Source organism: Podarcis bocagei (genome assembly GCF_964188305.1).
Source record: "Podarcis bocagei genome assembly, chromosome: 12".
Lineage (NCBI taxonomy): Eukaryota > Metazoa > Chordata > Lepidosauria > Squamata > Lacertidae > Podarcis > Podarcis bocagei.
This window is the reverse complement of record NC_138137.1, coordinates 18,924,696-19,068,874: the sequence shown is the minus strand read 5'-3', so window position 1 is coordinate 19,068,874 and position 144,179 is coordinate 18,924,696. Positions and strand designations below refer to the sequence as shown.

Here is a 144,179-nt window from a genome sequence, read left to right as displayed (position 1 = left end):
GCAGTAAAAAGAAGTTTGTTTGGACGGCGGAGGCGGAGCGAGCGTTTGAGGAACTGAAAAGGGCCTTCGCCTCTGAAGGACAACTTCTGCATGTGGATTTACAAAAAAAGCTGAGGGTCGAAACAGACGCATCTGACAGAGCCATAGGGGCGGTGCTTCTTCTTCTGCAGCCGGGGAAGGAGGAGTCAGAGTGGCGACCGTGTGCCTTCTTTTCGCGAAAGCTGAACAAATCCGAGAGGAACTACACGGTGTACGACCGGGAACTTCTTGCTATTCATGAGGCTTTCCGGAGATGGAGGCACCTGCTAATTGGTGCACAACATAAGGTGCAAGTGTGCACGGACCATAAGAATCTAGAGTATTGGAGAACTGCGCGAGTGCTCAACCAACGGCAGTTGAGATGGGCCCAGGAGTTCTCCAAATTTAACTTTGAGATTTGTTACGTGCCAGGCCCAGAGAACGTTAGGGCGGACGCTCTCTCACGCAAACCTGAATATTTGGAGGGGGAGGGAGCACCCGAAGAGACCCATGTCATCCCAGAGGACCGCTGGGTGTGTGGGGCGGCATTGGTGGGGCAAAGGGAATTGGTAGAGGGAACGGTGCATGATGAGTACGCCCAGGACAAACTCAGGGGTCTCAGGAGGGAGGGAGACAAACCCGGGGGTTTTGAGGAGAGAAACGGGGCGTTGTACTACAAGGGAGCGTTATATATACCTGAAGGGGAATTGAGGGAGAAGGTACTCAAGCAACTGCACGATAGCCCCACAGCAGGGCATTTTGGGCAACACAAAACCATGTGGCTGGTTACCAGGGAATTTTGGTGGCCCAAGGTCAGGGAAGATGTGCGGGAGTATGTGAGAGGGTGTGACCAATGCCAACGAGCCAAGGGGGAGAGGCGGGCACCGGCAGGTTTATTAGAACCACTACCCACACCTGAAAGACCATGGGAAACAGTGGCAATAGATTTCATGACTGATCTGCCAAGGTCTAGAGGGAAAACAGCCATCATGGTTGTGGTAGACCTGTTAACTAAAATGGCCCACTTTATAGCCTGCTCACATGCGGTCACAGCAGAAGAAACCGCTAAATTGTTTGTAGAAAATGTGTTTAGGTTGCATGGCGCCCCCTTGAGGGTGGTTTCAGACCGAGGGAAACAATTTACTTCCAGGTTCTGGAGGAAGCTCATGAGCTTACTGCATGTAGAGGTTAATTTCTCAACTGCCCGTCATCCAGAAACCAACGGGCAGGCGGAAAGAGCTAATGGTGTCCTCCAGCAATATTTGAGGTGTTATGTGAATGACAGAGAAGATGATTGGGTGGAGAAGCTGGCGTTGGCAGAATTTGCCTACAACAATGCAGAGAACGTGTCCACGGGGATGAGCCCCTTTTTGGCTAATCACGGGTGCCATCCCCGAGCCTTCCCAGGGGGGGAAGGGGAGAACTGGAACGTTCCAGCTGCAGAACAGTTCGTTGAAGAAATGGAAGCGATCCATCGCCAGCTCCAACTGAACTTAAACAGGGCTAAGGAGGAATATAAGAGGCAGGCAGACAAGAACAGAAGGGAAGGTGAAAGCATTAGGGTGGGGGACCAGGTGTGGCTGTCAACCCAAGGGTTACCATTCAAAGGGGGTTGTAAGAAGTTAAGACCCAAAAGGCTGGGCCCATTTGAAGTCACACAGCAGGTCAACCCAGTGGCTTTCAGACTCCGGTTACCGAACCACATGAAGCTGCACCCAGTTTTCCACAGGTCGTTGCTGTCACCGTATAAAGGGGACAGAGAAGGGAGGGGCAATAGGGGACCAGCAATGGAGGAGAAGGAACACAGCTACCATGTAGCGGAGATCATCGATTCCAGGTGGAAGGGAGATCAAGTAGAGTATTTGGTAATGTGGGAAGGGGAACCGGAGTCGGAAAACACCTGGGTTAGGGCAGAGGATGTCAATGACGAAGTTTTAATAGAAACTTTTCATCAGAGGTTCCCACGTAAACCTCAGCCTGTAGCGAGGTTCCGGAGGGAATACTTTGCCACCACCGACGAAGAAGAGGAGTTGGAGGGGTTCACAGATTCCGAGGAGGAGGAGGATTCAGCGAGCCAGGACGGCGATCAATGGAGGGAATTGTTCGAGACGTCTGAAGATGAAGAAGATTCTTTTCGGGGTTTTACCTCTTCACCTCCCAGAGGAGAGGAAATGGGAGGGGGTGAGGGGGGCCCTGGAGGGGAGGTGGATGTCAGGGAACTGCCATCGGAGGAACAGGTGGTGAAGGGGCTCAGGGAGGAAGAAAGAGACTCAACAGCTGAGGCAGGAACCAGCAGGGGGAGGAGTGGATCTCTGAGGGAATGCGAGCAGGAGGGAGGGCTCAGAGACGCTTCCAGCGAGAACAGTGGGGAGGTATCTGAGGCTCCCATAGGGAGACCCACGCCTCGCCGGAAACTGTCACGCCGTGAGTCCAGGAGACGCGTTTCCGTTAAGGAGCTTCTTTGCTGGAAGCGCTTCCGCAGACAGCCACTGTCAGACTCTACGAGTGACTAGAGCAGACATGTTTGAGGAGCTCTGTCACACACAGAGGTTTGTGGAGACGCACAAACTCTGAGGGAGCACGATTTTACGCACAAGCAGCTAATCATCCCATTACACGGGCTAACAATACTCTTGCTGCAGTTGTTGCATATAATAACAATTTAACATCTTGCCTATTAACGTCCTGACCTATAATACCAAGTAAAAATGCTTCTGTGTTTTTTTTAAACTTCCGGTTGATCACGGAGCTGAAAGCAAGCGGGATTTAACCCTCAGGGGAGAATCCAGCTTTTTGGGAGGGAAGGGGGCATTTGCATAGGCCCCCTCAAATATTTAATGGAGGGGCTGAAGGGACCTTGGCCCCTAGGAGTTGGCTCCTATGCGACTGAGCATGCTTGGAGGCTATATCACACACACATACATACATACATACATACATACATACAAAACCTTCCACCCTGGTGTGAGCAGCAGGGCTTGGAATTTGACTTTTTGAGACAAGGTCTGTGTATACTCTCTACTGTACATTTAAAGCACATGATTCACCCCTCCCCCCAAAAAAAAGAATCCCAGGAGCTGTAGCTTGCCCCTTGGAGAGTTGCAATTCAGTTCCCAGAACCCTCTGCAAACTACAGGTCCCATGATACTTTGGGGGAAGCCACAGGCTTCAAATGTGTACGCAGCCAAGGACAATAAGCAATGGGGGCCAAACAGAAGCAAGGCGAATTTAGGTGGAGGACAAAAAAAATGCCAGTCTCAAGTGTAAAAATGCTTAGCCAATTTAATAAGTTGCCTTGGGAACTTAGGAACTCTTTCTCAGGAGGCTTTGAAGAGCAAAGCGGATGAAAAGTTGCTCAGGGATTGCATTGCCTGGGGATTCCTGCTTATGTGACTTGTATAGCAGTTTCAGAAGCTGGAGAACACTCTGTTCTCTGGCTGCCTATAAGCATCCTGGCTCTGCTTTTAAGTCAAGGCTTAGGCAGTGCAGTCAGCCAAAGGCATGTCGAAGAGACATGTGGTTATCTATGAATCCAGTTAATTAGACTAACATTTGCTGTAAGTGTTCAGTTTTCTGTAAAGCTATCTAAAGGTTATGTTGTGCTTACAGATAACCCAACCACGGAGGAATTCTGCAACCTCCTCAAATGGGAGCTGGCTATTTATAGGAGTGATAAAGATCGGGAACAGTTGTAGCCTCTCACATTAAACCCATTTACTGTATAATCAAAAGCGAGACCTTTGCCTCGCTTTGAGTGTTGTTTTGTTTTGGGAAAATGGGATCTGCCTCCAAAAATTTAAGAACAACAACAACAAAGCTATCAGAGAAGCAATCCCTTTGCCTGGCCTATCCTGTGGAGCCTTGTTAGGTCATAAAATTGCCTCTGATTTGATATCATTGCTGTCTATGCTGTCAGAAGCGTTTTCATTCGGTTTCTGGTAACGCTTACCTGCTTTGTGCAGATGCTGACTTTTGCTTCGCTGGATCATAAATACGGTTTGAAAGAAAAACCAGAAAATAATGCTCTGTGGGTTTTTTAATAATAATAAATGGCTCACACCAGCAAGGCTTCTGTCTTAATGATAGAGCCAGAGCACGAAGCTATCCCACCAGGCTTGAAAAACTTAACAGAAATGAGAATGGATCTGACGGAAGGTTTTTAAGGGCACAATGAGACAACAAGCTTCCTAAAGTCATTACAGGGAGAAAGAGGATTGCAGATTTGACCCAGACCTCCCCAGGGATGGATTAATCTGGCACCACCCAGGCAAAGCAGCATGCAGAGGATATTCTGACTCAGGAGCTAATGACTGCAATTTGTTGAGTCTCTACATGGTGAAAAGCTCAAGTGACATTGGCTAGGGATTCCCAAGTCACCAGGCAGGTGATGACGCTAGAGTTTTTCCTCTCTGCAAGCTCTGGGAACAGCTGTTATTAAGGCTGTGCTTATAATATTACCCAAGTTCTTTTAAAAAAGAAAAAGGAACTTTATTGAGTGTTCAAAACATTGAGTGTTATCTGATTATATCATGCTCTGGGTAGACCCATTGTGATCACTTGACCTAACAAACTTTATTTTAAAAGCCGTGAATGACTTCTCTGGGAATGATCTCGGTCGCTATATGAAATGCAGTTTAGGCACCTGTACATTCAGGAATATTGCTGGAAGAGGAGTGTGCCCAAGCACAGCAATTGCTTCAATAGAGCATGGGTCATTAATACCTCTCAGGCTTGAGCCTTAAGATAAAATAAAATTTTAGGGGTTACTGTAATTTTAAATGTATAATATGGATTCTCAGTGTTGTATTGGCCAAGTGATAAAATGCAACTGCTCTTGACAGCATTTAGGAGACTGTAAATGTTATGTTGCCTCTCTTGCTGTTGTAAATTCAGTACTTAGGTAGTTTAGTGGGCTTTTTAAAAATACACGTTAGAGTCTCAGTACACCCTAATGTCAACTTTTGGTAAGTGATAATAGTGATTTGTTCACTGTATAGTATTTATGTGATACATGAGTTACATTTGTGTGTGCATTACATTGATGAACATTATGACTGTGTATTTCTGAACAGAAATCTTCCAGGGAAAAGGTGGCTGACATTTTCCACCCTTACTGGTTTGGTTAGTGGACAGTCTGAGGGATGTCTGCAGATTTGATGCCTCATGACGAATGTAGCCCAGGAGCCATATATTGCCTCCTTTCTGGTGTTTGACAACCCTGTTTTTATAGCCCTAGCCAGGGAGCAAAAACAGGCGCACTCACCCTGTCAATCCACTGCTTGAGGATTTGCAGAACTCCATAACAGAGTTCCTCTGGCAACTTTAGTATTGAGAGAGCCAGTGGTGGCGTAGCGTGGGGGGTGCCAGGGGTGCCAGCCGCACCGGGCGCAACATCGGGGGGGGCGTGCTCGCTGCCTCCGGAGTCGCTGAAGAGCCTCGGGCGCAGGCTGTAGCGGAGCCGCATGTCTTGCGGAACCGACGAGCTGTGCGCGCGTCCGGGCTGAAGGCGCCCGGCAGGCAGCGGCTCTCAGCCCTCGCCGCGGAGGACGCGCCAAGCAGCCCCTCTTCACAGCCCCGCCTTCGCCGCTGCTGCTGCAGCTGCTGGGCCGTTGAATTTTCCTCGCCTCTCTGCCCCCCTCCTCCTCCGGGCAAGCGGCGTCGTTTGGGCGGCAGCGGGGGGGCGCAAATTACTTGCCTTGCCCCGGGTTAGGGGGCGCAAATTACTTGCGTTGCCCCGGGTGCTTACAACTCACGCTACGCCGCTGCCAGTGTGTAATGCAGTGCTTAGAGCTGAATCCCCCAATATACAGTGGTGCCTCAGGTTACAGATGCTTCAGGTAACAGACGCTTCAGGTTACAGACTCCACTAACCCAGAAATAGTACCTCAGGTTAAGAACTTTGCTTCAGGATGAGAACAGAAATCGTGCTCCGATGGCGCGGCAGCAGCGGGAGGCCCCATTAGCTAAAGTGGTGCTTCAGGTTAAGAACAGTTTCAGGTTAAGAACGGACCTCCAGAACAAATTAAGTTCTTAACCCGAGGTACCACTGTAATCCCCATGTCACACCCAACTTGGTTCCCAACTTCTCTCTTTTGAATTGAGGGTGGTTGTTTTTTTATTTAACTTCCTAGTTTTCAAAAGACTGAAGATTTTGATGCATTGTTTTTCTGAGCACTTGGGGTCGAAAGAAAGTAATTCAAAACAACTGTTGTTGATACATTTCATTCCAAATCTGCTAGGCAGAGCCAGACAGAGGATGGTGACAGGTGGGTCTCCTGCTTCCCTCCCCCCAACATAAATCCTGGCTACACTTATGTATTGGCTTCTCGCATGCCAATGGACATCACTATGATAAGCAAACGGCTTTGCAGCCCCCAAGCCAACAGTGCTGACTTGGGCCCCAGACTGTGGCCGCACCCTGGGAGCATGTCCATGGCCATAGTGAGCCCCAACAGAGGCCCCATGGTGGAGGCGCAGGCAGCGGTGGGTTGCGGCAGTGTGTGGCGCATGGTGACAGGCAGAGTCACCCACAACAACAACAAAATTGTGGTTGCCCGGGGGCTCCTGGAGTTGGCACCCGGGTCACAAGTTGTATAGGCTAGGATCTATAGAATCATGTGTCTAATTCAGACCACTCAAATTTGTATTTCTCATACAGCTGTTCCCAGTATCCTAGGGTTGCCAGTGAAAATCCAGACACAAAAGGTTTTGGTTTTGGCCAAAGTCTTGCAAAGTTTTGCAAAATCTCAAAAATACGTCTGGATTTTCCCAGACATTTTTTTAGCAATTTCCATTCGGGCATTGTTTACGAGGGCCGAATCCCAGTTATGTCTGGGAAATTCCAGATATATGGCAGCCATTCGATATCCTAGAGCAAACTCTTTTGTAGCTAACAGAATTTCCAGAATTGTGATGATGTGCTTGTGGTGGAAGATCTATTCCTCAAAGAAAGAAATAATAATAATAATAATAATAATAATAATAATAAAGGCTTGAAGTAGCTCTTTGATCCCACCCCGAATTAGCACCTATTTACATGAACAATCATTTGTAATCAAAGACCATCAGTTATTTGAATAGTGGTATAACCCTGTTAGAAAACCAATTAAAAAGGGGTTAGCAATAAGGTCAGGAAAACATGTTAGAAATAAATACAGTGCTGTGCTTAAATTGAAGCTTTGTGCAAAGGTGTTCATACCTGCAGGCGGAACTAAGGGTTGCTTTTAACATGATGAAAGAAATGTCTTGGAGGGGAAAAGAAGTAGAGTGGTGGTGCTGGATAAAAAAAAGAGGGAGGGAAGGAGAGGCAGGCAATGTTATTTTCTTGTAAACAGTACTGCTTTTTGTTGTTGTGGCTGAAGGGAATTCGAGGATGCTGGTACCTTTTCAGTGTGGAGTATTTTGAAATGCTAAGGTGCATAATATCCCCTGCTTAAAATGGATAAGGTAAACCGTAACAACCCTTTCACTGTTCTGCTCACCTCTGGTAGCAGCAAACACAGAATTTAAAATAACAATATTCTGTTTGTAGCATGTGGATGACAACATCCATTTCTATCCATCTTATGCACTGTGGCGCCTGAGTCGAAACGTGAAAATGTTGTCTGTTGCCCCATGGTAGCTCCTACAACTTCCTGACCCAGGTGCCCTTGCCTTCCTTGGCTCCTTTCTTCAAGTTGGGTACCAGTGCTGTTTTCTCCATATTCCATCCCTGCCGTCCTTCTTCCTTTGGAAACAGTCAGTCTACCTCTTTCCTTATTTCCAGGAACTTGGTGGGGCACTGCTGCAGCAGTAGCTTCCCAGCAACAGAGTTGCAGCCCCGAGGAAGAGGATGGTCAAGGTGGTGTCAAGTTCAGGGGTGTATAGGTGGCACCAGATTGTCTCCACCACTAAACCTGCACAGCTCCAGCCTTACCTGGTAACCGCAACGTTAGATTACAGTGGTACCTCGGGTTAAGAACTTAATTTGTTCTGGAGGTCTGTTCTTAACCTGAAACTGTTCTTAACCTGAAGCACCAGTTTAGCTAATGGGGCCTCCTGCTGCCACCGCACCGCTGCTGCACAATTTTTGTTCTCATCCTGAAGCAAAGTTCTTAACCCGAGGTAATATTTCTGGGTTAGTGGAGTCTGTAACCTGAAGCGTATGTAACTTGAAGCGTATGTAACCCAAGGTACCACTGTACTGCAATGTGTTATACATAGGGCTGCTTCTGAAGCTGGTTTGGAAACTTCAGCTGGTGCAGAATTCAGCAGCCAGGTTGCTCACTGGAGCAAGACGGTTCGAGCATATTACACAGATCCTGATCCGACTGCACTGGCTACCAATTAGTTTCTGAGCCCAATTCAAAGTGCTGGTTTTGACCCATAAAGCCTTAAATAGCTCAGGACCACAAAACCTCAAGGACCGCCTCTTCCCATATGAACCTACCCAGACCCTGAGATCATCTTTTGAGGCCCTCCTTCGTGTGCTGCCTCCTCGAGAGGTCTGGAGGGTGGCAACACGAGAATGGACCTTCTCTGCAGTGGCTGCCTGTCTGTGGAATGCTCTTCCCAGGGCAGTTCGCCTGGCGCCTTCATCACACACCTTTAGGCACCAGGCAAAAATGTTCCTTTTTAACCAGGCCTTTGGTTGATTCGATTTACATCCTATGCCCTTTTAAAATGTGTTTTTTTTGGGGGGGGGTTCTGTTTTTATTTTTATTAGGTATTTTGTGGTTTTATATCTTGATTTTATTCTGTGAAGCGCCCTGAGACCCCCAGGTATAGGGCAGTATAATAATAATAATAATAATAATAATAATAATAATAATAATAATAATAATAATAATAACCACATCCAACCTGCCTTTTCTTCCCCAATAAATAGCAGGGATTCTGCTGCCAGAAGGCTAATGTTGCAGTACAGGTGGGACTTTTTAAAAAAAGCATCACCGTGGATCCAACAGAGTACATTTCAGTACTGTCAAAAGAAGGAATGGATTTGCCCCCTGCTTCTTTTATACCTTCGTTCAGCCCTACTGCTCTCTTCATCCCAATATGAAATAACCATGGAATTTTGTTTAGTAATAACAGCCCCATCCTACATGTTTACTCAGAGGAAAGCCATGCTGAGTTCATTGTGTCTCACTCCCATGTAAGGGCATCGTCTAAGAGTGAACCAAAAATTGTTAGTTTTCTGAGAGATTCTCCAAGGCTTCTATTTTTGCCTCCACCCAAACTATTGGTGAATTTCAACTTTACCCAGAGAACATCCGATTAAATGTCTCCCCCTCCCCCCGTCAATTTTGATGTCCATGAATAGGATGGATTTTTCCCCAAGGCTATTTTTGTTCAGCCTTGGTTTCAGTATCGTTAGTAATATTCCTTAAGATGCCATCATATTTTGAACTAGGCTTGGGGTTCCTGCCTGGACAAAACATCCACAAGATTTGAAAGGAAGCACACCAAGAGTTTCATTAAGGCTATGAAATATATTAAACTAGCCAAGCATGCTTCATCAAATGACATCATTCATGCCTCTTGAGGGGCATCAAAGCATAATTCCAAGGAACTTCCCAGATGTATGTAGAAAACTTGTTTGTGGTCCATATGCAAACAAGGAGGTTGGAAGGGTGGCTGCCATTTTGCTTAAAAAATATTACTTTAATCTATCTAAACCTGAATACGGTTCTGCCACAAGGAAGAATGCAGTGGGTGGTGTTGTTTTTTTGTCACCAAAGGATATGGAATCTGTCCTACCTGGGACAAACTTTACTTATATTTTTTATCTATCACATCTATTTTGCCTTCTTTTTCAAGTTAAAAGCCCCCGAGCAGCTGTGTTGCCAGAAGGTGAAAGATAACAACTGATTGCGCTCATTATTCATCACAGTCTTTGTTTTATGTGCCATTTGTGAGACATTTCCTTAAAGAACCGCTCTCGCCAATGGTAGGCAACAAAGCGTGTTGTGCCACCTTCCTTTAGCTTTTATCCAGCGATACGCTTCTTCTGAAATTTACAGTTCAAATGGGGATTAGAGAGAAGAGCGCAGTATGAAAAGGGATTTTCTCCTAACTAATGCAATGCCGTCAGAAAGTCTTTCCGCGGGATTCATTACTGCTGATATTTTTCAGCCTCCTTGCATTGTACCACAACACAACCGTATACGCTCCCTTCGTGCACCTGACCTTTCAAACACTCATTAAATTTAATGAGTTTAAATCAAGAGTGATATAAGGGAACTTGCCAAGCCAAACTCATTCGGATTTTTATTTGTCCAAAACACATATTGCAACCAAGGGAGACAGGGGATTTAAAGATTTATCTTGCACTTTCCCACATGAACCTGATAATGTCTAGATCTCCTGTGATATAACTGTTGCTGTTTGTTTGGTGTGTGTTTTTTGCTTTGCTTTGGCCTTTCCCCAAAATGAAAGGGCAGTCAAATCTTCAACCCTTTTTCAAAGCTTTAAGCAGCCTTTCAGTGTCGTCCCTTGATCACCTGGCTGACGGGTGGTGAAGTTTTCAATCCCTGCAGCACTCCAGAAAGCTCCATCCCTCTCTATCCATGTGCACCAGCCAGATCCAGATGGACAATGCGAACAATGCTAACTCTCTTTATTTCTTGTATTTAATTTCTTTATTTAACATGCCACCCATTAACTGACGTTTTCTCTGGGCAATTTGCATGTTCTCTGGGCAGTTTGCTACATTAGAGCAATTTAGAAGCCTTGATCATGCCTCAACCAAATCCAGGGCCAGTCCTGCTGTTATACAGAGTGAGGCAACCACCTCAGGCGGCTAAGGCTGAGAGACATCAGCAGAGGTCGCCATCTGCTTTTTCCTGAGGCATTTGCCTCTGTTGGATGGTAGAGCTATGCATGGCCATTACTTGTCCTTGGCCCCCTAAACTGGTCTGGTGCCTTAGGGTGTGATGGAGGATGGCATCTGCATGTTGTGTGGGAAGGAGCCGCCATTTTGCCCTTTGCCTCAGACACCAAAATGTCTTGGGCCTGTTAGCATCTATCAGATGTTTGAAACAGTATTGGAGATAGGGTGATTGTATTAGAAATCATAGAATTGTAGAGTTGGAAGGTCCAACCCCCTGCAATTATTATTATTATTATTATTATTATTATTATTATTATTATTATTATTATTTACTTGTTGAATTTATATACCGCCCTATACCCAGAAGTCTATATCAACTCATATTCCCCCATCCAATTTGAATCTTTACTGGACCCTGCTTAGCTTTGAAGACATGCTAGCAATTTAATTGCATTTCCCATGGTTTGTTGTGGGAACCAGTTGCCGTTAAATAAATATGGAAACACAATATGTTCCTGTAAATAGGTCCTCTGAAGGAAATAATAATAATGCCTTCTTTCTTTAGGTGTATCACATTCCATCGACAGCTTCACTTTGAGAGGGATGGGGTAGAGACAGAATAGACTGGCCTTCTTGATGTCTGCAACTTAAAGAAGAAATCGTGTTAGATTCATTCTTCTAAGAATCTTGCGCAAATCCAGACAAAATTAAAATAACTGTGGGCCAATACAGAATGCGTAAAACATGGGGCTGAAGGCAGAAATGCTGATTTGCTGTTTATTCATCAAATACACTTATTTTACCCCCCCCCTTTTTAGAAGAAAACAAATACTTCTCCATGAAACTGAAAATAAATGATGCCTATGCAAAACTGCCCTAGAGTGGAATCCACAGCCGCTGCTTTTTTAAGAGATTAATATTGTATGGGAAATGCAAATCACCAAGCTACAGAGATTTACAGCATTAGTTACTGGGGTAACAGATTTTTTTGTTTATATGGGAAGCAGAACGGAGTAAAGCCCAAACCATCAATTAATCAATTATTCTTCCAGTGCCAGCTGTAGCTCCTCACACTATTATTGGATTCTGTTTTAGCAATTGCCATGTAACCAGTGAGCTAAATCTGCTTCAGGCAGGTGAAACACCATTTTGGAGACTTCCCTCCCTAAACCCACCTGCTTCCTTTCAGTCAAGCCCGTGGAAGAGATTAGAGACAAGAGGCAAAAGATAAGAGGAATCCACCACAGCTTCATATTCAGAACTTGAAGGTGTTTTGTTTTTTTAAAAGGAGATTTTTCTTTCTGATATGCATCTGATCTGAGTTCTTAGCTGCCTGGTAAGAGAGCATAAAAAGCCAGTTTTTGTAAATGGAATGCTGATGGGTTGTAAAATGTACGTGAGGGGTGGTCATATGGGAAGCAGTCTGGGGGGCTCTGACATAAAATAGTGAAGTGTAGGTGGGTTCCCACGAGGCAAGATGCAGTGATAACAGCATAAACTTTTATTGAACTAACAGAACTGGACAACAGGGGCAAAGCAACTGCTTATATACATTTCTGATGGCCTGGACCACTCCCACTCCCAACTTCCAAGCTGCGAATCATAACTCAGAGTTTAAGGGCCAATGGCAGAGGCCCAAATCCTGAAATGTTCTGTGATTGGATATCATGTATCGAATCAGAGCACAGGGGCTCAGAATCCTTAGTCCAGACTCAAGCTCAGGCAAACAAAGACCACTTGAATATATAACAAATACAGTGGTACCTCGGGTTACAGACGCTTCAGGTTACAGACTCTGCTAACCCAGAAATATTACCTCGGGTTAAGAACTTTGCTTCAGGATGAGAACAGAAATCGTGCTTCGGAGGCGTGGCAGCAGCAGGAGGGGGACTACAGTGGTACCTCAGGTTAAGTACTTAATTTGTTCTAGAAGTCTGTCCTTAACCTGAAACTGTTCTTAACCTGAAGCACCACTTTAGCTAATGGGGCCTCCTGCTGCCGTCGTGTGATTTCTGTTCTCATCCTGAAGCAAAGTTCTTAACCCGAGGTACCAGTGGCGTAGCGTGGGTTGTCAGCACCCGGGGCAAGGCAAATAATTTGCGTCCCCTAACCCGTGGATTTTAGCACTTGAGTTAGAGAGCTGTGAGTGCGAGCGCCCCCCCCCAGATGTTGCGCCCGGTGCGGCTGGGCCCCCATGCACCCCCCACGCTACGCCACTGCGAGTCTGTAACCTGAAGTGTCTGTAACCTGAAGTGTCTGTAACCCGAGGTACCACAATAGTATCTATTCTGTGGTGTTGTCTTGGGCACAATCTATATGCAAATGACTCAAAATGAATCCTTTCTATTAATTAACAGTGGGGCTTGTGATCTGTCATAATTTGGGCTGGAAGGATCTATCAGTTTTGGTTTTTTACGGTTTCTCTTTTTTCTGGTCTTTAAGTCATTTCTCCACATTTCTGCAACAAATTTTTTTTTATAAATTTTTTAATTGGTTTTTCACAATTTATATAAACACAAACAATACACGAAACAAACAAACAAACAAACACATAAACAAACATGTATAATTTCAAATCCTTTTTTTCTTAAACCTTACTTCACCGACTTCCCCATACCTCCCCTTTCTGCATCCCAATTTCCAAATTTGTTTCAGCAAATCCTCCCCCTTGAGTTTATATAATTTTCCCTTGTTCTTTTCTTTTAATCTTTTACAGCTGTAATCCCCTTTTTCTATAACCTCAGCATTTTAGCACTCATTAATTTTACAATATTTCTTAAGATAAGTTTTAAATTTCTTCCAATCTTCTTCCGCTGTCTCTTTCCCTTGGTCTCGGATTCTGCCAGTCATTTCAGCCAGCATTTCTGCAACAATTTGTGTGGGTCCCCCCCCCCTTTTTAAAATAGTCATGTTAGCATGAATTTCTCCTAATTAACTTACATAGTGACCTGTAATGAAAACCTATACAGTAGTACCTCGGTTTGCGAACTTAATCTGTTCCGGAAGTCCATTGTTAAACCAAAACTGTTCTTAAACCGAGGCGCACTTTCCCTAATGAGGCCTCCCACCGCCAGTGCCCTTCCACCGTTTGGATTCCATTCTTAGACTGAGATAAAGTTCGCAAACTGGGACACTACTTCCAGTTTTGTGGAGTTCGTAAACCAAATCATTCGTAAACAGGACTGTTCTTAAACCGAGGTACCGCTGTATTCTCTAATGTCTCCGATGACCAGTCTTTCAAGAATATGGGCTTCGGTGCCAGAGTTATTGCATGCTAGCCCTATATTTCACAAATAGAGATGATGAAATCTTTAGCACAAAATGTTTTATTACCATTTTGGCTATGAGTTACAGATAAATCATGTATCGCAGGTGCAGGATGAACAGCAGGTAGAATTTATTAGTGGATACTTCGGAAGAAATACACAACCTCAGCGAGCTGAGCTATTCTGCTGCCCAGAGAATCCAGTCCCGCAAATATTGCAGACTAAGCTAGTTAGTCCTCTTCTCTTTCCATTTATATGGATACCATTGAAACAGATGGGGGATGACCATCCTTTGTTAAGCAGATGGCTTGTAGTAAAAAAATAAAATAAAAAAGTAACAAAAGAGAGGCAAGGTTTCAGACTAGTGGCCAAAGCATGAACTTTTATTAAAATGCAGAATATGGCCAATGTATTTTGACATTGGTCTTCCTCAGAGCAAAACAACAAACAAGTAGAGGTGAAAAATAGTCTCCGTTGGGCATAATTTTGGATCTGTTTTATGGGTTGTTGTATGGTTTTTATTGTAATGTGTTTTTTATTTTGTAACTCTGTCGGAGACTCCTTATGTGGAAAACTACTCATAGACAAACACAACATTTTCCCATTTTGAGCACTGTTTTCAGGCCGGGGGGTGGGGTGGGGCTGGGGCTGGAATTGCCACCTGTTGCAGGTATATCAGTTTATGCCTATTTTGTTCTTTCATTTTTGTGAATAAAGCAAATATTACAAATACACATACATTTCCAGTGTTTCCTTATCCAAAGGAAACTTAAATTATATCTTCAGTCCCAGGAAGCAGCTTTGACTGGCTGGCTAAACCAGATGAGGGAAGCTGATGGGTCTGAAACCCTCAGTGAGTTAGGACTTCCCCTTCATGCGAAGACAGGCTCCAGGGGACTGAGCGGACGAGACCAATAGTGGGTCCAACAGTCAAGAAGGCGGTTTCTGCACATGTTGTAGAGAGGGAAATGAGGGGCAGATGGGGCTCGTCAACCAAGGAAGATAGCCCATCTAGGAGAAGGAAGACTCTGATCCTAAAAAATGAGATATAAATGTAAGAAAACAAATTACAAAATAAAAATAAAAATATAGTTTTGGGGCTTCTTGGCAAAAACAAAACAAAACACTGGCTTATCTTAACCACCACTGTTGTGGTGCTTGTTTGAAAAGGGGTTCCTTCATTTAAAGAGTTTTGTAGTTAGGAAGACAGTTGACATTTCTTCTATTTGAGCAATAAGTCATAAATTTAATGGGAACTCAAGCCCAAAAAATGCCAAGAAAACACCACCCCCTGAAACCATCATAACCCCACTGGCATCTAAAACAGGAGCTAAGAAAGCTGTCTTAAAAGCTAACTACCCAGGCCATATGACCCCCTTGCAATTTAAGCAGTGGTAGAAGCTTTTAATCATCCATGTGAAATATGCTTGTATTTCCATGGATGATTTAGGAACACTGATTAGCATTTTCATGCAGGGATTATTATTATTATTATTTATTTGTACACCACCCATCTCACTGGGTTGCCCCAGCTACTCTGGCTGGCTTCCAATATACCGTATTTTGCGCCCCATAGGACGCTCCGGCCCATAGGACGCACCTAGTTTTTTGGGGGGGAAATAAAGAAAAAAATTTTTATTTCCCCCTCAGGTGCGGGGCTGGATGAACCAGGTCGGGGAACAGCGGGAAGGCGCGCTCTGCCTCCCCGCTGTCCCCCGAGCTTGTGGGGCTAGCTATGGGGAGAAGTGCGCTGAGCCGGGGACTGCAGGCAGCTCTGCGTGGCCATCCGGAGCTGGGCGGGACTTCGCGCCCCGCTCCCAATGGCCGCGCATAGCTGCGCTGAGCCAGGGACTGCAGGCAGCTCTGCGCGGCCATCCGGAGCGGGCCGGGACTTTGTGCCCGGCTCCCGGTGGCCGTGCAGAGCTGCGCTGAGCCAGGGACTGCAGGCAGCTCTGCACGGCCATCGGGAGCGGGGTGGGACTTTGTGCCCGGCTCCCGGTGGTCGCGCAGAGCTGCGCTGATCCCGGGACTGCAGGCAGCTCTGCGCGGCCATCCGGAGCGGGGCGGGACTTCGCGCCCGGCTCCCGGTGGCCGCGCAGAGCTGCGCTGAGCCGGGGACTGCAGGCAGCTTTGCGCAACCCTCGGAGCCGGTCTCCCGAGGGTTGCGCAGAGCTTCCTGAAGCCTGGAGAGCGAGAGGGGTCGGTGCGCACCGACCCCTCTCGCTCTCCAGGCTTCAGCGAAAGCCTGCATTCGCTCCATAGGACGCACACACATTTCCCCTTCATTTTTGGAGGGGAAAAAGTGCATCCTATAGGGCGAAAAATACGGTATATGAAAACATAATAAAACATTACACAATGAAGAGAGTTAACAGCAAAAATAAAAAAGAAAGAAAGAAAAAGAGCAGTCCTTGCTCTTAACTTTTATTGCTTGTTTCCTGACTTCCATCTTGCTGAGTGGTGCTTGGGCCATCTCAGAGCAGAAACCGCTGGAACACAGCTCTCCTGTAGTTCTCCATTTTGAAAAGTAAAATTGAGTCACAAATGATCAGGGCCTGTTTTATTATAAGAACACAGATTTACAGTAAAAGACATACTTCCAATATAGACTCTCTGCCTGTAGCGAGAAGCGGGGGAACAAATCAAATTCTAACAAGGCAGTCAGTAGATGAAATCTCAATTGACATTGTAGGTGATTTTCCTTGGGTTCCGCTTTGGTAAATAAAGTCATAAAATGTCACATCCTTTGCTGAGTTTCAGAAAATTGTGACAGAGACAAGTACAATGCATGACTCACGTACCGGTGTACATTTCAATTCCGAATGTTAACGTTAATTAAGCAGAGTAGCTTTGTTTAAGCATTTGGCACAAGCCCCTCCCCCCTGCTTCTGAAACTAAATGGCAGTGCATTGTGTGCATGTTCTTCCGGCATTACAGTGGTACCTCAGGTTACATACGCTTCAGGTTACATACGCTTCAGGTTACAGACTCCGCTAACCCCGAAATAGTACCTCGGGTTAAGAACTTTGCTTCAGGATGAGAACAGAAATCGTGCCCTGGTGGCGTGGCGGCAGCAGGAGGCCCCGTTAGCTCCAGCCAACCTGCCCAGTGGTGAGCATCAGATGCTGATGGTGGTTGCTCGTGAGTAACCAGGCAGACCTCCGATCTGTCTTTTACAGGTTTTATTGTGCAAACTATTTACAGTGCAGATCTACAAAGTTCATGTGGTAGATCTTTTCATGCACAGATGCATGAAAATGCTAATCAGTTGCAGAGGAGGGAGAAAGGTTGTTTTCTGCTGCTCCAGAGAAGCGGACACGGAGCAATGGATCCAAACTACAAGAAAGAAGATTCCCCCTAAACATTAGGAAGAACTTCCTGACAGTAAGAGCTGTTCGACAGTGGAATTTGCTGCCAAGGAGTGTGGTGGAGTCTCCTACTTTGGAGGTCTTTAAGCAGAGGCTTGACAACCATATGTCAGGAGTGCTCTGATGGTGTTTCCTGCTTGGCAGGGGGTTGGACTCGATGGCCCTTGTGGTCTATTCCAACTCTATGATTCTATGTCCGTCTTAGTCACTTGCAGAATCCGGGAGTGGCCCCTTCCGGCTTCTCCCCCAACATAAGAACTTCGGCACCCCAAGCCTCCTCCTCCCCTCCTTGCGTTTCACCCCTCTGCGCAAGCTGGGCGACGGAAGTGGCGTGCGTCCCTCCTGGCCAGCCTGGCGAGGTGAGGCTCCTTGAGCCCTTTCCTTGCTTGGCTGGCACCTTCCCTCTCTTCTCCACTGGAGGTGTGGCTTTTCCCACCGCTGGAAGATGAACTGCTCCTCAGGAGTTTCAGAGGCTCTCTGTATCCCAACGGCCCCCCTGCCTCCCTCCCCTGTTCCAATGGCAGTCCCCTGACAGTGAGGTATGATGGGAGTCGTAGTCCTTCAATATCCAGAGGGCCACAGGTTCCTCCTCCCCGTTCTAGGGATACCTGAGTTCCATCAACTCTCTTTTTAGAAGCTTATTGCAGCCCACATGAATTTTTTAAAAAGGGAACTTTGGACTTGTGCCAAAAAAAAAAAAAATGTGTCAAGAAGAGGCAGGTATTTAGGAAGTATTTATATTTTGTGTTTAAACTGATCCAGCAGCCAGTTCATTTCCCCAGGGAGCCCTGGGAACTGTAATTTAGCATCCTCATGAGACTCCAATTCCCATGACAGATAAAAATGACATAAAAACCTATATAGTGCCGATATTTCCTTTGTTTACTTCTGGAAGGCTACTAAAATTTTGCCTTTAGGCAGCTGCTAGAGATAGTGCTGTAAAGATGGGTGAATATATGGGGGCATTGTAATCTGCAGTCAGGGCTGCTGTCCCTAGATAAATGATGCAAAACATAATATATGTAAACGCTTTGTCTCTTAAGCCGCATGCTAACAAGATTTACACTTAAGCAGTCACAAGGCACCAATCTAAAACATGCTCATGATCTGCATGGAGCCCACCCACACTGGTTTTCTTGTAAATATTGCCCCCTATCTGGCTGCAGTTTGACCAAGGAGGTGTTTTGTGGTGTGTGTGTTTTTTGCAGTAAACAGTATCTTTAAGCAGCCAGTATCTTTAAGCAGCCAGGAAAGTGTGATTTTTCAGAGTTAGGTGATTAGGAGAAGATTCTAGATTAGACTCCTGTGGCTGCATTTTCTCCAAAATGAAAGCAGGTTAAGCACATTTGTTTTAAACACATGACTAACTTGATGTGTAGCTTGGCTCTAAAACATGTCTGCCCCCACCCCATTTCTGACAAGTGGTTTGTGTTGGAAGTGTAACAGCAGAGATCATTCCATGTGCAATTTAAGGGTTAATTCTCTTAGTATAAAGTCAGCTAGCCAAGACAGGGAGAGGAGGAGGTGTTGCTTAGCACTCAGAGTAGCATGATGTTTGCTGAGGTAACTCTTGCCCTGTAGTTGGCTCTATAGTTCTGAGGGAGTTTTCCCTCTGCACATTTCATTGGATGTCACTCTGCTTTGATGAAGGCCTCCAAGAGAGAAAGGCAAAATCTCTTTGTTCCTTTCTCCTCATGTTATTGTTGAGTTTTCTCAGTACAGTGGTACCTCGGGTTACATACGCTTCAGGTTAAATACGCTTCAGGTTACACACTTTGCTAACTCAGAAATAGTGCTTAAGGTTAAGAACTTTCCTTCAGGATGAGAACAGAAATTGTGCTCCGGCGGCGCGGTGGCAGCAGGAGGCCCCATTAGCTAAAGTGATGTGTGATGCTTCAGGTTAAGAACAGTTTCAGGTTAAGTACGGACCTCCGGAACGAATTAAGTACTTAACCTGAGGTACCACTGTAAAGGGTAATCAGGATTCATTCTCTCTCTCTCTCTCTCTCTCTCTCTCTCTCTCTGTGTGTGTGTGTGTGTGTGTGTGTGTATGGACTCTGTGTTATTTAAGTGACTTTGCTAATAGTTTGTACCATTCAAGCAGGATTCTAACTGTTCTTAAAATAGCAGCCTGGCTTTTGCATTTCAGACAACATGAGGATTCACTGCCTGTAAGAAAATAAATGGTTGCTGAACTGTAGAAGTGCTGGCTCTGGATGTAATCTATTCTTGTAACTTCTTATAAACAACAATGACAAACTACCGTAGATTAAAAAATACTAACACTATTCTGCATACAAAGTTTTATATTACTTAAATAAACTAAGCTCACAAGCTCTTTAATCATATATACTGTCACTGTTTTCAGAAAGCACATTCTCCTGAAGGGGAAATTTTCGGATTCCACCCCCCCCCCCCACACACACATTATAAATGCAGATTGTAGGTTAATTTTTCTCATAACTGGACTCTAGTTCTCTGTTGATTTTGACATGTGAAAAGGATGGTGGTTTTAAAGTGGTCAGAAGCTGAGCACTTCAAAAACAAACAAACCACTACCTGATATTCTTGTGCTTTACTTAACCACCTGTCATTTTGACAAAGCCATTCATAGTTACAAGCCATTGCAAAAAACGAAAAAAACAGTTCTCCAAACCACATAATGCTCTTTAGAACACAGTACCCAACCACATCCTTCCACGTATAAGTTTCACTGGTATAATTATGGTTTCCTTATAATTATTATTTCTGTAATATTCACAGAAGATACACACACACAACAGTGACTGGGAGACAAGTGTGATGTTCAAATGAATGGAGGCAAAATATTTGCATGCATCTCCTGAATTAATTTGGATAAGCAGGGATTTAGGGTAACTAAGCTTCAGGTATGTTGGCTGCAAATTACTGGCATGACATTATATGCTAATATTCTTGTTTTTGCAGGCTTCAGGGATGTTGTGCTGGTGTAAACAGTTGTTCTTTTAGAAAATGGGAATGCGCCTATACTTGAAACGTTAAAAAAAGTAGATTGTAAATCAAAGAGAGTAATTGGGGAATGGAAGAGAAGCAATGGAACAAAAGGAATGTTCTTAGGTACTCTTCTTGTGTGATCAGTTTATACCTGAAGGTGGAGTGGGATTGTGCAAACTGGCCACACACCCAATGGCTGTACATTTGCTGGCTGTGAGGAATCCAGCTCCAGTTCATAAGAAATGGTGCAGAACAACCAAGAGCAAAAAAACTCAACTCCAAGAAATCTATTTCCCATACTGCACAGCCATGACTTGACAATTTGGCAAAAAAAAAAAACTTTTGTAAGTAGGTACTGCCATGAAGAAGGCATGGTCCCAAATTCCTTTATGTCCCTTAATAATGGGTCACAGAGCAACACCTATCCCATTGATCAAAGGATGAGAGGAGATACATAAAAGAAGTTATCCCTAATGTACTTGGATCATGTAGAGCATCAATGGGCTCCTCTATGGTCCTCTAGATCAGGGTTTCCCAAACTTGGGTCTCCAGCTGTTTTTGGACTACAACTCCCATCATCCCTGGCTGGCAGGACCAGTGGTCAGGGATGATGGGAACTGTAGTCCAAAAAAATCTGGAGACCCAAGTTTGGGAAACTCTGCTCTAGATGTTAGAGTCCATTTCCCATTAGCACCAGCCAGCGTGGGCAATGATGAAGGATGATAGGAGTTTTGGTCCCAAAACAGCTGGAAAGCCAAAGGTTTCTCATCCCTAGTGTATGGCAGCACTTTGAACTGGGCCTGGCAGCTAATAGGAAGCCTGAGCAATTGTGCCAGAATTGGAATGAACTACTTCCTGCATCCTATCCTTATTAAAAGACGTACAATCGCTTCACACCTGGTATGGCTGGCAAGAGTATAATGCCAAAGGAGAAATCTTTGTAATTTCTTCCAAAGGAAGATATTTTGTGAATCTTAGTGAAGGGTTGTTCGCGTTATCAGCCATCTTAAAATAACCCTCGAATAAAAGCCCTTTCGCTCTTTTCAGTCTCTGATACAATCTGGTAGATGCTCTCCAAATTGAATGGCTCACAGTAGTTATTAATATAATCACTGGTGTGAGTGACCTGCAGGTTCCTGTAGGGTAGCTCGCCCATTCATTTTCCTGTCTTCCATATTTTGGTTTCTTTCCTGGCTTCACAAATCTCACATTGTAGTTAATTCCTTGGATGCCACATACAAACTCAGTTATTAGATGTCTGGTGAGGGCTGTTGAGTATTCGTTTATTGTGGCTCCTCCAGATGACATACAGTGGTACCTCGGGTTACATACGCTTCAGGTTACAGACTCCGCTAACCCAGAAATAGTGCTTCAGGTTAAGAACTTTGCTTCAGGATGAGGACAGAAATCGTGCTCTGGCGGCGTGGCGGCAGCAGGAGGCCCCATTAGCTAAAGTGGTGCTTCAGGTTAAGAACAGTTTCAGGTTAAGAACAGACCTCCAGAACGAATTAAGTATTTAACCCGAGGTACCACTGTATTTATTTGAGCATTCATTTTAATTTGTTTGCACAAAGCTTACAAGGAGGTTAGATTGTATTTGGCCTTTATATTGTGCATTTGTTCCAATTTGTTTGTGGAGATGTTATACAACAATGAGCAACCGCAGGGTGTTTCTGTTAACCATTCATTCACCCCACACTTTTCAGTCCTTTCCCCCATGAATTTCCTAACCACTACAAGTTTGGGCTTCTTCTTTTTTTAAAGTGGATTTGTTGGGCACTTTAGCCCCCTTTAATTCTGCAAACCTACATTTCCAGTGCCTCTTGTATAATTTGAGTTAGCAATATATTTATTGTAATATTCAAATCAGATTAAGGGACATTGAAAAACGAAACATTGAGTCAGCTGTAAATAAAATTTGCTCCCCTAAGTTTTATGGTTTAAATACAACAGATAATGGGGTCACATATTTCAAAATTAATAATTCCAGTCCAGTGCAGGGCCTTTATTCTATCCCGACTGAACGTTTCCTCCTCAGCTTTTGTCAAGGGCAGATATTTAAACATCCTCAGAAATTATAGACATTGTGGATGCTTTTTGAATGTGCTGGACACAGGAGAACATATTCTTTTGTGTTGTCCATTGTACAACCAGCTATTCAAATGTGTGCTATCCCCATTTCTTGGTAGTCCAACATCACAGCACAATGAAAATATCAGATTCCATCTATCTGACATTAACCCGGAAGTAACTGCAAGGATGGCTGAGTTTTAATCAACAGTATCTCTTAGAGTGGTGAATGGCACTATTTAGCAGGAAGAAACTCCCATGAAAATCCTCGATATTACATATTTTTACATGGCTGTTTATTTGTATATATTTTAAAATGTTATATGGATTTTTTGTTTTTGTTTTATTATTATTTTTATTGCATTTTTTTAAATTACAAAGAAAGTATATATTAAACATTACATCCAAATCTTAGAACCGGAAAAGAAAAGAAAAAATACCAAACAAAAAACAAGCAAGAAATAAAAATAAAATAAAATAAAATTATAAAAAGAAAGTAAGAAGGAAAGAATTGGAAAAAGAGGAAAAGGAGAATTTTCAAAAATAAAAAATAAAAAAAATTGATCAAGTATACTAAATTATTCAAAGGATACAAACAGTGATTTGATTATTCTATACACCAAGTTACCAGAAAGAGATTACATTTGTACTCCTGATTTTCTTTCTTTCTTTCCAGTCACTTCTGTTCCGGAAAACTAGCTTGAATCCCTTCTGTGTTGGTTGATTTCCCTCTATCTCTTTGCGGTTTCAATACTTTCCTTAAGTAGCGAGTGTTCTGTATTCATTTGTTAACATCAATTTATCCCATATAACTGTGAAAATAATCTGAGCACAACCAAGTATTATTTTTGGAACCATATTTTATCAGGTAGTTTTTGAAGCAATCCCATTCCTTTTTTACCTTATCGCCTGAGCGGTTTCTCATTAGGTCTGTCATTTTGGCTAGTCTGAGGTACTCGCACAACTTTAATTGCCACTCATCTTTTGCTGGTGTTAACTCACTTTTCCAATATTTCGCTATTAGCGCGCTGGCCGCTGTTGTCACGTAGAGAAACACTCTCTTATTTTCGTTTGGAATGCTTATTGTTAGAATGCCTAAGAGGAAAGCTTCAGGTTTCTTTAAAAATGTGTATTTAGTATTCTTTTTAGTTCCTCATAGATCATGTCCCATTTTTTTTAAATATATGGATGTTTTATGATGGCCTATATTTGTAACGCCTAATAAAGGTTTGGCAAAGCAAGTACATTTCCAGTGCTTAAATCCCTCCCACAAAGACTGAAAGTCTGGAGGCAGCCTTGGAAGGCTTAAAACACGTCTGAGGCAGCCGCCTTGGGTGGCAGAATCCCCAAAGGCAGTGGCCCCATGGGTGCACTGGCCACCCCACCATTGGCAGACAAGCAATGGCAACTTCCAGTGATATCTCACCGGAACCTTCCACCACCATTTTGTTGGCATCGCCACACAATCTAGGCAAGGGAAGGTAGGTGGTGGGGCACCATCTTCACATTTTACCTCAGGTGGAGAAACAGGATGGGCCGCCCCGCTAAAGATATCCCCACTCACTTGAAATCCACCCTTCAATTAGCCAAGCCTTGCTGACCCAGTATTTATGAGAGATTTGAATTTTCTTTTTCTTTTTCCCAGAACACTAAGCTCTTTTCGATTTTAGTGGTAGTTTAATTAAAAATTAAAATAGCTCAAGGTGTATGGACAAGCTGCTTGTAAAGCAATTCTGACAGATCGAAGGGCTGCAAGAGGAAAATTATTGGCCAGTTCACTTTCAGAAAGAAATAAAAAGTGGAATGCTGAAGTCAGGTTCTTAAATTTCAGTTTTAATATACCTCAACAAAATGATCTTATTCCAGAGTTTGCCATGTATATGAAGTTCCCAGTCAAATACCGTAATTACTCTTACCTGGAACATTACATTTTTTAAAGACTAGTGGCTGACGCTGCAGCTTGCATTGCTCACCAACCCCACCTATCCCCCCCCCAACCCCACTTGCCAACCCCCCACCCTTTGCACACCACCCAACCCTCCCAGCCCTTTGGCTCCTTCGGCCACCAGACGTCCCCCAACAGGTCCTTCATCCTCATGGCTTCTTCAACCCCCAACCACCACCCACTCTGTTGCCAATCCCCATCCCCCCACAGTTGACCCCAAACTCCCCCTCCCTCATCCCCTCCCCAATCACTCCAGACCCATGATCCTGCTCCCAGTGCTACTTGCAGAGCCTGAGGTAATGGTGAGGTGAAAGTTTTTGCCCCTTCTCTCCACGCCGATGGCAGAAGGAACAGGGCACCAACACTGGGTGATAGACTTTCTCTTCTTGACTCTCCAGTACATTTCCAAGCACATTTCAAAGTGTTGGTGCTGACCTTTAAAGCCCTAAATGGCCTTGAATGGCCCTAAATACCTGAAGGAGCGTCTCCACCCCATCGTTCAGCCCGGACACTGAGGTCCAGCGCCGAGGGCCTTCTGGGGGTTCCCTCACTGTGAGAAGTGAAGTTACAGGGAACCAGGCAGAGGGTCTTCTTGGTAGTGGCGCCTGCCCTGTGGAACGTCCTCCCATCAGATGTCAAGGAAATAAACAACTATCTAACTTTTAGAAGACATCTGAAGGCAGCCCTGTTTAGGGAAGTTTTAATGTTTGACCTTTTATTCTGTTTTTAATATCCTGTTGGAAGCCGCCCAGAGTGGCTGGGGAAAGCCAATCAGATGGGCGGGGTATAAGTAATAAATTCTTATTCTTATTCTCTATAAGCGGCAGCATCAGCATCTTGGAACTAGGATGAGTTATGAGGCGATTGGGGCAAACTGTGGGTGGGGGTGGTGACAACAATGAGAAGCCCTCTCTTAGCTGAGCTGCCCACTCATAGACAAAGAGTTCCCCTAAAAATGTGGTCCATGGACCACCAATGGTCCGCAAGCTTCATTCAGATGGTCCATGGTATGTTTGGGAAGAGCACTTTCAATCTGAATTCTATGAATTCTATGCCTTCAGAGTTTGTAGGGCAGCAGTTGAAGAAGGAGCAAAAAGGGTTTTCTTGTGTGTGTGTTTCTTGTGGCTGATTAGCTGTTTTCCCTGTGTAAAGGTCAGAGGGGGCAGGGTTTCTGTTGAGGCAGGGGATTAGCTGTGGGAGGAGCTTATCAGAGTTTGTAGGGCAGCAGTTGAAGAAGGAGCAAAAAGGGTTTTCTTGTGTGTGTGTTTCTTGTGGCTGATTAGCTGTTTTCCCTGTGTAAAGGTCAGAGGGGGCAGGGTTTCTGTTGAGGCAGGGGATTAGCTGTGGGAGGAGCTTATCAGAGTTTGTAGGGCAGCGGCGCGCGCCTAGAGGCGCGCGCAGTTATATCCATCTTTTAGATTTAGGGGAGCTAGTCTCAAACGTTTGTTGGGGGAGACCTAGGTTTTTTTTTTGTGGGCGAAGTTATTTGTCCTGTCTTCAAGCTTTTTATGATGGAGGACCTCTGTAGCCACCCCCAACAACACGATCTCAAGATGGAAGGGGAGGGAACAGCTGCAGTCGCCTGCGATTCCTGCGCAATGTTTGCCATCTTGCCAAAGGTTGCAGGCAGCTTCACCTGCAGCAATTGCATGTTGATTGCCCTTTTAAAAGACAAAGTCCAGCAACTGGAGGAACGTGTAGCTACGCTCCAAAGAATTAGAGAGCTGGAGCTCTTCTTGGAAGCAACAGAGCACACCGTCCCCACCAAGGAGGAGACAGGGGACTCCCCTGAGAAGGAGGCTAGTTCATCAACACAGGAGCCAGATATATGGAGAAACGTGACTCAAAGAAGTAGGAGGCCCAGGGTTCACTCTGATTGTTTAGAAATACACAATCGCTTTGAGGTCCTCTCCCCTAGCATGGAAGACGAAGAGCAGACTCCATTTGAGGATCTCTCCCTCATTACAGTCGATCAGGTATATGAAGACGAGCAGCAAAGTCAGTCCTCAGGGAATGTGCAGGCGACCTTGGAACGGACAGCTCACGGAAGAACCCCGACCAAACCCAAGAGGAGGCGTGTAGTGGTGATAGGGGATTCCCTACTGAGGGGAACAGAAGCAGTGATCTGTGGGCCTGACAAGATGTCTCGGGAAGTGTGCTGTCTCCCCGGGGCTAAGATCCAAGATGTAACTGAACGACTGCAAGGAATCATAAAACCCACTGACAAATACCCCTTCCTCTTGGTTCATGTGGGAACCAATGACACTGCAAGCAATAGCCTCCAGAAGATCAAAAGAGACTACGAGGCTCTCGGCAGGAAATTGAAGCAACTAAATGCACAAATTGTCATCTCGTCTGTCCTCCCAGTTGAACGACGTGGCCCAGGGAGAGAGGGGAAAATAGTGGAAGTGAACAGCTGGCTTCGCAAATGGTGTAAACAGGAACGGTTTGGATTCTTAGATCACGGACTGCAGTTTCTTGAAGATGGACTTCTGGCAAGTGATGGGCTGCACCTCACAACGGTTGGGAGGAATGTTTTTGCCAAAAATCTCAGAAATCTCATCAGGAGGGCTTTAAACTGACTAATGTGGGGGAGGGAGACAGTGCTCCTGAAGGTAGGAGTCTATCAATTAATGAAGATGATCATCCAAATGTCATAGACCAAATGGAGCAAACAGCACGCAGACCTAGTGGTGGGAGGAAAAAATCCTTAAATAAGAGACACGGGGGAATGATTAATGGACTTCAATGTCTGTACACTAATGCGCAAAGCATGGGAAATAAACAAGATGAGCTTGAGCTCTTGGTACAGCAAACTAAATATGACATAATAGGCATCACTGAAACCTGGTGGGATAAGTCCCACGATTGGAATGTAATAATGGGGGGATACAATCTATTTCAGAGAAACAGACCAGACAAGAAAGGAGGAGGAGTGGCGTTATATGTCAGGGATGTGTATACCTGTGAAGAGATCCAAGATTTAGAACCTCAAAGCCAATGTGAGAGCATTTGGGTCAAAATTAAGGGAGAGAAGAATAACAGAGACCTCATTGTGGGAGTTTACTATAGATCCCCAAGCCAAACGGAGGACATAGATGATGCCTTCCTGGAACAGATGGCCAAGCATGCAAAAGGAAGGGAGATAGTAGTAATGGGGGACTTCAATTACCCGGATATTTGTTGGACGTCAAACTCAGCCAAGAGCATAAGGTCAAACAGATTCCTCACTGGCCTTGCAGACAACTTCATTGTCCAGAAAGTGGGAGAAGCAACAAGAGGAACAGCCATTTTAGATCTGGTCCTAACCAATGTTGATGACCTGGTTAGTGGGGTAGAAGTGGAAGGATCATTAGGCGCGAGTGATCATGCTCTTCTGAAGTTTACTATACAGCGGAAAGGAGCAGCCAAGCATACTAGGACTCAATTTCTTGACTTTAAGAAAGCCGACTTCATAAAACTTAGGGAAGTGCTGGGTGAGATCCCATGGACAGCAATACTAAAAGGAAAGGGAGTTCATGATGGCTGGGAGTTTGTTAAGAGGGAGATAGTAAAAGCACAACGTCAGGCAATACCAATGAAACGGAAACATGGAAGGTGCCTAAAGAAGCCAGGGTGGCTATCTAAAGAACTTTTAACTGAATTAAGATTAAAAAAGGATGTGTACAAAAAATGGAAAAGGGGGGAAACCACCAAAGAGGAATTCAAACAAATAGCCAGCACGTGTAGACACAAAGTCAGAAAAGCTAAAGCACAGAATGAACTCAGGCTTGCTAGAGAAGTTAAAAGCAACAAAAAAGGCTTTTATGGGTATGTTCGTAGCAAAAGGAAGAACAAAGAAACAGTGGGGTCACTCAGAGGAGAAGATGGTGAAATGCAAACAGGGGACACAGAAAGGGCTGAACTCCTCAATGCCTTCTTTGCCTCAGTCTTCTCCGATAAAGAAAACAATGCCCGACCTGAAGAATTTGGAGCAAATGATTCAGCAAAGGAAACACAGCCCAGAATAACTAAGGAGACAGTACAAGAATATTTGGCTAGTTTAGATGTATTCAAGTCTCCAGGGCCAGATGAACTGCATCCAAGAGTATTAAAAGAACTGGCAGATGTGATCTCAGAACCACTGGCAGTCATCTTCGAGAAATCCTGGAGAACAGGCGAAGTACCGGCTGACTGGAGGAGGGCAAATGTTGTCCCTATTTTCAAAAAGGGGAAAAGAGAGGACCCAAATAATTACCGCCCAGTCAGTCTGACATCAATAGCAGGGAAGATTCTGGAGCAGATCATTAAGCAAACAGTCTGTGAGCACCTAGAAAGGAATGCTGTGATCACCAATAGTCAGCATGGATTTCTGAAAAATAAGTCATGTCAGACTAACCTGATCTCATTTTTTGACAGAATTACAAGCCTGGTAGATGAAGGGAACTCAGTGGATATAGCCTACCTTGATTTCAGTAAGGCATTTGACAAGGTGCCCCATGATATTCTTGTAAAGAAGCTGGTAAAATGCGGTCTTGACTCTGCTACCACTCAGTGGATTTGTAACTGGCTGACTGACCGAACCCAAAGGGTGCTCATCAATGGTTCCTCTTCATCCTGGAGAAGAGTGACTAGTGGGGTGCCACAGGGTTCTGTCTTGGGCCCGGTCTTATTTAACATCTTTATCAACGACTTGGATGATGGACTCAAGGGCATCCTGATCAAATTTGCAGATGACACCAAACTGGGAGGGGTGGCTAACACCCCAGAGGACAGGATCACACTTCAAAACGACCTTGACAGATTAGAGAACTGGGCAAAAACAAACAAAATGAATTTTAACAGGGAGAAATGTAAAGTATTGCACTTGGGCAAAAAAAATGAGAGGCACAAATACAAGATGGGTGACACCTGGCTTGAGAGCAGTACATGTGAAAAGGATCTAGGAGTCTTGGTTGACCACAAACTTGACATGAGCCAACAGTGTGACGCGGCAGCTAAAAAAGCCAATGCAATTCTGGGCTGCATCAATAGGAGTATAGCATCTAGATCAAGGGAAGTAATAGTGCCACTGTATTCTGCTCTGGTCAGACCACACCTGGAGTACTGTGTCCAGTTCTGGGCACCACAATTCAAGAAGGACACTGACAAACTGGAACGTGTCCAGAGGAGGGCAACCAAAATGGTCAAAGGCCTGGAAACGATGCCTTATGAGGAACGGCTAAGGGAGCTGGGCATGTTTAGCCTGGAGAAGAGGAGGTTAAGGGGTGATATGATAGCCATGTTCAAATATATAAAAGGATGTCACATAGAGGAGGGAGAAAGGTTGTTTTCTGCTGCTCCAGAGAAGCGGACACGGAGCAATGGATCCAAACTACAAGAAAGAAGATTCCACCTAAACATTAGGAAGAACTTCCTGACAGTAAGAGCTGTTCGACAGTGGAATTTGCTGCCAAGGAGTGTGGTGGAGTCTCCTACTTTGGAGGTCTTTAAGCAGAGGCTTGACAACCATATGTCAGGAGTGCTCTGATGGTGTTTCCTGCTTGGCAGGGGGTTGGACTCGATGGCCCTTGTGGTCTCTTCCAACTCTATGATTCTATGATTCTATGATTCTATGATTCTATGAATTGAAATTTTCACATGATAAAACAAAACATACAAAATTTAAGCAATAAACATACAATTAAAAGTCATTCAGGATATATAACAGCACATTAAATTGCTACAACGGGGAGAAAAATCATGAAGTGGTCCACCGAATCCCTCATAAAGTTTGTGGCAATGGGGGCAGGGTGGGGGTTTTGAGAACCACTGATCTATAACTAATGAAAATACCCAAGGATTATCTTGACTTGAGATCCTGCAGTACAACCAACTACATAATGTTTTCAATTACTTCCCACAGCAGCTTTAAGACAGGTAATTTTATATGCACTTTGCTTTTCTGTGTTACGTGTTCATGTAGCCAGCAATCTCATTTTTGAGCAATTGAGTAGTAAACGCCAGAACTGGAAATGGTACCTCAGAATCGACCATCCAAGGTGGACCAGCTATCCCTAAGAGGAAGCCCGGTTTACAGCATCCTTTCTTTATGCCTGCAAGCCTTCTGAGAATGCATTCTTAAGACGGATGAACACAACTGACTTCAATGCATATAATGCCTTTCCATTTGCAAACAACCTCTAGGATTTAGAAACGCCATCAGTCACCAGCTTATACGGCATATTCTTTTTGATTTGTGTGTGTGACAATCTGCCAAAGAGATTTCTCCGTGGAGAAAGAGTGAGGTGTTCCGTGAAGGCTGGCTTTCTGCTTTATCCAGTTACTGCGTGTATAAGTGCAGTTTTTATTTTTAAATGCCTGTCAAGGAAAGCTTCAGCCTGCCTTGTGCTACTCCACGCGTCCTTTGATTTGCAGCTTGTTCTGCTGATATCTTTGCTCACTCCGCACTGAAGAAACAAACAGGCTGCTTTGTTAAACAGCATTAGAGAAAGGTCATTGTTTAATTGAAATAAAATATGGGCCCAGGGCGGTGGCCATCGGAACAGTCGCACCGGGGGAGCAGGCAATTTCTTTCATGCTCACTGTGACTATTTTAGTATTCTCCTCCTGAGCAGTTATCAATGAGTTCTTGCTGCTTGTTTCCAACTTGGCAAGTTTTTGGATGAACAAAATCCACTGTTAGGTCAGATAACCTCACGGTTCTATGACTCTGGTTGCAAAACATGCACTTTCCTTGTTGTTGTTGTTTAGTCATTTAGTCGTGTCCGACTCTTCGTGACCCCATGGACCAGAGCACGCCAGGCACTTCGGTCTTCCACTGCCTCCCGCAGTTTGGTCAAACTCATGGTGGTAGCTTCAAGAACACTATCCAACCACCTCATCCTCTGTCGTCCCCTTCTCCTTGTGCCCTCCATATTTCCCAACATCAGGGTCTTTTCCAGGGAGTCCTCTCTTCTCATGAGGTGGACAAAGTATTGGAGCCTCAGCTTCACGATCTGTTCTTGCCTTTGTTGGCAAGGTGATGTCTCTGCTTTTTAAGATGCTGTCTAGGTTTGTCATTGCTTTTCTCCCAAGAAGCAGGCATCTTTTAATTTCGTGACTGCTGTCACCATCTGCAGTGATCATGGAGCCCAAGAAAGTAAAATCTCTCACTGCCTCCATTTCTTCCCCTTCTGTTTGCCAGGAGGTGATGGGACCAGTGGCCATGATCTTCGTTTTTTTGATGTTGAGCTTCAGACCATATTTTGCGCTCTCCTCTTTCACCCTCAATAAAAGGTTCTTTAATTCCTCCTCACTTTCTGCCATCAAGGTTGTGTCATCTGCATATCTGAGGTTGTTGATATTTCTTTAGTTCGCTAGAAACAAACGGCATACAAGTAAATATGTTGCTTGATGTCCTGCTGCATTAAGCCTCGTCTGAGCCTGAAAAAAATGGACTCTCTTGTGCTTTTCCCCTGCTGTTCACTCTGGCAGCCATGAAGGAGCCTGGCCTGGGTTCAGGTTTCTGTTTATTAAATCATAATCATGATAATGATTCCCTTTTGAAAAACCTGTTACAAATTAAAATCAGAATAGATTTCCTTTGCTGCGCTGCTAAGCCTCAGCTATTGCAGTATTGACAGAGTGCAGTGAAAACAGCGCAGCAGTAAATTAGTCCCATTTGCTTTCAAGCTGCCTAACGTAGCTCGCTTCTGGGGTAAACAAAGCTTGGAAAGATACCTTCAGTGGAGTTTAGAATCCAGTGACTGCCAACATCACCAACCATGCAATGCAGAATAAAGTGCATTCTTGAGTATGCATAAAGAGACTACAGGCAAAAAGTTGTGTTCTCCTCTTCTGCTGACCCCCTGCTACATATGTGGGGAGGGAATTGTGCAGACCTGCTTTCTCTTCCCAGAAAGGCCTTCCAGTGTACAGTGGTACCTCAGGTTAAGTACTTAATTCGTTCCGGAGGTCCCTACTTAACTTGAAACTGTTCTTAACCTGAAGCACCACTTTAGCTAATGGGGCCTCCTGCTGCTGCTGTGCCACCGGAGCACAATTTCTGTTCTCATCCTGAAGCAAAGTTCTTAACCTGAAGTATTATTTCTGGGTTAGCGGAGTCTGTAACCTGAAGCGTATGTAACCTGAAGCGTATGTAACCCGAGGTACCACTGTATATCTGGAGAAAGCAGACTGATCTATACACAGTCTGTAAGCCATCAAACTGGAGAACCAGAGTAATCACATTTTTAATGCTTCCTGCGGAAGAAGCATATGCAAATAGCAGGAAGGACAACAGAGAATAAACTGGGCTGGACCATCGCTCCCTAACACATATTTTTTTATTTGCAGTGAACTCGTTTTCAGGTGGGTGTTGATTCAAAACTGCCTCCATCCCACCCTTGACACCTCCTGTAGGGTCAAATGGCACAATCCACTCTATGGTCTTAGGATTCTTGCAACCTCATTCTTTTCTTTTTCTTTTAAACTCCCCCCCCCCCCATTTTATAATGAAATGAGTCTATCCTGTTTTCTCAGTTAAAATCACCCCAAGGTGTTATTTGTACAGCTAAGCAAAATCCCACGTACCTGTATGGATTCCTCCATGGGCAAACAACAGCTTCTGGGGAAATTTTAATCAGGAAAATGGAATGTGCAGGAACAAATTAGCCCCCACAATTCAATTTTGGAAGCCACTGCTGCTTTGGAAGCTATTTATTTTAATAACCATGGGAAATCTGGCACCACACCTAGTTTGGCTTTTGGTAACATCCAAAATATCACCAAAAAGTCTCATCTAGACTGCCCGACTCATGTCTCCTCACTTCTTTCTGTTCAAACAAACTATACTTTTAAAGTAAATTCTCCACCTTCCAGTTCCATGATTTTTGATAGAACATCATGTCTTCTATGCAATGTCTTTTTGAGACCTGGTATGCAAAATAGCTCCTTAGTCGTTCCAGAGATAAAGATCATAATTGTCTGCTCACCTTAGAGAAACAAAATTATATAGTATGACCAGTTGAGTGGAATGAGTAAGGTGAAGAATTTTGCTTGACTAAAATTAGAAAAATCTATGGCCTCTGTTATCAACAGGATGAATATAAATAAAAGTATTCAAATTGTTCTAATTGGAGGTGTTTTTGAATTGGATTTCATACCTTTTCTCTTCTAACAGCAAATTTATGGACAGCAACATCTTCCATTATTGGCATTAGTTTTTACAAAGATGACAGCATAATAAAATGTTTCCCACCCATTTTTTATTTCCCTTTTCTCTGCTGACTTCATTCTTTAGTTCCTATTGCTATTGGATCAGTTTGTCTAGACCACAGGAAGCAACAAAAACAAAATTACAATAAGAACAGAAGATAAAGACTCGCTTATCACAAAAAACCACTTTTCTCATTATTCTTTTCTCTCTGTTGGCTAAAAGAAATTCTGTCCCCAATTTGAGAAATAGTCAGGGTTCAGTGCAGAGACAGTACTGGATATATACAGCACTGAAGCAAGTAATACAGTAAATCTGCAACTATCTCTTACCACAAATACAGAATCGTCAACAATAAGTTTCTTTTTTCCTGCTAGGGTATCCAGAACAAATACATTCTCCAGTGATGTGGAGCCTGTGACCATTGAGATATTGTTGGATTCTAGCTTTCACCAGCCCCAGCCAGCATGGCCAATGGTCAGGGATGATGAGAGTTAACATAGGAAATTGCTTTATACCAAAGGCGCCTACAAACAGGTGTATTATTGCTGTTGCGTGCAACAACAAGTGTTTTACACTTCCCGTGTAGATTTGTACTGAACCGTGAGCTCCTCTTCCTGCTACATAAATGTTCACCAATACTCCTGTGTTATTGACGCTGCCTCCTTTGGCTATCCCAAACCATAGTTTCCATCCCTGCCATCTTCCCACTTTCCTTTCAAACAGCAGAAGTTAGTTTCGTGATGATGCTATGCTGCCACGATGGAGGCAGATTTAGAGTGGTGTGCCCTATATGGGGAGAGGCAGTCCTTGGGATATTGTGGTTTCCTGAGCTTTTTGTTTTGGTCACAAAATTAAGCAGAACACTAGGGGGAGAAAAGCCGTTAGTGAGGCAGGGTCTCGTTTGTGGATTAAATTTCTCGTTACTGCCAATTTCTCATTGCTGTTAGATATCTTCACTGAGCTAAGATTAACATTTGTCCAGAGAAAGACATATAGCCTTAGACATGTAGCATTAGGGAGATTAGCTTACGCATTTATATTTGATATATGCATATTTTTGTCGAAGGAGCTAAATACTGTAGTCATTCAATTAAAAATATAGGAGAGAATTTATAGAAGGACATAGTTTGAGCACTGTTCCCATGGCAACGACATCGCTGGAAACTAACTTACGCATGGTAAGAAAAACAGTTTTCAAGTCAGATAGTCAAACACTCCTAAACTGGGTTAGATCAGGGAAGCCAGTGTGGTGAGCTATCCCTGTATTAGATGATAGGTAAAGGTAAAGGGACCCCTGACCATTAGGTCCAGTCGTGACCGACTCTGGGGTTGTGGCGCTCATCTTGCTTTATTGGCCGAGGGAGCCGGCATACAGCTTCCGGGTCATGTGGCCAGCATGACAAAGCCGCTTCTGGCGAACCAGAGCAGCACACAGAAATGCCATTTACCTTCCCGCTGGAGCGGTACCTATTTATCTACTTGCACTTTGATGTGCTTTCGAACTGTTAGGTTGGCAGGAGCAGGGACCGAGCAACGGGAACTCACGCCGTCGCGGGGATTCAAACTGCCGACCTTCTGATCGGCAAGTCCTAGGCTCCGTGGTTTAACCCACAACGCCACCCGCATCCCTCTTAGATTATAGGACAGGACAAATAATTTGTTAAAGGTATATCTCATCTTTCTTCCACCATGGAATCAAGGTAACATATGTTTCCTAATCAGGCACTAACTAGACCCAGACCTGTGCTGCTTCAGCGAGGGTGCTAACATCACATGTGCCCATCAGACTCTGTCGTGTTAGCAGAATCATAGAGCGATTACAATGACTTAACCCACCCCTCTCCTGCTAAGGCCTGGGGTCTTCGCTTCTAAGTTCTCCGGTGCTGTGCTGGACTCATTGCTCTGGAAAAGGTCACAGTACTCTCTTAGCTGTAAAGCCAGCGAGTGGAATGGCTCGGAACACAGCTGTAATTATTAGGAGACAGATGATATATGGGAGACAGATGAAAAGTGGGAGTACGTGTGCTGCCTCATTCCTCTCGTAATTTTGGCAGCTTTGTAGTCGCTACAGATCCGTTCGGCTTTCTTGGGATCACTTCTGCTGGTTGTTCATCTGCTTTGAAATGTCTTGAAAATGGCGGTACTGATGGTGGGCCCCTCATGTCAGTTTCTATTGCATTAAAAAAACAAAAACAAAACCCTTATGATTTCAAAATTATAGACCTTTCTTAGTTTGTATATGTTATTCAGAAGTCCCTTTCTGGGTATCTCTCTCTCTCTCTTGACAAGGTAATAATCATAAATAAATAAGAATAAAAATATGCACGCCACCGCCAAGACCATTCCATTGTAACTATCCAACCTCCCAAAATTTCAACACCTCTTGCGATAGTTTGTCCCCTTTCCATTTCAACAGTACAAATTCTAAAAACACCCTCCATATCTCCTCAGAATCATTTCTCTTGCATATCCCCCGTCTTACCTTAATGACACATGTTAATTTATCATTAATAGCTATATCCCACACCTCTTTATGCCATTCTTCCAATTTATATTCCTCTTGCCCCTTCTATTTCCTAGCTATAATAATTTGTGCAGCTGTCAATAAATTTGTGAGCAAGTCATTCATAGCCTGTGAACCTTCCACCCCATCGTAAATTGATAATAATGCTACCTCTGGACTTTTGGACAGCTTTATTCCATTGGTATCTCTTTGGTCAGGTGGATGGCAACAGAGAACAGAATCTTTTCAGTGATGGTACTCTGCCATTGGAATGTACTTTCCAGGAAGACTTATCAGTCCATCCTGAGAGCACCAATGCTGAAGGGCAGGATTAAAAAATAAGCAAACTAAAACCAATGGATTAAGAAATAGTCAATGTAGACCCACTGAAACCAATGGACTTAAATGGCTTAGCACTGCAATATCTGAAGGATCGCCTCTCCCCATATAAACTGTCCCGGACATTCATCCTCTAAGGCCCTTCTTCATGTTCCTTCTCCGCGTGAAGTCTGGAGGGTGGCAACACGAGAACGGGCCTTCTCTGTGGTGGCTCCCTGTTTGTAGAATGCTCTCCCCAGGGAGGTTCGCCTGGGGATAATAATACTGACCTACCATAACGGAGGGGGGGTGCGGGTGGTGCTGTGGGTTAAACCACAGAGCCTAGGACTTGCCAATCAGAAGGTTGGTGGTTCGAATCCCCGCGACGGGGTGAGCTCCCATTGCTCAGTCCCTGACCTGCCAACCTAGCAGTTCAAAAGCACATCAAAGTGCAAGTAGATAAAAAGGTACCGCTCCAGTGGGAAGGTAAACGGCGTTTCCGTGTGCTGCTCTGGTTCGCCAGAAGTGGCTTAGTCATGCTGGCCACATGACCTGGAAGCTGTACACTGGCTCCCTCGGCCAATAAAGCAAGATGAGTGCTGCAACCCCAGAGTCGGCCACGACTGGACCTAATGGTCAGGGGTCCCTTTACCTTTACTATACCATACAGGGTTGTTGTAAAAACCACCCTGATGATGTATATTAAATGACCAGCTAATTCCTAGTAGTGAGAGACCTCAGTGGGACAAATTTGAGTGTGTATCTCCTTGCAGTCAGCCTTTGACAAGACCTCTAATAAAATAAGAATATTAAATACGTCAAGTATAATACAGTCATTATGGTGTAACAGATGCTGGTGGACTGCTTTTAGAGTTTCACATAATGCAGGGATTTATCCTGGGACACATACATTCAAAGAATGATCCTCAAGTATTTTATTTGCTTCTCTTGCAGAATAGAATAGCTGAGGAATACAACTTAATGATTCGACACATAGATTCTATTGACAGGGAGCTGCAGTAAATTCTCAGCCTTTGGGGAGACATGCATCATTGAGATAAACAATGATTCGTAATCTGTGTGGGTGAATGGAGGAGTGGAAAAAAAAGAAAAGGGCCACGCATCAGAGGGATGCACGATTAGTCTATAAAAACATACACATATAAATGTAACGTCTCTTTTATATTTCACTGTGTACATCATTTAGAATCACTTACACGAATAGCAAACCCAGGTGCCAAGTTATACCAGTTACATTGCCAACACTGAATCAGTAAAAAAAAAAACCACACACACACAAATGGGAAGGGCTAGCATGCTCAGGGAAACCTCAAAATTTGCAGGGGAAGAAGAAAAAAATTATTCAGGAAAAAAACCCTTAATGGGGCAAAAAAAAAACCCCTGTAAAACTACCCAAGTGAGGACTAAACACAGAACACTGAGTATATTGGGGTGTGGCAAACAGAAAACAGGGGAGAAGGGGGAATGAACAGAATATCCTGCAAGAAAGCATGTCTGGCTGGAGCACTGAGAAACCCATACTGCAATGTTTTGCTGCAGGCTCCAGAAATAATCTGAATGCAAAGGCCTTTCCCAGTGTGTCCATACCGTTTTAGTTTAGCTTTTGTTTTTATATGTGTGTGTATGTATTATTTCCTTCCATCATTTGTTTTTAACATTCCAGCTTAGAAGTTCACCAGTTGGATATCAAACATGGCAAGGGGCTATAAACTACGGCTATATGATTAGGCCATCTGAAAAGGCTTCTCTCTCCACCGTGACTGTCATGGAAGGCTGAGAGGATGCAGCAGTCAGGAACCTAGACAAGAACTTTATTGACTCCCTAAAATGAGAACAGAACAGTCACAGGAAACTCCTGACTCTTCTCAGATACAACGAAGTCCGGTGCCAGTTAATGAGAGGAAGAGCTTCAGCTAACTTTCCCACATATAGAGGTTATTTGACTCCAACTGTCCATTACTCCTGACCATTGGCTGAGGATAATGGGAGTTGTAGTCCAACATCTGGAGAACCACCCTGGGATTGAGAACCAGCACCTCTGCATTGGTCTTGCTTATTGTGTCATGTTCTTTTAAAGCTGTGGCTTATTGCTACCCATCTGTTTCCTTCTTTCCCCCATCCTGCGATGACCAGCCCATGAACGTTAACACCAGAATTGCTATATAAAGCTTAGGAAGAAATGTAGTTACTTTTACACAAGAGTTCTTTCAAATTGGGCATGTTTTTATTAAGTCTTTTGTGGCTTGGTATGTTAATATGAAGGTCAAGCACAAGAGCAATGAAGCCTCGAATTAAAAATATTCAGTACTGGTTAAGTTTTTTGAGGCCTCTTGGGCAAGATGCTCTCATTGGCTGCTTTCTATGTGCCCATCACCTCTTCTTCCCTGCTGCTCATTCACTTGCTTGTCCCTTTGTGCCTAATCCATGCCATCTTAAAGAGGAGAAGACAAGGCATGTGAAGGTTGCTGCTCCTTCTCCTTGCTCCTCCCAGTACTTCCTTGGCTAGAGAAAGAGCAGTAAAAGCAGGGGCCAGGAGACTCTTGGAATCAGCAATGTGGGCCATGGACTTAGCAAGCAAGCGCCCAGTGATTCCCTTGCATCTATGAATCCCTTGATTTTTCTATTGCAGTGCCTTTAGTTTTCCAACTAACAGAACATCAGTGTTTTGTTTTTGGTGGCAACGGGTTACTATAAGTTGGGTGTCAGTTATTCCTTCTTCTGAGGGTTGTTCTTTTAAAAACCAAACTCAAACAACTTGGGTGCAATTCTGAGTGCAGGAAGAGAAACCGCCTAAGCATTTTGCCTCCAGGTATTTTTCTGTTCAAGATTACCCTTCCCAATCTGTTTTGTTGTTGTTTTTTCATCTTGCAGGGGGAAACCCACAGAGAAGCTGCAGGGATCCTGTGTCTTTCCATCTGTGGATTAAAAGGTTCCTTGGAGCGGGTGGTTTTGAGCTGAAAAATTCCAATAGGCAAAGAATCAGAGCTCCTTCTCTCCATAGCCTTCCTACTTTCAAATTAGCAGCCTGCCTAGGCTTACTTTGAATCTTAAAAAAAATGCATAGAAAAGGCTATCATAAATTGAGCCTATCAAACTAGTTCCTAAAGTGAACCACTTTATGGGTTTGATGATGGAAACAGAGAACTATGTTTAATCTATGGCCTACCTGAAAGGTAGCTTCTAATTAGATGGCGTGTATTGGTAGAAGCTTTTAAAAATTATTCTTAAAGCTGATTTTACTGCTTGCTTGCTTTTTTTCACATAGAGGTTGTTTGTGTTATGGGTTATTCTGCAGTGCCTACTGGGAGACTTCCTCACATTCAGTTTTTGCTGAATTCCAAATAGACTCCCAGGGGAGATGCTGAAGAGGCCCTGTTGCTTGAAACAATCAAATCATTTGACAAGACGCATTGCCAAGTACCCTGTAGGCAACAGCCCTGTGCTAGTCAGGGAGCAAGAGCTGATCTGTTGAGTTTTTTCCTCCCATTGCTTGTTTCTGAAATTTCGGAAGACAGATTTGCATGAATAACGCATAAGGGGAGAAATAGCAAGTAAGTGCCTTGCTGTTGTGATACATTTTCTTTCCAACAGAATTCAATGCCATGGGCTCACGTTCAAGAAAAACTGTCAGCACTATAAGACACAGGAGAAGGCAAGCGGGATTAGCAACAAAATGTGTTCGGCAGCGATGTGCAGTCAGTGAAATAGGGGGACTAAGCTAGTCCCCTAAATGTTCCCCTGGTGCCTCTTTCTCGCAGCCCAGGAAGCTTCTGCCCAACCTAGGAAGGGGGGAGCAATACTAGCATGGGTCCAAGAGCCCTCACGACATCACACGTGCTTCTCCATCCCCCAAAGGTTTGGACTTGGATTTGATATCCTGCCTTTCACTCCCCTTAAGGAGTCTCAAAGCGGCTAACAGTCTCCTTTCCCTTCCTTCCCCACAACAAACACTCTGTGAGGTGAGTGGGGCTGAGAGACTTCAGAGAAGTGTGACCAGCCCAAGGTCACCCAGCAGCTGAATGTGGAGAAGTGGGGATGCGAACCCGGTTCACCAGATTACAAGTCTATCACTCTTAACTACTACATCATGCTGGTGCCTCTGGCCCCAACTGTTCCCCTACGAAAAATTTTACTGCGCACCACTAGTGTGGAGTGCTCCACTTCGGGACACCATCCATCCAGGTAGGCAGACCCTCTTTGAGGACACTCCATTCCATTCCATTCCCCTCTCTCCGCTTTTCCATTTCCCTCTTCCAGCTGTGGCTCACCAGGTGGGGCTGAGGAGCTACTCTGCTAACTTCCCAGCAAGTGGGTCACTTTTTCTTACTGGGAGGAGCAGGGGACGAGGCAGTCCAATATGGTTCAAATGCACTTGCAGGAGCATCCAGTTGGCTCTGCTGTTGCTTTTGCGCTGCGCCTCACCCTTCTCTCTCCTGGTAAGAAACAGTCACCCACCTGCTGGGAAGCTATTGTAGTGGTTTTGCCTCAGACAGCAAACTGCTTATGTCCAGCATTCAGTGGCTACTGAGCATGCTCAGTATGGACTGATTTTGGGGGCCCTGCAACTCTTTTACTGTAATTTTGCAAAGCCTTGCAGTTTCCCCGAGTCTGTTGATGCCTCCCTCTTGTGTGTGGGAGCTATTTTGGCTACATAATGATCTGCACTCTGAGAGCTGAGTTCACTCTTAGCATATATGATGTTCACAGAGAACGAGCCATTTTACACACTACAGAGAATGAGGTGCTAAATGGAGGTGATGGTATGCTCTGAATTTTACCACTCCAGACTGCAAGTAGGTGGTCATATTTTTAAATGCCCCTCTACTTTAAAATCTCCCAGATGTCTGAAGTGGTAAGAATTTTTCCTGTGTGAGTGGTAAAAAAATTTCCTGTGTGAGTCCGCATTATAGAGAAAGACCAGTCACTGATCTCCCAACACCTTTTTGTGAACTAAGAATGGATATGCGTGTGGCCTAATTTAAAGGAAAGCCAACACATGTTCTGAAGGAATTTAACCCCGTTTCCAGGTATAAATCAGCCCCCACTCAAGCTGCTACTTGCTCAAAGGTGGAAAACACCTTGAATTATCACTGCCCCGACTTTCAGGGAGCATTGTTGAGTATGCACCTGGTTTAGATTGGAAGTGGGAAAGGATTAAACCATGTTGCTTTTCTGATCAAATTAGCACCCCAGGACTGTATTTAGTATAAATAAAAACAATGAGAGATCACTCATTGATCTCCTCTCATAGCAAGTAGTTTAGCCCTTGCACTAGTGGTACAGGAGTCTGTTTGCCAGTGGTACATTAATTTGTACCCACTCCACCAGACCTCTGTGAGATGCTTCTGACGACATGGGAGGAGCCTATGTTTCAATTTCTCCTCAAGGCTAGTGTTGCCTATTCATTCAAATCAGTGGTGTGTAGTCAGTGGACCAGGGGGACTAGGTTCGTCCCATAAATGGTCCCCTCGCACCCCCTTCCCAAAGCTCAGGAAGCTTCTGCCCTGCTTATGGAGGGAGGTGTGATGTTCACTTGTGCGATGGTCCTCCATAATCACCATCACACGCTGGTGCCTCTGACTCTAACTGTTCGCCTATGAAAATCATTGCACACCACTGATTCAACTTGCCCTCTCTAGCTTTCTCCTTCTCTCTCTCTGCCAAACTTGACCATAAAGAGGGCAAGATGAGGCCATTTCCCCCCTCAATGACATACCAGTGGCATAGTGTGTACCAAGAACCGCTGAGCTTGTCCAAAGCTACTGAAATCATGGGATTTGGTGTAACAGAAATATTTCCCAAGCCGAGCTCATAGAAGTTGAAAGTGGTACATTCCAACCTGCGAGACTCCAACAGGTACACAATTCACACACTTTTAACTTCAGGATTTGAGAAAATTATTTTAGTACACCATTCCTAGAACGGAACTTGGGTTATGTTCACATTACGACTTACTGTGACTCCAGCATGCTTCCTACCACTGGGTTTTTTTAAGTCAGGTTCAGACAACATTAGCCACAATCCTTTAGCTTTTAGAAAAATACTCTACTTTGATGTGCTTTTTCTCAAACCAGTTTCCATGTGATTTGAAAATGGAAGCCGTGGTTTTGTTGTGGTGTGGGCAGTTCATGCAGAGCCAGTGTGGTGCAGTGGTTAAGAGCAGTAGACTCGTAATGTGGTGAACCGGGTTCGCTTCCCCGCTCCTCCACATGCAGCTGCTGGGTGACCTTGGGCTAGTCACACTTCTCTGAAGTCTCTCAGCCCCACTCACCTCACAGAGTGTTTGTTGTGGGGGAGGAAGGGAAAGGAGATTGTTAGCTGCTTCGAGACTCCTTTGGGTAGTGATAAAGCGGGATATCACATCCAAACTCTTCTTCTTTTGTGCATGCACAGATGATGGTGCATGCACAGATGAATGTTTCACTGAATTGGAGGCATCGGGTGAAGCCTCTGGTGTGAACAGCAGTGGAAGAAAGCAACTTGGAAAGGCAGCAAAGGAAATTGACCTCACAGCTTTTCAAGCTGCCAATGTGAACATACACTTGGTTAGTTTTTTTTCTCAGCTGAATAGCAGCAGCGCAAGATTTGGCTGCTAGAACGATACACTTGGGGCTAGTTCAATGATACAGAAATTGTTCGCTAACATTTTAGGGGGAAACAGTGCATTCTGAATAGCAGATTTTTGCTATACCGCTTCCATCCACTTTATTCTGCCGTTATTTATATAAAATCTAATTTATGTACTAATACATAAGTACAAGTGCTCACGACCCCTTGTCAGACAATAAATTAAGGGGAAAGTAATTCCAAATTGAAAATTAATTCATTCAAAAATAGGCATGCATGTGCATGTTTGTAGGCTGTTACGGTTTCTTCAGAAAGCTTGCAGTGCAGAAGGCGAAAGCATTTTTTCATTCAAGTGACTCTTGCTACTTCTCCTAAACATTGCTTAAGGCTCCTCTTTTATTTCACTAGATTCCACTAGGATAAAAATATAATAGTTCACACCCTGGTATGCACTCTGTAATGAAAAAGGAGTTCATATTCTATAAATATAATTCATGTGCCAGGACAAATCAGTTGTATTCTTACAAACAGCCCTCTAAAGGCATGCAATATATCCCCAGTTTATTGTGCTTTTCACAACAGTGGGATCATAACTCAGAAAATGCGCTCTGGCATTAATGTTAAATATGAATATTTTGACCCCGCACAGCAGCCACCTGCTGCCTGTATATAGGAATGGATTAATAATGATCAATCCTGCTGCCCGTCTCTTAAGATCAAATCATTAAGTCCTCACCCAGAGAATATTCCTGTTGAACACTATTGTGCTTCCAGAGTGAATAATAAACCGGACAGTACATTCTTGTGATTTATTTATTTAATTGTTTGGGACAAGTTATATGTGGGAGGCCAGGATCAAGAATGAATACTCCCCCATCGCAGCTAAAAAAACGTCCCTGCACGTGGATGCCGCAGAGAAGGGCTTCAGAGTAGCCTCTCGCCCGATATATTAGTTTTCTATTTGCAAGGGAGTCATTTGGTATGAAGGAGCATTAACTCATGCAACCTATTACCTGTCGCTTGAAGTGATACAGTCCAGGAACAGGTTTAACCACCTCATCTACTGTGTGTGTGTGAGAGAGAGAGGGGGGGGGGCTTTGTTGCTTTCATGTGTTAGAACATGAACAAGAAGAAAACTTCACGTGTGTGGAGGAGAAAACCAAATCAAGTCTGCGATGGCACACCTAGCCAGCACTAACCTTCATTAGAAGGAAATTCCATGATAATGACCAGCAAATAACACACAGGGTATATATATACATAGTAGCAAGTCCACAACACAGTGGTGTAGCATGGGTTGCCTGTGCCCGGGGCCACGCGGGGGCAAGGGAAACGGACAGAGTACATATGCACATTCAGCTGCCTAATGGCATCTATGTCACCCAGGAGATCACAGCCACAGAAATAAGAAGAGTCGTTCCATTGTCTGAAAAGGCCACTCCCTGGTTCGCATGGAGAAGCCATTTTCAACGCAGCCCAGTGACCGAAGCACACAGCTGTATTGAGGCAGCACCGGGTGTTGGAATTTGGTGCCCCTAACAATTTTGTGGCAAGGGCAACCAACCCTGTGCTTCCACCACCACCACCACCACCATGCTAGGCCACTGCCACAGCAAACACAATCCAGCTTAAATCAATGTGTTTCTGCAGGGCTGGCACAAGACGTGTACGTACCCCACCCATTCCAGATGCAAAAACTGACTGCATTGGCAGTTAAATCTTACGCCGACAATAAGAATTGGGCAACAGCATCTAGCTGAAGGGAATTGCTAGTTTAGGAGGTACTGTGTAGTCAAAGAGAATGGCCAGTTTTTTGTGTGTGTGCGTGTGTGTATAAGAATGCACACATAGCAAAGAGGCAGCTGCCTTACTCTGTTGAATAGTATGGTCAACACTGTGTTAATCCATGCCTAACGCAGGCCACATTTACACTATACTGTACAGTGGTACCTTGGGTTAAGTAATTAATTCATTCCGGAGGTCTTTTCTTAACCTGAAACTGTTCTTAACCTGAAGCACCACTTTAGCTAATGGGGCCTCCTGCTGCCACCGCACCGCCGGAACACAATTTCTGTTCTTATCCTGAAGCAAAGTTCTTAACCTGAAGCACTGTTTCTGGGTTAGCGGAGTCTGTAATCTGAAGCGTATGTAACCTGAAGCGTATGTAACCCTAGGTACCACTGTACATTTAAAGCAATAACATGCTACTTTAAACAGTCATGGCTTCTCCCAAAGAATTCTGGGAGCTGTTGTTTGCTAAGTTTGTGCTGGGAGCTGTTAGGAGACCCCCTATTCCTTTCCCAGAGCTACAATTCCAAGTGTTTCCTGGGTTAGAGGGATTGACTGTTCAACCACTCTGGGAATTGTGGGTCTGGGAGGGGAATAGATGTCTCCTTAATTATTCTCAGCAACCTTAACAAACTACAGTTCCCACGATAGTTTGGGGGAATCATGACTGTTTAAATTGGTATTGTGACACTTTAAATATTTGATGCGAATGTGACCTCAGTGTTGGGAAAGTTCCTAATGGATCTCAACAATGAAATAATTATTTAAACATTACGTTAAAGTTTCAGGAAAGCTTTCAGAACGTTACTTCACTTTCTTTGTTACTGTTTACTTTATTTGCATGTTGTTGTATTTGTTCTCAGTTGGAAAAAAAATCAGTAATATTATTGATAAAATGACCTAAATCAAAACAAGTGTTTCTTGTTTTGCTTTGATTCCATCATTTTTGAGGAACCATAATGTTGCTTCATATTTAGCCCCAAGTAAAAATAATTTGAAATAGTTGGGAAATTAATGGTATTCCTAATTAGTACTGCAACTAATGGTGTGATAAGCATTCATTTGAAACTACATTAATGAAAGACATCTCCTTCCCTCTAGCCCTCCCCTCTAGATTTCTGTCTGAGCTGACTTATAAAATGAAAGAATTAAAACCTCCTAGCAAGCAATCTTAATTAATCTCTTGTCTTTTTTCCCTCCTAAAGGAGATGATCTGATTGGAGTTGCCACAATGAAAAACAATCTTTCTTTTCTCTTGTGAAACTGGGAAGGTTTATTCTCTTCATTTTCAGAGCTAGTAAAGATTTTTTTTTTTTTTTGGAGCTTTATTTAAGAAGCCTGTTACCAGAATTACTCTGGAGAGTTTAGACTGTGGATTAGATTAATGAGGTTTTAACTAAAGAGAGAGAAATATGTGTAGCTTTTCTCTCTATCACTGAAGTGACTTTCTCAGAGGTTTCTTCCCCACAGAACACCAGAGGCTATTTAACTTAGAGAGGAATTATACATCTATTTTTTCTCTCACACATGCACACACACATGAACACGCATGAACACCCCTGACCAGAGCATGTAAACCAACCTGCACTGAAGTTCTTTTGTGATGTTTACAAATAACCGTTGGTTCAGTGCAATGCAATGCAATGCCATAAAACATAACGTTGTGCCAGCATTGCAAGGGCTGTTAATGCTGCAGAGACGCTGCTGTTTGGTTGTTTAAGGCTTTTGTTGTTAGTAGGGATGGTGCACGGTATCGATTCAATTAGCATTTAAAGACAAACCTACCCTAATTTGTGCTTTCTGAAACAATACATAAACTGAAACTCAACCTTCCTTTCAAATGGTCACTGCTCCATCTTTTGCAATGCAATTCCCCAGCTAAGTAATATGTCTAAAAATGCATATATTGGCATAAATGTGCATCAAAAGCATATATCAGTGAAAATAGTATACAAAATGCATTGTATTAGAGGGAACTGCCTTGCAAAAATAGGTCTGTTAGGCAAAATTGCATACAAAAATGTGTTTATAAGGAGAAATTTGCAATAAAATGGTGACAAGGGTCAGGTCTTGACATTCTGCTTCATTGGGGTTCTTATTGTTCTGCCTAGGAATATATCTGAATTCCATTGTGTGCATTGTCATCCAATGTACAGTCGTACCTCAGGTTAAGTACTTAATTTGTTCCAGAGGTCCGTTCTTAACCTGAAACTGTTCTTAACTTGAAGCACCACTTTAGCTAATGGGGCCTCCTGCTGCTGCTGCTGCGCCGCCGGAGCACGATTTCTGTTCTCATCCTGAAGCAAAGTTCTTAACCTGAAGCACTGTTTCTGGGTTAGCGGAGTCTGTAACCTGAAGCGTATGTAACCCGAGGTACCACTGTACTGCAATTCAATGTAAGGGCGCTTCCAACATTTCCATTATCTATGTTTTTATTTAATTAATTTATCAGAATATTTATAGATATAGACAGACAGACAGACAGACAGACAGACAGATAGATCTAGATAGATGTAGGTGTCAGCATCCGTCTGTTTTAGGAGACAATTGAAGAATGTGCCTTTGGGGGTGAAGTCAAACCGTCGGAGAGTTACAGCGCCTGCTGTGGCTGTAGAGATTGATACAGGACAGACATGTTTTGTTGCAGCTGAGACAGAGGAAGGCAGAGTTTTACAACAATATAAAAACATAAAACCAAACAGTAAAATCATAAAAAGTTAAAAACAAGAAAAGCAATAAATAAATACATAAATAAACATTATAATCTTATACTTTAATAACATGGACCAGACTTAAGTGGTAGGCTATTTGCATTTCATGTAGAAGCCTCAGAGGCTGGAGCCTTGCAGGTAAGGCAGTGGAGTCCAGAAACATCTTGCCAGTTGAAGCAGAGCCAATATGCTGCTTTCCTGGCAGGTTATTAGGAGGGGGAGGCGAAAGGGATGAGGCAGCATGGAGGTTGCTGCAGTGCAAACAGATCTTGCAGAGCAGCAGATTGGCTTTGCTAGTGCGTTTGCACTACAATGACCTCCCTGCCACCCCTCCCGTGCCCCTCCTGGTAAGCAACAGTGGCCCAGCTGCCAGGAAGCTAGCGTACCAGTTCTGCTCCTTGTATGTAGTGGAGAACATTAGTGCTGGTTTGGGGGTGGAACCTGATGAATCAACAGCAAAAGCTCTCACGCCAAGCAGACATTTGCTAAGGCAGGAGAACTGCTTGGTGGTAAAGTGTATGTTAGATAGTAAAGGTCCCAGGGCCGATTTCTGGTAACTTCAGGTGGTGGTTGTTTTCCCTCCAAAAGGATTCAGTGGTATGTGATGTGAAAGACCTCAGCTTGATTTCCTGCTAGGAAACCTAGGAAGGGAGCAAATATTCTGGCCTGGTATACAACAGGCCCAACACTGTCTAATTCAACGCCACTTCTCATTATCTGAACAATTGCAAGTTCTTTAGGCTAATCAAATGAATTACATTGCCCTGTGTTTTAAACATTAATCCTATGGATTTTCATAGCCAGTGGTGAGGTTCCAAATAAACTTTAGAGAAAACAGGCATCCCAACCAAATACGTTCTTAAAATAAGTGATGTGTCTCTTCAATTTCACTGAAATGGGTGAGAGGTGAAAAACTACAGATTGAAATGATTGGTTTATACTCAATTGCTTTTATGTGGTTTTATAGGAGGCTAGTATAGGTTCTAAGGGACGCGGGTGGCGCTGTGGGTTAAACCACAGAGCCTAGGACTTGCTGATCAGAAGGTCGGCGGTTTGAATCCCCACGATGGGGTGAGCTCCCATTTCTCGGTCCCTGCTCCTGCCAACCTAGCAGTTCAAAAGCACGTCAAAGTGCAAGTAGATAAATAGGTACCGCCCCAGCAGGAAGGTACAGTGGTGCCTCGCAAGACGAAATTAATCCGTTCCACGAGTCTCTTCGTCTAGCGGTTTTTTCGTCTTGCGAAGCAACCCTATTAGCGGATTAGCGCTATTAGCGGTTTAGTGGCTATTAAAGGCTTAGCGGCTATTAAAGGCTTAGCAGATTAGTGGCTAAAAGGCTATTAGCGGCTTAGCGGCTTAGAAAAAGGGGGGGCCAAAAAAATTGGAACACTTGCAAGACGTTTTCGTCTTGCAAAGCAAGCCCATAGGGAAAATCGTCTTGCGAAGCAGCTCAAAAACGGAAAACCCTTTCGTCTAGCGGGTTTTCTGTCTTGCGAGGCATTCGTCTTGCGGGGTAAACAGCGTTTCCGTGCGCTGCTTTGGTTCGCCAGAATCGGCTTAGTCATGCTGGCCACATGACCCGGAAGCTGTACGCCGGCTCCTTCAGCCAATAAAGCGAGATGAGCGCCGCAACCCCAGAGTCGGTCACAACTGGACCTAATGTTCAGGGATCCCTTTACCTTTAGTATGGGTTCACACACAAGTACAAAAAACAGAGAACAATTCATCGGAGTCAATTTCTCTGTGTTTCCAACAGAACTGCTGTATTTGACTGACAGCAGTAGTTCTCTTTTAATTCCTAAATAATTGTGAATGGCCTTGCAACCCAGCTGAATGGAGGATCTCCTTTTCATTCATTTCAGCGACAGCAACTGCCTACCCCTTTATCTTTGATTTTGTTTTAATCAAAGCCCCATGAGACAAAGAGTGATAGAAAAATTGGATTTGCTGGCAAACTGATGGGTTGTCAGGCTCAACCCATTAGAAGGCTTTTTAATCAAGATCCAAAATGCTTTTCAAAATGGAAAAATGATTACAAAAATCCCCGAGAAGAGACAATGAATTATTAAAATGTATATTAAAAAGCACTTGCCTTCGTAAGGACACCTCCCCTATTTGTTTTATAATTGTGAATTATTATATAATGTTTGCCCTATGCAGTTGGAGAGATAAAAACATAAAACAAATGAGAACAGAATGGTGAGCTGAACTGCTAGCAGAATCACATCACATCACATTGCTACAGCACTTTTATTCTAGAATGTTTCCAATTATATTTCATTCATGAAAACCTTGAATCTTGATTTATTACACCGAATGAGTAGATCTTGCCAAATCCTATACATATAAATTTTCTATGATATTTCAGCAGTCAAGAGAGGGAAAGTGTACATTCTGATATTTATAACATTTCCGAGTCTGTCGCAGTTTAGATGAAATAAGAAATTGCAATAACTATATAATGGAAATAGATGTTTCCTGTCTCCTCCTTTTAGCTGTGCCAGGGGAGAGAGGGAAGCATATGAGCCTAAAGCTCATTCATGTAATGCTAAACTATGGTTTGGTGTTCCAACCAGCTTTCCCAATGAGAGTCAACCAATCCACAAAGTATATAAAATATGGTGGACATCAATGAATGAATCAGGGTGCAAATCAGTCATTCCTTGTTCTTTATGGATATTAGTTGTACAGTTTCTGTATCACTGTACTTTTGCTCCTAGATTCCTGCTGAACATCTCTTTTTCTTCACTATGCCACATATTCCATTTGCTGCAACTCCTCCACCAACTTCCCAGAGCAATGACCAGTGCCCAAATCCTTATTTTGGCAATGTTTCTTCCATCCATCTGCATCTTCACGGTCTGCTGCTGAATCTTTAGCTTTCTCCACCATTTTCCCAGTGTCGTGTCAACCTGTCCTCATCACGCGTCATTTCAATTCCCCAAGCACTTTAGAAGCACAGGTGTGCCTTTCTTGGCTCCTGCTTTGGGTTAACCACAGTTTAACAGGCCCACATTTAGAAAGCCAAATTCATCAGTCAGGGAGTGTCAGTGCTCTCTGGCTGGATGGCATGTTGCAGAAGGTGAAAGGCATCTATTGCAAAACTAAGCGGAAGGCATTCCACGGGTCTTTTTTCAGTGGAAGTCAAGGAACCAAGCCAAAGACGACAAGCAATTAGATAGATAGATAGATAAATTTATTGTCATTGTCCGTATATACACAGTATACACAACAACGAAAATCAAACACCCACCCAAAGACCGGGTTCACATATACATTTGCACGTATCTCCGACACTCTCATCCTATTCAAACATAATCTATAAAACATAAAATCCAGAATATAACATGACCTATTAAGGCATAACATAACCTAAAACCTAAAACATAACCTAAAACCTATCTCATTCCTTCCTACTCTCTGCTTGCTAAACCTTGCAACTGGCCCTGAGATCATTATTTAGTGCAGTCAGAGCTCTTGGATAGAAACTGTTCAGAAGGCGTGTGGTTCGTGTTTTCATTGTCCTTTCATTGTTCATTGAGATCTTAAAAGGTTTGATTAATTTCCAAAAGAGAATGTATCCTCAACAAGAAAATTTCTATAGTTTCCACACTGGCAATATTAGTCAATGTTTTAGGGTTGCTGATTCTCCATAATGAAATGAGCTGTTTCATTATTGGCCTGTGTGTTGTGATGTGCAGCTTGCAGCACGTTTACTTAGAAGTAAGTCCCATTAAAGAAATAAGTCCCCTTGAAGTAAATCGGCCTTCCTTTGAACTAAGGGGGCGTAGAATTGTCGCCTTAATTGATATATGCTCTTGGCATATATCTTAACAGTGTACACTAAGCTTTACACTTCATTATAAACAAATAAATAGTGAGGAGCGACATTGCTAATACCAAGTGTTAGTGTTGTTTTGATTTTAAAATTGGTCTGCACATTTTCTTGGCTAATATAAACATCATGTCTCTCTTGTTTAGCCTTAAAAATCAAAACAGGAATGCAGAAAATCCAGCATCCCATTGTCTTAGATGATAAATTGTTTGTCAAGCCTTCAGAAACATGTAATTTAATAACATTGAATCAGTTTCCTTTCTATTTGTTTAAACACACATGTAATAATAAACTCCAGAAGCCAAGGAATCCTGGGGCTTGGTAGGGGGAAACATTCACAGCACACTACTATACATGCCTATCATCATCACTACTACTATGAGTAGTAGTAGTTACTATTACATTTTGATTTGTACACTGCTTATCTGCCAAAACGAATTCTAAGCAGTTTGCAGGTTTAAAATATGCAATAAAACAAATCCACTAAAAGCACCCATGATTTAAAAATGCAATAAAGCAAGCCAGTTCAACAGCATAACAATTAAAATCTTTAAACCCATTAGATCACAAGGTCAGTTGCCATACTTGTTCAGAATTAAGTCCCATTGGTTACACAGCAATCTTTGCAGCTTTGCAGGAGTTGGGGAGGTTGATGCCTCCCCCTTCAGCAATCCTAATGCAGGAGGGGAAATGTTAAAGTCTGTGTGCATGTGAAAGGAAGATGAGAGTGGAGGGAAGGATATGCCATGGGCTTTTTTTTTTTTTTAAGCCGGAACTTATCAGAAATCAGTTCTGGCACCTCTCAGGTGGGTGATGTTGCCATTCTAAAACAGGCTTCCTCAAACTCGGCCCTCCAGATGTTTTGAGACTACAGTTCCCATCATCCCTGACCACTGTTAGCTAGGGATCATGGGAGTTGTAGGCCAAACACATCTGGAGGGCCCAGTTTGAGGAAGCCTGTTCTAAAAGAACGAAGGAGGTGTTCTGCGTAAGTTCTGGCACCTCTTTTTCTAGAAAAATAGCATTGAATATGCCTCATTGTGTATATTCATTGCTATTTTTCTGGGTGGGGGGGAAGAGGTGTCTCATTGTGTATAGCGGGACGCGGGTGGCACTGTGGGTTAAACCACAGAGCCTAATGGTCAGGGGTCCCTTTACCTTTTCCTTTATGCCTCATTGTGTATACCAGGAGGGGGGCAGAGGTTTTGGTGAATGAATGTGTGTTTAAGAATGAGAGGGAGTCAAGGGGGATCCCAGCACTGGTCTCACCCGCCATTGAGTTTGGCCCCACCCTTGAAAATGAAGCCTCTGCTCCAAAAATGTTGCCCGTTGTATAGGTCTGCAGCCTCGCTTCCTTTGCACGTAGCTTTGCTTGGAAATCATTCTTTTGAAAATGCCCTTGTAAACTACGAAATGTGCGCCCACGCAACGGAAACACTGATCTGTGCCGTGTGTATTATGTCTTGCACTGTTTATGCTGCTGTTTTAAAATAGCCATATCCATTCTCCTATAGACAACCTCGATAGCACCCCCACCCCCCCCAAAAAAGACAAAGACATTTGCAGAGATAATGGGACTGCAATCAGCAGCTGTCCACAGTAGAGGCAGTGTGCATTATCATGCCACCTGTTCCAATCCAAAATGTGAGCCACGCAATGGTCACCTCCAGGCTTGATTATTGTAACTCACTCTATGTGGGGCTGCCCTTGAGACTGACCCAGAAACTCCAGCGGGTGCAGAATGTCGCGGCGAGACTCCTTACGGGGTCCTTGCCGCAGGATCACATTCATCCGGTGCTATACCAGCTGCACTGGCTCTCGGTGTAGTACAGGATCAGGTTTAAGGTGCTGGTTTTAACCTTTAAAGCCCTATACAGCCTAGGACCCTCGTACCTACAGGACCGCATCTCCTGGTATGTCCCACGGAGGACCTTACGGTCTTCAAATAAAAGCATCTTGGAGATTCCGGGCCACAGGGAGGTTAGGCTGGGCTCAACCAGAGCCAGGGCTTTTTCAGCCATGGCCCTGATCTGGTAGAATGCTCTGTCACAAGAGACTAGGGCCCTGCAGGACTTGACTTCTTTCCGCAGGGCCTGCAAGACAGAACTCTTCCACCAGGCCTTTGGCCAAGGCACAGTCTGACCCCCTTTGTCCTTCTGTAATCTTCATAGAACTTTAGCACAATGATTGCCATTAATTTGATTCTGAACTGATTTTAGAATGTATTTCAATTAATTGACTGTGATTTTATGTAAACTGTGCTATTTTTACTGTTGTTAGCAGCTCTGAGCCCGGCTTTAGCTGGGGAGGGCAGGATATAAATAAAATATTATTATTATTACTATTATTATTATTATTATTAATACTAAATGTTTTTCCTCCACCCTGCGTAAGTTGAACGAAATACACACACAATGTTGATACCTCCCAGGACATTTGCATTGGGAAGTTCTTACCACCGCACCATATTTATGTGTAGAAGAAGAAGAGTTTGGATTTGATATCCCGCTTTATCACTACCCGAAGGAGTCTCAAAGCGGCTAACATTCTCCTTTCCCTTCCTCCCCCACAAAAAAACACTCTGTGAGGTGAGTGGGGCTGAGAGACTTCAAAGAAGTGTGAACTAGCCCAAGGTCACCCAGCAGCTGCATGTGGAGAAGTGGAAATGCGAACCCGGTTCACCAGATTACGAGTCTACCGCTCTTAACCACTACACCACACTGGCTCTGCAACATAATGGGGCCTGGCTATAGAGGCTAGGTTGAGTAATAAAAATGATTAATACTATGATTGATTGACTGAATCATTCTTCCATCTTATCTCTGGGGCTTAGCACAAATTGCAGTAGGGTTGGTGGGGGGTTTTTGTTTTATGTTTTAACAACCCAAAAGCCTGTAAAACTACTCCATATAAACCAACAGATAGAAATGTCACAGGAGCCAACTATTTGTTACAAATCCCAAGTAGCAGCTTAACCCTGGAATTGTAATCCAGCACAGGCATGACTGAATCTTACAATGCTGTTGCCTATAAAAGCTCGCGGTGCAATAAATTAGGTGGTCTTTAAAAGTGCCGTTATACTTTTTGCTATCTTCTAAGACCTTGGAAGTCTCTAATAGAAGCAAAATACCATTCTATATGTCCTTGTTATTTGGACACTTCGAAGATGTTCCTCCTGGACAAGTTATACGGACAGCTGAGAACAAAGCCATAGGAGTGGAAGTCATTGTATAAAGCATTTGAGAACTGGAGAATGGTGAGTCCAGCGGAAAGACAAATGGACTTGGTTCCTAAGCTTCTGGTCGACTAATGATGGGAGTTTCTCTTCATAATAGGTGAGCTTCTGTTTAAGGAAGATGTGCTTCCATAAATGCAACTCTTCTGCTCTACGCAAATAGTCCCCTCCATTCACAGAGCCACGACAACATAGGATCCTAACTCTGCTCCTTGACAAAAATATACAAGGAGGTAGGAACCATCTGACTTTAGCGTGGGAATCATAAAGCAGTGCTAGTCCTTCAGAAGCAGCAATGTACCTTTGCAGCTCCCCAAGTTCTTTATAAAACTGCCCCCCTCCCCTTGTAACATTCAAAAATATGCTCCCCCTTGGACACAAAATGCAGTTTTGCTGGACAATTGCTTATGACAGATTAAGCATGTTGCTTTCCCTTCTGAGATACATGTTGTAAGCAGATAAACATATTGATGTGGACTGAGGGTACACAATAAATATCTCTCTAATTACCACTGCAACTCTGGGGAGTCTTTCAAACTGTTCTCTCTTTAAGAAAAATTTAATACGTTTTCTTATCAAACTGTTCTCTCTTTAAGTAATCTTAATGTTTTCTTATCAGCCCAAAGGGGCGATAAGCCTGGGTTGAAAGAGGACATCTTCACATGTATCTGGCCCCTGGAAAGCACTTGAATGTGTGTGAGAGAGTCATGTTCTGTTACCAATACATGTGTTCCACCCATGGGTTTAGTTTGACCAAGCATATCAGCCATATGAATATCACTGGAATCTTTCTCCATATAAGATTATGGCCTAGGTTGATTTTATTAGATGGCCCCAACCTCTGCAGCTTTCTTCAGTGTGCGTGGGCTGGTCAATAGGAAGACTTAGTTCATTAATGCATCAGCCAGCATATGAATTTTATGGCACCATTAGAAGTGAGCAGATTAAGCCTCTATTAAAAAGGAATATAAGTTTAACAGCAAAAGAGAAGGTCATTTGGCTGCTCTTCACATCCTAGAGTATGGGCAATGTTTGCTGACTTCTACACACAGCCAAGGTGACTAGGTGACTAAAATGAATGGACTGCACTGCTTAGTTCCTTAATTAGCCCATTAAACAATTTTAATGAATATTTATAATTTTTAAGTCTCTGCTATCATCGACACAGATACTTTTGCTTTGGTAGATAAAAGTATTTATGGAGCCCTGATCTTCCATTGAGGAAAAGTTTCATAATTGATTCTTAAATATTTATAAATTAACATTATCTTAATATTGAAAGTTGAAAACTGTGAGGTATATTGCATTCCTCCCTCATTTTTATGACTATGTGCATATTATTGCTTCTTACTACACTGAGAAGCCAAGTGACCTCTTCTTTTGACCTATTAAATACATATTCTTCTTTTAAAAAGGAGGATCAGCCCTTTCATTTTCTAACAATGGTGTAAAAATCACATGCAACTAGTACGATAATGCACAGAAGCTCCCAGGTATGCTATCTACAGAACTGTCCTCAAAACTTAACTCACTCTTCCAGTTAAAACCCATCCCGTACTGAAAGGACAAAAGCACCAACAAACACTGTAATAAAAGAAGCAGAATTCTCATTTTTAATCTGAGGCATACACTTGGTCAAGCAACATGTGCCTTATTGACACCGCATGACGGAATGGGGCCAGCTCACACAAACTGAAGTACAGAATGCGGTTATGCAGAATCTGGAGGAATCATAGAATCATAGAATCATAGAGTTGGAAGAGACCACAAGGGCCATCGAGTCCAACCCCCTGCCAAGCAGGAAACAATAGGATAGAGTGGTCATGTGATTTCTTCACATTGTGATTTCTAAGACATCAATGGATGCAGAGCGTCTTGGACTGCATAAAGACATGTGTGGTAGTAAGCCCAGTGGATCATTCCTGAGACTTCTATTACCAGGGCTTTCCCCCCAGCCAGAATTCACCCGAACTCAGTTCCAGCACCTCTCAGGTAGGCACCATTGTTATTATAAGAGAACAAGGGAGGCGTTCATGGTGAGTTCCGGCACCTCTTTTTCTAGAAAAATAGCACTGATTACTATCATTGCTTCCGGGGGCTTTAGAAGAGCCTCAAAGGAAGGGAGGATGTTTAAAATGCCGTCCGGCAACTCCTGGAGCCCTTATCTGGCTGGGATATAAGCTTGTTTTCTGGGAATGTGTCTTTTTTCCATATTATTTTTTAAAAGCTCCTACTCTCTCTGCTGAAAGGGACGCGGGTGGCGCTGTGGGTTAAACCACAGAGCCTAGGACTTGCCGATCAGAAGGTCGGTGGTTTGAATCCCTGCGACGGGGTGAGCTCCCGTTGCTCAGTCCCTGCTCCTGCCAACCTAGCAGTTGGAAAGCACAACAAAGTGCAAGTAGATAAATAGGTACCACTCCAGCGGGAAGGTAAATGGCATTTCCGTGCACTGCTCTGGTTCACCAGAAGTGGCTTAGTTATGCTGGCCACGTGACCCGGAAGCTGTATGCCAGCTCCCTCGGCCAATAAAGCGAGATGAGCGCTGCAACCCCAGAGTTGGCCACGACTGGACCTAATGGTCAGGGGTCCCTTTACCTTTACCTTACTCACTCTGCTGAGGTTCACAGGAGACTTGCTTCAGGCGCCATCTTCTTTCTCCTTCCCTGGGTGGACTCCCCACCCTTTCACTATATATAAGGGTCTGGTGACTTCTGTTTCAGTGTATCTGAAGAAGTGTGCATGCACACGAAAGCTCATACCAATAACAAACTTAGTTGGTCTCTAGGGTGCTACTGGAAGGAATTTTTTTATTTTGTAAGATTTGGGTATTTGTCACCTAAACCCTCATCTGGGCAGGTGAAACAATGGGAAGTCCTAAAGTGACATATGCTGTTTTGTGTATAAAGAATGTATGAACATTTGCTTGGGCGCAGATAAGCCATCTGCTTGCTGCGGTGTCCGTCCCATGTCTGCAAAGGCTAGGAGAACTGGCAGGGTGCTTTGCTATAAGTATACACTTTCTTAATAAAGTGCTAGACCTGGTCATTCTTATATTTTTTGCATCCCTTTTTGGTATCCCTGCACCCAACCACTCTCATGAGCCCTCATTTGGGCTGCAGTTCAGGACAGTGAACAAAACAATAATTTCACACAAAAGCCTTTATATCCACACATGTTGCCGCAGGGAGTCTATGAATACAGGCAAATATGTAAGTAACATTTTGAAGGACCAAACACATTGTGTGCAGTATTATTATTACTTTTAAACTTGATTCATAGACAGAATATTTAAAATCCTTCCATTGTAGAAGAACAATTGTGTGGGAAGGTGGATTTCTTTTGATTCAGTAGCAAACACATTTGCCCTGGAGCCAGCTGAGAAGACACTTGATTTTTCACCCTTTATAATGGTGCTTTGGCTTCTCAACCAAATGTGGAAAACAGTAGCTTCTCAGGCTCTGTGACAGAAAAACACAGAAGCGCAGGCTGGGCAGAGCTTCCATATCAAATGCATTTTGCAGTCTTTTTCTTTGTTTCACAATCTGGAAAACAAAACCAGATGCTCGAGCTAGATTTCAATGCTTGTACAGTGTCCTATTGAACTTCCAACTGTGTTTTGTTTTTTAAGCAAATGTGTCCAGCACTCTAATACTGTATTGTCCCCATTCCTCATGAAAGTAAATAACTTTCCTTAACTTCTATGGGAGAACGAGGGGCAAATCTGCACCCATAAGAAACTGATGACCAGATAGCTATATTTGGAGAGGTAATTCCTGCACCCCAACTATTTATCAAAGGAGCGAGGCTCTGAGAATTAGAAGTAAGCCCCCTGCTTGAATTGTTTGCAGGACTGAAGCAGGTTTTGCCTGCTATAAGCAGTCCACCCTGCCTTGACTCTGCTTGCACACCCAATTCCCATTGCCCCCTGCTACCCCAACCCTGTGGGGATGCGGGTGGCACTGTGGGTTAAACCACAGAGCCTAGGACTTGCCGATCAGAAGGTCAGAGGTTTGAATCTCTGCGACGGGGTGAGCTCCCGTTGCTTGGTCCCTGCTCCTGCCAACCTAGCAGTTCGAAAGCAAGTCAAAGTGCAGGTAGATAAATAGGTACCACTCCAGCGGGAAGGTAAACGGCGTTTCCTTGCACTGCTCTGGTTCGCCAGAAGCGGCTTAGTCATGCTGGCCACATGACCTGGAAGCTGTACGCCGGCTCCCTCGGCCAATAAAGGGAGATGAGTGCCGCAACCCCAGAGTCAGTCACGACTGGACCTAATGGTCAGGGGTCCCTTTACCTTTACCTTACCCCAACCCTATATGCCAAAGGGAGGAAAAAGTATTTTGGGAACAGGAACATAGTAGTAGGAAGTGGAAGGCTGCCACAAATATGGAAGAGGCTTACTGGACCTCTTTCTCAACTCCTGGCAAGCAAGATGCTAGCAATCTTTTTCATGACCCATACCCACTGAGATTCCTAGTGGAAAATTACATTGGCCAGTGAGAGACTTGACTCTCTCCCCTTGGAGGTCTTCAAATATTTGGAAGGAATGGTCCCACTTTATTTAATCCAGTTGCTCATCCATCACTAGTCCCATCTTCAACCTCTTTAACTTTTATTAAACTGAGAAAGCAAAACAGCTGCAATTGAGAAGACCAGGGGGGTTACAAACCTGTCTCCCATCTGACAGTGACAGCTGTTTGACCGTGAAAAGGACTCCCCTTCATTGGTGGCTTTTATGCAGAGGTTCAATGGTCATCTGTCATGGATTCTTTAGTTGAGATTCCTGGGTGCAGGGGGTTGGACTAGATGACCCTCAGGGTCCCTCCCAAATCTACGATTCTATGATCTCAATAGTAGGTGATCCACAGAAGGGACTTTTTTTTTTTTTTTTTTTTTTTTTGGTCTACACCTCTGCCGCAACCCTATAAACCTCTTCTGCAAAAGTCAATGGCAGCCACTATGAGACTGACCCATAGTGCTTCTTCATGTATAGAAAATGACTGGGACTAACTGTGAGGGTTTTGGAAAATATAACGAGTTGAAATACATTCCACAAACCCAAGTAATTTTAGTCCTGTGGTATATGATGTAGCTTCATATTGTAGCACAACATCCCAATCTCTGAGCGATTTGAGATTCCAGGGTTTCCAGGATCTGTTTTTCCTTTTGGAAATGAGGCACAGCAGAAACTGCGGTGTCTTTATGATATACGGTTTATTTACACATATATACAACCTGAGCCTACGATGGAGGGGTTCACAGCATTAATACCTCAAAAAGGATCTCATTTCTCCCATAGCCAGAGCTTTGGATTCAAGCAGAAATCAAACATTGTTCTGACTCGCTCTGTAGCTCGCTGCTTTTGCTTCTAGCTCACGTCACGGCAAAACCCTCTGCCCTCAACTCTGCCTCTGTCTTTCTAACTACCTGCAAGTTGAGAGAGGGGCTCCCACCCATTTGCTGTCTCCCACAGATATCCTTCCTTTGCTCTTCATAATGGCACATCATCCAGGCTATCTCCTCACCAGGAGGCTAGCTTGGCTATTCCAAGAATCATAAGCCTTGATTAGATTTTAACACTTGCTAAATCCAGGGATTAGAAGAGTCTCAACATATAGCCTAACATCCCAAACTGATTACTATATTTTGTTAATGGTGCGGAAGAAGTTGTTATCTGTGCTTAGACATGGGTGAAGAGTATAGAATAAATATCTGGACTAGGCAGGTCATGCATTCCAGAGATCGCCCACCTTGCACAATAGCTCTGATGTGCCTTAAGTTTTAATGACTTTGTATACTGAGTTTAGGAACTAATTAAAGGTAAATTGGAGGGTGCATCTGGTTCCCCAACCCCCAGAACTGTGGCAAAAACCTCATTTTGACTTTGACCACGGAAGCAGTAACAGAATGTTATTTTGCCTATCACAGCAGGATAGGACGTTGATATATAAAATGTATTTACCAAAAATAAAAATTATCTTGAACACTACAGATAACTGGTGAACTGCCTTAGCCTATATTATGTTTGATTTCTCCCTGCAATGATCAATATCATACTCTTGAACTGTACTCAAATACAGTAATTATGTTCCCAGCACGATAATTGGTTCCTGGGCAGTACAATATTTGTTGCTTGTAGTGCAGTGTGCCTTCAAAAAAGCTATCCTTTTGATTAGTAAAAAACCAACCGTTTTGCTTTGAAACTGAATTCAGTTTACCTTTGAGAATTCCCTTCAGTCTTAAAATTCCGAGGACGCTAGTGTCTAGAAGCTACAGCGATCTGAAGCAACAGCAAAAATCTAAAGGTTATGACATCTAAATATCTTAAGTTGATGCTGTTTGAGCTTTGATTGAATTGATATTTGTGCCCACTTTTATTGTCCTTTTAACTAGTACTGTAATATTTTGTTCTTTTGTGAGGTCACATTCAGGGGTGCCAACTTGTATAAAATATTGGGGGGGCCAGACAAGCCCTGCCCTGTATCCTGACTGATCACGTGACATGCTACAGAGACACCATTTTAATAGCAATGCCCATCAACTTTTTCGGGGGGGGGGGGAGAGCCCGCAAATATTTTATGAGGTGTGTGTGAAGGGATCTCAGCCCCTAGGAGTTGGCCCCTCTATTGGTCACATTCACACAATACCTTTAAAGCCACATGGCTTCCCCCAAAGAATTCTGGAAACTGTGGTTTGCCAAAGTTGCTGGGAACTGCAGCTTCTTTAAGGGGCAAACTAAAGGTAAAGGTAAAGGGACCCCTGACCATTAGGGCCAGTCGTGGCCGACTCTGGGGTTGCGGCGCTCATCTCGCTTTATTGGCCGAGGGAGCGGCGTACAGCTTCCGGGTCATGTGGCCAGCATGGCGAACCAGAGCAGCGCATGGAAACGCCGTTTACCTTCCTGCCAGAGCGGTACCTCTTTATCTACTTGCACTTTGATGTACTTTCAAACTGCTAGGTTGGCAGGAGCTGGGACCGAGCAACGGGAGCTCACCCCGTCATGGGGATTCGAACCGCCGACCTTCTGATTGGCAAGTCCTAGGCTCTGTGGTTTAACCCACAGCGCCACCCGCGTCCCTATGAGGGGCAAACTACACTTCCCACAATTCTTTTGGAGCGAAGCCATGTGATTTAAAGGTATGTTGTGAATGTGACGCATAGGAATCAACTTATAGGGCTTGAGATCCCTTCGCCCCAATAAAATATTTGAGCCGTGCCCCCCCCCAAGTTGATGGGCATTTTCATTCAAATATGATTTAAATGTGTGGCGCGGTTGTGATTAGAGTCTCTTTGGGACATTTTTGTTTGTGTGGCTTTTCCGTTTTTGTGACTGTAACTTGTTCTTCGTTTTACAGGACTCACTTGTGACTTTGTTTTTATGACTTGTTTTTGTGACTGTGTGGAACCCAGTACAGCTACTGACTGACCGATTGCATGACTGCAGAAATGGATAAAAGCCCACCACCCCCATCCAAACAATGACTATCATCAGTGCAGTAAGAGGGAAAAATTAATTTTACTTTTCATCATCTACAATACTGTCTTATTTATTTTTTATAGTACAGTACATTGATCGTTGCTTTCATTTGATGGATTGATGGTCTCGTTAGATAGTAAAATTCATGTCAAATTGCTGTTTTAGGGGTTGTTGTTTTTAAAAGCCTGGAACGGATTAATCCATTTTGCATTACTTTCTATGGGAAAGCGCACCTTGGTTTTGGAACGCTTTGGTTTTGGAACGGACTTCTGGAACAGATTAAGTTTGGGAACCAAAGTACGGCTGTATCTGAAAAGTAGAATACAAAATTAATTAATTAATTACATACGTACGCCAGAGGTAATAATGCTATGCAGAAGCGCAGAGGGAGACTTTAGACCCTATTTGTCCTAGAAATGCTGACCCCCAAGCCGGGCCTTAGACCCCGCTTAAGCCCTTCCTCTAGCCCTCCCTCGTGGCGGGTTTTTGGTTTTCAGCCACTGGAAGGCAGAGTCTCCTTTGGCCCCACGAGAACCTCGGAGCTGCTCCTTTCGGCAGGCAGAAGCTAGCGGGATCCGTCCTCGAGTAGCCATTTCTTCCCTCTGGAAGGGGAAGGGAAAAAAAGCACCCACTCCTTCTCTTCTGCTTATATGGTCAGGCGGGCAGGCGCAAGATTTGGGCAAAGGAAGGTAAGCCGCCGCCGCCTGTTGCATTTCCTGCCCGGGATTGGCGCGCTCTCCCAGGGAAGGGCTGGGGGGGTCGGGGTCGGGGGGGGGGAGCCTGACGCCTCCGAATGCATTATATAGACAAGCGGATCGGAATTCGTGGCAGGCAAGGCTTCAACGGCGTCGTTGCCTAGGCGTCGTCCCCCCTCCCCCAAGCACCGTAACAACACGCCTTTTAAAGTTGATAAAAATGGAAAAAACGCGGAGGGAAGCTTCGGGCGCAGTGCGCTTGGGTATGATGCGCGCGGATTTAATCCGGTGCCCAAAGGATTGCGCACGAGGCGCCACCGCCACGGAACCGAATTCTCCCAACCGGCGGCAAATCCCCCCCCCCATCAAAACCCCATTTCCTCACCGCTTTCCTCCCCTCCCCCACCCCAACAACTCCCGTTTTTAAACCGGCATGGATCTGAGCCTCGATAAAGCTGCATCATTGGGAAATGAGGCTGCTAAATCCACATTTTTTTGGCTGGTACCGATTCCATAGTTCGGTGGGAAGCACCTAGTATTTTCCACGGGGATCTACAGCCAGAGGGGACCGTGGGGGTGGGGTGGAGGGGTGTCCCTGAATGACAAGGCTGCAAATGCAACAGGAACAGGAGTTTTTTTGGGAGGGCGCGGGAGGTTGGCCCTAGCAGGTGCAGAGGGAAGACGATCGGACGCCCAACCCCAGCAGCAAGTCTCTTTACTTCCGAGGAGATCCTTACACCCACCCACTCACCCCTCGCCTCCCCCGGGGTGCCTGGAATGAAAACGGAGCTGCCCTGATTGAGTAAACCAGGAGTAACCGCGGAGTACATGGCAGAGGACGTGATCTCGGAGAAGAGAGCGCGGCCGATCGGCGGGCGGGTCATGGATTGACATGCCAGGGTGGAGGAGAAGAGATCGCTGCCCGAGATCGCGAACACTTTCCCGGGCTGGAGGAGGAGGAGGCGAGGGAGAGGGACCTGGAGAGATCAGGTGCCCGTTCAGGAAGCGGCACAACGGCCTCGCCTCTTTCGCGCCCAGGCTCCCAGGGGCAAGGCGAGGGCGGGGATCGCGCCAGACACCCGGAGTCCGTGACTCTCCGGCTGCACGTCCCAAGAAACTCTCGCGGCCGTGGAGCTGGGGGAGGGGGGATCTGGCGCGCCCAAAGCAAGTCATCTCCCCGATCGCGTCTCCATGGCTGGGGAGGGGGGCTGGCTGCCCAGTGTAGGAGCCCCCCCTCGATCTCCTAGGCGGCAGCACCTGTAGAGCACGAGGCGATCGAGTCCACTCGATCCCACCCCTTTCCCGCAACCTCCCCACGGCTCCGCAGAGCGAATCGAAGTCGTGCATGTGCTCCTGTCTCTTGCAAGGCGCTGCTCTGCTCGGTTTGCCACGCCCGGGTTTGCAGGACGCCGCCGAGCTGCTGGTGCCACCGCCGCCGCCGCTGATCAGCATTCGGGGGGCGATCGGGGAAGCGATCGGGCGATCGGGACGTGCCCTCCGGCTGGCCAGCGCGGCGCACCATGAGACGAAGAGCGAGCGAGCAGCCGGCGGGGAGCGCCTGGCGTTGCCTTGGGATTTGCCCACACTGAAAAAAGGCTGCTGGTGGTGTTGGGGGAGACCCAAAACCAGCGGGGAAACCCTTCTAATCCGGATCGGTTGCTACGGAGCGGACTCTCCGCCGGGATCGTGGGGAGGAAAGGCTCTCTCGCTCTCTCCCTCCCTCCAATGCCTCGCTTGCGTCGTCCCCGGGAAGGCGCGCAACAAATGGCAGCCAGGTCTGTGATCAGGGCTGCGGTAGCAGCAGCAGCAGCAGCGACTCCCAGGTGAGGCGCAAAAAGGCTCGGCAAGCTGCAGCTCTCCATGCCCGCCTGCGCCTCGCCTTCCACGCCGCCTGAGTCACCCCGCTGCACCCGGTAAGGCGCTCGAATCCCCTGTCCCTCGGGTGGGGGGTTAGCAAAGAGCCCTCTCCCAACTTCACTTTCATACGCGGGGAGGGGGGTAAGGTGTGGTGTCCCCCCCCCTTTCTTAAAATTTGTTCAGTTCGCCTACTAACCCCCTTCTTCCCTTGTTTGGCGACGCCTGTAATAGAGGAGGAAGGGTGGGGAGTTTGTATCCTAAAGATCAGAAATGGGTGATATAGTGGCAAGCCCTGGCTGGGACGCTGTGGTCGTGACCTTAAAATGTGGCACTTAGGAGAGAAATTCTATGGCTGTGCATAGTAGATGTTCTCAGCGAGTGGGAACTGGCTCTCGCATTGCTATGTATGTGGCTCAAACTCCCCACCCTTGGTGTATTGATTATATTGGCACACAGCAAAGCTGTGCCAAATGAAATGTGTGCTTTGGTCCAGTGTTTTGCTAACTTGGGAGAGGTGAGCAAACTGGCAAACTACGTAAGAAACAGGGCAATGTAAAATAAAATTTGAAATGCCGTACAAGAGGTAGTGGGGACCTGTTTTAAAATACAAACGAAAGTATATTGATCCCACAAAAGGAAAACATTAAACCGAAAACTTGAGGCAGAACAGATTCTGGTGATATTGGAACATGTCCATGCCTTGTGTGGTGTATGTTGTGGCCTGTTGAGAACTCGAATCTTGGAAATGTGTTGTGATGGGATACAGAATGGTTTGCATGCTTAACTTTTGCTTTTGGCTTCCATTACTGGACTGTAAATTACAGATGTGAATAAGTGTGTGGTTTGTTGACAAAGACCAGAATATGTAAGCTGTTTTATAAACTGACTCTCTCCTACTTCAGCCATACAGTATCAGTTTCTGATATTTCTGTATTTGGTCCAGTTTAGTACAGCCAGAATAATTGGAGGAATAATTGGACCAGTTCTGCATTCCCTATTGCTTCAAATAATATTTGATAGCGAAATATGTGTTCAAATAAGTTTGCTGGGTTTTGTTTTGCTTACAGAATCCAAGATCTTCTCTTAAAAGAGTAATGATATACTGTAAAGGGTGAAATCTAGGTTCCTAAATGTGAATGGGAGCTTTGCCACTGACCTCAAGAGGCTATTTCTGGGCTTACACTCTGAATTAAAGTTGGACTTGGTCCTTCTGACCTCTGAAAACAATGAGTAATATTCTGTTTGTCTTCCAGCAGAAAAAACACACCAGCTACAGCCTAAATTTCCATTGCCTTTAAGTTGCTAAGAACTTCTACCTCTCGGGAGACATTTAACATTTTGTGCTGTTTGGGCCTTAAGTGATCTATTTTCCGAGTGAGACTGCAGAAATCATAATTGTAGCTTTTTGACGTTGAGAAAGATGATTACTAGTAAGTCACATGTTGTGCCAGAAGGAGAAGGCAATGGAAATAAAGATTTAATTGCAATAAATGAAATAAGCATGTATTTGTCTGATGAGCTTTGATTCAAATGAAGTAAGGATATATTCAGACGAAGATGGGATGGGTCAAGAGTTTCTCTTCATAGTGCTTTAAAAAAGGCCTCAAATCTAACCTTAACTGCAAGAAATAAGTCTATATTCAGATGATGAACTGGAATTTAAGATGGAGTAAAATAAAGATGGGTTTGGAGCTTGTAGTGCTTTAAACAGGGAGTTGGCTCAAAAGTGTCAAGTGTCTTGGGCCAGTTTGTATCTTTCGTGCTTGTCATTGTATATTGAACCAAGCTAAAGCGGTAACTGCTTACCTGAGAGTAAAGCCTATTGAACTCAATAAGATGTACTTCTGAGTAGATCTGTCAAGCAAACAGTTGGGGTATGTATGTATGTATGTATGTATGATTATAGATTGCACTACAAGTCGCTCAAATGGGAAGCATCTGAAACAGCTTTGGAAAGCAAGGCCATCTGTAATGGAGGGCTTGTTTATGTGATCATTTATCCTGCGATCACAAGCCATTAATTCACTTTAGCTCTTGGTTTGTTTACGCACTCAAGGGATGAACTGGAAGATAAAGTGAGTTGTGAAATCACATAGTCAGGAACTGTTGACTTCCTGCTCTTTTAACCCAGGATAAGCGATTGTATGAACAACAACAGGATCGTTCTTTGTTCTGTGCAAACTCTGGTGTAGTGTTTTGCTCCGTGCAAGCCTCACGTTGGTGCATTAATAACCTGAAATTATTAGTGAGGTGTATTGCTGATTAGCTCAATCAGCAACTAAGGATCCCAGGTTAACAGTCCTAAGCCAATACCCTCAAGAAGCTCAGAAGCTTTATTAGCATGCCATCAGTGATTTGAAGGTGAACGGAAGCCAAGTGAAAATTTCAGTCCTTTCTCATCTGAAGACAAAATATTGGAAACTACTGAAAAATTAAAGATGATCACATTTCCATTTGACACTAAAAAGGGGTAGCATACTAATTCATATTTAATGTAGTTTGCCTACTTTTGCAATCACATAAGTCTGCTTTGCCTTATTTATGGGGAAATTTCCTTGGCCTTGATGAGTTTAGTTACTTGACCAAAAAATGAAGAATATAGCAACCTGCCATGCATATCAAAAAGATACTGGCTCAGTTTGCACATAACACTAAGTCAAACTTTGGCCTAGTATGAATGAGCAAGCATGCTTGGGAAATTTCAACCACTTTGTTACTCCTATGCTGCTGCTGCACTGGAGGGAACTAAGCCATGGTTTGACTTAGCATGGCATGTAAACCCTGGACTCGTAGTTTGTTTTCCCCAAACAAGAACAAACCTTGGCTATCATTTGTGGGTTGCTTGGAGATTATTTGTGAACAAGGCTAGTCTTTGAAAAAATGGAGGCATGATCCAACCAAGTGAAGCATTTTTCAATCCCATTGATTTCAGTGGGAGAGTCAAACGTATACTTAAATCATATGGGAAGTTAAAGTACTTAGCTTTGTCAGGATTAGACCCTTGGTGAGAAGCCGGTTTTGTTGTTGTTGTCAAACTGCAGTGTGGGGAAAGGGGAAGAATAACTCTATAGAGTTGTTAAATGCCACTTCTGAAATATTTGTGTATCCCTTTGTCTGATTTCCTTGATTCTAGAGACAGAACAATAAGAATATTTCCACATATTTCACTGGGCTTGGAGTTTTCTCCACAAAAAGAAAAGGGGGAATTGGTCATATGGATTTTTAAAATGCTAGAGGCCCTACAGAATATCAACTGAATTCAATGAAGTTTCTAGCAAGTGATTTAAAAACCGTACAAGACAATTTCTAAAGCACTGGAATTTATTTAGCAAATGCATTTTGAAAGCTTTGGTAAGGCAAGAAGTCATTTGCTTTAATCTGACGAGGAAATGCGTTTGTGTTCACCTAATTGGGTGTTCTGGGGACCAGTTTAAAGCATCCATCACATTGATCCTTCATGGTTCTAAATCTTGTGAAGAACCTACACAGGACTAGGCATTTGGTCTGCAGACATTTGCCTCTGAGTCAGGAAGGATGATGGCGAAGTCGGTTGAGGGATTGAGCTAGCAGTCTCCTCCCCACTCTGTGATGGATTTAGAATGTCTGGTTGGAGCTGTCTCAATGGAGGAATGAAAACAGCAAACAGTAGTTCAAGTCTGATCATATTTATTTCGGAGCAGACAGCTGTTGCTTCATGGGCATTATAATTTGGCTCTGTACAGTGTGTGTCAGCAAGAGGTAGGGCCTCATAGACATTTATTTCTGTGTAGATAAATGTGTTTCCTCTTAATGAAAACAGTGTTCTCCTTAGGCAACCCCTTACCAATGAGGCCCTTGTTACAGAGTTCCATATCACTCAGTGATTTAAGCTTTGCATGTTCACAATGATGCAACATTAACGGAAATATTTTATGCTTGAAAAATACATAGGGTTGAATCCCTAAGTTAGCTGCACTTAGTTCCCATTGACACCAATGCTCAAATAATTATCATACATGGGAAATACTTCCAGGTAAGTGGGAAAGGATTGCCCGGGTATAGAATTTCAGCCTTTCGTCTGGGCGCAACCTATTGCTCCTGGTGGTGCAATTTTGCTGAATCATTGGCAACCGTTTTGCGGATGCTTGTGGCTTTCAGTGGATCCAGACTTTTCAATTGTGCCATTCTTCACATTTAGTTAAAATAGCAACAAAATATAAATCCTGGTTCACCCTCCCCAGCACTGTAGCCACCTGTTTTGGGAGGAAGCCACTGATTTCCAGCCATCCTCCCTCCCATTATCCCACTGGTGAAAAGTCCTGTCAGAGCTGACAGCACCATCTGTTTGGCAGGGAAGACCCCTGCGCGCAGCAAATCGTGGACAAACTTTGAATTGCTCCCCCCACCCCCGGTATTCAGAGAAAATACACAGAGAGAATAAATTAAAATACTTCTGAGGGTCAGTCATTTGTGACTATGTGTGTTTGTGTGTGTGTGTGTGTTTACCTACAAATAAAAATTGATGTTAAAATACTGCTGCAAAGCTAGGACAAGTACAGCTCTTGACAAACACAACTTGGACCTACTTTTGTTCAGGGAAATTCTTTGTTCATCCAGTCCTTACAGAAATACATTGTTAGCTGCATCCTGTTTGAATTTAAGCTTTCAGTTATTTGGGAACACTAGCCGATGTGAAAAGCATCTTTTTCCTGATCACATTTCCTGATACAGTATTTGATTCCAGGTCTTGATTTAGAGAGTTGTCAAGCCAAAAGCTTGTTATCATCAACGACTAAGGGGGGAAAATGCCAATGTTCAGAGCATACAATGGTTGTTTCTAATTCTGGCCAGTGCAGTTCTAGGGGCTGAGCTGCCCCACAGGCGTCTGTATTTGGTTGAACAGGGACAGCGTTGGAATGATAGGGTGGGACCTCATATTTTTGGCTTCTACCTCTCCAGAAGGATAGCATTTCCATTCTTCACATTATGATGGCTCTGTGTCATGAGCACGAATGTGAAGGCGTGTCTCATTCATAGAAAATAGGAAAGTGCCTTATGCTTAGTCACCCATTGGTCCATTTTGCTCAGTAAATGGACACCAGGTATCTTCAACCTTTTCAGACCCACCTTTAACCCAAGCATGCCTTTGGGGACCCATTTCTTAATCTTTGCATGGTGGCAGTGCTTCCGTTGCAACTCGGTTAGTGGGTCCCAACCCACCAGTAGAAAACCAGTGGTCTACACTGTTTGGCAGTGGCTTTCTACAATTCCAGGAGGCGGGTGGCACTGTGGGTTAAGCCTAGGACTTGCCGATCAGAAGGTTGGTGGTTCGAATCCCCGCGACGGAGTGAGTTCCCGTTGCTTGGTCCCTGCTCCTTCCAACCTAGCAGTTCGAAAGCACGTCAAAGTGCAAGTAAATAAATAGGGACCGCTCCGGCGGGAAGGTAAATGGCGTTTCTGTGTGCTGCTCTGGTTCGCCAGAAGCGGCTTAGTCATGCTGGCCACATGACCCGGAAGCTGTACGCCGGCTCCCTCGGCCAATAAAGCGAGATGAGCGCTGCAACCCCAGAGTCGGTCATGACTGGACCTAATGGTCAGGGGTCCCTTTACCTTTACCTCCTACAATTCCAGGCTCCCTGGAGATGCTGGGGATGAAAGTTGAGGCCTTCTGCATGCAAAGCAGATACTCTGCTGCTGTGCTACATTCCTTCCCCTCCCCGCACAGAGTGATTACAACTCCAGAGGCAGATTTAGGGGAGTATGAGCAGTTCCCCCACATCCTACCCATAGCCTAGTAAGCAGGAAGGAGGCATGAGGGCTCTGGTAGGGTCCTAGAGTCCTCCTTCCTCCATCCCAAAGCTTTCCCAGCTTTAGGAAGGAGGCAGGAGGGCTTCAGGATGCTGCCAGAGCCTCACGCCTCCTTCCCAAAGTGACTTTGGGGAGGCACCCCAAGGTCTATGGGGTGTGTGTATCAAATTTTGGCCTTGCACAGGACACTGTATTACCAAGACCTGCCCCTGACAACTCCAAACCATTGAGTCTCCCTACCAAGGGAGTAGTGGGTGAAATGACATCTACCATTACTCCTTCTGTTTTCAGGATAGAGATTATTTGAAAGGGTAAAGGGGGGCTGTATGAAAGATGGGCAAAACGAGGATTAAGTAAATGCTTGGCTAGGTAAGAAGAAAAGGGGGGAAATATGGCATTTATGTATTGTGGCTAAGAAGTCACAGTAGCAATCGGAGGACTAGCCATTATAGTTAAGTACCTTTCCCTTGGGGTCCTGTGCTTGCAGTCAATTGTTTTGCTTAATTATCCTTCCTTAGATTGGGCCCCAGGTAGGTTTCTGCTAAAATCAAGTAAAAAATGGAACAGCCACGAGCAATATTCTGGCAACAGGAGGGTGATATTTGAAGATTTCAGAGTAGTGGCTGGAGTATTCAAAGCCGCAGAACTATCAAATGAAAGACGGGAGAATCTGTGTCACATTGGTAGATATGCCAAGACAGAGCCAAGAGACCTGTTTCCCCCAATATTGGATTTATTAGAAATTGAAAGCACAACCTTATGAGATATTACTTTTTTTTTTTTTACTGCTCTGTGGTGCACTGCTTTGGAGACCTTAGTATGCACATTCATTCTTCTGTTTACTGAAAGAGAAATTCCAGACAACAGGGTAACAAGAAAGCCTCAAAGCGTTTCTGACTTTCTGGAGTCCCTTGCCAAGGAAGAGGAGAATTCAGCCTGCTTTTGTGCCTTGGTTTCTGCCTTTAGCGCCCAGGCTTAGCTCTGGAGCTTGTGGAGCAAGCACCTCTGTTGCCTACACAACTTATCAGTTTTTATGCACTTGTAATTAAAACGCAAAGCTTCTGGGTCAAAGGCGGTGGATTCTAGGCAGACCTGCGCCCCAACACTGAAAAAGAAAGCTCTTAAATGCTGATGTGAATGTTACAAGATGTATTCCTGTTGCACCGCGCTTCTTAACAGATGGCTTACCCTTCAGTCATACTGTGGCAGAATGACGGCATGTTCTGCTATTGTGGATCAAGTCATATTGCTGCTGGCTGGTGGTCACCCTGCCCAGCAAGCAGCTTGTGTATTTTTAACACTGACATAGAACACAGCCACGTTTTATTTAATTTATGTATGTTGATTGAGGACAGCCGCAAAGGGCAGAGACTTTTGCAGCAATGGGGAAGCCTTGGGGTACACAAAAATAGGTGGGTAGGGAGGAGGGACCGTGTGGTTTAAATGTTGCTTCTCCCTGCTCTAGTCTCAGGCTTACTTCACGTGTGGAAAGCTTGTAAAATGTAAGGACCCACCAAACTGTTACTACCCTTGCCTTGACATGTGTCGCTCTCTATATGGACTATGGCTCTGTGTTCAAGGGTGAAGCCCTTACGGAAAACAAAACCAAAAAAACGGGGCGGAATTTAGTGCAAATGTTCTAGGGGAATTATTTTCCACTGCAACCCTGGCTCTGTTCTGCTGGAAGACAGGCTGCTTATATCAGGCATTGCTGGCCCAGATATTAACGCATTTTCCAAATAGGCAGGCGTGCAGTGCAAGTAACTTCAGAATGTTTAGTCAAGGTAATGGAGTTCCCTTGTAAAGGACCGACTGAGATAGCATCAGAGCTTTTCTAGAAATGAACTCTTGGAAAGGGACTTTGCTGTGAGTCCTAGAAGACCTGCTGCCTGCCTTAGAGGCCTTTTCCCATCTGGCCTGGGAAGGCAGCCTTGACTGACTCCAGCTACAAAAGCAGAGACTGCTGAACAGAGTCTTGGGCTGGGGTTTTGTTGGGAGTGGGTTTGTTGCTGTTGCTGATGTTGTTGCTTTTTGTATTTTTGTGTTGGATCTTATGTTTTATGTGGAAATGGTTTGATTTGGTTGTGTACTATTCTGCTATTTTGTTTATTGTTAATGGCTACTTTTGCTACCTTTGTAATTATGTAATTGTTTATATGTTGTAAGCCGCCTTGAGTTTGGTTTTAACTTTGGGAAAGCAGCATAATAATAATAATCAGGGCTCCTTTTTTCAGCTGGAGCTTACAGGCGCTCAGCTCTGGCACCTCTCAGGTACCATTCTAAGAGAACAAGGGATAAGTTCATGGTGAGCTCTGGCACCTATTTTTCTAGAAAAATAGCACTGATTATAATAATTTGCTATTGATATGGCATACAAATGACATGATTGATTGATTGATTGATTGATTGATTGATTATTGGGAGAGAATAGCAAAATTCCAGTGTGATAGTTGATTGTGGACAGTTGACTGTGGAGGCTGTTTTGGGGATAAGAGGGAAAGAAAGGAAGGAAAAGTGATGCTGTATTTAGCCACAGAGGCTACAGGGGAAAACTGGATTGGGGGGGGGGTATTGCATAGAAACTGAAAATCCATCAAGAGAAAATGGGGGTTGTACCTTTCCTTCCATATGCTCTGTCCAGTGCAAGAACTATTCACATTAGGCTAAGCTCCAAAAGAGAAAGTAAAAAAGAGGAGACTGTCATTGGCCATGGCAAGGCTTTCCTGGACAGTGTCGCTGGAATGGGAGTGCAGAAAAAGAGCACCAAAGCCAGGATTCCTGATTCAGCCAAGCTGAGTTTATTCCAGCTAGATCCTTTTGTGGGAACACCTGGACTTCAAGGTTTCAGAGATAAAAGACCAGGCACCCATCAAAGAAATATAAAACTGCTTCTGAAATCAAATCACTTGTGCTGCCTTGTGGAGTTTCTCTGGGAATATCTAAGGGGAATCTATAGCCAACTATAGCTTTGATGACAAAGACTCACCATAGAGTAGGGCGATCATGCCATGTTGATTTCTAGATACAGAAAGGGGAGGTGATTTTCTTCCTCCTGCTTAACAGAGGGAGGGTCTAGGCTTTAGATGGAGTTAAGTTAGTGGCGCTGTGGGTTAAACCACAGAGCCTAGGACTTGCCTATCAGAAGGTCGGTGGTTCGAATCCCCGCAACGGGCTGAGCTCCCGTTGCTCAGTCCCTGCTCCTGCCAACTTAGCAGTTCAAAAGCACGCCCAAGTGCAAGTACAGTGGTACCTCGGGTTACATACGCTTCAGGGTACATACGCTTCAGGTTAAACACTCCGCTAACCCAGAAATAGTGCTTCAGGTTAAGAACTTTGCTTCAGGATAAGAACAGAAATCAGGCTCCGACGGCATTTCTTGTTACCCAGTTGTCTGGAATTTCTCCTTCAATGGGATATGATCTTTTTGGCCCCTGACAGTTCCAGGCTCTGCCTCCTACCAGACCCCTGGGTTTTTTCACCTCCCAGGTTAAGAACAGTTTCAGGTTAAGAACGGACCTCCGGAACGAATTAAGTAGTTAACCCAAGGTACCACTGTAGATAAATAGGTACTGCTCTGGCGGGAAGGTAAACGGTGTTTCCATGTGATGCTCTGGTTCGCCAGAATCGGCTTAGTCATGCTGGCCACATGACCCGCAAAGCGAGATGAGCGCCGCAACCCCAGAGTCACCCGTGACTGGACCTAATGGTCAGGGGTCCCTTTACCTTTACAAAACATACTAGAGATTTCAGGGCTCTTCATAGCTAATCAATAGGTGATAAAGTGTGGCTTTTACTAGATTAGGAACTGGAGGAATGCTGGTCATTAAGCATTTCAGGATGTTTCCTGCTAATGTTTGCTTGTTTCTTAAGTATCTTCTTTAGCTTATGCTTCACAAAGTGCTCCTAGGATTGGTTGCAACATAATTGAAACAACAGTAGCAAGAACAACAAGAACAACTTTTTATTTCTACCCTGTCCATCTGGCTGGGTTTCCTCAGCCACTCTGGGTGGCTTTCAACAGAACATTAAAAACAGAATAAAACTTCAAACATTTAAAACTTCCCTAAACAATTTTAAGTTAAATGCAGGTTTAAAACACAGCATTTAAAGTTCATCCATACAAACACCCAGAATTGAGCCCAACCCACCAGCCTTGCATGGTGGCCTGCCACCTTGACAGCTGTCTCATTTTTGTAGTTCTAGGTATGCAGCAAAGCAGGAGGATTAGGGAGGCCCTCAGGCAGCTTGATGGACCATATGGTTGTTAAAGGTATGCATCTAAAAATGAGGAAATGCGTTGATAGGTGTTTTCAGCTCATACGCAGTGCTGTTGTCCTAGAAAAAGAGGTGCCAGAACTCACAATGAAGGTATACAAAGAGTAGAACCTCATCCACGTTGATGAGGAACTCACAACGAACTTCTCCCTCATTCTCTTAGAATGGCAATGGCATCCACCTGAGAGGTGCCAGAACTGAGTTCCAGCTAGTTCTGGTTGGGGAAAAAAGTCCTTCTTATGTGCATGCTTGAATCAGGAGAGCTCTTATACAGGGGTGGAGAGCCTCAGGCCCAAGGCCTAGAAGTGGCCCTTCAAACTGCTTTATCTGGCCCTCAGGCCTCTCCCTAGGCCACATCACTTTTCCAGGTAGCACCCCTCAATTGTGCTCTGCACTCAACTTGAAGTTCTCTTGCCTGTCTGGAATGGAACATTGAGCTTAATAATGCCTCTTGCGTGCAGTGTGTGTGTATATCTGTAGAAAGAAGCCTCTACTTTTAGCATGGTGGGAATGTATCCTACTGTAGAAAGATTATTATTATTATTATTATTATTATTATTATTATTATTATTATTTGTACCCTGCCCTCCCCGGCCGGAGCTGGGCTCAGAGCAGCTAACATCATATAAATAATACAATATGCATAAAAACAAGCAACCAATCAATTAAAATGCACCCCAAAATTAATTCAAATAAATTAAAGTTAAAACTGAACAAATGACAATCCTCAGGTTAAAACTGAAAGCGGTTAATACTCGCCAGGACCAACAGTTTCCACTGATATTATAAAGACCCGTGAGCAGGCTGGGAAATCTCCTTCATGCTTGTTCTTATACCAAGAGAAAATGAGTCAGACTGAACCCTGACCAAAGGCCTGGCAGAAGAGCTCCGTCTTGCAGGCCCTGCGGAAGGATGTCAAATCTTGCAGGGCCCTGGTCTCTTGTGAGAGAGCGTTCCACCAGGCCGGGGCCACGGCAGAAAAGGCCCTGGCTCTGGTCGAGGCCAGTCGAATAGATAATAGATGCAGTGGTGTAGCATCGGTTGCTGGCATCCGGGGCAGGCAAGCTGCCAACGCCACCTGAGCACCCCCACCCCCTCCACCAGAGCCAAGGGAGCCCAACCAGCCGATGCGGCCCTTGGCAGGTGAATCCACCCAACGTCTGCATAGAGGAGCAGGAGGCTGCGCCATGCTGGGGTTGCCCCTTGCTTACCCCCACCTGTGCCCGCTCACCGTTGGCCTGAGCTGCTCTGCTGCCTTCGCTTAGGTGGGGTGGGGATCCCTGTGGAAGTCAGTGCCTGCATGGGGGCACCCGGTTGTGCCCCCTCAGAATTTTGCACCCAGGGCCATGGTCCCCCTGTCCCCCCCCCCACTATATTGCTGAATAAATGTGCCCATTGTTCTTCCCCAATTTTGACACTGGTTCTTCCCATCACCAGAATGCGGTCCCTGCAAGGTTTGCCACAAGGAAATGTGGCCCTCAGTCTGAACAATGTTTCCTACTTGTGAATGAATGAATGGATCTTTATTTGCGTCAGCCATCGGCCATAGCAATAAAACAACAATGTGGTATACAAATAATAGAAATAAAAAGTCAATTATATAAAATACATTTTAGGGTTTTGAATCAATAGTCACATAGTGGATCTTGTTCTAATTGCCCCAACTAAAAACCTTGCAACCTTTGCTGTCACCTTCTCATCTTGATCTGCCAAGAGACAGGACACCGTGGCAGTGGTTGAGTGACCGGGGATGGACAATAAAAGAGGGGTGATAATCTCTTTCCTCAAGTCTTTATAAAGAGTGCAAGCCAGAAGGGCATGCGCCACCGATTCGGGACTGCCATCTCCACAGGAGCATAAGTGTTTTTCGTGTGGAATCTGTTGGAATCGTCCCTCAAGTACAGCCGAGGGCAATACATTCAATCTTGCAAGAGTAAAAGCGCGTGTATATTTTGGAATTGCTAGGTTATGCAGATAGGGTGCCAGAGAGTCAAAATGGGAAGGTAGAAAATAGTCATACCATGGGCAAAATTTCCTTATTGTGGGCAAGTTGTCCAGAGCTCCGCAGATTTTAATTGAGATTTAATAGTTTTTCCTACTCAGGTGTTATACGTTCCATTTTTGGAAACTAGTTTTGGGGAGGAGGGGATCCTGTCTGACTTGGACATATACTGGGACAAAAGTAATGCATTTGTATTATATATTTCTTGGCACTGAATATTAACAATGTATTGTCTCATGTTTTAAATAAGCATTAGCTTGCTCTTACTGCTAAAACAAAACAAAATCAAGTTCTTGGGTGGTTCTCCAGCAGACATTATGTGGGGACACTGTTTTTTTTTGTGTTTTTAAAGGGTATGGATTTTCAGTGCTCGATGTGCTTCACGTACATCATCTCTGTAATTCTGGTAACAAGAATTGGAAGGCCAAAATTTGCAGCTCCATTTGACAGATAGTAAAAGTAAGAGGAAGTGGAGGTGTTGAGTCCGCAGCCGAGCGGAGTTTTAAATGGCTGGGGGAGGGGAGGGCATAGACCTAAAGCTCATGCTGTAAAGCACCACAGAGTAGATTACTCACGATTAACGAATAACTGTCCACACTTAATTGCATGTAGATTGTACGGTATGGTGTACATTAGCTGAAATCAAAATAAAAAAAAATCCTTCCTGTAGCACCTTAAAGACCAACTAAGTTAGCTGAAATGTCAACCTGGAGTGATTGCCTGGCCTTTGAATATGGTTGCTTTGTTTGGCAAAGATGAGCTGATGTTGTGAGGGAAAATGTTGGCCTTCATTTTCTTATAATTTATTCAACCATTCTTCCCAATAATTGTGTAGGCCCTTATTTGCAGCAATCTGTGATGTGGCCAGACAGGATACCGGACTAGACCACTGGCCTGATCTGTTCTTATTTAGAATTGAACAGTTCAGCTTTTAGAACTGTAGAAACCTTTTGTTACAGTTCCCATTGAACTGTGACTCTGTCGTTTTAGACTTTTGAATGTGAGGCAATAATGAAAAACATGGAATTTGGCCACTGTACAAATTCTCCCTTGCAAGAGTCTACTGCTTTGTTAATTTTCAATTTGAGTCAGTCTGCAACAGTGGCGTAGCGTGGGGGGTGCAGGGGGGCCCGGCCGCACCGGGCACAACATCTGGGGGTTAGGGTTAGGGGGCGCAAATCCACGGGTTAGGGGGCGCAAATTACTTGCCTTGCCCCGGGTGCTGACAACCCACGCTACGCCACTGGTCTGCAAGTCTGTCCAGAGTTTTCTGAAGACTTCTTTTACACCAGCTTAAGTTCCAGTTCCCTGTCAAACTCCTTTCTCCTCCTAGAGCTCGGTTTATCTCTTTCCATTTCCTCATTATATTCTCATCAGCTGTGCCTTAGCTGCTAATTGGTCTCCAGGCGCAAACATATCCAGCAGAAAAGTCCCACAGAGGGGTAGGATTGGGCTGTTGAAGGATCTTTTCTTAGTATATGCTCTCTTGGGGGGAAAAAAATCCCCACCTCTAGTCAGAGGGGTTTTCAGTAAGATACAGGAGCACCAATATTTGACTGTTTACCCTGGGGCATTTAAATGAGAATAATGGGGACGCTCTGGTGGTTCTGTAGAGTAGTAAAAGCACACGAGAAAGGTGAGGAAAGGGGAGAAAGAATAAAACAGCAGAGAAGAAAACTTCTTAAAGATAATTGTAATGGGCAGAATTCTACCAAAAACAAACACTTCTAAATCCCAGTGACTTCCAAAAATCACATTTTTAAATGTACTTAAACTTCCCCCTAAATCAGTGGGGCTGAAAAATGTTCGACTTTGACTTAATAACAATAACAACAATAAACTGCCTTTCATCTGAAGATCAGCGGGTGGTTCACAACATAAAAATACAAAATGGGAACACAAAATACGTAATACATAAAATACATAATAAATACATAATAATTTTTTAATTATTTCTGGTAGGTGACTGCAGTATGGGTACTATGGAGCCACTGCTTATGAATGTCCAGTGTCTAGTCTGTTTAAAGTTTTTAGGACAGGCAGCAGATTTCTGATTAGCATACTGCTTACGATATTCTGGAGATATTTTAAGAGGAGATTTATATATTTATAATAATATTTATAAACTGTCAAGGTTGTGTACATTAAGATAATTAAAATTTATAAAATAAAATAAAAACACAGTACAAAATACAGCTGGATTTCCCGCATTGGCAAGTGGGGTGGAATAGACTATCTTTGAGGTCTCTTCCAACTTTCTTACTCTAGAGCATGGGTAGGCAAACTAAAGCCTGGGGGCTGGATCCGGCCCAATCACCTTCTAAATCCGGCCCGCGGACTGTCCGGGAATCAGCGTGTTTTTACATGAGTAGAATGTGTCCTTTTATTTAAAATGCATCTCTGGGTTATTTGTGGGGCATGGACCAGCCCCCTGCTGAAAAGGTTTGCTGACCTCTACGTAGTGTTTCAGATTTTGGTCTAGGACAGAGGAAATCATAGAAATTCCTACTTGCCCTTAAAGCTCGTCAGTTGACTTTGCACTAGTCACTTTCTCCCAGCCTAACTTTTTTTGGTTTTTTTTGTTTTTTACACAGGGTTGCCAGATTAATAACCTAGTGGGAGGAGAACTATCTATGCTTGTCTGAACCCCATAGAGAGAGGACAGGATTACAAGTGACTAATACCAAAGCTTTGCAGCTAATTCCCACTGTGATTGCTGGCCTGCAGTCACTTCTACTCTCTGCCTCACTTTCCCTCTGTGCTGCCCCTTCATCTTGCCTTTCCTGGACCCACAAGCCCAATTCTCCCGACCAGAAATAGCATAGGGACTAATTCCATTCAAGTTTCCATGTCACCACCATGTTAGGCTCTCTGATTTTCTTCTCTTTTCTTACTTGGAAAAAAGCTAGAGAGATCATCGTAATCGTGGGGCAAAGTTTCCATTGGTTGCTCTCGTCATTATCCTGGGTCTTGGTTTTGCCATCAGAATACTGACATTGCTGTTTACCACAGGTGAATGAATGGGAAATTAGAAGCCGCCCTGTTGGATTGCCATCCAAAATGTCTGTGGTTTTTTCAGAGTTCATTGCTTTTTAGAAAGATCACTAATTTTAGCTTCTTGAAGGTTCTGTTCTGTTGATGAGCCAGCCTTTTCCTCCCCCCCCCCACTTTTCTTTTAGCTTATAGCTAAATGAAAATCCAGAATCTCCAAAGTAATTGCAGATAAGTGAGGGATAAATTGCCTGTTTTTGTGTGCGTTCAAGAACGAGGATGGCTTCACACATGACATTTGTGTGTGCCATCTGGGTGAAACCAGTAAAAACATTTAATTAGCAGAATGTACAAGTCTTGGAAGCTGCTGCCAGTTGTAGATTCCTGTTGTGTGTATACCCAGTGAAATTAATCTACAGTGGTACCTTGGTTCTTGAACGTAATCTGTTCCGGGAGTCTGTTCGACTCCAGAAACCATTCGAAAACCAAGGCACAGCTTCCAGTTGGCTGCAGAAGTTTCCTGCACTCAAATGGAAGCTGCGCCTGATGTTCGGCTTCTGAAAAACGTTCACAAACTGGAACACTTCCAGGTTTGTTGTGTTTGGGAGCCGATGTGTTCAACAACTAAGCCATTCGAGAACCAAGGTACCACTGTATATATGTTTCCTTAAAGACTGTTTACAATACATCTTTAACATGTGGTTGTTTCTTGGCCCATCCAAAGGGAAGTGATAACTGGGTAAGAAAAATCCTTCGTTAAGTGACCTTGACAGAATTTGCCGACCGAATCTGCTATGCTGGTATCTGGTATTGAAACTATGCAGGCCAAGCAAATGAAAGGAATATGGCAGTTTATGAATTGACCTGTACTGGGGTTTATGGCCTGTGGCAGTTGCTAATCAGTTCATAAAGATTTTTAAACTGCAGTGGTATTTGACTATTGGATCTGAGCGAGTCTAATCATGCCGTAGCTAAAGTGGGAGAAAGAGTTGATTAAAACACACACGCAGGAAAACCGTAGAAGTTCAAAGTACTACGTTTGCGTTAATGTTGCGAGTTATTGGAGTCTGATTGAGCCTGTCCTCCCACAGCTTAATTGCATTAATGCAGGCATAGGCAAACTCGGCCCTCCAGATGTTTTGGGACTACAACTCCCATCACCCCTAGCTAACAGGGCCCGTGGTCAGGGATGATGGGAATTGTAGTCTCAAAACATCTGGAGAGCCGAGTTTGCCTATGCCTGCATTAATGCAACTGTAATGTTGACTTCCTGCAAATCATGGTTAGCCTTCCTCATAGCCTATTGATTTAGCTGTTCATTGGCACCAATGTTAATTGAGGGCAAAGTTAGCTAGGGTTTAAGTCAGGGATCTGAACCTGCAGATTGAAATCAGTCTAGCTTCTGTTGAGAATACCTGAAATATTTCCTCTTTCTGTATGTAACGTTGTGATAGCTGTTTGTCATTTTCATTCTGTTTGTTTACCAATAATGTGAGTTTTGTATGTTTGGCAGTAATGTTTGGTACCAGTTGGGTTACCGTAAAAGCAAACTACGGCACTTGCGTAGTTCTGCATTGTGAATAAGCCCACAAAGGTTTTTAGGCTGCTGGGGCCTGACAGAGGAGAGGCAGAGATCTCACTTTCATTCATCCACTGTCTTTTTGTGATGGAGACAAGGGAAGGGGCTTTCCTCTTCTGGCTTCCTACTTAGTTTTTGTGCTGGCCACTGAGAGAAAATAGAACACTCAATTTCTGCCCCGGTCGTTTGCTCACTCGCCTGCATGGAATTCCTTGTCGCCTATGGCTACCAGGCCAGGGCTTAAATCCAAGGTTGGCATTGGTACTGCAGCTCATATGACCTTAATGCATTTTTTAAAGTGCAATTATGGGCTTGGCAAAGTCATAGCAGATGAGATGACAAACTGCTGCAGAAATGCCATGATCTTCCTGGTATGAAAATACATAAAGTATGAGCTTCCAAAGGTTTCTCTATTCCGAATTCTATGCAGATAAGCCACCAGCTTCTTCAGAAGGTTCGGAACTTGTCTGATTGAAATATAACTTTACCCTTGAAAAGAGCATCCTTTTTTCCCCTGTTATCGAGAGTACTATTTTTTTAATAAAAAAAAACATAGTTGGTTTCCATTGATCATGATATATTATTGCATATTTAAGTGGGGGTCAGATTCTCCCTGTCCTTGTCCTGTTTCACTGTGGATCTTGCCAGCAAAGCTGTTTTTAATTAACCACAAGTTCAGCAAGGTTACTCCAATGCAGAGAGGTTCTCTGGAGGCAGCCAGCCATTTGGATACAAAGAACTCTATCTGGGATTTATGGTAACCAATTCCCATATAGCCCAGGATCTATTTGTGCTTCAGCTTGATTTGGGGAGTTGATGTAGAACGAAGGTCAAAATTGGGTTCATGTTGTAGCTGGAGGGTATGCATGCTATTTTTACTTTTACTTTTTCTTGTTTACTTTTTTAAAAAAGTACCTAACCCACCTTATCTCAGCAGGACAGATTTCAGCAAATCTTCTACAGCAAGCAGGGATGGAGTTGGGGTAGAAAACCGTGTATAAGCAACCTTTCCTGACCTGAGGCTGGTGTACAGTCAGAAATAAATTGCATATAATAGCTGAAAAACCCAGTTTCTGTGAGAATGATATCTCTTTCCAAATCCATCTTCTGTGCACCATCCCCCCCCCTCCCAAATAAGTCCAAAAGTAAGTTCCTTGGATTCAATAGGACTTAGTCCCTAGGAGGGAATGAATGTGCTTAGGATTCCAGACTTAACTTCTGAGCAGCTATTCAAAGGATTGTGCTGACTGGCATTTTCAAATGCCATTTAGAACTGTGAAGCATAGAGTTGTCTTGTCCTGTCGGGAACTGTGGGCGCTTCGTTCTCGCCTAAATTACCCGTAGCTTATTTCAAACGTCTCATATTGTTGCGCCACTTTCTTTCGGAGTTTTGCTTTCGTATGAGGAGATCAGCCGTGCATTAAAAGTCTCCTGCTCTCTTGAGTCAAAATGGTATTCTTCAGTTTCCATGGATGGTGATCCTGTTCAAACAAACAAGAGTTTTGTGAAGGAAGGTGACGAAGTGAAACAAAGTGTAATAAGATGCAACATCTCAAAACTGCTGGTACCAGCATGAATACTTTTTTATCTCCTGTATTTTTTGAAAGGCATCCAAAAATTTGTTTCTTTGTGCATTCTTCCTCCCCACCCCCACACACTCCAGCTGAATCCATTTATATAGCAAGCTACTTTTTTTTTACCAGCCCTTAATTAAACCTGCGGAACAGGGAATAGAAATTGAGATCTGTATTATTTTTAATCTCAGTTTTTAATTGTCAATGGGTAAGAGCAAACGAAGACAGTACAGTGGTACCTCAGGTTACATACTCTTCAGGTTACATACACTTCAGGTTACAGCCTCCACTAATCCAGAAATATTACCTCAGGTTAAGAACTTTGCTTCAGGATGAGAACAGAAATCGTGCTCCGGCGGCGCGGCGGCAGCGGGAGGCCCCATTACCTAAAGTGGTGCTTCAGGTTAAGAACAGTTTCAGGTTAAGAACGGACCTCCGGAACGAATTAAGTACTTAACCTGAGGTACCACTGTATTTAAAAACTGCCATATTTACAGAGTTGTCGCAAGGATTTACAGCTAGATAACACGTGTGACGTTCTCTGAACACTTCAGAGTTCTGTACAAATCTTGTGGCAGTTGGAAGCATGATCAGGGAATTTGTACCTGTGCAAAGGTTGGGAATGGGGAAAGCATGCTTTACTGTTTGGCGGAAAAAAATATGTTTTAGTAGATGGATCTGGTTCCTGATTCAGATTACTTCAAACCAATTCGTTTGCTGGTTCTGAACATTCTGTTTAAAGTTTTGTCATCGCTTCTGCTTCCTCTCTGTAGACAGTTGCACCGCAAGGATACTGGCAGCCTTATGAAAGCAAGAGATGTGAAATGAAAAGGGGCAGACTGCACAGTGAGCAGAGGAGAGCAGGCAGTTCATCCCTGGCAGGAAAGAGGAGGGCCACTGCTATTTTCACGAGGTGGAACAACCAAGAGGGCCATTTTGTTTCACACAGCCAGTGTTGGAGTGATTGGACAGAAACACAATAGCAGATCTTGAGCTTCAGTCCTGTATGGGGGAAAAACCTAAGACCGTGTCTTGACAGTGGACTGGTGAAAGGGTAAATTGCTGCATGCAGTGAGCATGCAGACCCAGACCTAAATATCGCCATCTGTGTCTGCTGCTCTTTTAGAGGTTCTGAAAGAGCATACAATTGAGCTGGCCCTGGCTTAGGGTCAGAAGAACCGCCTTAGGTTCAATTTGGGACCTTTTATTCATAACGAATGGGACGCGGGTGGCGCTGTGCGTTAAACCACAGAGCCTAGGACTTGCCGATCAGAAGGTCAGCGGTTCGAATCCCCGTGACTGGGTGAGCTCCCGTTGCTCAGTCCCTGCTCCTGCCAACCTAGCAGTTCGAAAGCACAAAAGTGCAAGTAGATAAATAGGTACCACTCCGGTGGGAAGGTAAACAGCGTTTCCATGAGCTGCTCTGGTTCGCCAGAAGCGGCTTAGTCATGCTGGCCACATGACCCGGAAGCTGTACGCCGGCTCCCTCGGCCAATAAAGCGAGATGAGTGCCGCAACCCCAGAGTCGGCCACAACTGGACCTAACGGGCAGCGGTCCCTTTACCTGTACTATTCATAACGAAGCAAAAACTGGCATAGGCACTCTCCTGGGCTTCCGCACCAACAGTGCCTAGCTCTAGGGCAGTGTTCCCCAAACTTTGGTCTCCGGCTGTTTTTGGACTACAACTCCCATCATTCCTAGCTAGCAAGGCCAGCAGTCAGGGTTGATGAGAATTGTAGTCCAAAAGCTGCTGGAGACCCTAGTTTGGGAAACAATGCTCCAGGGGGTTTCACCAGAGGGAGACATTCTTGGGTATGAGGTCCTAGAGAGCCTTTGCACACCTATAATCACTGAATGATGGATTATATTTCTTTGCCGCTTTTCATTCAAATGAATCCCAAAGCAGCTTAAAAACGATAAATAACAGCAACAAGATAGAACATAACAGAACATCACAAATATAGAATCATTAATAAATCCTCTGTGAAACATTTACAGTATAAAACACTGTTAACAAAGCCACAACTAAGGAATGAGCTAAACATCACAATTTTTATTTAAAATATATATTTTTATTAAAGATTTCTTGGTTTACAAAAGTATGTGCAATATCTCATTTTTCAAGTTACATTTTCTACAGATCAGTTTCGTTTGTTGAGACATTAGTGTTACATTAGGAAGAAAAAGGGGGAAAGAGGTTGATGGGGGAATGGTGAGTGGGGTGGGGTGGGGTGGCAATGCTTCTATTCTGCTTAGCGTATGTGTGGGGTTTTCTGTCAGCGTCACTTGTGTGGGTTCTCTTACTATTCGCTTGTATCCCTTTGGTGGTGAGAGAGGTTGGGGTTGGTCTAGGGTGTGGTTACAGTGGTACCTCGGGTTAGATATGCTTTAGGTTACATACACTTCAGGATACAGACTCCGCTAACCCAGAAATACTACCTCGGGTTAAGAACTTTGCTTCAGGATGAGAACAGAAATCGTGCTTCGGCGGCGCAGCAGCAGCAGGAGGCCCCATTAGCTAAAGTGGTGCTTCAGGTTAAGAACAGTTTCAGGTTAAGAACGGACCTCCGGAACAAATTAAGTACGTAACCAGAGGTACCACTGTATTTGTTTGTGATTGGCTGTAGTGAACTTTCTTTTCATGTGTGAGTGAGGTGTGTGTGTGTGTGTGTGTGTGTGTGTGTGTTTGGGTCAGCTTAGCCAGATTGATTCGAATGCTGTTGGCGGGTTCTTGTTGTCTTGTTGGGCTGTGTACGTGATAAAGGGCAACCATATCGGGGTGAAGGCATCCTCTTCTATTTGTCCCCATGTCAGTTTCAATTTATTGGTTAGTTTTTCCAATAAGGCTGTTTCCCATTCTATTTGATACCATTGGTCCATGCTTACTCCTGACAGGTCTCTCCAGTGTCTGGCTGTGACTAAACATCACAACTAAAGCAAAAGTCTTATGATACGATTAACAAATCAATAGGGCATTTATAATCTAAGAAACAATAGTAAACAAAATAGCTGCCAAAGAATAAACTGAGCATCGTCAAGTTCATACACACTCTCTCCCCAGCCCTGTGACTCGTGATCTTTCATTCTATTCAGCTCATTAAAACACACATCCACATGATGCTTGTGGCAGCAACTCCATTCTAAAGGTTCCTCAGGTTGGAGTATTAGTGCGGCTACTGATGCAGCCGCGACAACAGGGGGTGGTCTTTGTATGGGGTGGTGGTGTCTAGGGCAGCAAGTCTTCCTTGGGCAGTAGAGAATGTCTTGTTCTGGCAATGTGTATCTCCAGCAAACGCAATATACAGCAGGCTTGGAGAACCTGTTGCCCTCCAGATGTTGTGGGACTACAGCTCCCATCATGCCTGACCTTTGGTCATGCTGCCTGTGGCTGATGGGAGTTGGAGTTCAACAACAACAACAACAACAACTTCTTTATTATTTATACCCCGCCCATCTGGCTGGGTTTCCCCAGCCACTCTGGGCGGCTCCCAACAAAATATTAAAAATAAAAGAAAACATCAGACATTAAAAGCTTCCCTAATCACGGCTGCCTTCGGATGTCTTCTAAAAGTCAGATAGCTGATTATTTCCTTGACATCTGGTGAGAGGGTGTTCCACGGGGCGGGCGCCACTATCGAGAAGGCCCTCTGCCTGGTTCCCTGTAACCTCACTTCTCGCAGAGAGGGAACCACCAGAAGGCCCTCAGAGCTGGACCTCAGGGTCTGGGCTGAATGATAGGGGTGGAGATGTTCCTTCAGGTATACTGGGCCAAGATCTGGAGGGCTGTAAGTTTCCCATTCCTGGTGTAGGGAAACATGAAGTGCGGGCATAAATGACATGGGTGCCTAGTGTAATACATTAAAAGTTATCAGAGCTTCAATGCTATTCGTTTCTGTTGGTCTTAAATGAAAAATGTGGGGATTAAATGAAAAATGTGGGGATGTTTTACCACCTCTGCAGATTAAAGTTGAAGTTACAAATAATATGTCTCTTTGTAAAATATAATTTTATTGAGACATTTCGACATACAACAAAAAACAGAAACGAAACAAAAAATAGGGAAGACAGAGGATCTCCAAATTATAGTGTTGTGATATTGCAGAAGCAGCTGTGATTTGAGACCAAAGGCAACTTGATTTATTTAGATGAGGTCTAGAATTTTGCCCAACTTGGTTTGTCTGCTGAAAGATGTCATCAAGACTTTTCTTTTTGGTTATGACCTCTGCCATATCTATAAGAATTAAATAAAAGCTTTGATGCCTTGTGTACAAATGCTCCTAAATAACCATTCATTTTTAATATATTCAAGGCGTCTTAGTAAGAATGGAAGCATCTGAACAGCAGATTTTATTTAAGTTGGTATCTTGCAATCAGCATGTAGTCGGAAATAATTATTGTAAATGCGCTTGCAGCTTCAAACACTCAAAACGTGCATCCGTTTAAAGTTGTCTTGCCTGCAATCCTGAAAAGATAAATCCCTTTATCTCTTACCATGCATTTTTTTCAAGTTTTCATTTCTGAGCTTTGTTATGATTGATGTTGTAATAAATGATTTTTTTTTTTTTTAACAAGAGAATATGGGAGTAAATTCAAATGCAGTCAACCTAAAATCCTCTGGATTCTGCTTTGTTCCATAAGCTTTCCCATTTCTATTCTTTGGTGCTCAGTACCTTACAATAGTAAAGATGCCCGCAGCTGATATTTTTCTGTTAATTTGGCATACTCGTTTTATTTGAAGCGGCAAGCAAAGATTTTGTTAGAAAATTTAAGTAATTAGGTTCTAGGATTAGCTCTTCCCTTGAAAAGGGAAGCAGCAACTGGGGGACAAAACGTGAATTAGCTTGATGGAAGGAACAGTAATAGCTGGTAATGGGAGAGCATAAACCAGGGTTCAGACAGGATATCTGTAAAGCCCTAAAGCTCTATCCTTAAACCATGTTTTGCACTCCATATTTAGGATGTGCATCTAAAAAGTAAAATGTGAATATGATAAATGCTTGCATTGTACAGGCACCCTTATCTAAAATAATGACTGGCTGCAAACACTGCTATTTTTCTAGAAAAACAGATGTCAGAGCTCACCCTTGTTCTCTTAGAATGGCAATGGTGCCCGTCTGAGAACTGCCAGGACTGAGCTCCTACTGAAAAAAAGCTATGGCTGCAACTATCTGTTAGAATTCCTGCTCCATGATTGCAGTCATGAGATTTTTGTCTATCACATGACGTGGTATGTTTGGACTCCACAAAGTGGGAAGAGACGGAGACAGGATGTTTCTGTTACTGTGTTCCATGGAGTGGGACTATTGTCATTTGTTCTCTCTCTTTGCTGCCTGATGCTAGAGAGAGAGGGAGCCATGTTGCAGTGCTCCGTGTGTGTTTATATGTAAATAAAGTAGATTAGCCAAAATGCTGAGTTGCTGAGGTCTGTCACGCGAGATGCGAAGACTCTGCGGATGTCTGTTGGCATCGGTCGCTGTGATGTTCGGGCAGAAGAAAGCTTATGAAGCTCCCGAACAATTGACCAGGGGGGAGGGAACATGCCAGTCGGGCATGTGTCTCTGCCAGGATCCTACTCGAGTGTAGGACCAGCTCCTGACAGGATGTACATGGGTGGGAAACTTTTATTTGCCTCCTATGTAATATGTGCAAGTAGATAAATAGGTACCGCTCCAGCGGGAAGGTAAACAGCGTTTCCGTGCACTGCTCTGGTTCGCCAGAAGCGGCTTAGTCATGCTGGCCACATGACCCAGAAGCTGTATGCCGGCTCCCTCGGCCAATAAAGCGAGATGAGCGCCGCAACCCCAGAGTCGGACACGACTGGACCTAATGGTCAGGGTCTCTTTACCTTTACCTAATATGTGCAACAGCCCTTACTCAAAAGAGAACAGGTCTTCTTTACCTTTATTATTATTTATTAAATTTGTATCCTGTCCTATATCTGTAGGTCTCAGGGCGGTTCGCAACACAAAATTACACAATATAAAAGCACAAAATACATTTCAATATAACAATTGACCATAGGTATACAAACTAATAAAAATACACTCCCGGACAAAAGCCCTAGCCCATAAATACAAACATCCAAATTAACATACAACATTTAAGAACCCTCTCAAATAAAACAACAGCAACCCAAGTTAAAACCCCATGCCCCATTAAATAATTTTAGCACAAGAGGGCTGGCCCATACCCTTGTTCTGCCCCTGAAGTGCCACCACCCAAGGGACAACTCCCCTTGGTGTCTCCCCTTCAGGAGTGGCCTGGCTGGGGGGTGCCCAGGCCCCCAGGACAGGCAGACTTTATAGAGCTGCCCAGCAACAGGTCATGCCTAGCTAGGGCAGCAGGTGTTTCCAGTGCTGCTTTAATATCTTGAACGCACGACAATGTGTACCCTTCTACACAATTATTAGAGTTGCGGGAGCCCTGTCATCTTTTGTATTTTTTTGGATAACATTTTATTAATTTTCCAGAAATAACAGAAATAAAAACAAAAATCAAAACCAAATAGATTGACTTCCCACTAGTCGCTTCCTTGGTTCAATTATATATCAACATACCGCATGTCCATTGTTAAATTTGAAACCCATTTAAATTACCAGCTATTATCCATTCATAAGAAAATTACAAGTAGTTTTAAAACCCTGCTAATGTATTAACCTGTGTACAATGCTTCTGTATATAGGCAATAAACATCTTCCATTCTTCTTTAAGTTCGTTGTCATCTCTTCCTCTTAGTTTCATTGTCAATTCGGCCATTTCAGTTTAACTTGCCACTCTTCTTTAGAAACATAGGAAGCTTCCTTATGTTGAGCCATCTAACAGCATGGTCCAATGACTGGCAGCAGTTGACCAGAGTTTCAGACCAGGGCCTCTCCCAGCCCTACCTGAAGATGTCTGAACCAGGGACGTTCTACATGCAAAGCAAATTTTCTGCTTCTTCCCCAGGTAAACGTGAGTCTCTTTTGAACTTACGAGTTAAGCATTGACGGTCTGGGCTATTGGTTTTAATTAATTGCTTGAGAATAATGCAATAGAATTAATGGCAAACTTTAAAAAGCTAAAGGACCCCTGACAGTTAAGTCCAGTCGTGAACGACTCTGGGGTTGCGGTGCTCATCTCGCTTTACTGGCCGAGGGAGCCGACGTTTGTCCACAGACAGTTTTTCTGGGTCATGTGGCCAGCATGACTAAACCGCTTCTGGCGAAACAGAGCAGTGCACGGAAACGCCATTTACCTGCCAGAGTGGTACCTATTTATCTACTTCTCTACTTATATTATTATTATCATCTACTTGCACTTTGATGTGCTTTCGAACTGCTAGGTTGGCAGGAGCTGGGACCGAGCAACGGGAGCTCACCCCATTGTGGGGATTCGAACCGCCGACCTTCCGATTAGCAAGCCCTAGGCTCAGTGGTTTACACCATAGCGCCACCCACGTCCCTTGGCAAACGTAACTCTTGGTAAAATGTTGTGCACTAGTCTTGTGCATCGACGTATTCATCAGATGAATTAAAAGCAGAATGAGTCTTGTAACTTGGTTTCTGTTGATGTGGACGGTGTTTGCTGTGCTGGTTTGTAATTGTTCTGGTTCCCAGGTGGAATTGAAAACGAGGCTTTGGGTGAGCTGCAAAAGTGGGTATCTCCCAACTGAGTTTTGCACGTCACCTCATAACAGTTTCACTGCAGGCTTTGACTCACAATGTTTCGGGGCTGTGCAGTGCTACTTCAGATTATACGTGGGGGTTTGTGATGGATAGATCCTTCATATGAAAAGAAAAAAACCAGAAAAGCACATAGAACTTTTCTCACTAGCTGTATTTACATTTCCTGTCAGAGGCTTGGCACAGTGTGCAGAAGAAACACCTTTTGAAGATGATGGGTGACAGAGGCTTGAAGAAAGAAGTGAAATCCTGAGAGAAAAATCTTGTGCTTCTTGATAGAATCACAGCGTTCAACACACACGCCCTCCTGCGTGGGCCTGTACACACTGGGCTAGAAGCCTCCTTCAAGTATTTGGGTCCCAAGCCATTAAAATACAGTTGTACCTTGCTTTTATAATTTAATCCGTTCCAGGAGTCCATTTGAATCCCAGATGAGTTTGAAAACCAAGGCGTGGCTTCTGATTGGCTGCAGGAGTGTCCTGCAGCCAATCGGAAGCCATACCAGACGTTCGGCTTCTGAAAATCATTCGAAAACCGGAACAATCACTTCCGGTTTTCAATTGCTCGGGAGCTGAAATGTTCGAGTTAAAAGGTGTTCAGCTTCCGAGATTTCAGAACCTTAAATTGGGCCCAAAGACATAGTGTCACATGATTGCATCTCAGGACACTGTACCTCTAAAAAATACTTCGGTAAAAACATCATGGGCATTTGACCAGGGCTGAACACCCCTGATTCAAATGTGTGCATCCAGGGTGAGCACGGCCTGCTCATCTCATTCTGCTGCCTCCCCATTCCTTGGCTCCAAAGATAACAACTTGGCATTGGGTTGAGCAGTAGGGAAATGGTACATATTCCCCTATCCTTAGAGAAGCCTCTTTCATCATCAGAGATGGGACTTAGAAAGCCTTCTCCCTAGTAGAAGTAATATGTAAACAGCAGCATTTACTCTCTGGGATTATCTTCTGGGGGTAGGTTGATCATTGCTTTTCCCCTTTGCTGCATTTGGTGGTAAGTCCTTGGTCTTTGGGGGTGGGGAAGGAGAAGAAGGTGGAGCTTAATCTGAGTGCCTTTAATTTAATTTAATTTAATTTAATTTAATTTAATTTAATTTAATTTAATTTATTCTTACATTTGTATCCCACTTTCCCTCCAGGGAGCCCAACATGGTTCCCACCGTCTTAATTGCATCCTTACAACTCCTTTGTGAGGTACATTGGGAAGAGAGACAGTGACTGGCCCAAGGTCACTTGCTAAACTTCATGGCCAATTAAAGCATCTGAACTGGGTCTCCAAGGTCCTAGTCCAGCACTCTAACCACTATACCACACTGTCTCTCTGCATGAGCCTTTTTACGAGTTTTTTGTCAGCACTTCATGTGAGCGCTCACGAAACTCAAACTTTTGGGTTTTTTGTGTTTTTTTTAATATATATTTTTATTAAACAATTTCAATCAAACAGAATAGTCAAATAATCACTTACATTATTCCCCCTTTTATTCCCCCCCATCCCTCCCTCTCCCCCTCGCCCAGGACTTCCCTTAGCTGCCCCCTCTGAGTTATTTGCACATATTGCTCTTTGCACATAAAAAACTGTACATATCATTACATCATCTGTCCTATATTCTATTAATAAATTTGTGGATGTTTATTCAAAACCTGCCACGGAGTCCAAATCATTTTGTGTGTTTTTTTAAATAGACTGTAAAAAGTTCCCAATCTTCTTTGAAGTCCCGATTGAAGTCCTTCTCCCATAGCTTATTTGTGAGCTTTGCCAACTCTGCATAACTCATCAGTTTTTCTTGCCATTGTTCTTTCGTTGGGATTTCCTCCTTCTTTCATCCTTGTGCTAATAAGACTCTTGCCGCTGTTGTAGCATACATAAATAGATTCTTTAATTTTTGGGGCAGGTCTCGTCCTATAATCCCTAACAAAAATGCTTCCGGTTTCTTTATAAATGCCATTTAAAACATTTTTTTCAATTCATTATAAATCATTTCCCAATTTTTAAAAATTTCTCTACATTCCCACACGAAACTCAAACTTTTGGGGGTCACATATTTTGAAAGCGCACTGTTCAGATACATCACTTCAGCTGAGCGGGTCTGGATCTGTCCAATGCCTTAATATGGAGACCATCAGGAAAGGCCAACGTCAAAATGTGGCATCCTTAGGTAGCTTCTAGAGCTCAAACGCTGATGCTTGCCCCTATTTAAAACAAAACAGAAACAGTCCAATGGTTTGGGCACTCCAGACAGACCTGAGTTCTCCCTGCCAATTAAATTTAACAAAATCCTATCAAAACATGATATTGGGAGCCAGGTTTCCGGGAAATTTAAATACCAGCAAGACTGGGTTGCTTGGAGTGCTGCTGCTTGCCTCCCACAATTGCCAGGTAAGCCTGCCAGGGCCCATTGATGGAAGAACGAGCCCAGCAGAGGGCACTTTGCTTAAAGCAAGAGATGCTATGCATGTCCCTCCCAGTGATTTGGAAGATAAACACATAATACTGTTGCAAGCACTTTGGTGCAGTAAGTTTGATAGCACACACTTCTGCCTGGTCTATTGTCAATAGACGTTCAGTGGTACCTCGGGTTAAGAACTTAATTCATTCTGGAGGTCTGTTCTGAAACTGTTCTTAACCTGAGATACCACTTTAGCTAATGGGGCTTCCCGCTGCCGCCGCACAATTTCTGTTCTCATCCTGAAGCAAAGTTCTTAACCCGAGGTACTATTTCTAGGTTAACGGAGTCTGTAACCTGAAGCGTCTGTAACCTGAAGCGTCTGTAACCTGAGGTACCACTGTACTTGAAAGGAAGTTGGGAGAAAATTGGTTTTCTGGTTCTCTCCCGCGGTACATGGAAGCACAGGCTATATCCTTTTACATGATACTAAAGCTCCAATAATAGCCGCATAAACCTGTACCATTGTGTCACGATGTTCTTGGCTGCGCCTCAGTTTTTAATTCACAAGAGTATCCTGAAGGGCTTACTGGGTTTCTTATTGGTAGCAATTCACATCTGCTGTAGACATGTACTTTGGGGTCATGTTTCTGCTGTTCAGTGACAAAAAACAACAGCAAACCTTGAATGAACATTGACTGCTTATTGCAACCTTTGTTGTGTATTGCTTGCAAGATCCGCGGTTTGGCTTCTTTACTTTTTAATGGGCTGGACTGCTCTTCGTGGAACTGTATTGAATCTCTGAATTAAGACATTTGATACGTGAAAGGAGAGTTTGTCTCATCCTGTTTTATCATTAGCAGTAGGATGCTGGAATCATATTTTTGGATCAAGATGAAATTAGTTGCCTTTAGGCTCCGTTTCAATCAATGGAATCAATTAGATCTATTCCGTCTCGTTTTCGCAGATGGGTAAGATGCCTAAAGCATGGAATTCTGGAGGAGAAACAGCTGCAGAGCCTGATCTGAATCTCTGTGCTCATTTTCTGCTGAATGTCTCCCCCTACTTGGTTGATCCTCAAGAGGCTGTTCATACCAAATGTCACTTTCAGAGGCAAAAAGCATCCCAGAGGGAGCAACTTTCAGCAGAAAACTGGTGCAGGGCCCCTGATCTAGATCAGGATGATGTTCCAGATCGGGGGTCTACAGCTTTTCCCCAAAATAAAAGCAGTTAGGTTAAGCACACACTTAGATATGCAACGAGCAATGTGTGTAGTTCAATGTCAATTTCAGGCGCCAATACCAGTGCCGCCTCTTCCGTCTTGTGGGCTTCTGCTGCCTGAGGCAGCTGCCTCAAATTGCCTAATGGCAGAGCTGGCTCCACTTGAACAGGGAGAGAAGGGGAAAGGCATATGCAAGCGGGTTTCTCTTGAGCTCTTCAGAATTTTATTTGAAATCATATGGAAATACAAATCATATGGGAAATTTCTTAAACGTTCACGGCAGTTTTTATTTTGGGTGGTTTAATCCTGGGCAGTGCGTGTGTTATGTTTATGTGTTTGCTCTCTCTAGATTGCTTCCCCAGAGGTGTAGTTTTTATGAACTGGTTTTTCATTCAGTGCAGTGCTTCATATGGTCTGGAAATACAGTGTGGGCTGCTATTCAGCAAGAAGACTGATGACTCACCCCTTTGCCTTGCTGACTTTTTGTAGCTGATTCTATCGCCTAACGTACCTAAGGTCTAATAGGTTTCTAATGAGATGTTAACAGCATCCAAGGGTAGATGTTGTACTGCCACAGAATGATATCTTTTCCCTGGAACACCACCAACTCTGTTGCTCTTAGATCTCCTGCAGCATGTCTGCTGTGGTTGTTTACACTTTAGACTTCGGGTCAAAATTTGTGTGTGACAAGCCCCCAGCAGCCCTAATATTTTTGTCTGGGGAAAATCGGGCTCGCCACATGGGCAGCATGTACTGAAGTTCTCACCCTGGGCCAGCAGGGGGATACTGTAGATAGTTTTCACTCAGGTCCACATATGCAAATAAGGAATTGAAAGTGACATTCAGTGATTGGATAGTTACAGGAAGTTGTTACTGTTGCTTTGTAGTTGAACTCTATATAAGCAGGCTGGCTGAACCCTTCAGTTCAGTTCAGTTCTGGCCTGTGAATAAACAAGAGCTGTTTGAAGAATCGCTGTGTTGTCTGATATGTTCACCCACAACTTAACAGTGCGCTTGTTTGCTTAAAACATTTCCTGGTCCACTGTAGTTCTCGTCCACATCCTCCCCTCCCACACATAACTGCTTTTATGAGGACCATTGTTCAGTGGTAGGTAGGGCTGGGTGATATATCAGAATATTGTCCCAAACCGATTTGAAGTCCATATATGTGATATCAGTTTCATAATGTTTGACCAATATATCGCGAATCATGATGTGTGTATGTTTGCTTTTGCAAAAATCACAATGTGGGGGAAACTGTGAAGCCAGCCGGCGCCTGGACATAACTCCAGCATTTCAGAGATTGTGATATATCAATATATTGTGACGTTTAGCTGGTGATATATCAGTGTGGAAAACCAGACATCAGCCAGCCGTAGTGGTAGATTAGCCTTGCACGGAAAAGGTCCCAGGCCCTACCCTTGGTGTCTCTATATAGGACTCTGAAAAGCTCCATGGAGAACCTCTGCCATTCCAAGTAGACAACACTGAGCTTGGTAAACCAAAGGACTGTGTGTGTGTGTGTGTGTGTGTGTACACACACACACACACACACACACACTGGTACCTCGGGTTACATACGCTTCAGGTTACAGACTCTGCTAACCCATAAATATTACCTCAGGTTAAGAGCTTTGCTTCAGGATGAGAACAGAAATCGTGCTCCGGCGGCGCGGCGGCAGCAGGAGGCCCCATTAGCTAAAGTGGTGCTTCAGGTTAAGAACAGTTTCAGGCTAAGAACAGACCTTCAAAATGAATTAAGTTCTTAACCCGAGGTACCACTGTATAGTAAATAAAGAAATGAATAAAATACCATATATGTGTGTGGTATTTCATTTCTTTATTTTACTTTATTTAATATATATATATATTCCCAAGCTTTAGTCGCCAGCTGCTTTTGGACTACATCTCCCATCATCCCCAGCTAGCAAGACCAGTGGTCAAGGATGATGAGAATTGTAGTCCAAAAGCAGCTGGAGACCCAAGTTTTAGTAACACTGATTTACAGTATCTCCCTATGTTGCTAGTTCCATAGCACCAAAGACAACACAGTGCCAGCATGCCTGCTGATCTGTTCCAGTTATTGATGATTGTCCCTTATTGATGATGTCCCTTAAATTTCCCGGGTTTCAAAGGAAGCAGCTCTTCTCCCTCCCTCCCTGCTGGCCAGGCTCCAACTGTGTTGCTTGGCTGCGTTGCTCACCCAATAAGGAGTCTAAGAATGACTGGGGGGGTGGAGCTTGCATGCCTTGTGCTGATCAAATCAGCCGTGTTGCCTGGGGACTCGCCTTTGCTCAGCGCTTCCCAGCGGAGAGGTGACGGTGGTTTTCCTTGCTGTATCCCCTTTGCTGGGTTGCTGCACTGCGGGAACCACCGCTTGAGGCTTCGTTTGGCTGCTGGCTGGGCTTTCTGCCTTTGGCTTGGAGGGGCTCAGAAGTTGAACATACCTGTGCTGGGAAAATCCCTTATTTTGGCTGCTGATCCCTTATTTTCGAGGCTGCTGGTCCCTTATTTTCAAATCTGTAAGTTGACAGCTATGGTTCTGATGTCATCTTAGTTTTGCCCTGTGTGCACAGGATTGCAAATGCATTGACAAATCCTATGTGCTAAGGCTTATTTTATTCAACTGGTCCTCCTCCAAACTCGATGTGCCATAGGATTGCAGTCTTAAATCTGCTTTACCTGGGCATAAGGCCCATTGAGCTCTGGAGTAAGCAATGGAATAAGCTCTGTTGAATTTAGAGCATGCACATATAGGCTTATATTGTTAATCATCTTCAGGTTTCTTAATCACAAAGAATTACAAATTGTACAGTATTTAAAACACACACCACCATGTGGGCCTGTAGACAAAGAAGTGCTTACTCAAACATTCTTTCAGGTGCTGTTTTCATGAAAAGCGCCTTTTCATGAAAAGCGCCTTTCATTGCTTAAACTAACAAAAATATGAACCTTGTTTATTTTGTAAAGCCATGTGCGGATGGAAGCATATAAAGGATTTTTGTTAATATTAAGTTTCTGTAATTTGTATGTGTGGGCTTGCAGACCAAAGGTTTTATTTTTACTTTGTTATTATTTTTTTGCAGTAACATTTTGGAAGATCTTTAATTGAAAGATCAAAATAATTCATATTACTTGCTTCAGTAAATTTTAATTTCATTTCCTTGCCTGGCGCTCCTCCTTAGTTATTGATGTTTGACATTGCAAATGGTCCTTTTTCTTTCTGCGGTCATTTGTTAGCTTCCTACTAGTAGTATCAGATGATGGCTGAGCTTTCATGACGGACGCCTGTATCCTCTGAACAATAGGCATCTGTGACCATGTGAACTGGTTATCTGTAATTATTGACCATCCATTCAAAGTGGACTTGATGTACCAGTCACCAATGTTGTTCTAGACATAGTTGTGGGGCGGGGGAGTTGGATAGGGATGAGAGAGCAGGAATCTCCCCTGCTCTTAATAAGGGTTTGCTATCACATAAAAGGGACGCGGGTGGCGCTGTGGTCTAAACCACTGAGCCTCTTGGGCTTGCCGATCGGAAGGTTGGTGGTTCGAATCCCCACGACGGGGTGAGCTCCCATTGCTCTATCCCAGCTCCTGCCAACCTAGCAGTTCAAAAGCACACCAAAAAGTGCAAGTAGATAAATAGGTGCCGCTCCGGTCCGTGCACTGCTCTGGTTTCGCCAGAAGCGGCTTAGTCATGCTGGCCACATGACCTGGAAAAACTGTCTGCAGACAAACGCCGGCTCCCTCGGCCTGTAAAGCAAGATGAGTGCTGCAACCCCAGAGTCGTCTGCGACTGGACTTAATTGTCAGGGGTCCTTTACTTTTTTTTAATCACATAAAAACAGCGGTGAGAGTCTGGAGTCTCCAGTGAAGGACTTTGTGGGTGTCTAATTGGCAACATCTTCTGTACAGCGGTACCTCAGGTTAAGAACTTAATTTGGTCTGGAGGTCCGTTCTTAACCTGAAACTGTTCTTAATCTGAGGTACCACTTTAGCTAATGTGGCCTCCTGCTGCTGCCGCACAATTTCTCATCCTGAAGCAAAGTTCTTAACCCAGGGTACTATTTCTGGGTTAGTGGAGTCTGTAACCTGAAGTGTCTGTAACCCGAGGTACCACTGTATGGTGTACAGTCGTAACTTGGAAGTCAAATGGAATCCGTTCTGGAAGTCCGCTCGACTTCCAAAATGTTTGGAAACCAAAACACGGCTTCTGATTGGCTGCAGGAAGCTCCTGCAGCCAATCAGAAGCCGTGGAAGCCCCATTGGACGTTCAGCTTCCAAAAATAGTTTGCAAACCGGAACAGTCACTTCCAGGTTTGCGACGTTTGGAAGCCAAATGGGAACTAAGCTGTTCGAAAACCAAGGTACGGCTGTACAAGATTTCTGTCTACAGAGTATGAGAATTTAACGTCCAATGATGGACGTTTTAAAATGACCCAACTGCATATTTAACTGACCTAATATTCAGAAAAGAAAGAGAGAACTTTTTCAGGTCTATCAACTTCACATAAAATATTTTTTTTCCAGTTAGAAGGAATGGGGAACTGGAATGTATGCCAAAGAAGGTACACGAGGAAGAGAGGATCTCTGTGGAATTGACCTAGTTCTTATGGTGAGAAAATTTTCCCTTGCAACCATTGCTAATTAATGTATTTTAGGTTGAGATTCAGCTTACCTTCGCCATGAGGTAGGTAAAAGTGAGGTAGTAATTAGTAGCAGGCTCTCTAATGAACTTTGTCAAGGCAGATCTTGGAATATGAATCTCCCAGTTCTTCCTCACAGATACCAGATCCCGTTTATTTTTTGCCCTCCCCTTGAATGGCTCTGGGGAATGATTGTAATTGCAGTGTAGAAGTCTTTAGATATACAAAAACATGTTAATCTCTTTTATTCTCCCCCTCCTTCCACCCCCACAACATCCAGGCCAAACAAATTAAATCATATTGTTTGCACTTGCAAGCCTTTGCCATATTTGTTTTCCTAGGAAATTTGTTCGGGTTTTTAGCACATGTCCAAAGTTGCTTTTGTACATTTGAAGAAATGCTATGGTTGAGTGGAAACAAAATCCTTAATAAATGTCTGCAAATTATGCTGTGAATAAGTGTGTCTCGTCAGCTTGCAAGCACTTGGCATAGCCTCTTGTAACATTTATGTTGAATAGATGATTGACTTAATTTTTTAATGTAGAAGATCAGTGAATGACAGCTCATCACTTCAGATGTTTGGAAAACCCACTTATTTTTGCCTGCTTTTTCTTCATTTTGTTCTGCTGATACTTATGTATTCTGGTATTTCGGGGCTTGATGTTTGTGGTTTATTTTTGCTGACTTTTAATTGGTTTGTTGTACCGTATTTTATTTTAATTACACGCCACCTTGGGAGGGGGGTTCCCTCCCTTTTCAAGCAGCTTAAAATAGTTCAAATGAAATAAACTGCTTTTATCATAATGAACATCCATTCTGAGTTTAAATCTCACATTAAAAAGAATTTCTGAGCTTTTTGAGCTTTTCCACGTGGAATATATTCCTATTTAGGTGAAGAATTTATTGTTCCTTTGCTTTTTCATAGGTGGGTCACAGTTTCTGCTACTCGTTATTTTTCTTGCAGTCGTGGATGAAATCTTTCATTGTCATCTAATTTCATAGCAATACAGTATCATAGTTCATTTTGCACTCCACTCCTTATGGAGGCTGCTGCTCCTTATTTCAGCTTAAATGTTTTGAGTACAACATTATGGAAAGCATGCACTTTGCATCTCACGAAGTGTTGAAAGCTCATGCCAGGAGGAAAAAAAAATAAAGTAACTGAGCAAATAAAGTTCTTTTGTTTTGGACACTTCATATGGATGGTAGTTTGTGGACATTTTGGCACCCCTTAGCATTAAACCAACTGATGCCTTTGGATTTGTGGACCAGATGTATCTACACAATACTTCTTCAGGTATCTGAAGAAGTGTGCATGCACACGAAAGCTCATACCAAGAACTAACTTAGTTGGTCTTTAAGGTGCTACTGGAAGGAATTTTTTTTATTTTTACACAATACCTGTTACTGCAGGACATCGGAAGCTACATTATACCAAGTCAGATCTATAGTTCATGTATCCCTTAGTACAGTGGTACCTCGGGTTAAGAACTTAATTCATTCTGGAGATTTGTTCTTAACCTGAAACTGTTCCTAACCTGAGGTACCACTTTAGCTAATGGGGCCTCCTGCTGCCGCCGTGTGATTTCTGTTCTCATCCTGAAGCAAAGTTCTTAACCTGAGGTACTATTTCTGGGTTAGCGGAGTCTGCAACCTGAAGCGTATGTAACCTGAAGCATCTGTAACCTGAAGCATCTGTAACCTGAAGCATCTATAACCCAAAGTACCACTGTATGGTGTACAGTCGTAATTTGGAAGTCGAACGGAATCCGTTCCGGAAGTCCGTTCGACTTCCAAAACATTTGAAAACCAAAACATGGCTTCTGATTGGCTGCAGGAAGCTCCTGCAGCCAATTGGAAGCCGCGGAAGCCCCGTCGGACGTTCGGCTTCCAAAAATAGTTCACAAACCAGAAAAGTCACTTCCGGGTTTGCGATGTTCGAAAGCCAAAACGTTCGGGAACTAAGCTGTTCGAAAACCAAGGTACGACTGTACAAGATTTCTGCCTACAGAGTATGAGTATTAAATGTCCGATGATGGACATTTTAAAATGACCCAACTGCATATTTAACTGACCGAATATTAAGGAAGAGACGCGGGTGGCACTGTGGGTTAAACCGATCAGAAGGCTGGCGTTTCGAATCCCCGTGACGAGGTGAGCTCCCGTTGCTCGGTCCCTGCTCCTGCCAACCTAGCAGTTCGAAAGCACGTCAAAGTGCAAGTAGATAAATAGGTGCCGCTCTGGCGGGAAGGTAAACGGCGTTTCCATGCGCTGCTCTGGTTCGCCAGAAGCGGCTTAGTCATGCTGGCCACATGACCCGGAAGCTGTACGCCAGCTTCCTCGGCCAATAAAGCGAGATGAGCGCCGCAACCCCAGAGTCGGCCACGACTAGACCTAAGGGTCAGGGGTCCCTTTACCTTTACCTTTAATATTCAGGAAAGAAAGAGAGAACTTTTTCAGGTCTATCAACTTCACATAAAAGGTTGTTTTTTTCCAGTTAGAAGTAATGAGGAATTGGGAGACTTCCGGGGGCGGCGCGAAACTGTAATGGCGGTCCTCTTCGAGCTCTGAAGAGGGGCTCCGCGGAAAAGGGTCGTTCGCTGCGGCATAGTGACGACCCATCAAGATAAACCACGGGTAGAGTGAGCCCGTGGCCGTGGGACTCGGCGGGCACCAGAAGCTGCTCCGAAAACACAGAAGGGACCCCGTAAGGAGACCCGGAGTGAAGGAGGGGTGGCGGTGCTGTGAGTTCATCGCTCTTTCCGCGGAAGTGAAGCCGCGCGGCTGTTACAGATGAGCGCTGATCCTTCTTCCTAAAATCATCACCAAACTGCAAGTAACATACCCGTGAGTAAAGGGGACTAAAATTTGGCAAAGAATTTTGTAAATTTGGCTGAAAGCGGGAGACGAAAAAAGGGAAGTCCGTCTTCCGACATTGCTGACAAGATCAAAGCAAAGCTTTAAAAAGCGGAAGCGTCTGAAACGGGACTTTGGGAAGCTTTAACTTTTTCGTGCTATTAAATCTGCCCTTTTTACTGCTGAACTGAAGGTGGAAAGGGACTTTGATTATAAGAACGAGTAACGGGGGGTCTCCTCCTACCATCCCCCCCCCTTGGGGTGATCTTTAAAGAGCCAGATCGTCGGGCTGCCGGAGAGAGAGACTGTGCTAAACTGCGGAAACAGTTGCAAACTTTGTGAAAACTTTGCTGGAGTATAATTGATACATTTGAGCAGGAAAGTTTGGATGGGTTATTGTTGCAAGCACCCCCTGTGAAACTTTGTTGAACTTTAAAAGGTGCTCTGGGGAATTTTGAATCTTTGAAGGGACTGTTGGATATTGAACTTACTGAGTCAAAAAAATTTTGGAACTTTAATGGCGGACTACTTCCTTCTTTGTCTTTGAAACTTGGTGGCACTCCCCCTACAGGGCTTTCGGATTATAAAATCCTGGGAACTGACTTTTGTTTTGAATTCCACTTTACCGGTTGTTTATAATTGAATTTGTCTTTCCCATGGAACAATAGACAATTTGACCTTGAACACTGACAGATGTGTAATGAGTGGTGCAGGGAGAACAAGAGCATCTAAAGCTAAGGAATCTAAAGAGGCCAAGGAGAAAGAAAAGGAAAGAAAACCAGCACAATTTCTACAAACAACATTGACCCAAGGACGCCGATCGTCGGTTCCAGCTGTACTGGTGACCCAAAGGGAACAAAGGGAAACAACTGAGAAGTCCATTGAGGAAGATATGGCAGCAGGTGGGTCGGATACACTACTTAAACAAATATTGGAGCAACTATCAAGTTTAAACCAGAAGGTGGACGACCAGTCTTTGAAGATAGATAAAGCAACTTCCTCGATTCAAAAATTGACTGATCAAGTTTCCCAGCATACACAAGCTATAGAGAATTTGCAAGGAGCTACAGCTGAAAATCGGGAATTGGCTGGAGAAGCAATCCAGAAAGTGGGAGCTCTACAAAAAGAAGTGGAAGAAATAAAAGGAGAAGTTAAGCCCCTGCACAAACAGGTGAGTGAACAACAAGTTTATCTGTCAATGGTGGAACTGAAAAATCGCGAGAGTAACATTAAATTGAGAGGCATCCCGGAACTTGAGCAAGGAGATTTGATTGGATACTTAACACAAGAATTTTCGAAGTTCTGGGGCTTAAAGGAAGACACAGATTTCAAGATTGTTTCGGCATATAGACTGGGAAGAGTGGTAAAGAAAGATAGATCCAGAGACTGTTTGATAATTTTAAGATCAAAGGAAGAGAGGGATAAGATCCTAGGTCTTCATTTCAAAAAAGCAATTGAAATACAAGACAAAAGGGTGGAAATCTATAGAGACATCCCGAGACAGCTGTTGGATCTTAGAGCCACCTATTCAGAACTAGCAAAATTGCTGAGATACAACGCAATTCCCTATAGGTGGGAGTTTCCACAAGGACTATCCTTCACCTACAAAGAAAGGAAGGTTAAAATTAGAACACCTGAAGATAACCAAAAGTTCCTTCACGACCACGGAGAAGATCTCCAAAAAGGAGTGGATTGGCTTCCAGCTGTACCAGCACCAATATTGCCTGAAAGCAGGCCAACGCCTGCACCCTCGGGTTCTGAGCAAAAGGAAGGCACACCATCTTAAGAACGTTTAAAATAGAACAAGATGTCTCTGCAGCTACTTAGCTGGAACATAAATGGCGGGAATTCTCCGGAAAAAAGAAGGAGGATATTCCATATTTTGAAAAAAGAACAATTGGATGTAATATGCCTTCAAGAAACACATGTGATTAGGCTCCATAGGAAAGTATTAATTAATAAAAGACTTGGCCAAGAATTTATTTCATCAGACAAAGTCAAAAAAAGAGGTGTTGTAATTTATGCAAAGGAGAACCTATCACCAAAATTCTTATTTAAAGACGATCATGGAAGAATTCTCGCAATTGAAATCCAAACACAAGGGGAAAAGATTTTGATATTAGGAGTTTATGCGCCAAATGATGGAAAATCAGAATTTTATAAGAAGCTGCATGAGACAATGATGGACTATCTGGACTATTCTAATATTATCGTGATGGGAGATATGAATGGGGTGGTGTCTACAAATATGGACAAATCTCAAAATCAAAATTTAACAACAGACGGCAGACTCCCTAAAACCTTTTTTGAAATGACAGACAATATGGACTTGATTGACATTTGGAGGACAAGGAACCCCTTGGGTAAAGAAGGAACCTTCTTTTCTGATGCCCACTTGTCATGGACACGAATCGACCAAATTTGGATATCTAGAGGGCTGGCCCCGAAAACGAGAAAAGTGGAAATCTGCCCAAAAACCTGCTCCGACCATAATGCCTTAAAAATGGAATTGAGACTTTTCCCAACTGGATCCTTCAGATGGAGAATGAATGACACCTTGCTAAGAGATCAAGAGATTGTTAAGAAGGCCCAAAAAACGCTAAAGGACTACTTTGAAATAAATTTGAACACTACGGTGGAGAAAAGAATAATCTGGGACGCAAGCAAAGCTGTAATGAGAGGGTTTCTGATACAACAGAATACAATAAAGAAAAAATTTTGGAATGGAAAAAAGGAAAAAATTCTAGAGAAAATAAGTGAAGGAGAGAAAAAGTTGAGAACTAATCCGAAGTCAAAAGAGGTGCTAAGAGAGATTAAATTCCATCAAGCACAATATTCGAAATTGATTAATCAAGAGATTGAGTGGAAAATTAAACAAATGAAGCAGAGATCGTTTGAATCAGCAAATAAATGCGGAAAGTTGTTAGCTTGGCAATTGAAAAAAAGACAAAAGTTAAATACAGTCACAAACCTGGAGATTCAAGGAAAAATAGTTCAGAAACCAGAAGAAATAAGAAAGTGCTTCCACAGATACTTCAAGGAACTTTATGCACAGGGGCCTCAGAAAGAATCGGAAATAGACCAATTCTTGAGGACAAATGGACTATCTAAAATAAGTCAAGATAAAAGATCAATTCTCAACCGTAAAATAACTCAACAGGAAATTGAAGGCGCCATCCAAAATATGCAACTTGGCAAATCTCCAGGCCCAGATGGTCTCACCTCCAAATATTATAAGACTCTGAAGGATTGTTTGATACAACCGTTGCTGGAGGTTTGCAACCAGATTATGGAGGGGAGAAGGGCACCGGAAACGTGGAAAGAAGCATTCATCACATTGATTCCCAAGTCAGAGAAGGAAAAGACTCAGCTTAAGAACTACCGTCCCATCTCACTCCTGAATGTGGATTACAAAATATTTGCAGACATTTTAGCAAGTAGACTTAAAAACGTTTTAAACGAAGTAATTCACAAGGACCAAGCAGGCTTTCTCCCTGGTAGACACATGTCTGATAACACCAGGAACATTATTGATATATTGGAGCTGTTGAGAATTAGAAACACAAGGGCTGCTTTAATCTTTATTGATGCGGAGAAAGCATTTGACAACATTTCTTGGATGTTTATGAAGAAAAACTTGAAGGGGATGGGAGTGGGACGGGGGGTTGAAAATGGACTAGAAGCAATTTATTCAGAGCAAAAAGCCAAGTTGATAGTGAACAATGTGGTGTCGGATGAACTTCTAATTGAAAAAGGGACACGACAGGGGTGCCCTTTATCCCCTCTGCTATTTATCTCTGTTCTGGAGGTATTGCTGAATATGATTAGGGAGGACCAGTTGGTGCAAGGTATAGAGGTCGGAGCGAAACAATACAAACTGAAAGCCTTTGCAGATGACCTAGTCTTGACAGTACAGGAGCCAGTATCTAGCACAAAAAGAGTTTTGGAACTTATTTTGGAGTTTGGTCGGGTGGCGGGATTCAAGTTAAACAAACAAAAAACTAAGGTTTTGGTCAAAAATTTGACACCTACAGAGATAGAGGGGTATCAGAAAGAGACAGAGCTAAGTGTGGTTAAAAAAGTGAAATACCTGGGGGTATACTTGTCCACCAAAAATTTAAACCTTTTTAAAGATAACTATGAAAAATGTTGGTTGGAAATTAAAAAAGACCTGGATATCTGGTCAAGATTGAAACTTACCTTGTCAGGCCGAATCGCAGCTATAAAGATGTGTGTTTTGCCAAAAATGCTATTCTTATTTCAAACCCTTCAGGTCGTGGACAGAATGGAATGCTTTGGAAAATGGCAGAAGGATATTTCTAAGTTTGTCTGGCAGGGCAAAAAGCCCCGAATAAAATTTAAAATACTAACCGACTCAAAAGAAAGAGGGGGGTTTGCCCTGCCGGACTTAAGGTTGTATTATGAAGCTGCAGCCTTCTGCTGGTTGAAGGATTGGTTCCTGCTGGAAAACACCGAGGTCCTAGACCTGGAGGGGTTTGATAATGTGTATGGTTGGCATGCATACTTGTGGTATGACAAGGCGAAGGTTCATAAATTGTTCAAAAACCATATTGTCAGAAAATCAATTTTTGCCGTCTGGATGAAGTATAAGGATTTATTAGAAAACAAGACCCCGAGGTGGTTATCACCTGTGGAAGCCAAGATTTCTAAAAAAAAGCCCAATATGGAGGCCTATTGGCCAAAATATTGGGAATTGATTGAAAGAGTTGGAGACAATTGGAAGCTCCAAAGCCAGGACAAATTAAAAGGTAAGGTGCGAGATTGGTTACATTATGCTCAAATTCAAGAGGTATTCAAAATGGACAAAAAAGTGGGTTTCCAGTTGGAGAAATCGAAACTGGAGACGGAGTTACTAGAACCAAAGACTAAGGTACTTTCGAGGATGTATGACTTGCTGCTTAAATGGAACACACAGGACGAGACAGTTAAATCTGCTATGATAAAATGGGCACAGGATGTAGGACACAACATTATGTCTGAGGACTGGGAAAGGTTATGGAACACCGGTATGAAATTCACGGCATGTAGTGCCTTGAAAGAGAACATTATGAAAATGGTATACCGGTGGTACATGACCCCAGTCAAGTTGGCTAAAATATACCATCTTTCTGATAATAAGTGTTGGAAATGTAAGGAGGCAGAAGGGACATTCTTTCACCTCTGGTGGACCTGTCCGAAAGTAAAGGCCTTTTGGGAAATGATACATAATGAGCTGAAAAAGGTATTCAGATATACCTTTTCTAAGAAACCAGAGGCCTTTCTTCTGGGCATGGTGGACCGGAAGGTGCCAAAGAAGGACAGAACCTTGTTTATGTATGCAACCACAGCAGCTAGGATTCTTATTGCAAAGTTCTGGAAGACACCAGATTTACCCACACTGGAGGACTGGCAGACGCAGCTGATGGACTACATGGAGTTGGCAGAAATGACCGGCAGATTTCGAGATCTGAGCGAGGAAACAATGGAGGAGGACTGGAAAAAATTTAAGGACTATTTGCAAAAACATTATAAGTTGTTTGAGTGTTAAGATTGTGCACGATTAAGAAACGTTATGCTTCTGCAATTTATTTTAAGTAAATGATAAAGTAAGTATTGATGGAAAAAAAATGAGACAAACTAGAAACAAAATATTATGTTTATTAAGAGTGTTAAAACTAAATTACAAATTTTTGAAATTGGTAACATAATAAATACAAAGGTATAACAAGTTGGGAAATAAGATAATAAATTGCTGAACTGGTGGGAATGATGAATGCAATGCCGAGAGGATGTGAGGAGGTCCAAAAGATATCGGAAAAATTCTATAATGACTTTTCCTTTTCTCTCTGTTTTTCTTTATATAAATATAGAAAATGTTTCTTGTGTGTTGCTGTTCAAACAATTTTGTTCACCTATGAAAAGAAACGCAATAAAAAATTTTTTTAAAAAAAAAAAGAAGTAATGAGGAATTGGAATGTATGCCAAAGAAGGTCTGTAACTTGAAGTGTCTGTAACCTGAGGTACCACTGTATTGCCCTAATTGACTGGCAGGGTGTCAGACAGGGATTACTCCCGGGCCTACCTAGAGATCCCAGAGTTTGAATCTTGGGGTTTTGGTATGAAAAGCAAATGTTCTGCCTTTGCATTTCTCTATGCAAGCACACAGTGGGTTGTTGTTGTTGTTAATTATATTTTTGGCATCAGTAGATATGTTTGTACTTCTTAGGAAGACAACAAAAGCCCTTTCAGCGTAGAGTCGAGGATGGATAGGTACTGATGATGAACCCCATGTGCATATATTTCCATGAACATCAACAAGGCTAGTTATGAGGGCTTTTTGTTTAATTTAGTTTGAGACTTCACTGCAGAGCAGTGCACAAAAGTGTAATTAAGCTTCTATGCGTAGAGGAGAAATAAATCCCACTATATTCAGTGTGACTTATTTATAGCTATAATCCTTACCTGAGCATAAACTAGATTAAACATGGCATAGCTTCTTATAATATAAAATAGTACATACAGTGGTGCCCCGCAAGACGAATGGCTCGCAAGACAGAAAACCCGCTAGACGAAAGAGTTTTCCATTTTTGAGCTGCTTCGCAAGACGATTTTCCCTATGGGCTTGCTTTGCAAGACAAAAACGTCTTGCAAGTGTTCCGATTTTTTCCCGCTTTCCTCCCCCTTTTTCTAAGCCGCTAAGCCACTAATAGCCTTTTAGCCGCTAATCCGCTAAGCCTTTAATAGCCGCTAATAGCCTTTTAGCCGCTAATCCGCTAAGCCTTTAATAGCCGCTAAGCCTTTAATAGCTGCTAAACCACTAATAGCGCTAATCCGCTAAGCCGCTAATAGGGTTGCTTCGCAAGACGAAAAAAACGCTAGACGAAGAGGCTCGCGGAACGGATTAATTTCGTCTTGCGAGGCACCACTGTATTAAAGTAGAACACACACATGTATACATAAATGCTGCTTTTCTGAGCAAATGCAAAAATCTTTTAAAAGATTTATTTTTAAGTACAAATTTTAAAGCTTTAGAAATTTAACCCTGCCATTCAATCAAGTAAACATGCGTAGGATTGGACTGCTCAGTCTTTCTCAGAAATAGTTTCTTTCGATCACTGATTTATGCATTGCAGAATATAAACACCTTTCCTCAAGGCTGCATGCCTGCTGCAAGAATGTAATGTTTTCTCAGAAAACTCTTTTCTTCATCCAGTTAGTTGTAAGGTAGGCATGGCTCTTCCAACTAGGTCTGAGAGATGTCTGGTTTTCAACATTGTGATATATCACCAGCAATATACCAGTATATCATGAAATAAGGTTGTAACTATGTACTTGGCGGGTCTAAAACTGATACATTTTTACTTAATGTTTAACATATTGTTACAACTGTTATTTTATACTGTAGTACAGAGCAACAGGGGCTCCGGGAATCATGAGACAAGTGACGAATGGCTTCACTGTTTTCCCCACATCACGATTTTTTACATAGCACACACACATTGCAATTTGCGATATATAGCTATGTCGAACATTATGAATCCATTACCACGACATGGACTTCAAACCGATTTTGGGTGATGTATTGATACATCGCCCAGCCCTACTTCCAACTGGTGGCGCTGAAGAAACAGACCATTTCCCCCCTTGTAAATGTTGACATATAAACCAAACAGCAGTTGCACCGAGAGTGTCAAACAAACCACAAATGCACTGTAAACTACTGCAGGCTCCCAGGTTTACAAAATGGCTAGGGATAGCACCCGATCTTCACATTTGAGGAATATCTTTATTGGGGCCGACAACAATGCAAGAAGCTTTCAGTATTGTGACAAGTTTGCCACATTTCTGTGACTTCATTTGATCCTCCCAAATAAAGGTAATACCCAAAGTTGGAGTTGGTTTTTTCTTCTTCTTCTGGACCAACTCGGCTCCCTCTTCCTTTTTATGAACCCTGATTGTTTGCACATTTACTTAGAAGGATGCGAGTGCCGCTGTGGGTTAAACCACAGAGCCTAGGGCTTGCCGATCAGAAGGTCAGCAGTTCGAATCCCTGCGATGGGGTGAGTTCCCGTTGCTCGGTCCCTGCTCCTGCCAACCTAGCAGTTCGAAAGCACACCAGTGCAAGTAGATAAATAGGTGCCGCTCCGGCGGGAAGGTAAACGGTGTTTCCATGTGCTGCTCTGGTTCACCAGAAGCAGCTTAGTCATGCTGGTCACATGACCCGGAAGCTGTACGCTGGCTCCCTCGGCCAGTAAAGAGAGATGAGCGCCGCAACTCCAGAGTCATCCATGACTGGACTTAATGGTTAGGGGTCCCTTTACCTTGAAATCCTACTCAACCCTGTTAGCTTCCAAGGAAGCATACCTAAGGTAGGGTTGCAGAGTTCCTTGGAACATGCACCACCTGAGCTACCTGCAAGTAAGCCCTGCAAAGTGATAAGGCCCCCAAGTTGCGATAATTCAGATGTCACAATGCCAATGCCATTCCGTTTTAGCCATTCTTTTCAACAGCGGCCTCTGATTCATTTTTCCCCTCTTACGTTCGCCTGAATTCCCTCTTGGCAGGAGATCCTCAGGTGGCTGGTGGAAGCATCTTTCTTAAACGATTTGTGCTGCCGCGGCGAATTAACATTTTGTAGGTACTATGTACTAATGTGTTCCTTGCTGAATATATCCCTCCGTTGTTTACGTCTTTTCCACCTCGCTGACCTTATTATCAACAGATCTTCCTCGGGCTAATTACCCCAATGCTTTCTTTGGTGTTTCCTGTTTTGAGTTCCTGGTATGTGCAGCTCGTTCATTATTCTTTCCAAACAGTCTCACTGTATAAAACATGTGTTAATTAGGGCAGGCTAGCAGGTGCTGAAATGTTGTGCTCTGCCTTATTACTTCCCGAGGCTTCCTTATTTATGCATGTTTTCCTATGTCCCTATGTAAAAGGACGCGGGTGGCTCAGTGGTTTAGATTTGCTGATCAGAAGGTTGGCTGCAATGGGGTGAGCTCCCGTTGCTCTGTCCCAGCTCCTGCCAACGTAGCAGTTCAAAAGCATGCCAGTGCAAGTAGATAAATAGGTACCACTCTGGCAGGAAGGTAAATGGCATTTCCGTGCACTCTGGTTTCCATCACAGTGTTCCATTGTGCCAGAAGCAGTTTAGTCATGCTGGCCACATGACCCAGAAAGCTGTCTGTGGACAAATAGTGGCTACCTCGGCCTGAAAGCGAGATGAGCGCTGCACATCATAGTTGCCTTTGATGGGACTTACCGGTAATTGTCCAGGGGTCCTTTACCTTTACCTTTTACCTATGTCACACAACTATGGGCTGTTTATGTGACTTGCTGCATCCGTTGTTAGGCTTTGCTTTGTAGTTCAATACACGTGGAATTCCCTTTCTTCACCCCAAGCAGTCCATTTCCAAAGACCTCTGACATTTTCCCCTGTCTGCTGTATTCATAGATCTATAAATTATGCAGTACAGTGGTACCTTGGAAGTTGAACGGAATCCGTTCTGGAAGTCTGTTCGACTTCCAGAATGTTCCAAAACCAAGGTATGGCTTCCATACCTTGCAGGAAGCTCCTGCAGCCAATCGGAACCCACAGAAGCCACTTTGGATGTTCAGGTTCTAAAGAAGGTTCGCAAACTGGAACAATCACTTCTGGGTTTGCGGCGTTTGGGAGCCGAAACATTTGACTCGCAAGGTGTTTGGGATCCAAGGTACAACTGTATTTAAAGCAGCCTTTTACCAACCTGATGTTTGGTGTTACTACTCCCACCAGCTGGTTTTAGAGAAAGCATGAGGTAGCTTTGAAGAGACCCAGGGAAGAAAGGAAACAACTACCACAAAAAGAAAAGGGGAAAATTATTTTTTGGTATGGGCTTTTTAAATTCTCTTGTTTTCATCAATGCAGGCTATTAAAACTAGACTCCAAACTTCATTTTTAAAAGATTTGATTGCTGGTGGTATGTGAATATGCAATGAATTTGCTGATATGATGTAACAACAGAGAATCGGTACTCTCTGCCCCCTGCCCAATATAGACTGAGCTTCATCTCTTAGCAGTGGCCCATCCTCTGCGTAGAGCTGTGAAAATGTACACATTACGTCACATCTCCTGTCTTGCTGAAAGCATTAATCTTATGCGCAGACAATCGTTAATGCGAAGCCAGGGAATCTGTTTGCTACTAAAAGCTTGGTTGGAATCTTCATGCACATAAGAAAGCAGTATCACAAAAAAACCCTACCTTACAACACAATCCTGTGCATGTTTACTAAGGAATCAAGCTGAGTTTAGTGGAGTTTATTCCCAGATAAACGTGCATAGATTTTTACCAGTGCTTTTTTCCTAGAAAAATAGGTGCCGGTACTCACCATGAAGTTGTTACAGTAAGTGCCACACCTTTTAACAACAACAAAAGAGGCGCCGGTACTGCATGTCCCTTAGTACCCCCTGAAAAAAACCACAATAGTACTGATTTTTACCCTTATTGTTGTTGTCTTCTATGTTAGCTGACAAATAACAGCCTGTACATGATTCTGATAGTGATCAAAACTTCTCTCTCTCTCTCTGGCCTGTGGCAAATGGACTAACTAGTTTTTGTGTTTTTCCTTTTTATTTGCAAAACGTTTCCCCCCCACATGTAATTTCCCACCCCCACCCCCCCAAAAAACAAGGCAAATGTGGACAGTACTAACATAAAAGAATTAAAGCCTCTGTATCAAATAAGCTGGAAACAAAATTTGCAATTGAGACAAATAAAATAGGTGCTATAATATTGTTACATGCCACCCCCAATCTGCAGAGTGGTAGCAAGATTCCAGGGTTTGCGTTCCTTTGGAAAACTAGGCACCACAGAGGCTACAGTGTCTTTGTTTTTATTTAGTGTTCTTTTATTATGTATTTTGTTTTTATTGTATTTTTATGTTGTGAACCACCCTGCAATCTGTGGGTGAAGGGTGGTATGCAAATTAATAATAATAATAATAATAATAATAATAATAATAATAATGTGGTTTATTTACATATATACAACCTGAGTTTACTGATGGAGGGGCTTGCAGCAGCAGTACCCCAAAATACACCAGCTTATTCCACAGTATCATCATCCCTCCTCTGCAGCCTCTCTCTGCTTCCTGGTTAAAGGTAAAGGTAAAGGGGCCCCTGACCATCAGGTCCAGTCATGACTGACTCTGGGGTTGCGGCGCTCATCTCGCTTTACTGGCCGAGAGAGCCGGCGTACAGCTTCCGGATCATGTAGCGAGCATGACTAAGCTGCTTCTGGCGAACCAGAGCAGTGTACAGAAATGCCGTTTACCTTCCCACCGTTTACCTTCCCGTTTACCTATTTATCTACTTGCACTTTGACATGCTTTTGAACTGCTAGGTTGGAAGGAGCAGGGACCAAGCAATGGGTACTCACCCCGTCGCGGGGATTCGAACCGCCGACATTCTGATCGGCAAGTCCTAGGCTCTGTGGTTTAATCCACAGTGCCACCCGCGTCCTGGCTACTTCACTCTAAACACCAACCCCATTGCATCTAAGCTTTCCTTTTCTACCTGGGGAGAGGCCTCACATTTGCATTCTCACCCTATTTCCTTCCATCCCGTGTTGTGTTAATGCATAATCCTTTGATGCTCTGGACTCCCTAATTATTTATCCCCCTAGGCTATCACCTTACAAAGAAGTCTCTCAGACTTCCTTAACACTTGTTGATTTGGCTAAGATTACAGTGTCCAACAAACAACCCAAGAAGTGTGCTAAAGTTAATTTACTCTTCACATATGCTAATTCCAGGGGGTTAACAGCAGCTAACCTACATCATAAATGCACATGAGACTGGCTATTACTGGTCCTAACATTCTAATTAAATCCTAACATTTCTTTAACCAAAGCATTTAGCACCTACAGATTGCTAACAATAAAGCAAGTTGTGGACTGATGCAAAACGTATACAGTGGTACCTCGGGTTACATACACTTCAGGTTACATACACTTCAGGTTACAGACTCCGCTAACCCAGAAATAGTACCTCGGGTTAAGAACTTTGCTTCAGGATGAGAACAGAAATCGGAACGAATTAAGAACTTAACCTGAGGTACCACTGTATATCATAAATTTCTTCCAATCTTTCAGGAAAGTCTGGTCTTGCTGGTTCCAAATTTTCCCAGTTAATTTCGCAACTTGGCATAGTCCATCAGTTTCATCTGCCACTCTTCTTTCTTTGGTAGTTCTTCTTGCTTTTATCGCTGGGCTAATAGTATTCATGCTGCAGTTGTCGCATATAAAAACTATTTTTTTATCATGTTTGTAAATCTCTGTACCTACTATACCAAGTAAAAGGACTTCTGGGGCTTTTTTTTTTTTTTGCAAATGTATATTTCAGCATTTTTTAAATCTCATTATAAATCATTTCCCAGAACACTCCTGATCATGAAAGTGAACTGCAGAGTCAAGTCAGGGGTAGAAATTACATGGTTTAGCTATGAATAAAAGCTGTGTTTTTAAAAATATATCCTCTGTCTTCCTTGATATGAGGTGAGCAGTGGTGTGCAAAATTGAAACTTCTGCTTGTGGCAAACATCATCTGGAATTGTTAATTGCAAGAAATGAGCTGGCACTGTACTAGATGATGAAAAGCATAGTAAATTGGGTACCCTTGCTTATCTGCCTTTCTCTATAAAAAAAATGCAGGCTAGGAATGAGAAAGCAAAAGCCTGAATTTCTCTGTTTTCTGACAAAGTGATGGGGCTGCACTTTTGTTGTTGTCGTTTAGTCGTTTAGTCGTGTCTGACTCTTCGTGACCTCATGGACCAGGGCACGCCAGGCACTCCTGTCTTCCACTGCCTCCCGCAGTTTGGTCAAACTCATGCTGGTAGCTTCAAGAACACTGTCCAACCATCTCGTCCTCTGTCGTCCCCTTCTCCTTGTGCCCTCCATCTTTCCCAACGTCTTTTCCAGGGAGTCTTCTCATGAGGTGGCCAAAGTATTGGAGCCTCAGCTTCACGATCTGTCCTTCCAGTGAGCACTCAGGGCTGATTTCCTTCAGAATGAATAGGTTTGATCTTCTTGCAGTCCGTGGGACTCTCAAGAGTCTCCTCTAACACCAGAATTCAAAAACACCAATTCTTCGGCGATCACCCTTCTTTATGGTCCAGCTCTCACTTCCATACATCACTACTGGGGCTGCACTAGAGAATGGTAAATCAGTCCATGTCAGGTTTGCATACATTCACTCACTGAACTTGTTCTGTTTCACCATTAATCAGATTTTTTAAAAATGCACATTTTAAATAACCCTTATTTTTAAATGCATTTTCTCTCAAAATGCACATCTCTAAACACATTTTGATGTGTTTCTTTAGCATAGAAATAGATCACAATGTTTAGAAACTGTGGAAGCTTGTGAAGAGCCAAGCGCTAATTGTTCATTAGTCCAGAAGGCTAGAATCAGATTTGTTTCTGTTGGAATTGTCAAAGATCAAATTCTTCAAGCACTCCTAGTCTATATGCTGCCCACTGAATGGGGTATAGAAAAGAGATTTCCTGAACCCTTTAGTCCCTTGCACATGTCAACTAGCCTTATTCATTTACGTTATGCAGGAGAAAGCTATTGTCTAAACAGGAAGAAACTGTACAATGCAGTGGGCAGTTTAGCAAAATATTAGGTTTCTTCTGCTTATGTGCTGGTATGTAAACACTGGAATAAGCTCCTTAAATAAAAATACTTTTTCCATCCACAGTCAATAGCATTTCAGGACATTTTCAGACATTAGAATGGTAGTGGCAAGAGCATAATTCAGGCACATGTGCCACAATAAACTGGTCAGATTCTCTTTTATGTGACTTAAATCCCAGCTTTGTCAGGTACTTTCTCAAGCAGAACTTGGTGGCCAGCACCATAGAAGGCATTCAATTTCCTGGAATAGTGCCTGCTGCCTTAATTGAAAACGTTTGGTTCCCAGGCCAGTTGCTTCCCCTTCTCAAGTGCTGGCTGATGGTCAGAGAACTCTTGGCTGATGCCAGAAGTCTCCCTGCGAAACTTCAGATTGGTGTATATGCATGTGCACTTCAATATTTTGCTCCCCGATGGTCTCTTAGACCGCTGGGTAATGGAGACAGTGGCCAAGGCTCTTGTGTTTTCATGGACACCAAGAGGAAAGTTCCAGAAACTTGATGAAGCACCAAAATTTCCTCAAAATCATCAACCACATGTTGTAGACCAGTGGCATAGACCCAGGGCCATCTTTACCTGGGGGTGCAAGGGGTGTGGTGCACCTGGGCGCTGAATTCTGGGGGGCACCAAATGTATTCTGGGGGGTGCCAGATGTATACCTACTGTATACCAGTCCCTCTCAATCGATGGCAGTGAAAAGCAATGGATTGAAAGTCCCCACTCCCCTCCTCCGTCACTCTGTTACTCCGTAGCGTCAAATATTCCCAATGAGTCAGGAAACAAAAGGAGTTATTTCCACTATGTCATCGTTACAGGTGAGCGATCTTCCTCCTCCCAAAATGGTCAACAACTTTGGCTTCCCCCTCCCCAAAAAACCTCAACAACTAAAAAAATCTGGAGGCGGCTAAACTAAATTTGGGGGCACTGGGCGGATCTTTGCAACCCAGCGGTGCATATGCTAAAGACGGCCCTGGATAGACCCACTCCTTCTGAGGCTTTGTGGGGGCTCCTCCTAGACCTAGACCTTCCTCAGCTTAGTGTGAGGTGGGGCATGTGGGATAAGCAGAAAGTGTGTTTCCTCTGAGCATGTTTGGAGTGTTATTTTTATGAGTAAAGTAGGTGGCAGGTACTCATCAATGGCGTAGCGTGGGGGGTGCAGGGGGGGCCGGCCGCACCGGGCGCAACATCTGGGGGTTAGGGTTAGGGGGCGCAAATCCACGGGTTAGGGGGCACAAATCCACGGGTTAGGGGGCGCAAATCCATGGGTTAGGGGGCGCAAATTACTTGCCTTGCCCCGGGTGCTGACAACCCACGCTACGCCACTGGTACTCATAGAGCTCAAAATCTTCTTTGACGATCACTCGTAGCCAAGTAAGATTGTCTTCCATGAACACGGTCTTAACAGTGAGTCCGTAAGTGACTGTGGAGGCCAGTTCTGGATCCACACATCCTTCCACAGTGGGGACATAGGTTTCCGGGCAGGAGTTGATCACAGTGAGTGTTTGCCAAACGTGCCTTCCTCTTAGCACATTTCTCCCTTTCGAGCATCTTCAAGTCCATGACACCTTTGGGCTCAAAATACCCTTACACTGGCAGTGGGGCCAAGGACATACAAAAGGAGGGGCCAATGGACACGATTCCTGGTCTTCTTAATGCGTGTTAGGAATATGCCATGAAAATAAAGTCTGAACAGAGAGTCTAGAGATCATTATATTCAGCATTCAGAACCCACATTTCTTGAATTCAGGGTGAGGTCATGACCATGGTATATTTATCTTTAATTCTGTTTCTAAGTGTGTAAGGGAAGGACAGGATAGAAGAAGAAGAAAAGGGAGGCAAAGAAATTGAATGGCAGAAATTCTGAACTTCTAGAAACTGAATAGCAATTAATTTTTCAAAAAGTCCTTTTGTGATCTGGAATGCTTTCCTTTATGGCTGTTCATTATTTTTAATGGCTGTTTCTTATATAAAATTCAGGCTTTCACTTAAATCTACTTATTTTTATTTAATTGGCACTTTGAAGGACAAAACATGTTGAAGGAAAGAGGCTACTTCCTGCCTCGTTCCAATTCTTTAGAATGCGAGGGTTGGGGGCACTTGCACAGTCAAACAATGAAGTAATATTTACTCAGTAATTTTGACTCGAGAGGTGGGAAAGCAGAGTTAAATTCATTTTTAGCATGTCGTACACCCATCAATTGGAGAGTGCTGATTCACTTACACACAGAGTATAATTAAGTAAGTCTTTAATTTGGAATAAGGAGCAATGCATTCAATGACTGTGAAATCATAGCATAATTATGGCTATAAATGTTCATGTGGCTCTCCTTAGCATTTTATAATTCCATAATTGTTAAGAGTCAACGGTTCATAGTGTGAGGTCCTTAACTCTATCTGGCCATTAGCTCTTTCAGACGCTAGGAAAAACCATTGTAAGTAAAGAAGAATTTACAGAAGACAACCCGGCAGATTCCCCAGAGTCCACAAGTCTCCTTTCTAAATGTAACTCCTGATACCAGGGGTAAAAAGGTAAAGGGACCCCTGACCATTAGGTCCAGTCGTGACCGACTCTAGGGTTGCGGTGCTCATCTCGCTTTACTGGCCGAGGGAGCCAGAGTACAGCTTCCAGGTCATGTGGCCATCATCCCTAAGCCGCTTCTGGCATGGAAACGCCGTTTACCTTCCCGCCGGAGCGGTACCTATTTATCTACTTGCACTTTTGTGCTTTCGAACTGCTAGGTTGGCAGGAGCAGGGATTGAGCAATGGGAGCTCACCCCGTTGCGGGGATTCGAACCGCCAACCTTCTGATCGGCAAGCCCTAGGCTCTGTGGGTACCAGGGGCTATTTCATTAGATAACAGTGGTATTACATATTTTGAAGGTGAGGCTTACTGTTCAATGATGACATCTCTATTATTCATTGAATCAGTGATCTTTTGAACTTCTTTCTTTCTGCCTAATTTGCTGTTTACTTCTAAAAATTATTTTCTCCTATTCCATTAGTGTTCCGTCCTTCAAGGTGTTTTGGTCATTCATTAGGAATTGATGGCACTCTGTGCGTTGCCAGGTGCCACTCAGAACTGAGGCAATAGCAAGCTAGCAAGACACTAACATCCCTTTGCACAGCATATGAAGAAGGAGGGAACCCTTCTTGTTAAAGTTCTAGTTTTCGATGCATTGCACTATCTTAGTTGTCCTTTTGCGTTACAGAAGCCAGACTGGCCTCAACCAGGAGTCAAACATTTAGTGTTGCCAGTAGGGCTGAGTGATGTCTGGTTTTCAACATCATGATGTCAAACCAGCTGAATATCGCAATATACAGTGGTACCTTGGTTGTCAAACTTAATCCATTCCAGGAGTCCCTTTGGCTCCCGGAACCGTTTGAAAACCAAGGTGCGGTTTCCTATTGGCTGCAGGAGCTGCCTGCACTCAATCGGAAGCCGCATCAGACATTTGGCTTCCAAAGAACATTTGCAAACCAGAACACTCACTTCCAGGTTTGCGGCGTTTTGGAGTCGCTTTGTTCGGGAGCCAAGCTGTTCGACAACCAAGGTACCACAGTACCGATATATCAGAAAGTCTGAAATAAGGATGTAACTGCATAGAGGCAAATGGGGCAATGTCCTGGCGACTGTTACTATTTAAAACTGATAAGTTTCTACTTACCTTTAATATATTAAGAGAACTGTTATTTTATAGTACAGAGCAACAGGGGCGGCCGGTGTCATGAGAGAAGTGATGAGTGGCTTCACAGTTTCCCCACATCGCAATTTTTTGCATAGCACACACACACACACATCGTGATTCATGATTTATCACCGTGCTGAAAATTATTCAAACTGCTTTTTGACGATGTATCAATACATCGCCCAGCACTAGTTGCCAGTAGCGTGGAAGACTCTTCCATTGGAGATTTGAACACTACAGTCTTCATTGGAGGCCCTTCTTTGGGTTCCCCCTCCACAAGAGGGCGGCAACACAAGAACGGGGACTTTTCCATGGTGGCTCCCCATTTATGGAATGCTTTCCCCCAGGGAGGCTCACCTGGCGCCATCGTTATATATCTTTAGGTGCTAAGCAAAAACATTCCTCTATAACCATTTGTACAGAGCCCCCGGTCGTTTCACGGACTATTGACCTGTACAGCACTGCTTTATCCTTCCGCTGCCACCAACCAGGTGAAATACTGAGTCTCAGTCAACAACAAAGATTAATGTTTATTGAAGAACAAACAAGTTTTAAATATGTTCAGAACGTGTTCTCAAATGCACGCCCTTAACTAGATGTGGCGCTATCTCACACTGTCACACTCTTCTCTCTCAGTTCTATCCCTGTCTCTCACTCTGTCACAACCACTATTTTCAACTTTTACTGCCTCTGTCTGACCCTCACGCTTCTATCTCCCCCTGGTAAACCCCTGGGCTCAAAACCAGGTGGGCTCCACCTCTGAGCTTTCTCATTGGTCAATCTACATTAACCATTTCCATCTCCCTGTACAAACCTAATCACAAAGAATGGGCAAACGCCACACCAGGCCTTGGCCTTTAACTATCTGTGGCCTTTTAGAAGTAGGTGGGATGTTTTTAATGTATTTCTTTTTCCTCCTGGTTTTGATGTATCTGTGGGGGAAGTGCGTGGTCTTGTTGGTTGGTTGTAAGTTGCTTTGAGTTGCCCTGGGCGGGATAAAGCGACTAAGAAATACAAAATAAATAATAATTCAGCAGGATTCTTCACTCTCCACCTTCAGACATCTCCTGAAGACTTTTTTTTATACCTTTAGAGAGGTGTGTGTGTGTGTGTGTGTGTGTGTGTGTGTGTTTGATTAGCCATTTGCCTTAATGATTATTTCCTTTTTTATTTTTTAAGTTGTGTCTTTGGTGTAATGTTATCGGAAACAAAATTTACAAGGTTAGGAAGTGGAACTGGCACCTTGATAGCAATTAAAAAGCTGGGTATCTGGCAGTGAAGTTGGAAATTCAGCTTTTGATGAACCTGATTACATGGATTCAGCTTTCCCAAATTATGCCAACCATTAAATAGCCTCTAGTGCTCTTGTTGTACATGAAATAGAGCCCTTTTATTACACTTATGTGTGTGCTAACAGACCATTACAATTCTAATTATTTCTCCCTGGTAAATGGTAGCTGAATAACAACTCAGTAAACATAGTTGGTTTTTTCCATTGGTAACAATAAAATACTTAATAGTTCATATTGTTCCTGTTTTTCATAAATGCACTTGATACAGTGGTTCATCTTGCTTTGTACAGAGGTTCCATCTTAGATTTTTGTTTCTTTAAATATAGAATGTTAAATATATTATATGCATACATATCAGTAGTGTTTAAAAAGAAGCTTAGGCTGAACTGTGGACCACAGTGGGAGAACAGCATGGATTCCTTTCATGATACAAAATTAACCATGCAAATGTCCCAAGAGCCAGTCTGATGAGCATTGCAATTTGTGAACTCCCACACTGTGTCTTAAAGGACCATGCATGGGGACAAAGGCCCTCTTAGTCACCAGGCAGAGATCCTTCTCAGTAGTGGCGCCCGCCCTGTGGAAGGCCCTCCCATCAGATGTCAAAGAAATAAACAACTATCTGACATTTAGAAGCTATCTGAAGGCAGCCCTGTTTAGGGAAGTTTTTAATAACTGATGTTTTAATGTATTTTTAATCTTTTGTTGGAAGCCTCCCAGCCGGATGAGCAGGGTAGAAATAAATTATTATTATTATTATTATTATTATTATTATTATTATTATTATTACTACTACTACTACTACTACTACTACTACTACTACTACTATGTGTGGTTCAGCTGTATTCTACAATTTGGAAGAAGAGTTTGAAGAAGAGTTTGGATTTGATATCCCGCTTTATCACTACCCAAAGGAGTCTCAAAGCGGCTAACATTCTCCTTTCCCTTCCTCCCCCACAACAAATACTCTGAGAGGTGAGTGGGGCTGAGAGACTTCAGAGAAGTGTGACTGGCCCAAGGTCACCCAGCAGCTGCATGTGGAGGAGCGGGGAAGCAAACCCAGTTCACCAGATTACGAGTCCACCGCTCTTAACCACTACACCACACTTGGAGTGAGCAAGGCCTAAGTATTAAGACTTTGTGAGGCCAAGTATTCCACAGTCTTATGCCTCTTTCCCCATGCAACAAGGGCAGTTGCAGGCAGGAATGCCTGGCGTGCTCTGGTCCATGGGGTCACGAAGAGTTGGACACGACTAAACAACAACAAGAAGAAGCATCCACAAGTATAGCTCTGTATAGCTTTGTTTGTTCCCTTTGTTTCTGCACCGCAGTTTATTGTGCCAGAGCACCAGTGGCCCCGAGCCACCAGCACGGCCACCACGTCTTGATATTCTTAAAAGACCATGATGAAATAAGAGCTACAAGCAGTTCATGCAGTAGCAGGGTGATAAAACTTACCACCAAAGAGTGGCAAAAGTGAAGGGGATAACTCCCATTCTGTAGCAGAAGGAATATATATAAAAATGCTACAGTCAAACCTTGGTTCCCAAACGCCTCCGTTTTGGAACGTTTTGGCTCCCAAACACCGAAAACCCGGAAGTAACTGCTCAGTTTTCAAACGATTTTCGGAAGCCAAACGGCTTCCGATCCTCGTTTTTCATTTCCCCCTCCCCCATTGACTTTGCAGCCCACCCATTGATCCTTGATTTTTGAACTTTTTGTAAACTGAACGGTGTTCTGGAATGGATTAAGTTCCAAAACCGAGGTTCCACAATACCATGGGTAGGTAAACTAAGACCCGGGGGCCGGATCCGGCCCAATCGCCTTCTAAATCCGGCCCGCGGAATTAGTGTGCTTTTACATGAGTAGAATGTGTGGTTTTATTTTAAGTGCATCTCTGGTTTATTTGTGGGGAATAGGAATTCATTCATATATGTTTTTTAAAATATAGTCTGGCCCCCACAAGGTCTGAAGGACAGTGGACTGGCCCCCTGCTGAAAAAGTTTGCTGACCCCTGCACTATACCATTAAGCCTCAGGATATCCCTTCCTTGGCTTTGCTTCAGTGCATAGCCGCCAAGTATAGGCACCCCCAATGTTTACGGTGAAAGGGCCCGCAAAGTTTTGCGGTGGCCACACACGCCTACCACATAGTGTGCTGATGTCATAGGTGCACACCAATACCATGGGACTCCAGGACCCCTCAGTCTCAGGGGCAAGGCAGCAGCCCTGCTTCAGTGTGTTTCTGCTTCACTGCTTGTGTGTGTATGTATTTCATTTTTATTATGCACAAACAAACTAAACAAACATAAAAATGTACCAGCGTCCCAGGAAGGAGGGACTTCCCTGCTTTCCCTGCTATGAGCACACAGTACAGTGCAATACACTTCCGGAATTTTTCCTCTTTTGATCATTAACTGAGGTGTGTGCCTGGGTGGGTGTGTATGAATAAGAATTTACTAGAATGCATCAGCTTAGATTCTGAATTGTTGGTTTTGAATTTCTTCCAAATATCTAAGGGTTCCAAGCTGAGACGTCAAGCACAAATCCTTTGTAAACTGATTCAAGATTTATTTATTTATTTTGTGTAAATGAAAAACTTGCTTTGCAGTTTTTCAAAATAATGCAAAGCACTCCCCAAAGTAGAATGGATTATCTATTTAAAAATTAAATAAATGAATTGGGGCCATGCATTCTCCCCAAGCCTCCATTTTGATGTTCTTAACTGGTCTCTATACAGTTTGTATGTGTGTTACCTCTCCTATTAGCTGCTTTCTAACTGGTAATTGGGGACCACATACCATTCTTTTATTATTCCCTTTTCTGAAATTATATCTTCTGTGGTTGTTTGTTTTGCAATTTGCTTCCTAAGAGGGTATTGGATTTAATTGCATGGCTGTGATTGTTACTAGCTGTTCAGTTCCAGATACTTCCTGTGGAGATTTGTATGCCAAGGCAGCAATGGTCTCTCTTGTCATCTCCTGCCTTAGACAATGGCTACAAATCTTATAATTGCATCCTTCTAAGTTACGTTTTGCCAGGGACTATTACGGTGGCTTGAAATATTGCATTCCTAATTGTACTTGTTGGTGGTTTAGCCTTTCTGCTTTTCTTTAAAATTTTAGAAGTGTTCAACATTGTGTCTAGATGGTGACTATCTATGTGCCTATTGCCACACTTCTTAAAGATGCAATATTCAGTCCTTTTTTTTCCTTTAAAAATGTTTAGGGGTACTCTCATTTTCCTAGTCATATTGAAATACTGCCCCTCAAGGAGGCCAAACTTAGATTCACAAAATGTTTAGGGGTATGCGTACCCCTGCGTCCCCTCCCCCCAAAAAAGCACTGAATATAAGTCTCGAATATATTATCTGGTCCTCTTTTGTTTTAGAGCATTTGTCTCATTTGGTTCTATTGTTCCTTTTAACAACATGATCTGCTCTCACGCCTGCATAGATTATCTTCATTCAAGTGACTTCTGATGATGTTCTTTAATAAAACAAAACATTCCGATTTAGTTGTCTTAATCACTTTAGCAGTGATACCTTTAACTAGGGATGTAATAAGTAATAACATTCTTAATGATTTTTCCCAGTCCCTTAATGTTCTTTCTCTGTTTGCATTTTTCAGTCATGGAGTTACTACATAACAATGTTTTCTCCTTTAATACATACACACAAATTTTATATTTATATTATATTATATGTTTCCACAAAAAGCAATTGGTTGCCTTAGCAGGATAGACCTATAGGTAGCAGATTTGTTCAGTTTTAACTCAGAGTTGTTATTTTAGGCTGCATTTCTGTACTTCCTTACCTGTGAGTAAGCCTCCTCGAATTCTGAAGATACATGTAAGAGCTAGATAGCAACTGGATGAGTGTTTGTGGTTGTATTCATGCATGTATTTACACACAAACACATGTATGTGTGTGTGCTAGTTTGCAGAAGAGTGCGTTTCCATCATGTTATGTTCTTCAAGCCCCATGTTGGGCAAAAGATTGCTGCATTGCAGGACACGGACAAGATACCTCTTGTGGTCCCTTGTAGCTTTACAATTCTATGAACACAAATGTCCGTTGCCATCTGCAGAAGTGGCAACCATTTTGTGAGACAATGCTCCCTGGGTCAAAATACGGCCTAGGACTTTTATAGTGACTCACAGAACTTGTAATATTTTTTTCAGTTTACCACCTGTGTTTTGAAGTACAAATTACCCTTTTACCCATTCGCCTCTATGCAACCTGGCCAGTATTTTGCCCACCTCCGCAACTTCCTTGCTGGCCACAGTTGCCAACATTGGCTCTTTTCTAGTACATTCTTCATATATCATTTTAGGATTGGCTGGCTTTAGCTAACCCTGTCTGTGGCTGGGAGTTCTTTTCATTTTCTTTAGGGGTTTTTTTTTTTTTTTTTTGAAGTTTCTTTAGGGTTTTTGAAATGCATGGTTAAGAAAACAACAGGAGCCCTTTAACTGTCTCTACAGTGAGGGATTTTTTTAAAATAAAACAACAACAGCAGCAGCAGCAGCAACAGCAGCATAAAAGCACTGCTTTTATCCTATCAGGATAACTCCTCACTTTGTGTTAAGACAGACCATTCAGGAAGATGCAGGTACAAGTGTAGAAATGTTCAGAGAAGTATATGGCTCCTTGGTCGTGAATTTATGGGTTTATATAGTATTGTGGATTGTTGCTAAATGTAGCAGATGATGATTAATGGGTTGCCTGTGCATGTTCCTCAGCCAGCTTCTGCTGTTTATAATGGAACTGATTTGGAAAAACTATAGGGGTAATTCAGAATCCTTGATGCCTGGTTACTAAAGGCTTAAGGTTTGATGCCTTTGAAATGTCGTTTTTCAGTGAGGAGAACTATGACTTTGGTAAACTTTTTAAAGACTTTATAGAAAGCTTTCTTAAAAAGGTTATTGTCAGGATTTTAGCTTAGGACATATTCTTGAGATATTCCTGAATTATGGAAATAGAAAATCATCACATGAGATGAATTCATAAGATTCTGGGTCTTACAAATCTTTTGCAAGGAAGTCTTGCAATGAAGTTCAAGATCTCCATATACTTTTCCTTTTTTTACCCCTCCCCAAAAAGTACACCTAAGAGATGAAACTGGGGTACAAGAATGGATAAATTATTGTTCTCGGTACGACAACAGTTTTACCCCTGTTTCGTTATGTAATGCTTAATGTATGAATGCCAGAATCAAATCATAAGAACTCTGTTTAAAAGTGAATTTACTCCTCACAGAGCTAAAGAAATATTTTGCTTCATTGTTGAAAATTTGCAAACGCACATTGTAAATGCACCCTTAGTTTCTTCAGCATTCAACCTGCTATTTTCAGTATCCTTTTCAAGGCTGTTTTCTCTTACTATCAAGTTCTGGAAAGTCACTGCCAAAATTTGCATTTCACTTAAGATTCCCCACTAGAAACCTCTCATTGCTTAGAGATATGTTATGGACTAGCACTATACATTTTGTTCATCAAAATCAGTTTTCATTGCTTGTGATTTGTCTGCCGGGGTATTCATCCTTCCACATTTCCTCACTCTAAAAATATTTAGAACTGTTCCACCCCATCACCTCCTTTACCATAATTATTCTCAGCAACAGGGATAAGGCGCAGTCGAATTTTGTTTGGCTTGATTGCTATGATAAGTTCCATATTACGAAATTAGAAGGAAGAGAAGAGTAGTTTTTTAACATTAAATAAACATTTTTGTGCAACCTTTTCTACAATCATTTTCTTTCTTTTTGTCCCCAAGACCTCTCGCCCATAAGATATGAGATGGCACCATGTGATTCATTCAGCAAGATCTCTTTCTACCTCTTTGTCAGAAAAAAACAGCACCCTATGAGGATATCATCAGATAGGAGGCTACCTGGCAACCTTCCAAGGCTTCTCACCAAAACATCAAAGCTACGATAAGTTGGCAGGTTCTTCAGATTTCTTTTATTACACACTATGTCTCTGAATTTCCTCAACCCCAGCTTGAATTTTTGAAAAGATTATTTAGATGGCATAGCAGCTACTTCCCAAAACTCAGAACTCGGGGGGGGGGGTTTAATACGAGAACCAATAGTTTAAATTCAGCCCCCCATGCATACATCACTGTTAATTTTATTTATTATGTTCTTTGTCATATTTGTAAAAATATTTTAGAGCTCAGCTGAGCCAAAACTTTGACGGAGATGAATTTTCAGCTCAAAATAGTCGAGAGGGAGTCATATGGGGAAGTCATAAAAATGGTTTCACACAATTTCCCCCACCCCCCTCACCTTTTCCACTGCCACTGCTACCTGGTGGAAAAACAATTGTGCTCCTAATTGATGCATGCCATTGTCATGAAGGCAGATCTGAGTTAAGGGTAAAAGCAGTGCTTCCTGATCTCTCTGGTGTCTTCTGAGTAGAAGTGTAGTGAGAAGTGTGAATGGCACCAATGGTAAATGTATGCTCGTACTTGATCTCTGCTCCCATACCCCAACCGCTGAAAAGAGTCCCCAACTTTTCAGTCTTAGTCATAGTGGTGACATTTCCCCTGTGAAGAAAGGTTGCAGCATTTGTGCCTTTCTAGTTTACCAAGAATGCAATTAAGGAGGGGCATGACACAGGGCACAAGGAGAAGGGGACGACAGAGGATGAGATGGTTGGACAGTGTTCTCGAAGCTACCAGCATGAGTTTGACCAAATTGCGGGAGGCAGTGGAAGACAGGAGTGCCTGGTGTGCCCTGGTCCATGGGGTCACGAAGATTCAGACACGACTAAACAACAACAACATAACACAGGTGTATACAGTCTTGCACGATGTGGAGGAAGTGGATAGAAACACCCACACACCCACGCCCATAATTCTAGAACTCAGAGCCATCCAACGAATCTGAATGTTGCAGAATTCAGGTTCGGCAAAAGTAAGTACCACTTCACACAGTGCATAGTTTAACTATGCAATGTTCTCCCACAAAATGTAGTAATGGCCACCAACTTTAAAACAGAATTAGACAAATTTGCAGAGAATAAGGATATCGTTGGCTGGGTTCCACCTCTGATGTTCAACCTCTGAATATCAGATGCTGGGAATCACAAGTGGGGAGACCACTGTTGTGGCCAGGTCTTGCTTAAAGGCGTCTGGTTGGCTACTATAAGAACAGGATTCTGGATCCTGATCCATCAGGCTTTTTTCTATCTTCTTATGTTGGGTGGTCTGTTTTGGCTGAGCCCTAGCAGTATCTCAGCATCACTCCAAGGAGCTCAGGGCTGCTTCCTTGCGATTTTCCTATCTTAGAAAAACCATGTGACATAGGTTGGGATAAGCCAATATCTATCACATTTATATCCTTCACTATCTGATACAATGATACCTCTGTTTAAGAACAGGCCTGCTTACAAACTCTTCGGTTTATGAACTCCACAAAACCAGAGGTAGTGTCCCGGTTTGTGGACTTTACCTCGGACTAAAGAACGGAAGCCACATGGTAGAAGGCTGCAGGAGGCCTCATTGGGGAAAGCGTGCCTCAGTTTAAGAACGGTTTCGGTTTAAGAACGGACTTCCAGAACAGATTAAGTTCGTAAACCAAGGTACCACTGTATTCCATAAAAGCTCTCATGCAGTTGTTCCAAACTAGTACTAGGATTCAATATGCAGAAAGCAGAACAAAACCCATTCAATACCAAGATTTGTATAAGCCCTACTGATGAGATTCTGAAATTTCTGCACCTGAATTCAGATGGACAATCGCTAATGTGAGCCCATCTGTGTCTGCATGATAACCTACATCTATGAATTTATAGCCACAACATGTACTTTGTGAAATTTTGAGACAGTGATTACACCACTGAAACGCCCACATGGAACCTTCCGTATTGGAATGAGTTGAGTCCCTCAAGGCAATGGCTTCCTGAAGTATAGAGTCATTCTTTTGTGACATCTAGTTGACTATGGACTTATGGTTGGAAACAATAGAAGCTCAAGGATTACATTCTTGGGGCCAAACTGCATGTTATTTGGAGCTCCATGTTCAGACATGTTGGGAAGATTTGTCTTTTTGCCCAAGCTTTCTCCAACCCGTAAGACTGGAATTTTTTTTACATGTTTTCTCTGAATTTTTGTTTTATTTGCTTTTATATTGCTGGTTTACTGGTTTTAGGTTATAGGGGATTGGGTTTTTTAGTGTTTTAATGATATTCTGTTTGTTTGTTTGTTTGTTTGTTTGTTTGTTTGTTTGACTGTACACCATTTAGAGATTTTTGAAATATTAAACACTAATTAAATGCCTAAACAAATAAATGTTACCTTTCCTTGATTTTTTTTTAATTAAAAAGAAAAGCAGTCAGACGCCAAAACACACACACAAAACTCATGGTTTTTCTGTTGAGGTGCTTCCACAAAACTAAGTTGTGCATGGTTGGTATTTATTTAAAAATGGCCTTCTACTAACTTATATTGTAGCAGGGATTTCAGAATAGAAATGCTTTACCTTGCAACACCTTCATTTTGGGGGAAAATCAAATTGCTAATACCTCCATATTATACAGTGGTGCCTCGCAAGATGAAAAGAATCCGTTCTGTGATTCTCTTCGTCTAGCGGTTTTTTTCGTCTTGCAAAGCAAGCCCATTGATGGATTAGCGGATTAGCGCTATTAGCGGCTTTTAGCGGCTTTTAGCAGCTTATCTGCTGATCGGCTTAGCGGCTTAGAAAAAGTGGGGGAAAAGGGAAAAAAACCAGCAGGAACTCGCAAGACATTGTCGTCTTGCGAAGCAAGCCCATAGGAGATTCGTTTTGCGAAGCACCTCCAAAACGGAAAACTCTTTTGTCTAGCGAGTTTTCCGTCTTGCGAGGCATTCGTCTTGCAGGGCACCACTGTATAGCATTTTAGGTGTGCAAGTTGGGTTTGTTCCATTTCTCTTCTTCTATAATTGCTCTTTAAGTTGGGTCATTATTGTTCCCATTTTACAGATGGGAAGCAAACACTAAAATGTTGGGAGTTGCCAAAATTCACAATATCTAGAGCTAAATTAGGGTTCTTAGAGATTTCTCATTTGCTTGTCCCTCACTTTATATCCAGTATACTGCACCTAGTCCTTAATTAAGAGAACAGATGATATGTAAATTATCCCCAAATTTAGGAATAAAAATTGAAGATGATTCACACAGCTTACATTCTAGGAATTCAATTAGCAGTAACTTCCCTTTGTGTATAAAATAAGAATAATTTATATGTAAATATAGCTTGGAAGGTGGGCAAATCTCTCAGCTTCTGCATAAAAGAAAATGTCTGTATATAAAGAACCTGCTTTGGTTTATAAAACTGGACTGTAGTTCATACTTAAAGGACAATAAAGCAATTGTGTCGCAAAATCTTGTATGTTAACATTTCACTGTCTGCTCTCCTGTTCTGTTCAAATTTAATTAAGGGGAAACTATTTGAATATTTTCACTTTTCTTCAGAGAGTTCAAAGACAAAAATACATTCATTTGCTTTCATTGTTACACTTAGATACTGCAAAATTGTAGAGAGCATTTTAATTATTACAGTGGAGTGTATTCCATCATTTCTGTTATAGTGCTAGTGATAATTTAAAATAAAATATATTATTGCTTAAGATATTTTATTTCCAGTGTCGCTGCCACAAACATGTAGCAAAATTCTTTATCATGCAGGTAGATTGAAATATTCTGAAGGAAAAGGAAACTGGGCAAGAAAGCTTGTATTTGTGCCATGAAATCCAGCAATATTTTGGTTTGCTTTGAAAAGGAGTGCATTCTTCTTGTAAGAATGTGCCCTCCTTTAAATAGTTTTATTTGAATTGAAAGCTATACGGAATACTTTGTTGCAAGGCCATTAACCACAAAAATGCTTGCCTAATTTGTTACTGCTGTTGGAGACCCACTGTAAATCTTATTAATGTGTCTGCTACTGTAAAAGGAAGAAAGTAATTAAGTTTTATTACTATTGTTCTAGAAAACCTCTGTTTTTAAAAAAGAAAAGAAAAGGGGGGAAAACAATGTCCCTCAAGAATGGTAATATTAGATGGGATGACGTCTGTACTCTGAAGGAAATACATATGAAACTCACGTTGGCACTGTGCGTTAATAAAATAATAGACTATCCCATTGAATTTTTCAATTAAGACTATATTCCTATTCATCAGGGATGGGGAACTTAGAACTCTTTAGGTGTGTTGGACTCCCATCATGCCTGAACACTGCAGATGATGGGAGTTGGAGTACAGCAACGTACCTGGGAATAAGTCCTACTGAACCTCATTGGGGCTTACTCCTGAGTAGACATGCCAAGGATTGCACCGTAAATTGCATTTGTGCCTTGTTGAAATGAGTGTCTTTTCTAGTCTGATTGGTGGTTGTTGTTCTTTTGTTTTGATTTTCCAGGGATGTTCTTTCGAAAAGAAGACCGACCATGAGGAAGCCCGTGCATTAACACATTCTTGGGCAACGTCGCCGAAGAGGATGAGATTGGCGTTTTGTGCCTGAGACCCTTTGCCACCACTGTTGGGTAAATGAGAAGTGGCTGTGTGATTATGCTGACATCCCAGCATGCATCTGGTAGACCTGTGGTTAACTCGCTCCCTCTCCATGTGTCTGCTTTTACAAAGCTTTGTCCTTATGATACTGTGTTTTCATTCTGCCAGTATGTGCCCCAAAGGTTGCCTTTGTTCCCATTCTGGAGGTTTGAATGTCAGCTGCAGCAATGCAAACCTCAAGGAAATACCCCGAGACCTGCCTCCTGAAACTGTCCTCCTTTACCTGGACTCCAATCAGATCACCTCCATCCCCAACGAAATCTTCAAGGACTTGCACCAGTTGAAAGTCCTCAACTTGTCCAAAAACATTATCGAATTCATAGACGAACACTCCTTCAAAGGGGTGGCCGAAACCTTGCAGATGTTGGACTTGTCGGACAACCGGATTAAAAGTGTCCACAAAAACGCGTTCAACAACTTAAAGGCCAGGGCTAGGATCGCAAACAATCCCTGGCACTGTGATTGTACTCTGCAGCAGGTCTTGAGGAGCATGGCTTCCAACCACGAAACGGCCAACAGCATCATCTGTAAGACTTCGGAAATCGACGAACACGCCGGGAGGCCGTTCCTCAACGCTGCTGACGCCGACCTCTGCAACCTCCCTAAAAAGACTACTGATTATGCTATGCTGGTCACCATGTTTGGCTGGTTCACCATGGTGATATCCTACGTCGTTTACTACGTGCGGCAAAATCAAGAGGATGCTCGCCGGCACCTCGAGTACTTGAAATCCCTGCCAAGCAGGCAAAAGAAACCAGAGGAAGCAGATGACATAAGCACTGTCGTATAGTGCCCCGGGTTCAGTGATTGACTACAAGGTGGAAATTAGATGTGCATAGCACGGACGCCAGATGTTTACTTCTAACATTCGTTGTAAACCTGTAAGACTCCCCCCCCCAATTAAGCTGAATTATACCACTGTCAAAACTTTCTAACAAAAAGATTTCTGTTTGGGTGATAACAGTACACCTTTATTGTTTCTCTGGTGGTATTCTCAACCAAGTAAAACTAATATGTAAACATTAGTTTAGACCCATTCCACTCTTTAATAATGAAATTTATTTTTTTAATTTAAAACCAAATAAAAGCTTAACTTTGAACCATGTAAATACAGGCTAATTTATTGAACCAAGGTCTGCTTGATGTGTGTGTGTGTGCATGTTAATATGAGAGAGGGTGGAGGAGTCTAGAATGGCTGTGGTGTAGAATTTATTTTATTTATAAGAATATTTATAAACCACTAACTCATACAAAATATCAAGGCAGTGTACAATTAATAGGGTGGTTTTCATCCTGAAAAATCCTGCCACTGTCCAGCTTTATCTTATAAAAAAATTATTTGTACAATTTCACAGAATTGGGCAAAATATGTAATGATAAGAACACATTGTGACTGCTTAGTGCTATGAGTGTGTGTGTGTGCCAGTCTTTCTGTAATCTTTTGCCTCTCTCCCAACCAATTGGCATTAAGCTTTAACTTAAAGTATCAAGGGAAACCGATCATGTTGCTGAGACGAGGGAAGGAAATCCAATAACTAGCTGTTCTTTCAAACCTCCCCAGAGAATCCTGCAGCATCAGAGGGTTTAAAACACACACACACACACAGAGAGAGAGAGAGAGAGAGAGAGAGAGAGAGCAAGAAGGCTTCCTTCTGTGTAGAGATTAGAAATGGATGAATTTGTCAATTTCACTTTCTCTCTGATTCTCATTTTTCCATCCTTTAGTTTAGTTCTGCGCATTCCCACAACGGTTTGCAGTTTATTTGTTGTTGTTTTTAAAGGCCTCAATAAAACCCATCAGTTATTTTAGTGCAAATTTATCCTAATATACACATTATTATATGCATTTTTCCTAATATGCACAATTTGCATTTCATTCTTCCCCAAAGTCCATTTTTTATGTTATTTGCACTAATATATACATATCTTTCTGCACACTACCCTAGTATCTCCATTTTTGTACATATTACTTGACTGAGGAACTGCATTGCAAAATTGGGAGAAGTGAGGATTTCAAAGGATGACTGTGTTTTCATTATATTTTGGAAAGGGCAAATTTGACAAGTTTACCTTCAAATGAGTACAGTGGTGCCTCGCAAGACGAAATTAATTCGTTCCGCAAGTTTTTTCTTCTTGCGAATTTTTCGTCTTGCGATGCACGGTTTCCCATAGGAATGCATTGAAAATCAATTAATGCGTTCCTATGGAAACCGCCTTCAGACCAGGTCCGGGGACAGTCTGTCCCCCGACCTCTTCTGAAGGCTGGGGGGGGGGGACAAGGGCTTTTCTTCCCACCCCCAGCATTTTAAAAAACCCTGGGACAGTGGAGGACTTCTCCGCTGTCCGGGGCGATCTTAAAATGCTGGCGGGCGGCATTTTAAAATCGCCCGGGACAGCGGAGGACTTCTCCGCTGTCCGGGGCGATGTAAAAGCCCCTGGGAAGGCAGGCAGGGGGGACAAAGACTTTTGCCCCCCGCCCGCCTTCAGAAGAGGTCCTGGACCTCTTCTGAAGGCGGGCGGGGGGCGAAAGTCTTTGGCCCCCCCCGCCTGCCTTCCAAAGCCGTCCGGGACAGCAGAGAAACGCGCTGCCTTTCTCCGCTCTCCCGGGAAGGCAGGCGGGGGGGAGCAAAGACTTTCGCCCCCCGTCCGCCTTCAGAAGAGGTCCAGGACCTCTTCTGAAGGCGGGCGGGGGGCGAAAGTCTTTGCTCCCCCCGCCTGCCTTCCAAAGCCGTCCGCGATAGCGGGAAGCGCTTCCCTGCTATCCCGGAGTGCTTTTAAAATGCTGGCGGTGGGGAGCAAAGCCTTTCGGCCCCCGCCGGCCTTCCTGGACCTCTTCTGAAGGCCGGAGGGGGGGAAAGGCTTTGCTCCCCACCACCAGCATTTAAAAGAGGTCCCCGGAGATTTCCCTATGGGCTTTCTTCTTGCGAAGCAAGCCCATAGGGAAATTCGTCTTGCGAAGCGCCTCCAAAACAGAAAACCCTTTCGTCTTGCGGGTTTTCCGTCTTGCGAGGCATTCGTCTTGCGAGGTACCACTGTACTGAATTGAATTCCTTCACCATTTCTAGTGGAGATACTTGCCTTTCCCTAAAGTTCCCCACACCCCAGAGTGTACAGACAGGCTTCCTCATGTTGCAGGTAACTCCCAGAGAATTTTTTTTTGGGGGGAGGACAGTGGGAAGAGACTCAGGACTGATGGGGCAGCGGGAGGCCCCATTAGCTAAAGTGGTACCTCAGATTAAGAACAGTTTCAGGTTAAGAACGGACCTCCAGAATGAATTAAGTTCTTAACCCGAGGTACCACTGTAATGGATTAACTGGCAATTTGATTGTGACATTGGGTGGACCATGCAGAAACAGTGCAGCATGGAACCCACCATAAGCTCTCCTGTTTTTTTCAGATCAGTATTCCAAAACATGGTTATTGTGGCGGCACAGCAGCGTGAAGTTAAAATGCCTGCAAATCCATAGAGTTTTTGCTTTGCTGAGTAGAGATGGCATGACTTACTGGCTGTTAACTGTCGTCCTGCCATTGCAAGCTGTGGAGCTCATAGCCAAGTACCAGAGAGATTTCCTTTACTATACTAGCTGTGTTTCTTGGTTGCAATAGAACCAGAGGGCAACATCAGCACCAGCTTTCATTTTGTCTATACAGGCACATAACAGAGGGTCAGTGTTTGATCTGTGGCATTTGTATAGAGTGGGTGTGCTGGTCCCGGCGGGTTACCGTGCGGCGTGATCCGAGTCCAGTCCAAGGTCGAGGGTGTGGTTTGGAGGCTGTCCGTCAAGGCTGAAGCGGAGTCCAAGGCAAGGAGTCAGGTGTGGTCAGGAACTCTGGCAGAAGAGCAGGACAGGGTGCCGGCAGGAATAGGCTACCAACAATGTTGCTCCCGCAACCTGGGACTGGGGCTGACTAGCTTTTATCTGCCCCGAGGCATAGGGTGGCCCCGGTCCACCAGTGACTCACCTCTCCTGGCCTGGAGGCGAGCACTCCTCCTGCGGGAACTTAGTTCCCTCCGCCTCTCTGCCCTGAGCCTCTGCAGCTCAGGAGAGGCTGGAGGGTTACCGGACCCAGAGGCAACCTCCTCTTCCCCTGACGGAGCTGCGAGTGGAGCACCTGCAGGCAATGGGTCCTCCATCACCTCAGGAGCCAGAGCAGACTCAGCTGGTGCCTGCACCTGAGGATCCAGCACAGGTGAGGGCCCTTCAGGTTCAAGCCCCAGCCCCGGCTCAGCTGGTCCTGGAGGCAGGGACTCCTGTGCAGGCTGGGATTCCTCAGGTTCAGCCTCTGAATCCGATTCCCAGGCCCTCACAGTGGGGTTAGCAGGAATGTGCCCTAACGTGTTGCATGCAGTTGGGATGTTTCCAAACAACCAGGAAATCAGAACATGGGACGCTTCTAAATATTTCTGGACTTGTCTCCATGCCACTGTCTCCTTTCCCAGACACTGTCCACTGCATCAAGATCTGCAAAGAGAATCGCCGCTTCTTGCATTGCTCAGAAAGGCTGATGTACAGCTCCTAAGTGTCCTGCCTATGCCAGCTGCGTAAGAGGTGGACATTTGAGGTAGGGAAGCCAATATGTACAGGGTTCCTTGGATCCTGGAATCCCATGGAATCATGGCCCTAGGATCCAGGGAAACGGGCACATATAGGCTTGCTTGTCTTCCTCAGACTCTCTAAGTTAATGTGCAGATATTGCGGCCCAATGAGGGGAGTTTTCCAGAGGTGGAACTTTAAGCCCCTTTCTATAGACAGAGCTATTCTGCCTAGCCTTTAATTTGAATTCAGCCTGATCTTTTATTTCCCTTCTCTTCCTTCCCCCTCCCCTTTTATGAAGATCCCACAGCTTTTATGGGATCCCACAGCTAATTCTCCCCTGGCCTCCTCGCTGGCCCAAGTAGGACCAATTCAGCCAGCTAGCCGTGGGGATTATCTAATGCTTATTTCCCCTAAATTGATTTTTGATTTTTGAATTTTATTGTTATTCATGTTTTTATACTGCATTTTATGCTGCTTTTACAATTAAGTGCTTTAAATTTGTTGTTAGCCACCCTGAGCCCAGTTTTTAAACTGGGAAGGGCAGGGTATAAATAATAATAATCATCATCATCATCTTTTGCCCCTTCGTGTAACACACAAAGGGGCTAATGTGTATGGCACAGGCTGTTACAAAGAGCAGTTTTGAGAAAGGTCAGTGCTCTTTTTCTATAGAAAGAGCTGCTGGAACTCTCCATGTTCTCTTATAATGGTAATGGCGTCACCTGAGAGGTGCAGGAACTGAGTTCCGGCAAGTTCCGGCTGGGAAAAGAAGCCCTGGATATAGTCAAAAGAAAAGTGGCTTTTCCACTTGCACCGTAGAGAGGTAATACATCGCAAATGGATAATTTGCAGTTAAGAAATGGAATGAAATCCAACATTGCCTCCCCCTTCTCTTTTGTTACCGTATCATATATTTGAAACCTAATGCTATATTCAGTGGCTGGTGTCAGTTAGACATATCTCTCTTTGCCAGCCTCGGGATTTAATTAAACTATTCTAAAATAGAAACAGATGAGCTTTTTGTATTGTGTGATCGAAATTGAAAGGTGCTTTTCCCCCTTGAGAATAGTGAAAAATGTAAGTTTGGGGGGGTGTCCCCATTTTTTAGCTATATTGAGTATAAACTACTTGAAGAATTAGAACGATGCAATAATTATTAAGTATTACAATGTGTCCTGTTTGATTAAAATGATCCTATTTCAATTGATCTGTCAATGGATTTTAAAATGATTTTTAAAAAAGAAGTGATTTGATTCCTACTAAACAGCAGGAAGAACTTTTTTACAGTAAGAGCTGCTCAACAGTGGAAATGACTCCATCAGAAGGTGGTGGACTCTTCTTCCTTGGAGATTTTTAAGCAAAGGTTGGATGGTCATCTGCCATGGATGCTTTAGTTGAGATTCCAGAAGGGGGTTTGGTTCCTTCCAACTCTACAGTTATATGATTCTGTGATACAATTTTGAGTGTCTTTAGTGGAAATTCAAACTGTACACACACACACACACTTTGTTGTATATACAAAAGATCTCATTTTTCCAACACTAAATTCATTTCTTGACATTTCCATGTCAGTTTGCTTTAAAAAAAAAAGTCCTCATGAAAATTAATCAGCATTTTAATGCAATATACATACAAGCAAATAGATTTTGCCTAACGTAATGCTTTTTTGTATGTTAATTTTGTTAACAGCTTTATTGACACTTTACCCCAGTATTCATTTTTGTAATTATTATTTTTAAAATGAAACAGTATACTAGAAGGAGCGTCTCCACCCCCATCATTCAGCCCGGATACTGAGGTCCAGCTCCGAGGGCCTTCTGGCAGGTCCCTTGCTGCGAGATGTGAGGTTACAGGGAACCAGACAGAGGGCCTTCTCAGTAGTGGCGCCCGCCCTGTGGAACGCCCTCCCATCAGATGTCAAGGAAATAAACAAGTATCTGACTTTTAGAAGACATCTGAAGACAGCCCTGTTTAGGAAAGCTTTTTATGTTAGATCTTTTGTCGTGTTTTTAATATTCTGTTGGGAGCTGCCCAGAGTGGCTGGGGAAACCCAGCCAGATGGGGAGGGTATAAATCATCATCATCATCATTACATCCTACCCCACCCAACCAAAGGATGAACAACAATTAATTAAAAAAAATCCTGAGTGAATGGGAGCATCTTTGTCTGGTGCCTAAAGGTTGACAGTGATGGTGCTAGGAATATTTCTCTGTGGGGAGCATTCCACAGTCGGTGAGCCACCATTCAGAAGATCCTGTTCTTAGTAAATCTTCCTTCATCTTTTTCTGGTGGCTCTCCTAGTCAGTAGCTTATTGCTTGCTCTTTGTCTAATGAAGGTATCCTGTCCTCATTTCCATCTGTTCCTCATAGAGAAAAGGAGGAAGATAGACAAATGTGGTGAAGTATTTTAAAGTTCCAGGTTGGGATCAAAGGTCTGCTCAGGTTGAAGAACTCGCTCCGTAGGCCATGCCTTTTTCTTCATGGGATCCCAATGGAAATTTAAGTGAGGCCGAAGGATTTATATGATCTGAAGAGAAACCAGAGTAAAATTAGCGAAAATGTATAAAGTTAGTAATAAATGTTGGAAATGTAAAGAAAAAGAGGGAACATTTTATCACATGTGGTGGGAATGTAAAAAAGTGAAAAGCTTCTGGGAGATGATATATAATGAGATGAAAAGAATGTTGAAATATACATTTATAAAGAAACCAGAAGCATTTTTACTTGGCATTGTTGGGAGGGATATAAATAGAAAGGAATGTAAGCTTTTTTTATATGCAATAACAGCAGCAAGAATATTACTGGCCCAAAAATGGAAGCAAGAAGAATTACCAAGATTGAGGAATGGAGGATGAAACTAATGGACTCTGCGGAATTAGACAAACTAACAGGAAGGATTCGAAACCGGCGGGACCAGAAATTCACAGAAAACTGGAGTAAATTTACAGATTATCTGAAAAGTATTTGTGAAGAGCAGACGATGTTTGTAGGTTTGCAAGAAGTTTTGTGAGGAGTATTAATGGAATCACTGCAAAAATGGATAAGGGGAAGGATGATTTGTCAAGAGATGTAAAGGCAATATAAAGTTTAGAAATGCATAAGAAGTGGTTAAAACGGTAGATCATCAGAGGAGCTGATGGAAGTCTAAAAAGATTGTATAAGTGATAAGTTTTGTGGTACACCTTATAATTTATATGTTAAAATTAAGACACACACACACACACACACACACACACACACACACACACATATATATATATATATATATATATATATATGAAATTTAAGTGAGGCTGCCTCTCGGCTGAGGAAGGCCAAAGGCCTCTGCCGTTCCTTTGCTGCTTCTCTCCTCCCCCTGACTTGTGTCTGCTGTGATAACAACCAAAATGATGACTCTGGCAGCCTTTGTCTTTCAAGGCTAGCAGGAGAACAAATGCCTCAAGGGGCAGAGCTCTTCCGTCTTCAGGCAGGCGAGCAACTTCTAGCTGAGGACTGGGAATAAGCCAGGAGGCTCCTTAGCTAATCAACTGCTTCATCTCGCTACCTTGGCAGCAGCTTTCCGTGCTGTGTGGCATTTCCCTCCCTGATCCTCATCAGTCCCTTGGTGAAGTGTGATTTTTCTCCATTACCTTCTTAGCCTCAGGTTTTAAAAATTGTAATGTTCATGCTCCAGTATTCCCATCAGAGGTGTTAAATTGGCTGTGTGCTTTTTTAAAAGAGTTGGCTTCTGGGGATGAGGGTGGGGGAAAGTCTACAGGTAGATATGTCTACTCTCTTTTAGCTTCAACTTTCCCTTGTACTTCTCTTCAAATTGCAAGACCAGCCACTGCCTCTGCAGTATCCTTGGTTATTTTTTGCCTGGAAACCATCTCCTAAGTGATGCAAAAACAACAAAGTTTGACACGTAGCTGTCAACTGTCCCTTATTTGGCGGGAAACTCCCTTATCCCAGCGCCGTGTCCCGCTGCTGTCCCTTATTGATGATGTCCCTTAAATTTCCCGGGTTTCAAAGGAAGCAGCTCCTCTCCCTCCCTCCCTGCCGGCCAGGGAGGTTAGGCTCCAACTGGGTTGCTTGACTGTGTTGCTCACCCAATAAGGAGTCTAAGAACGACTGGGGGGTGAAGCTTGCATGCCTTGTGCCGATCAAATCGGCCACGTTGCCTGGGGACTCGCCTTTGCTCAGCGCTTCCCAGTGGAGAGGTGACGGTGGTTTTCCTTGCTGCATCCCCTTTGCCGGGTTGCTGCGCTGTGGGAACCACCGCTTGAGGCTTCGTTTGGCTCCTGGCTGGGCTTTCTGCCTTTGGCTTGGAGGGGCTCAGAAGTTGAACATACCTGTGTTCAGAAAATCCTTTATTTTGGCTGCTGATCCCTTATTTTCAAGGCTGCTGGTCCCTTATTTTCAAATCTGTAAGTTGACAGCTATGGTTTGACCAGATGTGGGGGACCCAAGGCACAGGGCTGAATTGCCTCTGCTCAGGATGCAGCCTGCAATCCTGAAATGTCTATCTTTTTGTGCATTCAGCAATTTCTATTCAAGGCCTATGGACACATTTGGATTTTTCAGTGAGTGTTGTGGGCACCAACCTTTTGGGAACCTCTTCCCTCCCCCAGATCATCTTCCCCTACCAAACACACAGAAAGAGAAGAAAATGCATCACACAGACTTCATTTTTCCAAGGATATGACTTCTACTCAGATCCAGTAATATTAATCTGAGCCTTAAAAAAGCTTTGACAGATGCCAACAACAACAACAACAACAAAAGGCACACAGAGCTGAAAGAGGAAGCGGGAAAGAACATCACTCATTGTTCACTGAGTGCCTCAGGTCTATAAGAGGAGAAAATCAGTGCTTTTGTATAAACATAATATTAACGTTTCATTTTGTATCAATACAAAAGACTAAGTCCGTTCTTGAGAAGAAATGTATTGTGAGTCACTTTTAAAGGAAAGCACAATGGATTGTGAAAGTCTTTGCATGGGACACGTATTTGCTTAATTTCCTCCGGATTCATTCATGATGCAAATCGCTCAATTGAAAAAAAAAATGCAATCAACTAAAGTGGTGCTTTGCTTTGTTTTGAAAAAAAAAAATCAGGGCTACCACAGGGATTTACAGCTGGATTAGTCAGATCAACATAAAATGTCTGGTGGCGAAAGAAAGAGGGCCAGAGAACATCTAATTTCAGGAAAGCTGCTAGTTAGGTAATTAGAAAATAGGTTTCCGGTTCCGCTCTGCCTTAATGGAGGCAGCCTCCACAATAGCAGATTGTTGGCGAAGGAAAAACAAGGATGATCGAGGGTAATTATCCTTGCAAATTCCCCCCAGGGACGGGGGCCCTGAACGGGCTTCAATTGCAGTTCGTCTTGGTACCTGGCTCTCGCTCTGGCATTGAATGTGGAGGGGGGGCAGGGAGGTGCTGAGTACAAAAGCACTTCGCCTGGCAAAACCCTCCCAACACCGCTATTAAGAAGCAGAGGTTCTCCTGTTAATTAGAGTGTAATTGGACTAAAGTACAGGTACGTGCTAGAAGAGATGAGATCAGAAACTGCGGAACAAACCAAATGCTTTAACATTTGAATTTGAGATAAGACTTCATTTGGTGCAAAAGACAGTGGGGGGAGGGGAGCCTACAGTTTATTTAAAGTTTTCTTCTCTACATTTATGATTCAGCAACCCTCCGCTGAATGTTAGTTCAAATTATATTTGTACAAGTGAGGATGGAAGAAATTGGATTCTAAATATGGAATATAACATCAAATGAAACTGTGTGTGTAAAAAAGAAAAAGAAAAAGGGAGGGAAGCTCAATTTTGCAAAAGGTTTATGATGGAAACCTAGAGCTGACCCTTCCCCATCCCTTATTGTTTACAAAGTGAACTGAATAACACTAAGAGGACTTGGAATTTAATTTAATTGGAAGTATAATTGCTCATATATCTTCAGTTGGAAGGAAGGATGAAAGGAGTCTGTGAACTGCCAAGGAGCTGATAAGGTTCTTTATTGAGTCATATGCAGTTTGACAGACCACTCTTCCTCCCAGGCTGAGAGGTAAAATGGTGACAACAGGTAATAGTTACTGGGACAGAGTGACTTTTGCAGTTGTTGTTAAAGTTGCAAAGCAACAATGCATGGAACAGAGCGATGGAGAAATTTCTGGAGCAGCAATGGTATATCAGCTCCACTCAGGACATGACGGATAACAGCAACAACCGGGTTAAAGAAAGACATAACATCTTACAAGGACAGGAAGAAACACCACAGACAAAATAATTGCCACACAAAGGAAGAACAAGGATATAGTTTGAGTTCCTCACTTGTAATTTTATAAATCATTTAATGTGTCAACAAGAACAGAAGTTATTAATATTACAGTTGTTGTATGAGGGATTATTATTATGACCGGAATGTAATTTTGGAATGCAGAAATAAAGAAAATAATCAAACCGTCAAATCTAGCATGCAGGGGTGGCACTTTATCTAAATTATATAATTTGGTATTTGAACAATTTGTATTAATAATTGTATTATAAATTGGTATTGTTATAATGAGGCTATTATTGGACTCTAATTGAAAGCTAATAAAAATTATTATTGAAAAAAGTTAGGTAATTAGAAATAAATCCATAGAACAGCAAAGGGATGAAAGGCAAAAAGGAATTGATGTTTTCCTAAAGTAAGGGTGAAAACATATTGGCAAAGATCTACGATGGAAATTTTTCTGGTACCTTATTTTTCCATGGTCCGCCCCCCCCCCCGCCCCCCGTTTCATAAGTTCATTAGTAACAATGAACAGATGCCAATTGAAAATATGATATTAGGCAAGCTTGACAGTTTCAAAAGATTCTTAGCTTTGTTTACTAAATGCAAGTAAGATAAACAAGCTAAATGAGTTCAGTCTCTTAAGACATCTGGAAAATTTCTGATGCAGGCTGTAAACTTTCTGATGCAGATTATCCTAATTTTTTTCATTCATTCTTTTTCCTGCTCATAGGAACATTAGAATCTGTGTTATGCCAGGTCATACGCTTTGGCTGATTCCATGTGACCGGCTTATTACGCGTTCATCCTGATTTGTTTGTGCAGAGGTTAGATGATGATGTATCAAAGTCAGTGTCATCCCACATTTTCAAGTGTGTTTCCTCATCACTTTATTTATCACAAAAATCTGTTCTTTGAGGGAAGCAGTTTGATGTGGAAGACCTCCCAATCAATGTAACCTATTTTTTTTTTCTGGGATGTGACTGGATCTCACCCAAAATAGCAACAGTCTAGAAGCACCCTTTGTGCTGTCTAGTGCAGCATAGTCTACTTTGACAGGGTCTGCAGGGTCTCAGGTAGGGAGATTCCCCCCCCCCGAACCCCCTACCTGGTTTTCTTTCAGCAGGAGATAGGATTGAACCTGGAAGCTTTAGCATTAGAACAGCAGATATATGGTGCAACTGAGGCTAAGGGCACTTCCATATGGGCTGCTTGATATTTCTAAATTGCTATCCTACACTCTCCATCCTGTCACTTGCCTGAGTGAAAAGTGATGGGGAAATTGCAGTGAAGCCTGGTAATGTCATATCGCCTCTGCATGAATGTATCAGGGCGGGTGCTCAGAAAACAGGCAGTGTTGTATAACTTCTCCGGAGGTTTTGTGCAAGCCTCTCCACAGGAACGCTCAATAAGCAGCTACTCCAGAAGATCCCCAAATTAGCTCAAATTATTGTTTGTTTATTACAGTGTAGAGATTCTGTGTTCTATAGCAGCCATAAGTTATGTCAGTTCAAAACGGTTTCAGACTAATCTGCGGCTCTTATTCGAGGGTGTTTATGAAAACTTGTTTTGTGTTTGGGGGTCTCCAGTTCCTGTAAGAGCTTTTGAGATTTGCTGGAGCCAATTAGAAGCAGTGTAAGAACAGAAACAGTGACCTTCTGAGCAGAAAACTGCTGTTCCTTACTTAGCTGGTGTGCCACCACCAAAAAGACTCTATACCATTCGCCAATTGCCTTGCTTCACGAGGACACAGAACAGCCTCAGAAGCAGAGCTTAGCTTCTAGGTGTGGGTGAGAGAAAGAACCCTGCAGTAAATTGCATCAGCTCCCACTGCCCCTTATATCTCACTGTCCTTTATTACGATGGCTCTTACCCTTGTCTCTTGCTGCCAAGTGACTGCCACAACCTGTTGGGACCTTGTGCCCTGCCGTTCTTGAGAAACGAGGGAGCTTCAAACATCCCTCTTCTCCTGTACTGAACTTCTGGAGAGGGAAGTAGAACAATGCTTGGTGGCCCATTCCCTAACTTCCAAAAACTTAGGAATGGCGTTTGTGCATAGTTCTCGGGCACCCAGAATAGGGCGAGAAACCTCTGGCTCTCCAAATGTTGTTGGACTGCAACTCTCATCAGTGGCTATGCTGGTTTGAGCCAATGGGATTTCAGCAACATCTGGAGGGTCCATTTCAGGTTCAAAGCAAAGTGGGGGAAGACTTTGAAGAATCAAGAGGCTGATGGGATGTTAGGAGAATTGAGGTGGCTGGGTCAGAGAGAGAAATAGGATGACTAAACTCCAAAGTCAGGTTGGCTTGGGAAACCAGCTGACTTTTGCAGAAATAGCTTACGTTTATTTCTGTGCTGATCCTGTTTGAGCTGCTGCTGGTGGCAGGCCATCACGAGTTTTATATGTTTTCCTTCTGTTTTACCACTTGTTGTATTGTGGTTTTTCATCTTCTCCGAGAGCCTACAGGCTGAGCGCAAGCAATGATTGGCAAGCAATCACACGAGAGGAAATGAGTTAAGCCTCTGGTCTCGAGAGTGTATGGAAGAGCTGGCAC

General features: G+C 43.4%; 1 protein-coding gene across 5 annotated transcripts; it reads left to right on the top strand.

Annotated features, from left to right (window-relative positions):
• The first annotated feature begins 62,594 nt into the window (after positions 1-62,594).
• Positions 62,595-131,935, top strand: LRRC3B (leucine rich repeat containing 3B). Of its 5 annotated transcripts, none has more exons than XM_081164934.1 (3): positions 62,595-62,769; positions 126,051-126,222; positions 130,675-131,935. In XM_081164934.1, the coding sequence occupies exon 3, from the start codon at positions 130,840-130,842 to the stop codon at positions 131,614-131,616; it is 777 nt and encodes a 258-aa protein (XP_081021060.1). In that variant the 5' UTR covers positions 62,595-62,769; positions 126,051-126,222; positions 130,675-130,839; the 3' UTR covers positions 131,617-131,935. The 5 variants fall into 5 exon arrangements, with proteins under 5 accessions (XP_081021060.1, XP_081021063.1, XP_081021061.1 ...); XM_081164935.1 differs by lacking the exon at positions 62,595-62,769 and adding an exon at positions 63,971-64,688 and having other exon boundaries at positions 126,051-126,218; XM_081164933.1 differs by lacking the exon at positions 62,595-62,769 and adding an exon at positions 63,971-64,688.
• The last annotated feature ends 12,244 nt before the right edge of the window (positions 131,936-144,179 follow it).

What these genes read in the sequence shown, in the direction of transcription:
- LRRC3B (XM_081164937.1), top strand. Translation starts at nt 130,840, where the DNA reads ATGCATCTGGTAGACCTGTGGTTAACTCGCTCCCTCTCCATGTGTCTG.